The sequence below is a fragment of the Lytechinus variegatus genome, chromosome 7 (genome assembly GCF_018143015.1).
Source record: "Lytechinus variegatus isolate NC3 chromosome 7, Lvar_3.0, whole genome shotgun sequence".
NCBI lineage: Eukaryota > Metazoa > Echinodermata > Echinoidea > Temnopleuroida > Toxopneustidae > Lytechinus > Lytechinus variegatus.
The window spans coordinates 37,436,360-37,557,550 of record NC_054746.1 but is presented as its reverse complement, the minus strand read 5'-3'; the positions used below and the strand labels follow the sequence as shown (position 1 = coordinate 37,557,550).

General features: G+C 35.1%; 2 protein-coding genes across 2 annotated transcripts; one reads left to right on the top strand and one right to left on the bottom strand.

Moving 5' to 3' along the window:
* The first annotated feature begins 16,073 nt into the window (after positions 1-16,073).
* On the top strand, positions 16,074-49,151 carry LOC121419191. Its single transcript, XM_041613544.1, has 14 exons — positions 16,074-16,869; positions 17,833-17,898; positions 18,581-18,648; positions 20,084-20,306; positions 21,839-21,887; positions 22,707-22,783; positions 23,201-23,309; positions 23,772-23,896; positions 24,969-25,130; positions 25,636-25,692; positions 26,778-26,834; positions 28,150-29,993; positions 38,946-39,113; positions 48,444-49,151. The coding sequence occupies exons 1-14, from the start codon at positions 16,210-16,212 to the stop codon at positions 48,673-48,675; spliced, it is 3,897 nt and encodes a 1,298-aa protein (XP_041469478.1). The 5' UTR covers positions 16,074-16,209; the 3' UTR covers positions 48,676-49,151.
* Positions 49,152-70,462: 21,311 nt separating this feature from the next.
* On the bottom strand, positions 70,463-99,681 carry LOC121419190. Its single transcript, XM_041613543.1, has 5 exons — positions 99,120-99,681; positions 98,414-98,483; positions 97,527-98,008; positions 92,665-92,733; positions 70,463-74,318 (listed from the first exon to the last, which is right to left on the bottom strand). Exons 1-5 carry the CDS (start codon positions 99,324-99,326, stop codon positions 74,196-74,198), a joined length of 951 nt encoding a protein of 316 aa, XP_041469477.1. The 5' UTR covers positions 99,327-99,681; the 3' UTR covers positions 70,463-74,195.
* Between the last annotated feature and the right edge of the window lie 21,510 nt (positions 99,682-121,191).

Genomic DNA, 121,191 nt, shown 5'->3' with positions numbered 1-121,191 from the left:
ATCTAAGATAAAATGGATCTCAGAATACTACCTCAGTGCTTCTTGGCCAATCTAATCTACAGATTTCACTTAAGTGTTCAGTGCTTTTATGTAAAGGTTTGCTCTTTTCTGTTTTGTTAAGTATATATGTTATTTTTAGGTCAAATTATTTTATCAAGAGTTGCATTAATTGTAATACCTGTCCCCCTAAAAGCATGTACCGGTATGCGCATATATCACATGAATATTGATAGGCCTGCATATCCACAATCTGATTAAGTACTCAGTTTTTCGATTACACTTTTGAAAAACAAATATCATGCAAAATGGTGCAAATTAAAGAAAAAAAAAGTATGCATGTCTCATGAAGCATGAGCAATCACAATGCAAGATGATTTGTTTTGTTCTTAACACACAAGTATAAATTTCAGTAAGAATTTGATAAGCAATTGCATGAAATACTATGTTGACAGATAAGATCAGTTACATATAGCTAAATATGCCATACCCAAAGCTATAATAGACACATACAAATATGCAATGTTCCCTAGGACAGTACGGATATGGAACAGATTACCAGGACATGTCATTCTCCATGGAAACCCAACTACGTTCAGAGAGGCTGCACTACCTATCATCAGCATGATGCAGCCTCCTGTTGGGTCCCACATGCTATAAATGGACCAATGCATGTTTTTACTCGCACCCCTGCATGCTCATTTTTATTGTATATATGTGAGCCAACCCAAATCCTGCACCTTGTCACCTCCATTGGCACATGACATTATCGACATCCCAGTATAGCTTCCAAGGAGCTGCGTTTTGGGATTATTGCGACAAGTAACAAGTAACAAATATGTAGATCACCTATTAAGGTGAGAAGGCCTACTTTAAATGGATATACATTAGAGTGTGTTTGAGATAAAAGGCCAGTTTAGATTAATAAAAGGCTGTTTGCTATATTGTTAATGTGGTTATTGGATTGTATATGAGCTCATCATTAACTTGCCAATCAGTTGCTATGCTACACTGATTACTTTTGATTGAAAACATGCAAACATCCCCCACAAAGTGCTTCCTTTCCTACTCTGTCCATTTTCATTTTAACCAACCACCCAAAGCACTATTCCTGGTTGCTATATCAACCAGTGTAAACAATCAGTGGTTTGATACACCTGCTCAAGTAAGAAGCTTCCTACAAATCAAAAGAAGGTGATTGGGAAAGACTTCCGGTGTCTTGAATGTCTCCAAGCGCTTTAATGCCTATGCCTGGAGCTTATAATATTTTTGTATTCTGAAAGGTCATGGATATGACCTTTAAACAGAATGAATGAGAGAATTTGCCATTCTTATCATTTTAATGTAGATGTAAAAAAAATGATAATTGAGATTTTGTTTGTCATTTTAATGTTAAATTACTCTCCTTACTACAAAAGTGGAAAGAATGGATGAAATAACAGTCACAGTATGTGTATTTTATTGACAATATTGTCCATTTACATGTATTCTGAGAGATATTTTGCACTTTAATTTTATGCACATGTATGTGTGATCATCTACATGTATGGTAGTTACATGTAACTATGACATTTATAAATTATTCCTGATTTAAATCATTATTACTTATACTTGCTGTAACAAGTTGTTTAGATTTTGTACAGTAGCTACATGTACATGTATTTCAGAGAATTTGTTGTACAATGTATGTATCTTAGACATTCTTTAAAAAGGGGAGCTCTTGTGTTCGATCACCTGAAATATGCTTTTATCATTTTGTAAATTGAAACCTTCGCTCATTTTACAATCTATTGTCTCCTGTCCGTCCAAGTTACAGTGTACTATTAGTAACCAGAGCTGTATTCTCTATTGTTCACTAGCAATAAGAACATATAATATAACATTTCTTTAAAAGCATTACTTGCAAAGTGAGGGCAGAATATCCAATGGGACACATGAATGCATTGTAGATTGTGAATTAAAGATTAATGTGAATTGCAAGAGTAGAAGGAAAGAAAAATCCAGGGGTAACCAGTGCTGGCAATAGAGCTTTGGTTATAAAATGGATAAGATGTCTGAAAAAACTGAATTTACTAAGGTGATCTTCTCACTGGAACAAATCTTCAACTCTATGGAAATACAATCTATAGATTTGGGGGGTATTATTTTACAAAATGCAGCAGTCATTGCGAACTAAAAAAAATAAGCGAACTAAAAATAATAACATTAACAAAAATAACATAAAATATATGTACCCATGATACTTTTGAAACAATTGAAAATAAGTTTTCTTCCTTATGAATAATTACATGTAAGGAGTACTAGTACTAGACATTACATGCAAGTGTGAGAAGAATCAAGAATGTACATGTCCATTGGAGTGTTGTCAAGGTGTCACGCGCGTAAAACATTCCCCATAGACTTGTGTGTTAAAATGGCACTTTTGAAAAATTCATAAAAAATGAATGTGAAATTAGAGGGTGAAATGTTTACTACCATTGGATAGGATATATATCTGGCATTCCATATCTGACCAGGAAAGGGTAGCGTAGCCAGCTCATTTTAAAAATAAATTGCCATTTATGAAGATAACTATGAATGGAGCAAATTCATCGACTCAAACAGTAAAATAGCCCTAATTAGTCCGCCAGTCAAAAAAATAGTTCCAAGTCACTTTTTTATCTTCCCAATTTGGGCGAAGGAAGTTCAGTAGTTACCATTTCTAGAATCAGTGTTAGATTTTGAATCATATTCATACAGTTTTGTCAATCAGCAACATCAAATTGAAAAAAAATCGAATGGGTTGGGTCGAACGAATATCTTGAGCCCTCCTGATGTAATTAGGCTCATGTAGTCCAGGATAGGCCCCATAGGAAATTGACCAAACCTTGTTTTTTTATATATACAATATTTTTTGATGGTTTCTTGTCAATTCGAGGGTGCTGATTACGAATCTGAATGATGCCACTCGTGTAACCTTGAGCATTTTCCGCAAATTGGAAAAATCCAATATGGCCGCCAAAATATGCAAATTACTCATGAAATTCATAAAATTGTCCGCACATTGGCTGTGAAATGCACGAAATTGTGTGGCAGGAGTGAAATACAATCTTAAAAAATAATTTTTGACAAAATATTTATCTTCCTGATATTCAAAATGGCCGCCATAGGCCATTGTATACACTATCATGTACAATATGAATAGGGAAAACTAATTTTCACAAAATGAGCACTAAATTGCAAAAATCGCGATGTATGAACGAAGTAATATATGCAAATCATCATTACTAATGAGATATATTACTTATTATGTCAAATATGGGAACATTGCTGTATTTCGATATCTAAAATAGCCGCCGCTGGCCCAAAGAGTATTATGTACAATGGCAATGGCCGGGGCCAAAAAATGAGAAGATTGAGCATTAGAATGCATATTATTAAGATAAACGAGTGGAATACTGACTAAAAACATAGTTGTAAATATGCCATTTATGTGGTAAATGCTGTATTTTGAAATTCAAAATGGCCGCCATAGCCCCTATCTTCATCATGTACAATGCGAATAGAGAAACTAATTTTCACACGAGTAAGAAACATAAAATGCATGTAATTGTGATCTATGAGTAAAATATTGTCTGACAACATGTTTTATAGCAAGACATATCATTTCTTTTGTCATGCATGAGATAAATACTGTATTATGAAATTCAAAATGGCCCCTATAGGCCCTAACAGTATTATCTACAATGTGAATTGGGACAAATAATTTTGTACGAATTTGGATTTTCTTGACTATGACATCATAATCCTGTTGTATGAGTAAAACGTTGTTTGAAAACATTTTTTTTAATCATCGCATTTCTTCTTTCATATAAGTGATAAATACTGTATTTTGACATTCAAAATAACCTCTACAAGCCCTAACTAAATAATGTAACATGCGAACAGGGAAACTAATTTTCACAAGAGTGAGAATCATAAAATGCATATAACCGTGATGTATGGGTAAAGATATTGTCTTAAACATTATTTCTAACTAAATACATCACATATGGGTCGTGGACATGGTGGAGGTAATAAATGGTGTACTTTGAAATCCAAAATGGCTGCCATAGGTCCTAAAAGTATTGTGTACATTGTAACATGGGACATATAATTTTGACAGAATTTGGCTTTGCTTGACTCTAAATATTGCATATAATTGTGAATTGTGATGTAAAGGTGAATAATTGTCTAAAACCATGGTTTCTAACTAGATATATCATAATGTTGTGTAATTAAGGTGATAAATGCTGCATTTTTAAGTTGAAAATGGCCACCATAGGCACTTATCGTATAATATACATTTTGGGTGGAGACAAATCATGTTCACAAAAAGGGCATATGGCAGCCATTTTGAATGTTGAAATACAGTATTTATCACCTAAATTACATAAGATATGATATATTTTGTTATAAATAATGTTTTCAGACAACGTTCCACTCATACATCACCATTTGACCAAGCAAAGCCAAATTCTGTTCAAATGATTTGTTTCCATTCATATTGTGTATAATACCGTAAGGGACTGTAGCGGCCATTTTAACTTAAAAATAACCGTATTTATCACCTAACTGGCAGAATAAATGATATATCTTAATAGAAATTATGCTTTTAGACAATATTTTACTCATAGATCACTTACGTGCATTTATGGTGCTCACTCCTGTGAATATTGGTTTCCCACTTTGCATTGTACATAATACGGTTAATGTCGATGGCGGCCATTTTGAAAGTCGAAATACAATATTTAACACAAACTTAAAACCTGAATGATATATTTCGTAAAAAAATAATTTTTTAGATAGTATCCAATTAATTTATCACATATATATGCAATTTAGCGCTCACTCTTGTGATTTATTTTCTCCCATTTCTCATTTCTGTATAATACTTTTAGGGCCTTTGGCAGCCATTTTGAATATCAGAATACAACATTCACCACATACATGGCATATTAGTAATATATTCCGTTAATAATTATGTTTATAGTCAGTATTCCAACTGTTTAATCTTCATAATAAGCATTTTAGTGATCACTCTTGAGAATTTTTTGGCCCCCATTGCCATTGTACGCAATACTGTTTGGGCCAGTGGCGGCTATTTTAGATATCAAAATACTGCAATTTTCCCATATATGACATAACATATGCTATATCTCGTTAGTAATGGTGATTTGCATATATTACTTCGTTCATACATCGCGATTTTTTGCAGTTTAGTGCTCATTTTTTGTGAAAATTAGTTTTCCCTATTCACATTGTACATGATAGTGTATAAAATGGCCTATGGCGGCCATTTTGAATATCAGGAAAATATTTTTTGTCAAAAATTATTTTTTAAGATTGTATTTCACTCCTGCCACACAATTTCGTGCATTTCACAGCCAATGTGCGGACAATTTTATGAATTTCATGAGTAATTTGCATATTTTGGCGGCCATATTGGATTTTTCCAATTTGCGGAAAATGCTCAAGGTTACACGAGTGGCATCATTCAGATTCGTAATCAGCACCCTTGAATTGACAAGAAACCATCAAAAAATTTTGTATATATAAAAAAACAAGGTTATGCCTCTTCTATCCTGGACTAAGGCACCTCAAACAAATCCAGCCATCTTGTTTGGGTTTTTGTCAATTTGATGATTGCTGTATGATTTGAGCCTGACATACATTTTGGAGAAATCTCAAGATCATTCATGTAATTTTCAAAGCTGAGTTCAAGATCAACAAAAACGAAAAAAAAAGACTAATGTGTCAAATATTAGGTGTAAATGAGATACTTGTGTGTGAAATTTTCTGTAAAAATATACTTTGTTGGTTGTGTTATGTATAAAAACAGTTTCTAAAGCATGGACTGGGATAAAGTTTTCGGGACACAATCTTACATAGTTTTATTTATATCATGTTATAAGATTGGTGCCCCCCACCCCCTTTGATGAAACATTAATGTATAGCCTCTAAAGCTAATGAATGGGAAACTTTGAATTTTCACAAAAAGTTTATGAAAATGCTCACTATAATTTAGATTGGAATGTGATAACTAATACTTGAATACCATAATAGTTGTACCATTACCAAAGCTTTGGACAGGCTTCTATGAATTTCAATATATCTCTTTTTTTTAATGGTATTAATGGAACTTAAAAAAATATATTTTGTATGCCTACTAATATTTATTTACACCTTCCCAATGGTCTTCATTATCTTTTAAAGTATAGTGTACTTGTATTTCAATGTACATGTATCCCTTGCATGTCAGCTTCAGAATGTACACGAGATGTTGAACAGGTCTGAGTATATTAAAATTGAATGCAAGTATGTACATATTATAATCACTATTTATATCTTGATTACAGTGTGTTTAGTAGTTTATTCACACATGACAGAGTGTTTTAGTTTTCCAGTGTGCGTCATTCATTGTTAGTCAAGTAGGATGTGTGAATGTGTTTTCTTAGTTTGTCAGAATATCATACAGGCCTATTCTATTCTGGTGTATCAAAATAATTTTATTTCCATGTTCTTTTGAAAAATGTAAATGCAGTGCCATGTTTAAAAATGATATACAGCATATTTGTATATTTTCCAAGAATTTTATATTATTGACTCGTATGAAACATCAAACAATGCTATCAGTACTTGGAAAAGGAACAGATTTTAGAATTATATATGGGTTTTTTTTTTTACTATAATCAAAAATATGTTTTGATCAAATTCAGTAGTTTTGAAAGGGGGGCATATGGATTCAGTGAACAATGCCAAATTTGTAACAAAGTTTGTAAGTTTTATTATCAATTTATTTACTGTGGTTATAGATCGGAAGCACTGTAGTTAGGAGTGATGCATATTATTGTTTCTGAAATATATTTCAGCATGTTATATTTTTATACTGTCTTGCCAGTAGAGTGATGTGATGTGAGTATAAAACTATTACATGAAATATACAGCATTTATATTTATCCAGCCATAATAGCTTCGTCAGTTTCTTTCTTTATGGAATAGTATATATTTCATTGTGTTATTTACATGAATTGTTAACCTACAAACAGCAAAAAGTATACTTCCTGGGAGAGATATGATTGACTTCAATGAATAACTATACACCGTCTTACGGGTGTTGTGATAGATTCAAAATCTAACTCACATTCCGATTGATCTAAAATTGTGTCTTTACTCAACAATTTATAGATCAATCGCAATGTGAGTTACACATGAATACTGGGCGATCCATTTTCCAAAATGGGGAGGGCGCTTATATGTTCCAGAAGAAAAAAATGGGACAACCAAGGGGGGGGGGACTGGTCATCACTTGCGTGTCCACGCATTTTCCACTGAAAGAATATTTGAGGTATACTGGTCAGATGTGCCCCCACCTGGATCCGCCACTGTGTTTGTAACTTATTGTAAGAAGAAAGAGGCCCTAGAACACCGAATGGGTCTTTCATATTTTGTACTACACTGTAGCTTTGTAATATACAGAGCGTGATTGATACACTTACTGTGGTATTGATTAGTAAAAACTTGATGCGAAGTTTCACTTTCTTGTACGGTTGTTACACTGGACTACGGGGAAAGTTTTTTAAATGCTTAAATTCTTGGGGGGGGGAGTTGCCATAATTATGATGATTAAAATCTCTAGAAAAGGCTTGTTATTACATCCATTGTTTACCAAATCAACTTTGAATGAAACATCCTTGAAATATAACCAGGGGCGGCCTAACAAGGTTGGGGCGTCATTGTCTAGTGGTTACGACTTTCGTCTCTCAATCAGAGGGACGTAGGTTCGAATCCCAGCCATGGCATGTTTTTCTTTAGCAAGATATTTACCCACGTTAGGTGAATGGGTACCCAGTAGGATTAATTCCTTGAAATGCACTGAGCACCATGAATACTGGAAGGCTGCTTGAGCTAAATCTGGTATAGTAATAATAATAATAATGAGCCTCGGAATATATTATTTCTAGAGAATTGGCGCAATATAATGCCTATTATTATTATTATTCATTGTTTATTATTATTATTACTATTGTCATCATTATTATTATCATTACTAATTTTCATTGATAAAAATGCAACAGAGAATGAGACGAAAATGAATTCCGTGCTTATTTTGACATTTAGGCAGTATTCTTAGTCATGTCAAATGGAAGGAGAGAGCGTATCTGAAAGAATATGGCGGGAGGAAAGGGATAGTCAAAACCAACGGTCAAAACATACTAATACAATATAACGGAAAAGTAACATCATTTGCTGAATTAAAACAACCTAATGATAAATGACAGTTTTCATGAAGAAATTTTGGGCAATTTCGATTTTTTATTGTGTTTGAAGTCTTGAAAATGACAGTGCCAAAACACTCCTATAAATGAGAAAATCGCAGAACATCGCTCAATAATTTTGCTTAGAACATCATAATGGAACAAAATTATAGCCCTGAAAAAAATATTTAATTTTAGAAATGCGAGTTTACATTTTGATCAATCGTTTATCATAAATCAGGGAACTAATTTTCAATTTCCTTTCACTTCACATTTTCCTTCCTATTTCCATCTTCTTGGATCCTCTACCTCCTCAAATACCTCCTCTTTCATCTTCTTCATTTTCTTCTTTCTTTTTCTTTTTTTCTTCTTCTCCTTCTCCTCCTCCTTCATTATTTTTTCTTCTTGATCTTGTTCTTTTGTTCTTATTTTTCTTCCTTGTTTCTGTTATTTTCTTCTTTGTCCCCATTATTTTCTTCTTTATGCTATTCATTATCTTCGTATTATTATTCTCCTCCTTTTTCTTTATTATTTTGCTGCGTGTTCATTTTTTATTGGGTTCTTTTTTTATTGTTTATTTTTCTTCTTCTCACCCCCGGCCCCCTTATAGCTCGCGCTGTAGAACAAAAGCGCGTAAGGCGTCACTTCTTGCGCATTTTTTTTTATTTTTGGAATTGGAGCACCCGGTGCGCGTCATAACCTGCCCGCGCACGCACGCGCACACGCACCTGATTGAGGCATTTTAATTTCATGAAAATAGAGCAAAACGCACTCATAAAACAAATCTAGAGAACAAGATTTGAAGAATTTTTTAATGTGAAACACGCTGCTACAGTCTTAGAATATGAATCCAGTTTCAGCGGGCTGCGGAGATAACTTGGAAGATGGGAAAGTTGTAAGTTGATCTAAGTTAGATGTAATATTAGAGCTGATTATGGAGTGATGCGGATAGTGATGATGATGATAATGGTGGTGTATTGGTGGTGGATGGTGAGGGGGATGTGTAGGCCGATGATAATGGTGATGATGATTAAAGGACAAGTCCACCCCGACAAAAAGTTGATTTGAATAAAAGGAGAAAAATCCAACAAACATAACACCGAAAATTTCATCAAAATCGGATGTAAAATAAAAAAAGTTAAGACATTTTAAAGTTTCGCTTAATTTCACACAACAGGGCACTAGTATACAACCCGTTTTGAGAGATTCCTCAAATATAAAGAAATATAGAATTTACCTGAATTTCAGACCCATCTTATTTCAAAGAGCAATTGCTGGTTATTCTTTTTCCGTTATTTTTTCTTCAACCAGTCGACTGTGTGCGCGGGCGATCGAATTATACGGCGAAACCTTTTGCGCATACATTCGTAATTCCGAAGGTTCGTAATTCCGAAGGTTCGTATTTCCGAAGGTTCGTCAATCCGAAGGTTCGTCAATCCGAAAACGAAATAAGGTTCGTAATTCCGAAGGTTCGTTAATCCGAAAACGAAATAAGGTTCGTAATTCCGAAGGTTCGTTAATCCGAAAAAGAAATGAGGTTCGTAATTCCGAAGGTTCGTCAATCCGAAAACGAAATAAGGTTCGTAATTCCGAAGGTTCGTTAATCCGAAAACGAAATAAGGTTCGTTAATCCGAAAACGAAATAAGGTTCGTTAATCCGAAAACGAAATAAGGTTCGTCAATCCGAAAACGAAATAAGGTTCGTTAATCCGAAAACGAAATAAGGTTCGTTAATCCGAAAACGAAATAAGGTTCGTCAATCCGAAAACGAAATAAGGTTCGTTAATCCGAAAATTAAATAAGGTTCGTATTTCCGAAAATGAGAATAATTCATTTTGGTAACAAAAACGATGTTGTCGTTACAAGATTACACGATATTATGCAATGATAGTAATAACGATCGATGATACATGCGTGTGTTGTGGCCAAAAGCATGTATATCATTAAAAATATAGGCGCCCTGGGGAGCGTTTCATGAAAGGACTTGTCGGACGTTTTATCCGACAAGTACCACTTTATCCGACAGTTACCATAGGAACAGTGCCTCTCAGCCAATCAGAATCAAGGAAAGATGTCAGATCTGACAACTTGTCGGATGAAAATATTGATGAAACGCCCCCCAGATCAAGCATAGGCCGATTTCGATTTTATCTGAGCAATTGCTGCCTAAGCAAATGGTTTAAAGATGCAGGGATCAAGTGTGTTGGTCGCGTGCGAGTAACCTCTAGATAATAGGATTTGTATTGGAGGGGATGTCATTTTTAATAACAGCTTCTGCTGGTAATAAAAGAATACTAATAATGATCCTTGTGAGATGTTGAAAGCGCGAATCGCAAGCTCAAACTAGTAGACATTTCAAGACGTGAATTGAGCATTCGGAGCATTTTTTTGTAATCGTAAGAAAGATGTGTATCTTTCTAAAGAATTAATGCGAGGGCGAGCTGTATACTGACCTGGGGCCCGTTGCATAAATTGTTTTTACAGGAGTTTTTGCCCTGTGCTAAAGTCAATGGCGGAAATCAGACTAACCTTAGTTTTCAGTTTTTACCAGTTTTCTAAGGTAAAAAGTTTATGCAACAGGCTTCAGAAAGTAATCTTTTAAGGACTGCATTTAGTGACTCATGAATAGAGTATATATCTCACGAACTAAATAATGAGAGCGCGAACCGCAAGCTTAAAATTTGTGATATTCCAACCTGAAAACTGGACATTTTATACTTTTTTTTTATTTGTAACCAGGAATAGAATGAGTTCCTCAATAAACAATACTTGATGCGAGCGAGAAACGTGAGCCAAACTTTTCCGATTTTCCAAACCTGAAAACTGGACATTCTAAGCATTCTTGTAAAAAAAATAATAATAATAGCTGGGAGAACAGTTTTCAGAACTGAAGTGGCTTCCCTGGGTAAATAATATCTTTATCAATTATCATTCTAGACCTGCATGAAATTTCCAAAAGTTTGAGCACGTGATTCGCTCGCAACATCTCACAAGGATGCCCTTTTAACAGTACTTGACCAAAAAGGCGAATTTTACATATTCAGATTGGATTTTTTCCCCCCAAACCGCTTGCTAGCTACGCTCGCAGAAATGAAACGTAAATATATAACTCTAGTGATCACTTAAAAAATTGTGCTCAATTTAATTACTACAAAACACACAACCTCTTTACACAGATGATAATCTCATGGTGAAAATATCCGCTTGCACCAAATTGCCCCTATTGGCCCTTTTTTTGCTTTGCGTCCCCCCCCCCGAAAAAAAGAAAATACGTTCCGCCGCCATTGTTTGAAAAACGCATCGTCTTCATGGCAAACTGCAAAAAGTTCTTAAAATGTCCCCTTTAGATCAGGTCAGAGCTTATATATTTAAAATTTCTGTTCGCGCTTCTTGCAGTTATTATCTAAATTTAGTTACATAGGCATCTCGTTTTGAAGATCACAAACATATTGCCCATCAAAAAAAATATATAGCTCGCGCTCGCATTATTTAAAAAGGGTTTATCATGTTATTACATATTTACTTTATTTTATAAGTATAAAGCTAATTGACTGTTAGGACTACCCTTTCAAAGAAACAAACACACAAAAAAAACAACTTTAAGCTGCCGATCGAGGAAAATAGGACTGAAAAAAATATTGCCTCCCCCCTTTTTGACGAAAGTTGGATCTGCCGGGAGGGAGGCAGGGGGCACTTGCACCCCAAAATTAAATAAAAAACAGGGAAATGAATATTTTCCAAAATGGGAAAATTCCTTTTTCAAAAATAAATATGCCGTTTTTTATGTTTTTCGAAATGAAATACTCTTTTTAAAGTATACAAGTTAAGTTAAGTTTTCAGGCTGGAATATTGCACATTTTCAGCTTGCGCTTCGCACTCTCATTTGATTGGTGAAATATGCATCCTAAAGAGGTCACTAAATGCTTTCTTTAACAGGTTCCTTTTCTGGTCAGTATGTTTAAGCTCGCGTTTTGCACTCGTGTTAATTCTTTTGTTAGATGCACATCTTTTTAATGACAGCAGAAATCTGCTCGAGTTTTATAAAACTTATTTTAATTTTTTATTTAAATACCCTAAAGTTTTAGCTTGTGATTCACGCTCGCAACACCTCGCAATAATGCCATTTTAAGAATAATTGACCACAAAAACGTTTTACAACTTCACCTTTGAATTTGTTTTACCAAGCCGCTCGCTCATTATACTCTCTCCCGAAAAATAAAGCCTAATTATACATTTTGCCATAATAAGAAGTCACTTCAAAAAAGTTTTTCTCTACTTAATCACTATCAAACACAAAAACTTCAAGCAGATGATAATCTTAAGGTGAAAATATCACCAAAGTGCCCATTTTGACGTATGAGTTTCATTTTTGGCTTTACCCCCCAACGAAAATTCGTTCAGCCGCCCTTGCCTTCCCATCCTCATAATAATTGAACGGCAACAGTGCCCCCGCCCCCCTCCCCTTGCCTCTGCTTTCACGGTTTTCATTTTTCGGATTAACGAACCTTATTTTGTTTTCGGATTAACGAACCTTATTTCGTTTTCGGATTAACGAACCTTATTTTGTTTTCGGATTAACGAACCTTATTTCGTTTTCGGATCAACGAACCTTCGGAACAACGAACCTTATTTCGTTTTCGGATCAACGAACCTTCGGAACAACGAACCTTATTTCGTTTTCGGATCAACGAACCTTCGGAACAACGAACCTTATTTCGTTTTCGGATTAACGAACCTTCGGAACAACGAACCTTATTTTGTTTTCGGATTATCGAACCTTCGGAATAACGAACCGTCGGAATTACGCCACAAATGTTCGGATTAACGAACCCTTTTTCGTTTTCGGATTAACGAACATCGAGGTATAGGCAATTTACGTGTTTCGGAATTACGAACCTTCGGAATAAAGAACCTTCGGAATTACGAAGTGCAACCGTTTTTGGCACTAGTATTCAATCCGTCGGCACTAGTATTCAACCTAGCGATGAAAGATGGCCCTGTTTCTCAATCTGCCCTTGTCTCATCCGAATATGGACTAGGCCTAGACCATTTGAGATGAGACCAAACAGGAAATTAATCGAAGCCAGAGACTCACATAGATCTAGTATAGATCCAATTTAGCAATCTAAACCCTTTTGAGATTTGCTATCTATCTCCACTAGGTTGAATACTAGTGCCATTCAGTGCAAAAGGCCATCGCCGCATAATTCGATCCTCCGCGCATACAGTCGACAGATTGAAAAAGAACATACCGACAAAAGTTACCCTGGAAATAACAAAGGTATGAAATTAAGATAGATTCCATATTTCTAAGTATTTTGGGGAATATGTCAAAATCTTTGAATTATGCCGGGTTGAATACTAGTGCCCTTACGGTATGCACATCCTGGCCAGTATGCAAATGAGGGGACTGATAACATCACACACTCACTATTTCTTTTGTATTTTATTATCTGAAGTATGAAATATTTTGATTTTCTCACCCATGTCATTTGAAATCGAGCTTTATTCCTCCCTGAACTTGTGGAATTAACATTGTTTAACATTATGTAGTTCAGTCAAGTTTTACATTATTGTAGATTCTGTATAAATATTGAAATAATATACAGATATTGCCTACCTAGAGTTTGAATATAACATTTCCTCTCCCCGACGGAGTTATATTTTTCCCAAGGGAATATATTTTGCCCGAAGCGCGCAGCGCTGAGGGAAAATATTATCCCGAGGGAAAAATATAGCTTCGGAGGGGAGTTGAAATGTTATTTATTAAAACGATAGACCAGGCAATATCTGTTATATTATATAGTATATGTGGATTCGCCATCAGAAATTGTATTCATCATCTGGCTCAAATCCGAAATTCTTGCTACTGCTCTGATCCATCTACGTCATAATAGTTTTTTTTTAATACATTAAGCGCGTTATTCATGCAATCGACGCGTTAACACTAGCGCGTACATCAACTACCTTGTTGCGCAACTTGTATGCAGCGAGTGACGTCACCTTAGTGGATATAACGCCGCAATTGAAAATACAACGCGGTATATTCCCTGAGGTGACGTCAAAACCTAGAATATAACAAATGCGGTCCTCGCAGCCATGGTCACGTGATGGCGTATTGACCTATCACTGATTCGAATCTACATGACCTATGTAATATTGTATATTATCACCCGTATCAGACATCTGAGCTGGTCATTTACAAAACCGTATTGCCCTAGATTCATAAATATCGGGAAGGGATAGGTATATTATTTGTATTTTCCTCGGTCTCAATGCGCATATTTACTTTGCATGCAGAGACGACGCAAAATATACCTTTGTATTTTCCCTGGTCTCACATCCGGGCATTTGAGGATGCGTATAAAGAGATACGCTTCATAGGATCTGCGCGCCAACAATATACGTCATAATAAAGACATCACTGGATCCAAGCGCTTGCAAGTACGTCATAATGGTAAAGTGCAGAGCCTAGACCCTTATATTAACAAGACACAATATAACTATTTTAAAAAGAAATATCCCCAGTATCATGATTTTTGCTCTAGATATCTGATTTGGATGATAATCAAAATATTGACTGGCTATTCTTTCGGGGAACATCAAATATATTGCCCTTAAAAGACCCATATTGCCCTCGTCTAAAGACTCGGGCCAATATGATTCTTTTGCTGGCAATATATTTGATGTTCCCCTCAAGGCCAGTCAATATTATATAATAATTCAAACAATAAAAAACAAAAGAAATTATGAGTGATGGACATCATGTACTCTCGCATTTGCATATCACTGAGTTGTGCATATAACTGTTTTGAGAAAAATGTGCGAAACTTTAAAATGTCATAACTTTCTTATTTTACATCCGATTTTGATGAGGTTTTTAGTGTTATGCTTGTTAGATTTTTCTCTATTTATTCAAATCAACATTTTTCAGGGATGGACTTGACCATTAATATAATGGTGTGCTGACTGTTGAAGCGACAGCTGGTAATAGTAGTGATTAGGCCTAAGGCTATAAGATATGATGGTGTCGTATGAAGATGATAAGATGGATGGTCTTCAGCAAATAAAAACATCATCTTTTGCTCTGAATTTTCTCACAATTTGCAATTCTGGTAGGATGGGGGGGGGGTTTGGGTGTCCGGATACTTTACAGTTTTTGTCTTTGGTTTACACTAAAATATGAATTCAATAGTTGTAATCATGTTCTATTTTGTTTTTTTATAATATTTCCTAACATTTTGTATTTTTCTTTGCTCGTAAGTTTTTCCAGATGACTTTCTCAAATCAAATAAAACAACTGGGTGTCCGGACACTTTATTTTTTGAAGCCTTCTTTTTGTCTGTGGATTACACTAAAAATATGAATTCATTACTTGTAATCATCTTCTATTTTATTCTTTATAAAATTTCCTAACTTTTTTTTTACTAAAAGTTGATGAAACTTCGCTTGTAAATTTTTCCAAATGACTTTCTAAAATTGATTATCCGGAGACACAACCCGTCCGGACACACAACAACTGGGTATACAAGACAGACAAATTGAAAACGGAAAAGAAAATGAGAGATTTTTTTTTGGGGGGGGGGGGTTGACAAGGTGATGATCATGAGTGGAACGAAAAATAAAATAAGAAGAATGAAAAAAAAAGACAATTAAGTAAAACAGAAATAAACAATCGCGTTGAAATTGAAGAATGAAAGGGAAAGGAAATGAAAGAAGTAAAAGACGCAGAAAAGAAGAAAGGGAGGAGGATGAGGGGGAGAAGAAGGTATAGAAGAAAAAAATGAGAAAGAGGAGAAAGAAAAAAATAAAGATAGAAAGAAAGAAGATCAGAAGATTTGAACAGAAAAGAGATGGACACTAGTTCGGTGCAGGAATAACGTGATGCCATCAGTCATGGTGGTACAGTTGGTGATGGTGGTAGTCAGAATATGAGATGCACCCAATTAGTGTACTCCCTATCCAAGACCCCCAAAGCACCATCTATCAGTTATCTACTGTAATGTGTATTTTTAAGGGTAATGCGGATGGACCAACGCCAAACACGACAGGGGGTTGGTTTTGGATCTCTGATCCGGCTACCAACAAGAAAAAGATGAAAACCAGTCAGAGTACCTCTTCCCTCCAGCTCTTCACCATCAAATCCAACAAACCCATCAACAACAGTAAACCAGACAAAGGTGCCACAGCCTCTCCACAGAACATGGAGTATCACCAAGGGGAAACGGTGAATGATGACGTCGACAAACGGAACGTCGTCCTCCGAAGATCAGTGAGTCTGCTCGACATCACGACTTTGGACAAGGATAGAATGCGAGATGAATCGGAGATGACGAAGGCCGTCACATCAGCCACAGAAGGAGAGAAAGGGGCTTCAGGGATTGAGTTTAAAGGCTTCGGAGATGTTGGGGTTCAAAGAGGTCTTGGAGCTAGCAGCGTTTCTTCCAGCTGTTCCGATGGTGGAGATGATCATCCGAATCAAGATGGTGATCTCCAGAAAAGTACAGAGATGGAAGCGGAGATTATGGACACACAAAATGGAATAAAGGAAAATGGATACATGAATACAGATGATTTTAACAAGCTCCAGCAATTAGTACGTATAAATTGTAAATGTTCCATTATCAGGATTAAAGGTCTATTCCATTAGGTTAGGTTTGATATGAATAGTACATTAAAAACACTTTCATCAATGAAGTTATGATATTTTAAGGATTCGATATTATTCACACAAACAATAATAGGCGCATGGATGCTAAATGCAAGCAGCTGCATGGAGCATTAAGAGGTCACACATCCTATATATATATTTATATTTTGTATTCAGTTTGGTGCTTCTTGTAACGTGTAAAGTTTAATTGATATATTTTGATCTAAATTGACTACCAAAGATTTGTTTTAATCGAATCAATAAAATCTGATTGAATAGCTCATATAAAATTGAGTTTGTAACTCATCGGCTCCCTTATTGACAAATTTATTTGTCACCACCTTACTTGTCCTTGGAATAAAGATAATGTAAATGGGTGAAGTGATAATTCTTTATGAACTCAACCCCCCTCCCCCTCCCAGAAAAAAAAAAAGGTTGCGTGCCGGCAGAAGTCTACCATGGGGGCCTATTAAAATATAGAATTCAAATTCAAATTAAATCATAATTTTTCATTCAAATTCAGAATGAAAAATTATGATTTAAAAAATGCTTTTTAAAACGGTATAAACGACATTCGTTCAGAATTAAAGTTAAACAAAATTACTCCATTTAAAATTTGATGAAAAAAAAATGCGACCCATTCGAGCTGCCTATCCATTTACTTTTAAGTCATTTACATCAATTCTATATAGGCCCTACATGAAATTGTATTGTATTCCCAGGTTTTAAGTTGCCCATGTTAAGTATGATTTGGCCCTCGGCGCCGGCATAATTATGTTGGACAGAAGGCTACCAAGTCTTTTTTTATGAACTGAAATAACGTCATATGCAAGTCTCAGTTCCCTCGCATTTTGATCCCTAATTATGCAACTGAAATAAAAGAATATTGTTTGTATCTATTATACATAGGAACAGAAACTCAATAAATCTCAAGCGACTGCAAGGATGCTTCACAAAGCAAATATCGGGTATCAGGTACGATAAAATCAACTTTTTTTCCATGTTTTTTTTTCTCCACGTTTTAGGTCAACATGTTCAAATGTATCTTGCATGAGTTATGATGTGAAAGGATTACAAAAGCCTACATATTTCCCCCTTGTTTTCGTTAATAAAGGCTGTGTTATGTGATGCAAAATTAATGCTCTCAAGAAAATATAAATTGGGAAGTCAGATTTGACAGGCGTTGGTTATTTTTAATACCCCGGGCCGCCGGGGGGGGGGGGAGGTGAGAGAAAATTCAATTTTTTGCGAAAATAATATTTATCAAAGAAAAATGTTGTTGTGTATTTGGAAAGTCTTGATTTTCTGCATGATGTCACATGCGAGCAACTATGCTACCCATCCCCTTTCATTTCATTTTATTTTTTTTTTTAATATAAATGGCATATGTTTTGGCATTTTATCTCACGGCTTATAGAACAACTGCTAGCTTGCATGTGACGTCATGAAATAAAACACATTGGATATATTCTACAGGTCATTCATTATTTGTTGGATTTTCGCCGAACATTCATTAACATGTTTAAACTAACCTGAATGAGGGTGTATCCGGCGATGACCCCCCCCCCCCCCCCTTGAGATGCCAGTCAGCGAACTGCCCATGATATCTTATATTGAAATGGCAGGTTGACATTTTTTTTAATTTCTATTCTTACAGCATGATATAAACAACTTGACAAAAACACTGGAGGATGAATGTGAAACAAGACGAACTTTACATGAAGAGTAAGCGATTTATTTTTATCTAATTAGTAAAGTGGTACACGTATAGTAGTCATAGCAGCAGTCGTGTAGTGGTAGTAGTAGTAGTAGCCCTGATTATCAGAAGTCAGTAGTAGTAGAAGTAGGAAATAGTAGTAGTCGTTGTAGTAGTCGTAGTAGTAGTAGTAGTAGTAGTAGCAGTAGTAGTAGTAGTAGTAGTAGTAGAAGTAGTAGTAGTAGTAGTAGTAGTAGTAGTAGTAGTAGTAGTAGTAGTAGTAGTAGTAGTAGTAGTAGTAGTAGTAGTAGTAGTAGTAGTAGTAGTAGTAGTAGTAGTAGTGTAGTCGTCGTCGTAGTAGTAGTAGGAGTAGTAGTAGTAGTAGTAGTAGGAGTAGTAGTAGTAGTAGTAGTAGATGTTAAATGTAATTGATACTACTACTACTACTACTACTACTACTACTACTACTACTACTGCTGCTGCTGCTACTGCTACTACTAATGATGATGATGATGATAATGATATTAGTACTGAATGATGATAATCATAATAACAATAATGACAATAAAAATAATAACAACAATAATTCCTCTTAACGTCACTAGAAAACCTGTCCTATTATTGATGAAATTGAAATTTCGATCTCCCGGGTTATTTTTGATAATTAATACAATAATATCAATACTAATAATGACACTAAAGATTATATTTCTCGATCAAGATAATCAATCAACGTTTAGCGACTATTGCATAGATTGAAAACCACAAACTTTGATTTCCCTGGAACTGTACTCAATATTACATTAAAACATGATTCCTTGGTCCATTAAGACCGCATTGCTGCATTTTTCGTCTTTAAATGTCAACGAAAGAATAGATCTCATATATCCAAATGTTGGGACGGAGAAAAGTTGTTGCCAACTTGGAGGGGGGGGGGGGTCTATGATTTATGCTTTATTATTTTTCGTTTGTCATTTTTAATCTATTTGGTTTTACCATGTTTGATCCTTTAGTTTTAATTGGCCTAAGTACATGGGTTATCTTTTGCGATCATTTGGTCACAATGTATATTGCACACAATCGCAACGGTTGTATAAGCAGTCGCACCACTAGTTGTAAAATGGGCTTTACTTGTTTTTATTTACTGATTTAATTGATGCTATACTTTTTTGGTGTTGTTCTTTGTAAATGTGGATTTATTAATGTTTGTGGCCCCCTTTAAAAATCAGTTTCTCTATAGGGCTGTCCATCATATTAAATGGATGAATAGAATAAATGTAAAAGAAAACAGCGATTTGATGGAACATTACACGAATCGCTTCAAAAGTCGGTTTAAGAATATTATAAATGCTAACGTATTTGAGATGAGTGGAGTCAGTTAATGACAATAATTTGTGCAATCCAGGCGCCATCCATTATTTTTTCATTTTTTTACGCAAGCTAATTTCATTTTTCACTTTTTAGATTAGAAGCATCAAGGAAACTTTGCTGTGAGCTTTACGAGAATCTTCTTCAAGAGAGAACACATTGTCGGAGCACCAATATTTCAGAGGTCGAGCGCCATCTCTCTACAGAAGCACTGAAATTTTCTCTGTCGGATGCTGCGGTACAAACGGAGGTTGAACGTGTTGACTTTTCTATCCAAACTGATGAAAATCAACTACTTGGCTTTGAGAGCAGAGAAAATGCAAGTATAATGAAGAATGCAGTGCATGCAAGATATATGTATGTCGACTTAGGAGAGAGGGAGGGAGAGAGTGCTGTTCCTTCAGATAAAATTTTGTTTCAACTTTCAAGTCATGATTTTCATTTTTTATACCCCACCCGTTGAGTTTGGTGTTGGGTTGTATAATGTATAGTAACTAAGACCACCTGTTTTGAAACCGACACTTTGCGCATTAGAATTATTGTGCAGTACTGGTACAAACCATACACACAGGAGAGTAGGCGCAGTGTCCTCAAGAACTGTAATAATTGATTTTACAGGAGAAAAAGAAGGATAAAAATAGGTAATAAAAATAGAATTTATCATAAGTTAAAACGGCTTAGTAGAACAAATTCAATCCGTCGTCAATCGTTGAATCATGTGCCAGAGCTCTGTAGAAGTTAGTATACTAATACTAACCTCGCAATATGTTTGAGTCTGTGGGTAGAAGTAGTGAGACGATCATTTAGCGTGTTGGCATCATAGAACTGATTTGGAAGAGTAAAAATATTCTGCCACCGCGATCGCGACGATAATTGGCCGTAAAGTCACCCAATGTGTTTTGCTAGGGCCCTGCATCGTATACATCCAGGTCCAGAACTCAGTGAGTCATGGGTGGTCAGTTTCAAAAGAAGGGTGCAAATGTAGGTAGGACAAAAAAAAGCGAAAAAGCAATTCTACTAAAAAGCGTTACCTTAATATATTTTTTATTAGCATTATTATCAGAGACTTTGCTCAAAACTTACCTCAGAATCTCCTTCATAGTGAAAAATAAGGCTACTCCATAAAATGTGCCTGGAAATGCATGTAGCATATTGGTCCATCCCTATAAGGCTATACTGTGTGCTAGTGGCTAAAGATTTAATTTTTAGCATTTTAAAGCCCGGCCTTATGCTGACCTAGACAGTTTGAGCCTCTGTGAGGAGCCGTGGAAAGATGTCACATTGTTAGATAATCAACTTGGCTGCCAGAAAATGTGAAGATGTCACTACATTTAACTATCTTGTGCATTCAAAATATAGAAAGAAAATTTGAGGCCAACTCACCTATTGACCTTTTGGACACATGTCTACAGCACAGGTCTAGTGCCATTGCCTATCCTAGCAAATGAGCAAATGTACAGGCTTGGTCCCTTTGCAATGCACAGTACAGCATCACTACTGTGTATGTGTGTATTTCAAATAGAAAGTGACTTGAGTCGAACTTGGCAGTCTGCTGTATGTGACTCAAGTCAAACAAAGAGTTGACTCAAATGAGCTAAGAAGCCCAGCACATATCACAACACAAGCCAGTTAAATGTACCTGAAAACCCCCTTAAATAAATGAAAATGAAAAGTATGCACACACCTCTATTCTATATATATTTCTTTTCCCAGTTCCTACCATCAGATCCTAAATCAAAGAGCTTTACCCTGAAAAAAAGAGATGTATACCAGAAAATTGTGCTTGTACACTAAAAATACACTGCAAATTTGAGTAATTTCTTTTCAATTTATGTTCTTTTTATCTTGTAGGTGTCCAAAGGGTACTTGCTTACAATGGAAGGAAGTTCCTTCCCTCAAGGTAATTGTTGTGTGAGTCTATGATAAGAAGGGAAAGTAATGGAAATCTTACCCCAAATATTTATAAAGAAGAGATATCAACTGTTATATTTCCATTCTAATATAAGTTGCAGTTGTATTCTATTGAGTATATCAATAAAAATGATAGTGCAACTATTGTTACCCTGGCTTTAGCGCTAGCTGATGCTTCATCAGCAGTGTTTAGTGCATTTAACGATTTAATCCTTTCACCTTACCTGGGATGAGTACACCTGGTGCCTGTTTCATAAAGCTGTTCATAAGTTAAGGGCGACTTTAAGAACGACTGGTGATTATTTTTATTGTTAAACCATTGTCAATGGACATTTTGGTGTATACCATTCACCACAAGAAAGGATCACCAGTCGCTCTTAAATTCGCTCTTAACTTACGAACAGCTTTATGAAACGGCCCCAGGATAATAGTTGAAATAGCTGAAACAAAAATCGAAAACTAAATACAGTGTTTTGTTCAGATTTTCAGTATTCAAATCTTCAGTCATTTGGATTATTCTTTGCTATTTTTTACACTATTTTCATGTTAAAATATACAATACAAGAATTGACACAGCCATAATAAAAGTATATGTAAAAAAAGCAAGGATGAATATTGTCTTGAATATTTAAATCTTTCTTTATATATTATTTGTCAATTTTCAATGAACAAAAGGAGCTTTTAGAATTCTTAATTTATTGAGTAGTATAAATCAATACAGTAACTTAGAATAATAAAACAGATATCAATACAATTTATCACTGCTTGGATCAGACTGTATGTTGTTATTTTCTTTTCTTTGATACAGAGATACCAAGGTATGGCTTCTATCTATCTCATCTCCTGGAAGAGTATAAAGAAAATCAAAAGAATTTGGAAGTACAGGTCAGAAAACTTAACAATTAATTTTATGTTTGCATGCTCCGTATGATAGATAGAAAAGTGCCTCAGGTGAATTAGAAAGAGTTCCTCCATCAAGCAATCACTCGCAGGTCAGACACAGATACATCTACATTATCATTCTTAGAAAGCACACACTTGTACAATAATGCCCCCCTCCCTCAGATCATTATGCAGTGATTTGAACATTTGATATGTATTGTATAGGAATGTGTTCTTTCTGAAACTTTTCAGTGCTAACGTCTAATGATATCTATCTTCTTTTCCACTTTCCTGTATATTGCATAATAGGTTCACAATGCATGAAAATTGTTTCCAGTTTGAATTTGTTCATTTTGAAAAAAATATAATGTTAAAAGTAGATATTTTTATCAAAGTGCTACCTACTCTTTTATTTTTCAGTTGAAGAATCTGAGTACACAATGTCGAGAGAAAGATGAAGATTTGAAGAATGTGAAGGATAAGCTGGCAGGTCACATCCGCTTCAACACACTACTCCAGTCAGAGAAAGGTAACCATTGAGTAAATTGCATTTTATTTGGATGTAAAAAAAGCAGTAATAATCATACGTGTTTAAAATATGTATTCTCTCTAATTGTTTCACATGAATTTGTGACTAAGATAACTGTGAGATTGCATAAAAATAGGACTACTTCAGCCTGTTGCATAAAACTTTTTACCTGAGAAAACTCTAGTAAAAACTGAAAACTAAGGTTAGTCTGATTTCTGCCATTGACTTTAACACAGGGCAGAAAGTCAGGTAAAAAATACCTGAGTTTTCGCAGGATTTTTTTTTTATGCAACAGGTCGCAAGTCACAAAGCAAGTAAAACCTTTTATGTATATGTTTACATGTTCCCCCTGCTTTTCCATTTATATTAATTCAATGAACAATATGAATGTAAATGTGAAAGTTAATATGTAAAGAATGTAAGAGAGCCTACTATTGTTATTTAATGTTCTTACTTGTACAGTGTGTTTGGAAGAGACTGTAGAGCAGCTAAGAGAGGAAGTTATGTCATGTGATCAACTAGTGCAGTCATGTGACTCTGTACTGAAGGAGAAAGATAGAGAGAGACGAGAGCTGCTTGTGGCAAAGGTATCTACCATTCGGTATTCACACTCTATTTTATAATACAAGGGAACACACAACCAAGAAGTAGTTTATCGAACCAAAATGGAATGGAAATATTAAGTTGGTATTACTAATAGGCCTAAATCAAACTGAATGGTTTACTGGTGTAATTTCCTGTAGACCAGTGGACTAATGAAATGAAGAAATTTTCAGTTTCAGACACTTTGACTGTTAATGAGCTTAAGAACTTAATTTCATAAAAGTGTCATATGGACCATGTGGGACTATGGTAATAAAGAAACCCTTGCAGATCAGCCTGTGACATTACAATATTGTTGCATTGGCATATGTTTACAATTACCATTATGAGCTTCAAACAACAACTGAATATGGTTGTGCCCTTACACATACTGTAATGTAACAATATCTTAACACTATATAGGCCAATAAATTCAAACATGTTCAAAGAAGAGTATTGAGAAATCCTACTCATTAGTCTTATATCCATATTTCTACTTGGTTATTTCTAGATTTGGTATTTAATATTGTGAAAGATTTAATTTGATAAGGGAATCTTGTTCAATTATTTAAACCAAAGATACTACAAGGGAAGATCAGACACTTTGACATTTTTTTGAAATGCTCGATAAATGCTTGTGGGGAAGGGCGCCCAAAAGCGTTGAGTAAGTAAACCTTTGCATATCAGCACGCGACTGTGTATAAAATATATGGGGAAAATGAGAGAGGGCTCAAGGGTGATACATGGAAATAATTCCACGTTTTATTACCAAGAAACCTTTGAAATATATTCATTTCAAATGTAAGGGGGAAAATTGTTTTTGAAAAAAATTAAATTGTAAGAATCGTCTATTCCTTCACCCCTTCACCATTTCTCTCGTATGTTTTGTACACAACCATCTTGCGATACGCAAAGGTAAAAAAAAGGTGGTTACTTACTCAACGCTGTGGTGCGTTTTTCCCAAGCGTTTCATTACACGGTCTATGTATTATCTGATCTTCCCCTTGTAGTATCTTTGTTTAAACCATAAGTGAATCACCTCCAGATTCATCTTTTTCTTGATGTTTATAATTGTAGTACAGATTGGAACGTTGTGTTGCTGAGTATGAGTTTAAAGAAAAGGAGCTTCAAGGAATGGTTTCGGGTTTTCGAGAAGACATCGGAGACTTGGCTTCAGAGAGGAAGAAACTTCGCAAATGTGTAAAGAAAGCCAGGAGATTTCAATCCCCAAGTCAACAGGTATGGTTGTGAACCATTTGTGACTGTATTTCTTATAACCTTCACTGAATTTTTGCAACTGATCTCCATCCAGGAGCTTCGTTTACCCAGCGTTCATTGTGCTTTGGGGAAAACCCCTTTTTTGGTTGGGACAAGCTGTTATTCACTTTTGCAGTCTTCTGCTGGTGCAGTAGTTTTACTAAAATGATATGCTTTCTGAATAATTGAGACTGACAAATGAATCTAGTTGTTCCCTATGGGCAATAGTGAAAATAGGAGGCTAAATACGCCAGCAAGACCACAAATTAATCATATAGAAGTTCAAAGCTATGTTCATAGCCCTATTTTTTGCTATACACTGTATTCTATCATTCATGCAAACTTATTTCTATAATGTATGTTAATGAGAAGCACCATGCAATTGTGTCCATATATAGTGTGCTGAAAGTTATTTACTTTGCCATGTTAATTTGATATCATTTTACCACCTATTTGCATTTTCTTATCTTTGAATATAATTTTTCAGGTCAAGGTTCCTGAACCAATAAAGGAAGTAAATGAAGAGAGAGAAGTAGAGCTGGAGGTTAGTTCCATTACATTGGTAGTGATTGTTACATAACCTTATGATACAAATTTAAGCATGGGATTACTAGGTTATTGAAGGTGAAAGTTCATCCCGATTATCAATTCAATTTAATTCATTTATTTATTCAACCATCAAAAGGATAAAAACAGTACAATATACAGTATTAACAAAGTATCAGAAAAAAAATAGATGCTTCGGAGAAGGGATGCTTATAAAAGGGGTCACCACGATACATTAATGCATTAAAAATAACAAATTAAAGAGTAAAAATCTTAGATCAAAATTAAATGAAGCACTCCTGCAGCAACCAAAACAAAAAACAAAAAAAAGTTAGTCTTAATCGAAGGGCTCTTAAAAACTAAAAAATATAGGAAAATATCAAAGGTTTGGAGAAAAACCATCAAAACAATGATTTTATATCAGTTTTTAATTATTTAATGACAAATGCAAGCAGTTGTCACATATGTCATGTGATATTAATTTCATAATATGTCATTCTTTCCCTGCATATTGGAAAACATTCAAAGTCGATATATCTTTATCACATTACTTCACACACATATCAATGACAAATACTTTTTGAGTCATCATGATTATTTAAAAAAGGGAATTTATGGATTTTATTACATTACATACATATTGGTCATGTGCTTCAATTTGACACCAAAAAATCAAACTTCAAAAATTCATAACTCATTTGTGATGTATCTCATCAGATCGTTATATTTTGCTTTTAATGAAAACTATGTTATGGTGGACTTGCCCATTGATTTATAGTGTTGAGCATTTTGGCCAAGTTGATAAGTCTCCTGACAGTCTACAGACCTGACAGGAATCAATTCCTTGAAATGCTTATTTGCTGTAAATGTCTGGCCAGACCAAGCCAGGGTGATAATATCCAAGTCCTGTGGAAGTACCTTGAGATATTAAATGTTTTGCACTGTAAAAGAGATGATTATTATGATTGTTGATGTTGTCAAAACATTTCAATTTTTTTAATTATCATTATTTTTATTAATCTTACTCAAAAATCATTTTACCATGTACTTATCATTTCTTGTCTTTGAATATCGTTTTTTCAGGTCAAGGTTCCTGAGCCTATAAAGAAAGTAAATGAAGAGAGAGAAATTGAGCTCCAGGTGAGTTCTGTTACATTAGTGATATTCCATGACCAGGGTCCCGTAACACAAAGGTTTGCGATTGATCGTACGCTTGATTTTCATGATTGATTGTACATTGTAGTCAATGGAATCAATTGTAGAAAAAAATTGTTCTACGTTCATTGCTAAGTTTTGTGTTACGGGCCCCTGGATTCACAAAATAATTTTATCCAATGGGATTACTGGAGTATTTATCAGTACTTACATAGACAAGAGAATCAGGGTCTCATCAATAAATACCAACTAAATTCCATGAGTTCAGTAGCTTTAAACAATAGCTTGAAACTTGTCATTATCATAACCATGTTTTAAAACATGGCCTTACCCAGTACTACTTTTTTAAGCATATAATTATGTGGGTGATCTGGCTTTGTCTGCATAAACTTGAATAGTATGATCATGCAATAGTTTGACCTCATATTCAGATTTGTATTAGTCTGTACCTTTCCAATGTTTATGAAATGCTCTCAACATGTATGTATACACAGTTTCCTTTATAACTACACATAACCTCTGATTACAATAGATGAGATGGTATAGGATGTTATTTCACAACAGACAAAAGGTGTGGGTGTTTCAATAAAATTTCTGTTCTATAGAAATTGAACATTTCTGTTCTATAGCTCGTATGCAATAAGGGAAAGAGGTAATTCTTAGTCTTGGATGTTTTTTTTTTTAATGAGAATACTGTCTTTTTTTAATGAATAAATTCTTGTTTAGACATTGCAAAGCTCAGCAAGAATTTATTCCCACTGTTTTTTAAAAGCTCCCTTTTATGGAACATTGCTATGCTTACCTCAATATGCTTTCATCAAGAACATGTAGAAGTTCCATGTGACATTCAAGTTTATTAATTGTTTTGTAATATCAGTGTCTATTTCATTTGCTTGTTTTGTTTTTTTTATTACCAGAATTGGGGTGCCTTTTTCAGATAACGTTTGAAATTTATACTTTCCCACACATTTTCATCTTCAATTGATACAAAAGGGTCCATTGTAGATTTTTCCCCATTTTTAAAAATCATTTGTTAATGGTATCTCGGGGTAAAATGTTTTATCATAATATATACTCTTTCTTGAGACTTGATATTGATAACATACATATGAATGGTAGATTGTATGACACAGTAGCATGAGATTTTTTGTTGTATTGCATTGAACCTATAGAGGGGAATGAAGTGTTTGCTTCCAAATCATGAACATAGATTTATCCAAATTTCAAGGTGAAAGGGAAAATTACATTGAAAGCAGCCAGCTTATGTTATGTTCTTTTTCTACTCTTGTATCCTACATAGGCAAAAGCTGAACTTCTCAATGCCATCAGAGAGATAGCTTTCAAGATTTCAAAAAGCCCTGGGAAAACCGTCGATCCCGGAGTTAAAGCAGACCAGGCTGATGAAGGAACATCTGTTGAGGGTCAACAGAGGAAACAATCTACTGGAGATGATGACAAAGAGGGCTATAAAGCCTTTTATGTGAGAGAGTCTGATCTTTTTACCATGGATAATTCGCTGATTGAGAAGAAGACCACTGAGTGCAGTGTCAACTATGACTCCTCTTTGAATTACAGTTACGATTTTCGCGGCTCGGGATTGGAGGATGAGAGGCAGCTGTCTGCCAAACTTGAAGGGAGTTCTTACCCTTCACAAAGGCTGGTAATAGAAGCTAGAGAAATTGGAAGGAAGAGGCTGAAAAATACAGGGCATCTTACGAGAGAGAAACCCAAGATCAATAATACAGCGGGGAGATTCATGAAGGATTCAGATGGCCAAGAAATGAAGGTGTCAGGTGTTTTGCATAGATCCAGTCATCATGGTGATCTTCCTTCCCTGGACAAGTCTGATGATAAGGGGGAGGACTTGGAAGACGAGGTTACCTTATCTTGCCACAACCTCTACAGTGATGTCATGAATGAACTCAGCTGTAAGAATGCCGCTGCTGCAATGCCAATTGTCACTGCAACAACCGCCACTGAGAATGCTCCAGAAGCACCCTCTAGCGGAACCTATGACAGGGAATGCGTCAGCTTGGAGGATATCTCTTCCGGTTACAGTGATGACCTACTGAAATCAGAGGAGTGGAGGGCATCTGTTGATTCACTTCCTAGTTCAGAGGGAAGTAGTTGCGTAGACTTTCTAGATGATGATACTAATATGCAGCATTTAGCCAACAAGACCACTGCATCAAGAAAAATAGTAAACCCTGTGGAGGGAGAGGAGGACTCAGAAGACATTTCAGAAAATGAGGATTATGACTCCAAGTTTTTTAAAATGCAAAAGTATTTGTCTTCCAACAACTCAAATGAATCTGAATATGGGAAAGGAAATGATGCACAAGCTGTAGAATCTCGTAGGTTTCCAGGCAGCTTTTCCATAGCCAAAGGAACCAAACCTAATCAGGTAGATGAAAGCACTGATCCCAAACATGTTGGTGAGGGTTCAGATGACCTCCACTCATGGGAATCACCGCAGCGATTAGGGGAGATGAAGAATGATGACATGAGCCTATCTCATAGGATTATTCCTCTCTCCGGAGATGAGTTACAAGAGGATGATCTTGATTTTTGTGTCGCAGATGAGGATTATGATACCACGGATCATGATAAAGAAAAAGAAATCAGTGATGCATCACTTGATTACAATGAAGACCCTACAGTTCCTTGGGATGAAAGAGTTCATGTTAACCAAGACACTGGATGCTCACCCATCAGAAACAGAATCTTCCAAAGTGAACAACAATTTGAAATATCCTCAGGACAAAGGAAGTCTCCCAATCCCACCAAGATCAAGAAGGATGTTACTAACAGGTACATGAAAGGCAGTAGCCTGGATCCTGAAGTCGCTGAGAGGAAAATACCTCCATACATCACCTTTGGAAGGAAAGACATGGAGAGAGGAGTTTCTAATTATCAAGAAAAGACCCATGAAGATCCCTTTTCCATCCGTCATTCCAATCATGGCAGGTACAGGACTCCAGAGAACCGTGCTGATCTCCATCTTGAAGGAATCCATGATCTGAATGGGACCGATAGCGATGGGTCTGTTAGTTCTTGCGATAGTTACGGAGAGGCATCACCGGCCGAAGGTCTCATACTACGCAAACAAGTTATGGAGAACTATGCAACCAGGGCTAATGACAGGTATGTAGAGATCTATATGATTTCTGTAATTAAATTTACTTCAATCCAAGATTTAATGTAAGATATATAGTCCTTGCAGCCTTTAAAACATGTTGAGATGAATTTATGGAAAGAGGAGGAGTTATTATTTGGAGGTAGACTTTATAGACACCATTCTCACTACAATCCTAAAACTAGTTTACTGGAAACTAGTTTAACATGTAATGAAAACGTTCGAAGTGGTCTTGGAAGTGATCTTCCAAACTGGTTCAGAAAACCACCTCGCGATGTAGTTTTGAAAATTGCTTTGCCTTGTTAAACTGGTTTAGCAAAAGTGGAATGCCTAAGCTGCGGTTTCAAATTTCATGCAAAACATGTCGCCCCCTGAGAGTGTTCCCATAGCAACAAGACCACTTTCAGGTGATCAAATGGGAACACTAGCAAAGTGATCTTCCAAACTGGTTTCCTGAACTGATTTAGTATAGTGACAATGGTGTCTTACTGTTATTCATGAGCTTCTCTGGATGCCAGTACAATGCAGAGTGCAGTATAAGATCCTGCTGCTTACTTATAAAGCTCTTCAGCTGGTGTAGACAAATTAGACAAGTTACACAGCTCTGGCCAAGCTGCAGAAGGAGTCCAGAAGAAGTCCAGCAGAACCCCTCTGAAAGCATACCGGAATAGAGTTTTTTCATCAGTTGCTCCTTGTCTTTGGAAGACCCTACCTATCCAACTTCATAGTTGTAACAACATTGAGACCTTCAAGTGTGTACTAAAGACCTATCTTTTCCAGCAACTGTGTGAATGATATGTGGTATTTAGGTTTTTTTACAGAGAAATGGTGTTGTATAAATACTTGGAATCCTTGATTTTGATTGGCTGTTGGGCCATGTTGCCATGGTAGTTACCATTGGATGGCAAACTTACTATAATGGTAACTGCAACGGGACCCTGGTAAATATTGAAGAGTGAATTGTATTTAAAAGTTGTGTCGTACAATCATTCATACCTTTTGGAGCTCTTTTTAGAGCATACTGATACACCTGGGCCCCGTCTTACAAAGAGTTGCGATTGATCCAATCAATCGCAACTATGGAAATCCAGCAAAGTCAACATATAAAATGCATTTTTATTTTTTTATTCTAGATATGAATGTATAACCATAAATTAATTGATTTCTTGACAATTTTGTGTGATCTCCTTTTTTTTATAAAGGACATTTTGCAAATTTCCTGTAGAAAAATATGACACTGACGGATTCCATAGAGTTAGGATTGATTGGATCAATTGTAACTCTTTGTAAGACAGGGGCCCTGTTCTCCACATTGAAGTGAATTGGTAACTGTGGAAAGTAAAATGAGCTGCAAGAATCTACAGTGACATAAAAACATGTTACAGTGTAAAGATGAAGCGATGGACAATGTACATACATGTACATCAAAAATATCAGTTGACTGGAATGTGTTCGTGTTTCATGATACATGTGCTTCAACGTTTGTTAGACGAGAGCCCTACTTTTTCCTTTACTGATTCCTACTTTAGGCCCAAGCACAAAGAAAAATGATTATTATACAGTCGAACTATAAGAGAGATCCTAGTGTTTAAATTAAGTTTTTAATCAATTTAAAAGAGAAACATGGTGATTCATGAACACTATTGGGTACACTCTTTATTGACCTTTCTTATCTCAGGATTATGGGAAGGAATGACTTCACAGCATGAAAGCAAAGGAACTTGAAAAAGTTGATCTTTTTTTAACATTTGATTATTGTTTCAATGTTTCATGTATATTTATTTTTCATTTTTATCACTCTAAGTAATGCTACATGTATTTTCCTTTAACAATGGAAAAATGAGGGAACTTTTTCAAAAATGGATATCCACTATGTATAATTTTTTGGCCCATGATCCAGTCATGCCTGCCTTCACCTATCTAAGGCTCAGTGAACTTTAGAAATTATATCATGTATAGATAAAAAAGTGACCCATATATGTTTTGTGTTTCCTTTTTCATTAAGAAAAAAAACTTCTACTTCCCCTAAAAATTGAACAACTCATATAGGCTCCCCCAATATGGACACTTTAAAACTTGTTTAAGGCACAGCTGGTTATTTTTTTTCATGATGATAATTGAAAAGACACATGAAATTGTAAAATGATGTTATGAATTTCTTTTTAGAATGACATGAAAAACATTGTTCTTTATTCTCTGGACATGAAAGGTCAAGGGAAATAAAAACCTTGATACATACATTTGATAATTCTTGTTTCATTCATTATTATTGAATTTGGAGTCTTCATTGAAAAGGCCTCTGGGTTTGGTGCAAATAATAAACTAAAAAATAACATTTCCCTGTTTTGCTTTGGTTAGAATTGGGCAGGAACTTGCGTAGATCAAATTACTACCGCATTTAATTTAGTATTCCTGTATCTCCCATGACAAGTTATTTTAGCCTGTAATATGTTATGTACAGGGGTATTGTAGGTCAAAAATGGGAAAACCCCAGATGTTTCATTTAATAAGCAGTTGCCATGACAATAATATAAAATGGAAAGCAGCTAGGTTAAAAGCTTAATCGGGTATGAATGGTGCAGCAACGCCCTAGACAATAGGGTAATAATATTTAGTTCTTGAAAACACATTTAGTCGCTAATTCTTTATGCATGTGGAAAGGTCAAGTTTTTGATTGAAAGCAAAAAAATATTTCTACCAAAGATATTAATTTGATGTCTTGGGGAATGCTATGACATAATTTTGGTGTCACTAAGTTCTATCAACTTAGATTTTGCAGGTTTTTGAGAGTTAATTCTTTGATTATGTTTACAAATATTTTGACTGGGCTGATATTTCTTAATGAGATATAAAGCAGGGATACTTCCATAAATATACTTTTAGAGTAAATGCTGGAAACAAAAGGGATTTAAAAGGGATAAAAACAGTCAAATGAATAAAACTTTATCTTAGAGAATATGAGGCATTATGGAATAACTGGCCATATCATATGCCTTAAAGGTATTGTGTAACTTTGTGAGCAGCCGATTTAAAAAATTCTCAAACCAAGATGAAACATGTGTACAAGTACATGTATTAGAACTAATAAACCCTGAAAACAACCATTATTGAGAATGAAAAGCTAATAACTACAAGGCAAACCCCGATTTTATAAATAGGCGTCTTATAGACGCCTAAATAGTACACGTAAGTGTATGGGATGAAATTAAGATGGTGTTTCCGGTCACTTTATATTTCAATTTTTGAAGCACTAAATAATTATTTTCGAACACAATTTTTTCTGGGCTTCATTTTTGTAACATATCACAGACACAGGTGACAAGTGTGACCTTCTAGCTCAGATTTTTTAAAAGTCAAACCAGTGTTAACCAATCACTTTAATTCATGAAGGTGTTCAACTATAAAGCCTGGATGGCGCACACCTTGCGATTTATTGCGATCTGAATTTCAAAGGAATTGCAATAACATTTGATATGAACATTCCAACCAATAAAATCTTCGCAAACAGAATTGTGATAGGACTACTGAAATCAAAATTTAGTCAAGTTTGAGCCTCCCTGTAGGAATAAAAGTAAAATCAATTCCATATTGTAATGACGTCATCATCGCCTGCAACTTGAAGCCAATTTGAACTTTACTCCAAACACAGTACTTACCATAGCAAATTTATAGTTTTATCATTCCTAACATTATGCAGAACTTCAAATTAAAAAAATCCTTCTGGGTAATGTCACATTCAATGCAAAATGTGATTTGTTAAAATATTGTGTTGTACATCGGATCGCATAGTGTGCGCTGGGCTCTTCTCTCTTTAGTGCTCACCAAAAGATCTAGTACATTAAACATTCAACTTGTCTGTCTGAAATCATGAAATCTTAACTAAAAACTGACAGCATTTATGGTCACTAAGACAGAAAAGCAGATAAGGGAGTGAAGGACGGTGTATTGATATTGCTTGAAAAAATACCTGGCATTTTGATAGAAATCCATTTGTATTTTGCTCATTTCTAAGGAATTACACATTTTCTCCCACTTCTATTTTTTACCATAATACCATAATAGTAAGTTTGACACATATATCCTTTTTTTATTCATGCAAACACGTTGATGGCGGTTTTATTGGATTCTGTTTGAACTCAGTTTGAGATCGTTACCACAACTGGCATTTTTCTGTAATCCATCTTCGTACATTTTGGCTATGTGTCTACCAATGTGATGGTGTAATTACAGAGCTGCAAAATACGGTAGTTTTATCCTATTTAGTAGGATGTTTAAGGGCAAAGTGACAATAAATAGGATTCTTCCCAAAAAATAGGATCTTTGAAATTTGTTAGAGTGATGGTTTTTGGTTTATTTGTCAAAACTTTAAAGAATTTTTAGGCTTGACATATAAAGAATAGGTTTTTTCACAATTGTAAACTGTGCATGAGCAGAAAAAGGTCATTTGAGATAAACCATGAAGGTGGCTTTCAAATTCACTGACATAGGCATTTGAGATTTGATGATTATTCATGTATTCCTTTCAAAAAGTTCATTTTATGATAGCATGCACGCTGAAGAGTAATAAATAGAGCCTTCATAATCACTGGTACTTGACAGTAAACCTAAACAATATTCAAATGTACCAAAGGCAGACAATAAAACAGATTTCCAAATTTTATCCCTGATGTACTATTCTAGTCACCTGGTCTATACAATGCCTTTTCTTCTTAGAATTTGAATACTCTCCGGTAACGTTTACGCAACATCTACATTTGAAAATGATAGTGCTTATACCTTGATCACATTTACTCTACGGCGGCCGTACGGCGAGTTGAAAACAGCCGTTTTAATATTTTTTAGCTAGATTTACATACATGACAAAGGTAGCTTGAATAAAAATGAATAAAACGGCTATTTTCAACTCGCCGTACGGCCACCGTAGATCAAATGTGACCATGGTATAATCCTTATGAAAAATCACAAAGGTCATTTGAGAAAGTTGATCATGAGCTAACCCTGAACTGGCTCATTAATGGCTCTTCACCAAGGCAGAACTTTTGGGCAGCCCATGTACATGAGAGCAATCGATCTCTTAACTTTGCCCATTTTTGTTATAGATGCACATTTACTATATAACATTTTTCTAGCAAATAACAGTGTTTGGAGAAAAAAAGTGAGTCCATCCCTCTCATGCCTTCATGTTTCAATAGACCTACCAGTAATTGACTTGTAAATATTACAAGTCAATATAATCTGTAAATCGCTAGATCAGTTGTGATAAATAGCTAGACCAACAAGCCTGCGTCATTTAGATTTTATTTCGCTTGTTCTATCCATTGTTTTATTTTCCTGACTGGCAGAGGCATACATGTACATGATGCAGAAGTGTGATTGTAGAAGATAAATGATAAATTCTATATTTAAGATATTGTTTGAAATGATTTCTATCGATTGGACCACCACTGCTGAGTTTATATTAGATAATCAAAAGCCACTCAACGTCACTCAAGTCATCTGTGAATGAATAATTTTGTTAGATCATCATTTAGTTGTGATACCAACCATGAATAAGAACTCAGCTGTGTGATCAATTATTTCTGTTTGACATAGTTTAGACTTAATCACCATTAAACTACATGTACTTCTAGCAAACATTATTATAAGATACACACATTGTTGTAGTCTTTTTGTTTGGATGTCAACTTTGTGTGTTTGATTTGAAAGGGATGTCACGTCTAATGTTTAAAATGGAATTCATGAAACAAACGATGATTTATATTCTCTTTGAACTTTAAAGAAGCACTTGGTGATTTTCTGAGGCCATTTCATCTTTAAAATATTTTATTTTATCTTTAAAAATGAAATTGGTATTCTGAGATCACATTTAATCTTTCAGATAAAGTATGATATTTTATTTGAGATAAATTATTATCTTGCACAATCATCTATATTGCAATGCAGATGATAAGCTTGCACCCATGTCACTATGAAGAAAACAAAATAAACTTAAAATGTGGTTGGGCAATTTTATCTCCATGACGTCCATTCCAGCATTTTTTTAGGGAAATAGTGAAAATGGAGGAAAATGTTATAATCATTGTGAGTACTCTATTCCCATAGAATGAGGAATTGTATCGTATGACTTTTTTTTACTTAATTTTGTCTTTGAAAAACATAAAAAAATGGAAAGTGAGAGAAGGCTATATTACATAATATAAAAATACATAACAAATTGAAATGGTGAAAACACCAAAAGCCACAAGGGCTTATCGAGGGTATTTCCATACAATTGAAAAAAAAAAAAAATTAAACTATTTTAATGAAGAGTATGTCAAAGCCAAGAGTATTGTGACAGTCATTTTTAGCATACAGTGCAAGCACATTTGAATTTGTTAAATTGATGCAATCTGGATCCTTAACTCCTCCTGGTGGAAGGGATTTTATTGGTTGAATGAGATGAGACTGCTGAAAAACAGCCTGCTATAGCCTAAATGGCAGGCAGTTTGTCTGTTGCAAATCTTGTAGATTGAATTACCGTACTTCTTCATTTTATGACCTATGCTCATTAAATTTGGCATACACATATTTCTTAAGCTACATTTGTAAGAGACATTTTTTTTTTATTTGTCATATTGTGGTGCCGTGGTAACATGGCCAAAAACTCTTTGCTGATCAAACTACTTCTTCAGGCATACCAGTGCTCATGAAAATTGGCATTGGTCATTGAGTAAAAGCATGCAATTTCCATATTTTTCTAAATGTGTTGCCATGGTAAAGGTATGTTATCGCCCTGAACACCGGAACCACTTCCTCAGTTTTTTTACCATTTCTCAGTAATTCAGTTTTTATGACATTTCTTGGTTGTAGAAATCTTATGATTGCTGAACTGTGCCTTTGATTAAAACTTCCATTATATCCTTGATTTCATTGGCATTGTTGCCATGGTATTTAGAAATAATGGCAAGATAACCAATTTTGGTTCAATTGAGTGCCATGCCTAAAATTTCAATAGAGAATGCATGCACTGAAAAATTGATATTCTGACTATTAGTACAGTATAATTGTGCACATTTAGCAAGCAATTGCAAGCATATCATCTACAGGGTGAAATTATACTATTTTTAGAATTTTGTGCAAGTGAATTACTTAACAGAAATCAGTATGAAGCAAAAAGAGATGGCAAAAAAGAAATCCTCTGTCAGTCACTGTTCAAAATCCAATATTTTTTTCCAGACCATGATTCTTTTCATAAATAGATCACATAACGCAAGAAGATTTATTACAGAAATGCTGGGCATCTCCATGCAGAGAAAGATCTGTTGCCCCAGGACCTCTCCAATAACTTCCTTGATCTGGTTGACATTTCTTGAACAAAGACGTTGCCATCAAAGACTATTAAATTTTATCTGCTTGTGTTTTTTTTCTGAAGAAGTAAGATTTGTTGTAAATCTTGATATCTGACCCCTGGTTCATGTCTACTTTGGATACTTATACATATTATCTTGAAAAATATTCAGATTTTTATCATTTTTACACATATATCCATTTCCATATCCTTATTGTTTCCTCAAATGTTATTTTGTTTCTATGCATCCTCCATTAAAATACCATTGAAGAAGCTGAGATCCTGATGATTTCCTTGAAAATCTATGACACAAATGTAATTCCATATGACCAGTACCTTCCTCAGTTGTGACCTCATAGTTGTAAAAAAAAAAAGTTCACATCAAGTTCAGATATCACCTATCAGCATTGGTGACAACCTTGTGGTTAGTTTATGAGGACTTTTGACACACTTGATTTGGATGTGACTTGGTGATATATGAGGGTTCTTGTATGAGTAAACTTCCCTTGTTCTTGAACCTGTGATTATCCTTGTGGTTTTCCCATTGTAGATTCTTTATACATCCTCACCTTTTACCAAAGATTTATCAATTGAATATGAAAGTATTCCCAAGTGTTTCATCAGTTTCTATATAGCTTCCAATTAGTTTAACTTCCTGTACTTTGGAGTGGTTTATCTGAAATTCTTGGTTGTTTTGAGACAAACAACTGAGAGACTAATCAAAAGTAATCCAATATTGTAACCACATAGTTGAAGAACAGGATTTCAAAACCAAAGTTTCTGATTTACATGACAAATGTGGCACATTAGTGAACATCTTTTTATCAAGTTTCAGCTACTGATTCATTGCCAAGTTCTTTTGAGGATATGAAACTTTAGCAGATTTTGTTCAAGTTTATGTTCATCACTCATGACTATAATTTTGTTTAAAGCAAAAAGATCTTTGTTTTAAATGCTGCAGTCTCAAATTGAAGGGAAGAAATCTAGAGAAAACATTGATTGGATTACTCCAGACTATGACAACTACCAGTACATGTTTGTTTGGGTAGGGGCATTGTCAGGATAAGTTGACAAGGGGAAAGATGACCTTAAACTTTAAAGTGACATTATTTTTACTTTCAAGTGAATAAAAATTATAATATTTAATAGAATTCCATGACCCAGCCAGACCTCAGGTTTTGATCCTTTTCTTTCTACTTTCTTCATTTTTCTTCATCTCATTTTCCCCCCTCTTCTTTTTTTTTTCATCTTCAAGTTATTATTAAAGTAGTACAATGTATTTCATTTCAAGATTTTTGTTGGTTTTTGTCTTAATAGAAGTTAAAATTGAGTTTGATGATGTGAAATTAGTAGATAACATTATCACCCACAGTACATGTATGTACACATTTCACATATTTATATGTTTGAAATTGAAAATTAAAATGATCCTGTTAATGATATTTCAAAAGAGAATATTTATGCATTTGCCATTGGGACTAACAATGATTTAAAATGAATACATGAAACATGTCTATGAAGATTTTCATTAAAAAACTTAAATCTACCACATTTATTTAAAATGGTCTCAAATGATTCATTTTAATGTATTTGTGATCTAATATGATCATTATTTTTCTGTATCTCCAATTAGAGCATGGCATTATGTGTACATGAAGCAAGAAGGTTCAAGATTGATGTTCTACAAGGATAGAATGGGAAGGGACTTAGATGCTCATATTGAAGAACCTCTAGTACTAAGCAATGCTATCGTATCAGTGGCTAAGGATTACTCCAGGAGGAAGCATGTCTTCAGAGTCCAGTAAGTAGAGTTCTTTTTAACAGAAAAAAAACTTTTTAGACCATGTTCTCTTCTACGACCTTAACTAGTTCAGTGAAAACCACTTTAACATGTAATGGAGACTCTCAAAGTGGTCTTGGTAAGTGGTCTTCCAAACCAGTTTGGAAAACCATGGATGTTGTTTTAAGTCCCCCTCCAAGATATAAAAATATTTTCACCTCTTTTTTTCAAGCTCGATTTATTATAATGTAGTTCTCATACAGAACATATGTTTGATACATACAGTAAATTATGTATCATATGATTACTCCTTGTTGTATGAAGAGGATAAATCAGACAAGATTTCTAAGTTTGTGAAATACATCTTGGTTTTGTTTGTCATAGGGACTCAAATGTATTAGACACCGTTCTCACTACCATCCTAAAACTAGTTTACTGGAAACTAGTTTAGTGGGAACTAGTTTAATGTGTAATGAGAACGTTCAAAGCGATCTTCCATAAAGCCACCTCGTGATGTAGTTTTCAAGATTGCTTTTACTTGTTAAACTGTTTTTAGTGTAGGCGAAGGACACAACCGTTCTTCGGGAAGCGATCTTTGTACATTTTGAGCACGTTACTCCACACGACAGGTGAAGAATGCCTATGCAGCAGCTTGTGCGAATTTTGTGCAAAACGTGTCACCCCACTGAGAATGTTTCCATAGCAACAAGATCGCTTTAATGTGAAGTGATTTTGAAAGCCACTTTTTGTGTGATCAAATGGGAACGCTAGCAAAGCGATCTTTCAAACTGGTTTCCTGAAACGGTTTCCAGTAAACTAGTTTTAGAAAGCATAATGAGAACGATGTACATACAACCCCATTTGTTTAAACTAAGAATGACTTTTAGTCATTTACTGTGGACATGTATTAGAATTCCCAGAACAGGAGACAACTTTAACCTTTCATTATTAGACAAGCATATTTAACATTGATAAGAAAACAGCTTTTGGTTTATTTTGCAGCTCAAGATTATTTGAAAATAAGATCTTGATGGCATTTCTCAATCTTGACAAAAGTCCATTTTTTATTTGTTTGCCCAATTCGTATGTAAGGATGGGTTGGTCTGTTTTTGTGTTACATATTTCTTTGTCTAATGGAAGAATGTACTTTCGATATTGATATATCACGTACACAACAAGAATATTGACATGCAGTATTCATCTAACATGTAACGTCAAATATATCTGTATAGGCTGGGTAATAGATATAACAGAAATGAATGTTGTAAAATCTTTTTTTTCAGTAGTTTATATAGATTATATCAGAAAATGCTTTGGAAGTAATGAAACAACACAAAATATGATCTTTATTATCACTATAGTATCACAAAAGTAAATATATTTTTGATAGGTTTGTCCCCATTTTAATCAACTAGTGCATTCAAATTCTGTACATGATTTTTGTTTTAAATAAAAAATGTTTATACATTGTAGTTATTTCATGAACAAAAAAGGTCCCTAGAGCTGAAGGATAAAAGAAAAAATTAAATAACATAAAATTATCCTAGCTACCGCACTTTGGAAAAGAGAAATCACCATCATATTTCAAATATTATCCTTCACTAATTATATTAATTTATAAATTTGTTTGTTTGTTACATTAATTTAAGTACAGATAACTACATCCAACTCTTTTAGCAATAACACTGCACCATGTTTTAGTACATAATGTAGCCTGGGTGACTCAGATTTATATCCTTTAAACCATGATGGCCATAAAACAAGAAATATATATAAAGCATAACTTTTACAAAGTAAATTAGAGACATTGTAATCACTATTCAATCTTTGTATATAGATGTATATCTTTATAATAATTAGAAATCTATGTATTGATGTAATACTGATTTACACGACATACAGTTATGAATGTTTTTGTTTATGTTACCATTGTATATATTTTCAAACAAAATATTCATGCCGTGTGAATGAAGTTTGTCAATAAATTCATATTCAAAATTCAATCCATCTCCATTATTCTACAAAACTAGAGATGAGCTTTAACGTGGTGTACCTTTTGTGATCTGATTGATGATCCATGTCCAATAGGAGCAATCTCTTTCCATCATGTAATATAAAGCTTGCTAAGAAAAAGAGATAGGTGTCAAAGCCGCACCTATCCCGTGTTAGATGTGGAAAGGTAATACCAGGAGACTATTGATTTAAAGAAGGGATATGTTTCCGTCAATTATAGCCATCATTCGTCATGGAAATTGGAATAGCAGGGAAGAGTCCTCTAATGTCCCAAAGAATGATTCCATTAATTACGTGGCCAGGATTTTAGAATGCGGCTGGCAGGCAGGCCATCCCGATCAAACAATGAATGCTACTCCTGTCCAACTATTGTCGGCATGAATTTACAATTTTTCAGCTGAATATTCTCATCAGGAAACGTGGAGAAATATCATTGATGAAATTGGTGTATCCAACTTTTGTCCCTTGCCAACATTTATTTCAACTTATGCTTCAAACTGACATTGTTTGATGCATGACTTTGAAGGTATTGTGGCTAAATGCCAGAATGTTCTTGAGCTTTATCATGATCAAGGAAACAACAATAATTTGCATGTCATTTATTAAAAAGGGTTGTGGCTAATAGCCAGAAAAAAATAATTATGATCTCATGAATTTGTTCATTAATCCTACTTTAATTTTGATTTTACATTGCTCTTGAAATTTGGCAGTGTAATATTTATTAAAGAGCTAATGTACTTCAATCAACATTGTCACATGATAAAGAAAGAAAGAAATAGACTCTCCCAATTGCCAAAGACAACATCTCTCAAACAATGTCTTCATTCTTTGAAGTCGCATATCATTTTCTTTTAAAAGAGAAATTTGTTTCGGTCCCTGGGAAATTTGAGCCCAAAATTTATGATGTTTGGTTGTATAGGAAAGGATGGTCGTTGGTATTGATAATCGTATTTCACTGAGTTTGCGTCTGTTAGATAGTATCCATGCCATTATATCGTGATGCAGAATTTAAGTACATGTAGTTAAAATCTGAAATTAAATTTCCTTATATAGGAGAATTTCTGATTTTCTACACTACACATATTTGCATTGATATAAACTCAGGTGACTTATCAGGCTTCTGTAATGATACAAGCATAATATAATATGTAAGTCTGAAATAAAATTATGAAAACAATTAGTTAAAAATATACTCTCCCTTCCCCCTTTCATCCAACATTGGTTGACCTTCTATTAATGTAGCTAATTAGCCGCAACACAAATGTAAAGGTTCCTTTAAACATCTCATTTCATTGTGTCTTTCTCCGTAATTCCTTTGATTGAAGTTAAGTGATGTTACTTGACAAGCGTGAGCCAGCGGGCAGGTTCATTTTGCAGCCACCTTTTAAAGATGATGTACTCTCTATCTGTTGTATCTAAATATGATCACAGTTCATTCCATGCTTGTTCAAGAGCTGTTATGTGATATCAATTTTTTTAGTGGTTTTGATGTTGTATCTGTATAATCTGTTACTATTTTGACCAGCCAATAAAATAACTATATCACTCACTATTACTGTAAGTACATTATGATACTGTACCATTTACAATAGTGCTTTTAATCACATGGGCATGTTTTCAACAGCCTTTCCATCTATTTTGCCCCATGGCTGCATTTTCAAAATGATTTTCTGCTAATGATTCTTTGTTGGTCAGATGTGACCTTTAAGTGAGTGATCTGAAGACAAAGTATGTTATGATTGCATTCCCAAAGTATTCAAAATGGATACTTGTCAGACATATCCTTCCTGGCATAACAAATCAACAATCGCCCTTTGATATGGGTGGCATGCACGAATGTCAATTTTTTCACCATAGGGATTTCTTCAACAATGTGCATTGCTTGTGTGGGACCCCCTCAATTTTTATTTTAACCAACACCCCCCCCCCCCCCTTCCTTTCTTTGCCAATGAAGGGGAGGTGGTGCTGGTGGTATTATTCATCTTCAGAACAAAGGTTAGTGATTAATTGCTAAATGAAGTGGCTTGTCAATATCATTGCATATGCATTTTGGTCAGTAGATGTACAGTATGTACTTCCATTTTTAGCATAAATTTCTGTTCCAGAGCATCACTAATTTCGAATGCCATTCCGGAGACCCTCAACTTTGTTGTTTCTAGGGAGGGACAGTGCCCGTCACTCATACTCAGTGATTCTGAGGCCCTAATTGGTTAATCGCGGAGAAAGTCATCAAGTTCATGCATATTCATTCAACGCTCATTAATTTATGCCTTTTTAACAATTGTTGATACTAGAGCAGTTCCGGAGTCTCCTTTTTTAAGACTGAATTTTCGTTCCAGAGCCCCTGATATTTGTTTATGGTATGGCACATAGGTATCATTTTATAAGTCGAGTTACCCCCTGGGTCAGAATTTTTCATTCAAAATAGCAATTAATTGTTAATCTTTGTGTTAATTACGGGGCCTTAGTTATGTCTTTGTACGTAAAGTATTATATTGTTAGAATTTTGGCTCATGACTTTACGGTTATGATCAACCAGCCCCCGTAAAATCTACCAAAACTTACTATCAGCTATTATCTTTAAAAAAAAACAGAAAAAAGAGGAATTGATATGTAGGGCTTGACTAATCGTAACATGAACAAATATTTTTGAAAATAATCGTGGATGAAGATTGAAACTAACACCACAATCTGATCTAAACAATATTATTGTATGCTTAACATTTAGTTTGAAGGGTATAGGAATATTTGGTACTTAAAGATACAAAAGAATTCATGACTGCTAGACCCTCTTATAAAAGTTGTCATATCTTTTGCTTGTATATTGGGAATATGCACATTTGAAAGCTTCATATTCTTGGTGTGCGCTATATAGAAAAGAACAAATTTATGACAATTTTTATGACAAAAGTGATGACATCCACCTCAGAGAAAATACACAATATGGAGAAAAGACAATGTTCAGAATATCGCCCCTGGTCTATCAATTAACACTTGAAAAAATAAGTAAATCAAGAACCAAAACTTGTTAAAAATCCAATCAAATAAAAAAGATAAACATATGATTGTGGGATGTTGGGGTGTTTTTTTTTTGGAGGGTGTATGCATTGAGTGAGTTGATGTTGTATCTCACTCATATTCAGCAATGTTACCATATCACCTTCAATGGAATAAGACCCAGATTGATAATATTCAAGATCATGAAAGAGCATCTCTGGTTTTTTTTTTGGCTGATGGTCGAAACAACAGCAAAATTTTGGTCTCGATTCAGCCACTGCGGACACTGGGCAGGTGTGGGATGTTTTGTGTTACAGTAACCGACACCTTAATATAGGCTGTATGCTGCACACTGTACAAAAGATTCAAACCAAAAAGTTGTGCAATCTGAAACATTGCTCTCTATCTTTTTTTATGGGGGGAGCATTGCCATTTACCTGGTAAACACCATGCTCAAATGCAAACCCGCATATGAGAAAAGCATTGTTTTCTTTTTTCATGGATGGGTGATGTTGAGGCATATACTGCAAAAAGGTATCACAACTGCTAAAAATCTAGCAAACATACTTTTCAATGGCCTTCATGCAAAGATTTTTATTATTTTGCATTATTCCCAGCCTTTCACAATCGGTCTTGTAATCATTTTGTCACAATTTGGTCAATCACAAGACATTGCACTGATTACAAGACTGGTCCCATGGCCAATTGTGAAAGGGACTTGTATTAAAGATTCAGGAATTTTTACCGAGCATAAAGTAGGGCATATGAATTTGATTAGAGCATCAATGAAAATTGACTTTTGATTTTGAATATTGATAGTAGTATAATATTTACATACATTCTGTAAAGAATGTTATAATTTATGACTATAGAATGTTTATGCATCAACTAAGAGATGTCTTACTCCATGTAATGAGAAGGAGGATAATTATGTTGTGTGGTTTTTAACACTTTTATAATAAAACAGAGAACTCAGCTGTCGGGAGTAGACCAATAATCATTCCCTTTGCTCTAAATGAAGACAAAGCATTGCTCAAGTTGTTCTTGTTTCATGAAGAAAACTGAAAAAAAAATAACTGGCATTGAGATGGTGAATTTCAGCTGTCTACTTTATTGGATAAATATTGACCGAAGTGAGGTATGACGTAAAGAATAAGCCTACTTGGGACGATTCCCAGGTCTCTTGATACTTCCCTGGCATGGCACAAATGTATTTTCAGTGCATGGCCAACAATTTACTGGCAGTTGGGAGCTGGGGCAGGAAGATAATTTTTTAGAAGCAATCATCAAGTGAGATGAGTGATTTAATGCAGTTATAGATTGATTGGGATAGATAAACATTTCTAGTATTCTCTCTCTCTCTCTCTCTGTTCTATGTCTTTCTGTTTCTGTCAATTCATCTCTCTCTCTGTATGTTTGTGCCCCTCTCCCTTTCCTCTTATTTCTCAACATGAGTCCCCTCACATCCCCATCCTGTCTCTCTTCTTTTATTTTTTTTCTTTCTCCTATCTTTAAGGGATATTTTCATGAACTCTTTCCCCCTTTAAAGGTAGGCCTGTATTTATTTTCAAATATTATATATATATATACATATATCATAGTAGTAAAATACGAGCTGTGATTGGCTAGACTGGTACCACGTGACCTCCCTTCAAAAAGTTATATTCTACATATGTACAATATAACTTTCAATTTGTTTAGGGTAAAACCCGTGTTAAATGAATGGGGAGAATGGTAATATGCATTTAGCCAGTCAGTCCTGGGCGTCTGCATTTACTAAGCGCATGCACTGTGTTGAATCTTAATTTTATACTGACATCATCTTTTCCTGACTTGTGCAATTTTACATTATGGACGGCAAATTTTGGATGGTACGTGTGCAACGGTACAAATGTTTGACATTCAGCCTCCCATTTAAACCGTGAACATTCTATCATACAATGTTACTGGACTATATGAACTCCTAATATGAAAGTATCCCTCATGCAGGTCTATTTCACCTTGGCCTTTGGCCTCGGTGAAATGAACCTGCACTTTGGATAATTTCACATTTGTCATACATATAATCCAGAATATTGTACAATAGATTGTACACTATTTATATAATATGTGACCTCAACATAAATGTTTTGATATGATTTTATGAGGTTCTTAAAATTGAAGATAATTGAGGGTGAGATGTAGGCCTATATATACAAAATACTTTAACTTGTATATGAATAAAGGAGACCTTAAAAAACTCTTTATCTTTTCTCTCTTGATCTCATATTTTGAATTCTTTTCATCAGTCAGTGATTTGTGCCATAGAAGGCTGATTAGTAAAGCTAAAACTTAAAGCATCGGGTTGTTCAGTTTAAATACAAAACAAATAACACTTTCAAGTAATACACTGTCAATATTGTCTTTTTAAGTATATATTTCTTGGAGAATGATGATTGTCTTCCTTTTTCCTTTGATTCTTGGAAAGATGTTCTTCAATAAATGGACAGAGAAAATGTTGAATTGCTGGCCATGATGTCAATGGCACTTTAATAGGGGCTCCTTCCTTTCTTTCTTTTTTGGTATTGCATTATTTAAATTTGTATCATCTACATAAATATAGATGTCAAGTTTCTTAGAAAAGAAGTACTTGAAATTTAATGGAATAAGATTGGAATTTGATCATGAAGACTAAGATGACAATTTTCAGAATTATATTCATAGGCAATCATTTTCTATGGCATTTCAATGGCATTTTCCAAGGACATTGTCATTGACTCATTGTACTCTTGCAAAGTCTTGTTACATTGATTTACTGCAACAGAATTTTGGCTTTATATCATTTATATTTCTGTCCTGTTAATTTTAGCTGAGGAAACCACACAAGCAGTTATGGAATCTTACTTCTTCACATTTTTTTTTTTTTGGGGGGGGGGCTCCCTGCACCTTCTAAGAAGATATTTGTTCCATTGCAATATATTTAAAAATTCATTGCAAGTCAGTTTTAGGGTCCCACTATCATTCATATCTCTGGAAATAAATTGCTGGTCTGCTTCTTTCATCAAGAAATAAAAATAAGTTTAACTGTAGTCAAAATTGATATATCAATTGTGAATAAAGCAATAGAAACTTGCAATTGATTTGATATATTATCTTGCAGCACTCCCCTACGGCACTGTCACATCATTCCGTGAAAGCCTGGCTGGTGATTACTTTGCGACCCGCAGGTTGCCAGCAGGTTGCACCCACATGTATCTCACATGTAGATGCCTGCAGAAGCACACGGACGTCTGATTTGCGCGCAAAAAAGTTTTGAACATGCTCAAAACTTTGTTACGAGATTGCCCGCAACTCACCCACAAGGCTTGCATAGAACAATGTGACAGGTCCTGTAGAGTAGTTGAGTGAATACATATCCTATAGGCCTAGATGTAGATATTGTAAAGATATGGCTGTCAAAAGTAAAACTAAGTAAAAACTGCACTCATACTTCTGTCTCTTAACCATTTGCAGGATATGGTTTGACAAGGAAATGTGGTTTATGTATTCTTATCATTACTATTTCCTTTTATGATTTGCTCAATGATGTTTAAAAATGCACCTTTGCTTGAGAATAATTTAAAGGTGAGGTCCACCACCAACAACAAGTTGATTTGAAGGAAGTAAATGATAAGCAGGTAATGCTGGATATTTAATTCATTTTCCATATTTTATTAAAATCAACTTGCTATTTTGGTGAATTTGACCCTAATGCTTCATTTTATAAAGTTAAATAACATGTAAATCTTCAAATAAATGTAGTTTGCCAGCTGTTTTTTCGTTAAGTTCTTTGTGTTAAAGTACATTGTGTACATTAAGGTATTTTCATGAAATCATGGAATGAAAAATTTGTGAAGGGTGTTAATAAGTTGAGTTCTTCCTTCCTCCTCCCCAAAAGAGGTCACTTGTTGTATAAGTATATATATATGTATATATATATATATATATATATATGATTTTATTTGTATGGTTTTGTTCCACTTTGTTTCAATGCATTATAGGCCTGATGAAGGCCCTAATTCTGGCCGAAAGCTAGCCCAATAAAAGAGATACTTGAAGCTACGTCTTGCATCAATGCTTGAGTCATTTACGTCTATACTGTCATGCATTTTGTCCTTTGCATTGTATAATTTGGCATGTGTCTATGGATGTAAATAAATATAATATCCAACCTACATGTTTTAACAGTTTACCTAGTTGGAAACTGATATACAGATATTTTGATACCTTCCGCGTATGAACTAACGGTGCTGCAGGTACTATCATATTCAAGATCACTGTGTCATTGTACTTAATATCTGTTATTTTTTTCTTTCATTATAGACTTCCAAATGGCCACCAGTATTTGTTTGCTGCCAAGGATGATCGTGAGATGATGTTCTGGGTCTGTCGTCTGGATGCATGCGGAGCTCCTCCCATGTATCGCCATGACCACGGCTACTCCCGCCTCCCTGCTGCCATCACCACCATTCCTCCACCTACCAGCGGCTCACCCACCAGATCAGAGAGATTGAAGAATATGATCAAGGGTGGTATTTCAGCACTGCTCAAGTAAAATCCATGTTTACACTATGCCTGCCTATGCCAGTTTACCAAGCTCATGTAGGATCATCTGTGTTTGTAAGATTTACATCCAGGAATATTCTGTATATCATAGATTGTCATCATAGGGGTATATCAGTGCTGCACAAATAATGCTTTTGCACTTTGTAATCTTCATTAGCTTCATTATTTTGCTTTATGATTGGCCTTGTTGATATGGCACATTTTCATAGATAACAACACAGATTTTGTTTCCTGTTTTTTTCTTAATTTGGGCAGTTTGTCAAGTAACAATCTCAATGAACACAAAGCATTTTGCAGGAATGTAGTAAATTTAATTGTATCAGTTATCAATGCAAGTGAATTCTCATATCAAATGCAATGCACCATTTTGTGAAAATTTGGTAGGTCATCATGCTCTCCCTCCTCCCCCTTTCCTGCCTACTTAAAGGGATGGTCTGGGCTGAAAGTATTTATAACTTAATAAATAGAGTAGAATTCACTGAGCAAAATGCCGAAAATTTCATCAAAATCGGATGACAAATAACAAAGTTATTAAATTTTAAAGTTTAGCAATATTTTGTGAAAACAGTCGTCATGAATATTCATTAGATGTGCTGATGATGTCACATCCCCACTTGTTCTTTTGTATTTTATTATATTAAATTGGTTTATTCAAATTTTTTCCTCCAAGAACTAGAAAAAATTGGATTGACAACTGATTTAGTGCATTAGATATTTATTGCTGCAACTTATTTCATTATAAGGGAAACGTATTATTCACACAAATATGATTTAATGAAAAAATTATGATTTTATGTAATAACATAAGAAAACGGAAAGTGTGGATGTGACATCATCAGCCCACCTAATGAATATTCATAACAACTGTTTTCACAAAATATTGCCAAACTTTAAACTTCAATAACTTTATTATTTGTCAGCCAATTTTGATGAATTTTTCGGCATTTTGCTCAGTGAATTCTACTCTATGTATTAAGATATAAATATTTTCAGCCCGGACCATCCCTTTAATAGTTCCAAGGCCTATTGGAAAATGAGTTGCAGTCCAACACAATAGAAGAAAAATGAAGACTGACTTGGTTTTTTAACCCATCAAAGCTGCTCATGTTGAATTTGATATTTTTGAATGGGGTTATTTATGTGTTAGACACCGTGCAGATTTATCTCTATGTACTTCACATCCAGTTTTGCTATTGATAATGGCCTTATATAGCTAAGGCCATGAATATGGGTTTATATGTTTTCTTTACTTCCTTGATGTCATAACTATCCCACCTCTAAATTTGGTTTGGTGTATGGACATGCAGTAATATTTTCTTAATACTTTTTCATAGCTCCAAAGACATTTCATTTGAAGAGTAAAACCAAATTAATGACAAATTCCTTGATCCGTCAACCAGTGACAAATTGTTAATCTTTTTTCTCTTATGTTGTATAAAAAGAAAGACAGGTCTACATGTGATATGATTGATAACATACAAGTAAATTGTGATGAATCACAATTATTCATAAGACCATACCTGTTCTGGTGAAAATTGAAAGATAATATCTAATAAAGAAATTTCCTTAGAATTGGCACTGATTTATGATGTATTGCAATTAATCACAATTAACTTATCAATTCAATGATCTATTACTTCATGTATTTACACAAGAAGTGTGGAACTCACATGACTATGAGCAGAGACAGAAACTTGCATGTTTGATTGTTCCAGTCAAGCTCTGTTGAGCATTGAGCCATGATCTTGGTTTCACTTGATAGTGTCAAATTTGACAATAAACTTTGCAAAATATTTGCTCAGATAGGCATTCAAAGAGAGGAGGGAGGTGTTTCTATCAATAATTTCATTTTGGGGTCCCTTTGAATTTGTGTTTGTGCCCAAATGGCCGTGCCGAGGCTTCAGTTGGTCCTAGTGATTTCAGCAAGTATTTTCAGCCAAATTTACATTTGACGCCAAAGGTTTTAAAGGATTTAAAGAGCTGGAGATGGTTCTTTCACTCTGAAATATTCCATCAAACAAAGATTATAACATTTAGACTATTTTTCAATCGAAAAGGCAGTTTTCACTTTACGAAGGAAGACAACAAGGCCATATCATGCATTTTTATGACAATAACTTGAAAATGATCCCTTTAAGAACTTTGTAAAATAATAGGGGAATTTCAAATGATAATTATATACAATATGGAAATCACTGTTGCAGACAGAGATCAGTAATCTGTAGTCTGGAATGAAATATGATATGGTAATGCAAATCAGTTCACATCAAGGTTGTATCTCAAACCATATGTGCATGTATGTATTCCTATGTTCTCGTATTTTACATACCACCAACAAAGTTTTAGACAAATCTGGAGGGAAATCATTAAAGTGGGGAATTTAATCCCCATGCTCTTCTCCCACATGCATCTAACTATGAAATGGTAAACAAAACCATTCCGACTCCATGGCGTCTAATTTCACGCTTGTGCACCAGTCTCAGAATATGTGATACTAATATAAGAATATGCTGTTGCGTTTTCATGTTGAGCTGATGTTATTTCAGCAGTCAGTTCAATGGTTTCCTCTTTATATTTTCAAGAAGATTTCTAGAGAGACAGGAAGACATAAAACTCATGTATTAAATTGTACAACAATATATCCGTAATGTCTCAAAATTTGCGATATTGTCCTCCTCACATGTTGGTGAGATGTTATTTGATTAAGTCTTATCCAATAGCAACCATCTTACAAATAAAATGAGAGGCATTTAGAAAGATATTTGTTCACATGTGTTAATTCTGAAGCCTGTGCATGGACAGGAACAGGAAGGTATTCCATTTCTTTTCTGAATTATTAACTCAAATTGATAGAATTAATTATTTTGAGGTGACACAGCTGTTAAGGGCTCCTGTTTAGTATTGGATATGTCCATTGTGATTGCTCAGCCAAACCTTATTGAACCATTCCTAACAGTTGAACACATCAATTGTCCACATGCTTACAATTGAACAAAGAAAAAACTTAATATCATGGAAAAGAAAATGCCTGCTTCTATCTATGGGACAGTTGAAGCATGATAAAATAAATATTGATTATAGTTACAATACCAATATGAGGGATGCTGTAAATTTTAGTGGGAAAGCGAAAACAGTGTTCATTTGATTGCTCATCCATAAAGATGGTTTGTTAGCAAAGTTCATGATTAGTGTTAGCTTTTGTTTTAATATTTTGATGTTATGATACTCTTTTGTTTTAATTGATGACAAAATAGACAAAGAGATGGTATATGCACAGGGATATAAACCCCAACTACAAATAATACGTCCTTGTCTGCTATTGATATTTTGGCAAAATTTGTTGTGAGAATTAATGGCTGGGATTAAAGAAAATGAGGTTTAAACCAGAACAGGGGTTTTAATCCCAAATCGATTTTTTTCAAGCTCACCAAATTGATGTGAATAACTGAAGTACCAGCTACCTCAAACTAAAGCACCCTTCTCAAAACATGATCAGTATCCCTCCTCAACACATGCTCATACCAACGTACTCCGTTCACCTTTGTCATCTAACCTTCTCCTCCAAAGCGGGTCCAAACCCAACATTTGCTCCAGTCTGGTTTGAGGCTAATATAGGGCATGTTCACACACACACCTCTTAAAGTCATTCATAGTGACTTTGACTCCATTCTCATTACCATTCTAAAACTAATTTAGTTGAAACTAGTTTAACATGTAATGAGAACAGTTTAAGTGGGAAGCGATCTTCCAAACTGGTTTGGAAAACTAGTTCGCGATTAGTTTTCAAGATCCCTTTCCTGTTAAACTGGTTTTAGCGTTAGTGAGGACAAAACTCTTTTTCGGGAAGCGATCTTTGCACATGTTGTAAGAAACTGAGAGCATACCCATAGCATAGAGCTATCTGTAATAGCTCCATGCCCATAGCAACAAAATCGCTTTCTGTGAAGTGGTTTTGAATACCACTTTTGCAGAGCTGCCAAGTAGTACTGATTTTCCGTATTTAGTACTGAAAATAGAGAAGAATACTGATGGTTCATGCAAAATACTGATTTCTTAAGTTTCAGTTTATGTGTTGTCCTATGGTATTCCTGTGACAATACTGATTTCCTCACCAAAATACTGATTTTCAGCCTTGAAAATACTGAAATGTTCTTGTTCAGGTTGGCAGCTCTGCTTTTGGGTGATCAAATGGGAATGCTAGCAAAGCGATCTTTCTTACTGGTTTCCTGAACCGGCTTCCAATAAACTAGTTCTTAGGGTTGTAATGAGAACTCACCTTATGTCCATTATTCAATATCAAAATCTCTGTTCCAACTTTTTAATCATACTAACATATGTTTGGGTGAAATATGATTTATGATTATACAGATTAAGCAGAAGTTTATGAATCAAGATTTATAAAAGTTCGAGTTTGAGTTTTAAACATAAATTTACCATACGTACCATTAACAATTCTTCGGCATGATCTGTTTGTTGCACGTGGACTGCCCGCACATGCTGTGTCAACTAAGCATTCTAAAACACATTGGAATATAAACCACAAATGACTACCAGTTTGTCTGAAACATTCAGCTATGTTGTTTATACCCTTGTAAAATATATATACCTCTCATCTCATCAGAATCATTTTTTCCAAGTATTGACAAATCCACCTATTAGGTTCAGAAATAACTAGAGAGAGCGGGAGGAGTATTCAATTAAACTGCATTTATATGCCCTGGGGCCTCTAACATAGAAAGAAATGATAAGTTCAAATTATTGTGACTTTTTATACATGGTTTATCATTTACAGCATGCTCAATTGTACAGTTGATTGTATTACAAGGCTCAGCTTCCAGTAACAAAAACAATACCATCAACTAAACAATGGAACATAATTATGTTAAAACTAAATGGCAAGTGTACCATGTTGAAAGATAGTGGTGAAACTTTGATGAAAATTTGCCAAAGAATAACAGATATTAATATTTTTTTCACTTTATGACATCAAAGATGGGCAGATCATCCATATACTGCGAGATATGAATTCCACTTGGTGCAATTTTCTTAAAAATTGAAAGTGATATATTTATGTGATGGATATATCAGATACATCATTTCATACTCCCTTCTATGAGAAAATATTTTTCATTTATGATGTGTTATATATTTAAAAAATGAATTTATGGAGTGCACATGGTACATGATATATGGGGGAGTTGATCGCATCACAGCTGATGTCACAAATTGAATAATTTTGTTTAGCAAAATAAAAAAAATATATAATTTTATGGCGTGGCGTCGGTCATCCGTCCACAATTTCAAAATGCTTCTTTGTCATTTCAAGTCCGTTTTCAAGTTTGTTTGCTTTTTATGGTAGCACTAGGTGGGGGATCCAAAACTTCTATGTAGGATTTTGAAACTCATTAAATATGCTAATTAATGCACAATTTTTTGAAATTCACAAAAATTCTTCTCCTTCTTTATTTGTTAACCGATTTAGATTTTTTTGTTTCCATCTGGTAGATCTTCATGAGGTTCACCAAACTTCTACATTTTGTAATTTTGACTAGAAAAAAATTAATGCTAATTTATGCAAAATTAATTCATGCATATTTTTCCAAATTCACATAAAATGCTTCTTCTTTATTTGTTGACCGATTTTGATTTTTTGTTCCATCTGACAGCTGCATGGTATTTAGCAAGGTTCTACAGAGAATTTAGACATTTTGACTAGAAAATTATTTATGCTAATTTATTTTGAATTTATTTATAAATCACAAAAATTGCTTCTTCTCTGTCATCCTTTCATCAATTTCACTTCTGTTTCCTCAATTTATGTCACCAATATAATTCACTACAGGGTCAACTGGGCTGAAATTAAAGATTATGTTAAATTGAGCACCACATATCATTGATGTGCCAGTTTAGATTTATCAAACCTTCACTATTTTTCTATTAATTAATCCAAACAAATATATTGCCAGGATAAACTTTCCCGTGAAGTTTATGACATTTATAAAAAGTAACAATACATTTTGAGTATGAATCATAGGCGGATCCATGGGGGGAGGGGCCCAGTCCCCCCGCTGCATATTGGCGGGGAGGAAGAAAAGGAAAGAGAGGAGAAAAAAGGTCTGATTGTCAAAACGTCCGCAAAACGTATAAGCCAGCGCTAGACGCTTGTATTTTGATTGGTGAGTTATGTATATCTCAATATCAATTCTATATAGCAAATTACTTAAAATCCTATTTCATGACAGTATATCGAAAACTTCAGCTTGCGATTTGCGGTTGCATTATTGTTGAATATATTAACCCGTGCAACCGATTCATAATTACAATAGTACTTGGAATGTCCTGTTGTCAGGCCATACTATTAACTGATTTTTTCGCTCTCTTTAGGCGAATAAGATCAATCAATAAATAACATTTTAATTTCATAATTAAATTGTCCCTTTTCTCAGAATGGATTATGGACAAGTTTCATCTCGCACTTAGGGAGAGAAATAGGAAGATAATCACCATTTTCATATGATGACATAATGTTCTTAGAATGTCTCGTTCCCAAGTCAAAACTCAAAGTAATAATAATAATGAAAAATATCAGCCCTTTATCAAGTCACAATTTTCCTACAAAATGATTAAAAGATATATATAGCTTAAATTTACCCTTTTTCAGATCGGAATATAAGTTATTTTAATCTCGCGCTCGCTGTATTTATTTGCATGAAAAAAATCATTTAGAATGCCCAGATTCTAGGTTTGAATCTGAAACACGCGCACACAGCTTGTTCTTTATTAAAATCATTATCCAATTTCAGATCAGAATATAAAAAAAAATATGCTCACGCTTTGCGCCCGCATGATTAATGAAGGAAGATCCCCAATTACTTATCCTTTTCATGATTTACAAAACATGAATAGAGTGTCCCGTTTTTGTCTCGCCCACCAGAGGTGAAGGCGAGACTTAGGGTTTCAAATGTCGTCCGTCGTCCGTCCGTCACAAACCTGTAATTGGGACCTTTCGCAATCATCACGGACGCTAGTATTAGGGTCCCCTAACACAAAAGTTAACGCTTAATCATACACTTGATTTTTAAGATTGATTGTGCATTACAGTCAATAGAATCAAACGTAGAAAACTGCTCTACGATCAATGCTAAGCTTTGTGTAACAGGGGGTTACAGGCCCTACAAATCTGCTTTTCGTGTGCAAAATCCCTTTCCGCGACACCCGTACCGCATACATGCATGTATATTACGACTGATGGCTGGAGATATTCAAAATGCAGGACCTAAAATAGATTTATGACATGGAGAAGAAAGTGGTTTTTCAAACAAATCGAGAACATATTGAGTGAGGAAAAACTTACTGAATGAAGGCTTAAATATAGATCAATACAGTCCATCGAATCGATATTACATTTAATGTGGATTATTGGTGGATCACTGGCAATTGATTTCATGGATAAGATCAACCTCTCCAGCCGAACATTTCGCATGCGTTGATATGTACACATCATATGCGATACCTTTGAACTCGTTTCCTTTTGTTTCTTTTGTTTCTTTGTTTCTTTTGTTTACTCCTTATACACAAACGATATGCCTCTCGCACACGATGTGAGGGGCATTATGTTTTACATTCCCCAGAAATGGGATTAGATTCAAATTCCGGGGGGACCACTTCCATTGATGAGTGGATACCAGGCACGACCATGGGGTTTCGAAAAGTACCCTAAACATGCTAAACAAGGGAAGCAATTCTTTTCCAGATTATGAAAATGCATCTCTTAACAAGTATTTGGCTTGTGAAACCCTACAAGTATTGAATATATATCCCTTATTTCAGCATTTTAAACATCGTTTTGACACCCTTATAACGTTACACAGGCCTATATACGTAACGTACCTGCCCACTCTGTCCCCTTTTACGGGTGGTCGCTACTGGTATCCACTAATCAATGGAAGTGGGCCCCCCGGGCGGCCTCTCGAGCTCTAGGAGGAGTCAAATGTGGCTTTGGAAAGTCGTCCTCAATCGGATAAATCGCTGTTACCATAGTAGCAACCAGAATTTTGCACACGAAACGCATATTGAATGTTTCCGTCGCAGATGCGAAACGAAAAAAAAATCTCATGTCACACAATTTGCATTACAGGACGGAGTTTTACGACCATGACGACGGGCCCAAAAAGTCCCTTCCAAAGTCAACGACCGTTGTAAATAAGCGTCCGCGTCCTCAAACGAAAGGTCGGGAATGACACATAACTCCACAACCATAAGTCGCTTTTCAACCAAACTTGGATGGTGGATGAAATTGGGGGACCTGCATGTTATGCTGCAGTCTGAGGTCACATGGTAAGGTCAAAGGTCATTTTCAGGTCAAAGTTACATGCAAGACTCTCTTATGACACGTAACTCCACAACTGTAAGTCGCTTTTCAACCAAACTTGGATGGTAGATGGACTTTGGGGACCTGCATGTTATGCTGCAGTCTGAGGTCATATGGTAAGGTCAAAGGTCATTTTCAGGTCAACGTTAAAGTTTACATGCAAGACTCTCTTATGACACCTAACTCCGCAACCGTATGTCGCTTTTCAACCAAACTTGGATGGTAGATGGACTTTGGGGACCTGCATGTTATGCTGCAGTCTGAGGTCATATGGTAAGGTCAAAGGTCATTTTCAGGTCAACGTTAAAGTTTACATGCAAGACTCTCTTATGACACCTAACTCCGCAACCGTAAGTCGCTTTTCAACCAAACTTGGATGGTAGATGGACTTGGGGGACGTGCATGTTATGCTGCAGTCGGAGGTCACATGGTAAGGTCAAAGGTAATTTTCAGGTCAACGTTAAAGTTTACATGCAAGACTCTCTTATGACACCTAACTCCACAACTGTAAGTCGCTTTTCAACCAAACTTGGATGGTAGATGGACTTGGGGGACCTGCATGTTATGCTGCAGTCTGAGGTCATATGGTAAGGTCAAAGGTCATTTTCAGGTCAACATTAAAGTTTACATGCAAGACTCTTATGACACCTAACTCCACAACCGTATGTCGCTTTTCAACCAAACTTGGATGGTAGATGGACTTGGGGGACCTGCATGTTATACTGCAGTCTGAGGTCATATGGTAAGGTCAAAGGTCATTTTCAGGTCAATGTTAAAGTTTACATGCAAGACTCTCTTATGACACCTAACTCCGCAACCGTATGTCGCTTTTCAACCAAACTTGGATGGTAGATGGACTTGGGGGACGTGCATGTTATGCTGCAGTCGGAGGTCACATGGTAAGGTCAAAGGTCATTTTCAGGTCAACATTAAAGTTTAAGTGCAAGGCTCTTATGACAAGTGTTATTCTATCCCAGTCATTTCACAATGAAGTGTCGATATAATCCTCTTGCGTGCCCTCACAAATCATGATATTTCTGGTTATTTTCATAAGTGGGCGAGACACAAAATTGCTTTTGCCTTGTTAGGTCTAAATATCGATTTTTTTTTCCGCTCGCATCAATATTGTTTAGTTATATACCTATCCTGTTTACGATTACAAGAGCTTAGAATTTCAGTAATACGCGAGTCAAAAAATCAATCGCAAATCAAAAATGCGCGCTGTTGATTGGTTGAAAATTAAGTTACGCATGATTTTTAGAGTTGCGTTTGATTGCAACTCTTTCTGCAACGGGCCCCGCGAATGTTCAATTTTTAGAACAAAATACAAGCTCGTGCTTCACGCTCGCACTATTAGGCTTATGAGATCAGCTTGTTATATATTTATGTTGATTTCTAAGAATAATGCAGAGAAGTGACTATTATGGGCCCTTCCAAAGAAGCAAACAAAAATCAACTTTGAGCGGCTGATCGGGAAAAATTTGGGTGAAAAAATTCCGCCCCTCCCCCCATTGCAATGGTAAAGGCTGGATCCGCCCCTGTGAATTATATGTCTTTATGTTACAGGGCTCATTATGACATATCAAATTCAAGAACTGCAACTTTATTCTTTCTTTTTTCCTTTTTTATATTGTTTTCAAATGATTGTTACTTTAAGGTATAAATTGATTATGCTGTTGATATAACGAGGTTATTTTTGTCTTCATCATATTTTCTATTTGTTGGTTGTAATCTCAGTCCTCTTTCAGGATATCGTGAAAGTGAACGTCTTCTTCCTGTATAGGCTATTCAAAATTTATCTTTTTTTATCAATACTAACTAAATATGCATGCATTACTGGCTACATAAAGCATGCTTGGGTGGGTTGCACACCGGGGTTGCACATTATATCTATCTCATTCAGATGAATCAAATTATGAAAAAAAAAATTAACCGTCGCCATTTCAAATGTGAGAAAATGCACGTAGATAGCATTCAATTGTTATTGTCCATTATTAAGATGGAATAGATCGTGAAATATCAGTATCAGAGGGAGAAAATGGGTTGTAGTGCATAAAGTAGAAAGCTAACTGATGATGAAACATGGATAGAGAGAGAGAGCGAAGGTGGATAAGACAGGGATGGGGATGAGAAGGGGGAGAGTGTAAAGAGCGGCTACATCTTTTTTTTTAAGTGACCCCTCCCCTCCCCCTAATTTCAGGCTTGCTGTCTCTTTCATTTCGGTCCCGTTCAGGTTTAATACTTGAATGATTATAAAGAATAGGGTGAAGTAAATTTTAGTGATTTCGAGGGATAACATCATTGGGGAAAGCGAATATGGAATTGACTATTGATAGTTGTATTCAAAATCGAAACTTTGTTTTCATTCGCTCTGATTTTGTGTTGGGAGTTGTTGAGGCTCGAAAAGGGGAACAAAATAATGAATGAGGTTTTTTTAATGTCACAATCATGGAGAACTGTTTGTCACACTTGCTCAAAAGTGAAACTGAAATAACATTAAAAAATCTGCAAGTAATATAAGAAATATAAAGGCATACATTTTAAAAGAATATCTGAAATATTTACTTGCGAATTCCCGTATTCATGATCTCCCGAGTCCAGTTCAATAAACATGGTAATATTATACATGTTAAAGCTGATATACCTCAATGCTATAAAAATATACTTTCAAGTGTTTCTTTTTTATTTTATCAATCATAATTATTAGAAACTCTGGGGTTCTCTCTTACCCTTCTATTAGAAAGGAATCAAACCCAAATGACAATTGTTTCAAAAGAAAAAGAAACAAAAGTCAGAAGGAGTTGATCAAAATTAGACAAACAGATTTAAAAGTGTTGTGAATTTGTTAAGCTGTAAAAAATTGTAATCTGAAATTGATCGATTCGTCATCATGGTGAAGGGTTGGGACAACTCCTAATTTCCAATACCAGGGGCACCTTTTCTTTCGAAAAGGGCACTTTCTTAAACCAAAGAAAAATGACTAATCTACAGTGGCGCAAAAGGCCAAAATTCTTTGGGGGCTAGATATGTCGTATCACGTGAATTAAAAAAAAAGTTCATTTTATAACAGAAATCCAATTTTGTGATAGATTTTGACAAGTCATATTCAGAAAAAAAATATTTTGTTACCTTTCATTTCTTTTTTCTCTTTTTTTTTTTGCTTGGTCGCGAAAAATTGAGGAGGCAAGAGCCCCCCAAGCCTCCCATCTTAAAGGGGCGCCCGTTAACACGTAATGGGTCCTCAGGTGAAAGGGGCATATCACGCATCCATGTTGGAGACTTTTCTTGGGTAGAAAGGGGGACTTATACAAAATAGGGCACTTACAAGAAGGCAAGGGGCACTTACACATAATAGGGGTCCTTCTCAAGGGGCACAGGACACGTTCGTGGGGACACTTTTCTTGGGTAAAAGGGGGCACTGATTCAAGAAAGAGCACTTACAGGAAGGGAATGGGGTACTTGCTTACACATGAAACGGGTCCTCGGGTAAAAGGGGCACAGAACACGTTCGTGAGGGGCACTTTTTATGGGTAAGAAAGGGCACTGATTCGAGCGGGGGGGGGGAGTATTTTGCTTTTTTTTAAATTGACACTTATACGAAAAAGAGCACTTGGTAACATCTAAAATGGGTCCTCCTTGAAAAGGGCATAGTACACGTTCATGAGGGGGCATTTTTCTTGGGTAAAAAGGGCACTTTTCAGTGCTTCAAAAAGTGGGGGCACGGGGGGGACAGGATCGCCGCCCTTGTCCAATACACAAAAGACAAACGGGTCCTCGGGTAAAAGGGGCATAGAACACGTTCGTGAGGGGCACTTTTTATGGGTAAGAAAGGGCACTGATTCGAAAAAGACAAACACGTCAGCTTTTTTAAAGATTGAAAATGACAGAGAATGATGAGGATTTGAAAGATACTTATACTTTGAAGTAGTACCATTGTCGGATGACAATCTAGTACTCACCAAATTCAGATTTACATACACGTAGTATTAGTGATTCGTTTTCCAAAAAAGCCATTACTTTTTCATTTATTCTGATTTCTTTCAAGCTTTCACAATTCTGTTTTCTCTTTTTTTTCCCTCCTTTCCTCACCAAGGTTGGATTCCCACTTAAACCAAACAGCTTGTCGTGATCTCGATATCAACACTGCTTGATATTCTATTATTCATGCCCTTTCTTCACCCGCTGGATTAATCAAATATGATTATAAAGATCACAAGGCAAGTCAACACCAGTTGATCTCCTTGACGATAATTATGTCATCTAAGAAGGTACCAGCGAAATCTTGTGATTCTTCACGTAGCCCTTTCCTTGAAAATCCAATAGGTACGTGATGTTTGCGTAAAATTTTTGAAGTTTAGATTCACCGTGAGATCCTATAAACGGATCCCTTCAGAACCAATTATTATTTTGAAATGCATTATCACACTGTTGATATTAATAAGGCTTTCAAGTAATCTACTCATTATCTTTTCTTATTTTCACTGCATTCCATGTAGAATTCACTCTTTCAATTTCACACGTTGCTCAATCATTATAAGTCACTATGCCTACACCCCCCCCCCCCCCGTTCTGAGGCAAAGTGGAATGGAATGGGATCAAAGCGCTCAATGACAGCGAAAACTGGCAATATGAAATTGACAGATTGGGGAAGTCCGATTATGTAGAGATGGTAATAAGGTTTTGAAATTCACCTATGTAAAGTAACGATGATTTCGCCGGAAAATGAATGGTTTTTAAATAAATTGGTTTTTCGGTTCGTAAAACTGCATGTAGTTTAATCTTGTTTCAACTCGTGCAGGATCAACCATGTTCTAAAATAGTGACAAGCTTTTGGGGGGGGGCTGATTTTATATCCAAAGCAAAAAAAAAAAGATTTGTGTTGTGCTCCGTTCCCCATTGATGGAAAATAATGGTGTCGAGAAAAAAAATGTGGTTGAATTAAAAAAAGTACTCTTGAAGTATTCTCCACTGATGTGTGATAAATGGAGAAGTTATGTATTGTTTTGAATTTTCCAAAATGACGTATGATTTTATAAACCACTCCATAGCGTCGTTCCATTTCCACGACATTATGAATTTCTGTGACAGGTGATTTTTTTTTGTTGAACTTTGGAAGGGGAAAGTCTTGGCTATTTTAGACCCCCTGTATGAAAGGGAAAGAATAAGTCCCCCCCCCCCCCCCGTTGACTCCATCCTATTATACCACATCTTGATCAACAGGAGTACTGTCACATGAGCTACTATTGAATTAGGAATGGAATCTGGTAATGATGAGTTGTTTTGATCTTATCCTAGTACGCTGACCTCGCGTGCTCTTAGCCTGCCTTTATACATGCGTGCTTGATTCATTGAATCAAGTTCACGATTGAAGTCTTTAGTCTCGCATGAAGAACTCGTTTGTGTTATCTAGATTTGCAAGTTTATTCAATCATGCTTTCCACAAATGGCCTATCTTCAAGAACGGTGGTCCAAGAAAGGATAAATTCCCCCATGTCTCTTTAAGTGATGAAATAGTAGAGAGTCTGACAAGAAAAATAAGAGAGAAAAGATGAAGAAAGAAAAAGACGGGGTGTGAAAATATACAGATACAATTATGTTTCCTTTGTACAGCGCAGCTACTGTCATCGCACTTGATATTTGCTATCATAATTGTTACCCCGGCTGTAGCTAAGCCGCCGAAAAGGCGCTAAAGCATTCAAGGAATAAATACTACAGGGTACCAATTCACCTCACCTGGGTCGAGTGCAGCACAATGTGGGTACATTTCTTGCTGAAGGAAAACACGCCTCGGCTGGGATTCGAGCCCATGTCCCTCTGATTGAAAGACGAGAGTCGTTACCAGTAGACCACGAAGCCCCCATATGAATTAGTCTTGTATATCAAATAACCCTTATTTCCGTTTTAAGAATAAATCAAACTAAATTTTGGTCACCCCCATTGACCCGCCCATAATCGTCAATTAATGATATGTTCTGGATTAAACTGAAAATACGAGGGAAAAAATAAGGAAGTTTTATTTCTTAGATATACAATTTTTTCCTAAAGAGAATTGTAATTCTAACTTCTGATTGGTTCCTAACCACAGTCGTGTTTTAGTGGATTGAAACTTTATATTTAGTGTACACTCAGCTAGTACCCAAATTCCCTACCGAAATAAAAAATTGATAACAGAAGAGATGACGTCTCCATGAATAAAGTAGAATCTTAAATAGAAAAAAAAATGTTTTTGGCACTCGATTGTCAGAAACGTGGTGTTGGTAATCTTTATTTATGGGTTCGTGATTATAATCATCACTATAATCTGATAAATAAACATCAAAGATATAGGAAATATAGATCAATATCTATTCCAGATCCGAAAACATGTAGGCGTCGATCGACATTGATAAAAATCACTTTCGGAAAGGTCATTATAAAGCAGTATAGACTGGACGTGTGCTATCAAATGAAGATGTCAAGTCATTATTTCATTTTCTATGGTCTCGTTAATCATGGTAACAATCACGGAGTCAAAGTATATTCACTAAACCTCACTGGAAATGGCATTGTTCTCCCAGATGAATGATTGTCAAAAATTAATTAGCTGTTATGTCACCACCCACGCCCACACACTCCTCATGCTATTCATTCTATTCATCCCTTTCTTTCTCTGTATTATACATCTATAATATCTCTCTTTTTCTCCATATCTATCTATCTATTTACACCTTTCTCTTCCTCTTTCCTATTCTCTATCTCCCCCACCGTTTCTCTTTAACACTCCAAACATATCATTATATTTCATTGACATCAAAAGCATCATTACGCAGTAGTAGTAGCAGCAGTAGCAGCAGTAGCAACAGCAGAAGCAGCAGGAGAAGTAGTAGTAGTAGTTGTTGTAGTAGTAGTAGTAGTAGTAGTAGTAGTAGTAGTAGTAGTAGTAGTAGTAGTAGTAGTAGTGGTAGTAGTATAGTAGTAGTAGTAGTAGTAGTATTAGTAGTAGTAGTAGTAGTAGTAGTAGTAGTAGTAGTGGTAGTAGTATAGTAGTAGTAGTAGTAGTAGTAGTAGTAGTAGTAGTAGTAGTAGTAGTAGTAGTAGTAGTAGTAGTAGTAGTAGTAGTAGTAGTAGTAGTGGTAGTAGTATAGTAGTAGTAGTAGTAGTAGTAGTAGTAGTAGTAGTAGAAGTAGTAGTAGTAGTAGTAGTAGTAGTAGTAGTAGTAGTAGTAGTAGTAGTAGTAGTAGTAGTAGTAGTAGTAGTAGTAGTAGTAGTAGTAGTAGAAGTAGTAGTAGTAGTAGTAGTAGTAGTAGTAGTAGTAGTAGTAGTAGTAGTAGTGTAGTAGTAGTAATCATTAGCATCATCAAATACTAGTATCATTATCACTATTGCAGTCGTTGTAGAAGTGTTAATTTTCAAGGACTGTAAATCAGAACATGAAAATATGAAACATGATTATATTATAGTCAATAATTATGTTCCTGCATGAAATAATGCAATGACATGGCTGATCAAATTACATGAAGGGATTTTAAAGAATTTCCTGATTTTTGTTTCACTTTGAATGATTAGACCAATCATATCACTTCCGAATCAAAAATTCAGAATTTCTGATCACGATACCCAGCCAATTCCGCTTTGCTTCCTTTATTCTCCTTTACTGTAATTCAATCCACAAAGATCGACATGTAATGTGAAATATGTCATCGCCTGGTCCCTCGACAACCAAATCGAAACTGGTGCTTCTTTCATTCTTGGTGAAAAGAGCTTTCAAAACCTTCTCATATCGTCGGGTTATTGATTCACAATGAGTGTAGGAAGAAAAGTGGTTACAGCAGAGGTAGGTTGTCGTCTGATACTAATTTTAGAGACGAGTGAATACAGTAGTCTCTCATACTCATGATAAGACATTAATTAGCGCCTCACTTGAATGAAATTTATGATCACAAAGTTATTGGTCATCCAACCACCTGAAGGAGAACCAAATTATAAAGAATTTTACATTTTTTTTTCTTTTTTTACTATCTTAGTTGTTTTGACTAAATACAAGACTGAATGACCATCAATATTCATGCACCCTCTTCAAAGAATAATTTAATTCCCTATAACTTACCCCCCCCCCACGAGGCTGTATGCGGAAGTAAATTTCAATCAATGCTAAGACTACTATGTCCCAAGTTTGTTGCAGATTCTTGGTCACAGTTTAATTTCATTATCTGCACGAATTCACAGTGGATCACTGACCAGCAACTGCATGGGAAGGTGTATGACTTAAAAATGTTGCTCTGTAAAATCATGTGTGAAAAAAAATATTTTTCTTTGCCATATTTACGGTTAAATCATGGAGCTATCTGTTAATAGCTCTATGGTTAAATCATCTGTCTTTTAGAAGAAAAGTTACAAGGTTTTTCAAAAGAAGAGGACGTATTATACAGTGCGTATCAAAAAAAAGTTTACACTTTGAAAAAGTCCTGGGAATTAAAAAATACACAACACGTGGGTAATTTTTTCACATATAATCTTGGGTTTGGGTCTCATCTATCCAATGAAAGTAAAAGTTTTGTCAGAATGTTACACTTGAGTGAGCACTGTCCATTTCTGTAAAGCTCGCAGAAATCTGTTTGCGCAGAAATGCTCGTTTTCATGCTGTGTCAAGTCGAAAGGACGAAATCAAACTGACACTACGAAAGATTTATCATACACTTTCCTTGCACTTTTAGGCAATTGGAATAAAACGGATACTATTCAAGCATTTTGTGACCGTTTTGCCACCCAAATTGAAATTTCAACACTCAATAAGCACAACCTTTACCCTATTTGTGCCAGATGGATCTGAGGACATAACTGAATCTGAACAAAAGTTTATATCAGATATCTCCAGAATTTTTTTCACTAAGTTTTTGTCATTGAAAGTTGGTTTTATTTCATTTTTCATTTAATACTTCTTTCTTCACATATTTCCCAAGCTTAAAAATGATTAACAAAATGAAAATCAAGCTTAAGCCATTCCATGTAAATCACAGCTCAGTGTAAAGCAAATATCGTCACAATGGCCTCGGTGTGTGGGGGAATGGGGTGGGGCAAAATGCACTCTTCGAAGTGTTTTTGGCAAGGAAACAAGTCACACAATGTAGAAGATATCTTCAAATTAATTTTACTAGCTAAATTTCATGTGTCCTTCATGATTAAGGGCTACTTTTATTCGCATAACTATTTCAAATTTCTGCGCAAATCATTTTTCACTAACTTTTCAAAAGTGAGTGGTACTCACTCAAGCGGAAATATTTTTCGACAGTTATATCGTCATTTGCTTTAATGGACCTGTACCAATGTTAAAATGCGGAACAATCTTCAGGATATTACACATGTATAATTTTACAGGATTTTTTCAAATTTTAAACTTTTTTTTGATACGCACTGTATAGTACAAAATAGTGTATGATACCAAAGTTGCCAAAACGCTACTCCTATAATTCCTCATAGAAGAATTATAAGAATAGATAACAAAATATATCAGCACCGGCTGTACCGAAAATGTACATTTTAAGCTTGTCGATCAATATTTATACATCAAATAAGTTAATAATTGGTTCTTCACCACCACCAGTAGATTTCTCATTGAAGTGACTAACGGGGGTCAGTTATAGATAGTTGGCTGAAATGGATACTATTCAATCAGTTTGCCTTTGCGGCAATTAATCTAATTGAAAGTTCAAATTGAAAGATAAATAACATAAATCAACGACTTTAATTCACGCTAAGTGCATGAAAGGTGATGTTGCCGAGATGAGATTGGCTGATTTTTACAGGGCTTATGCAGGGGCTGATGAGATTAGGTTCTACTAAAATACGTCATACGGAGCAAGCTTTTTAATGAGAGATGCTTCAAAGCTTAATGTAGATGAAATAATTGAATTGTACCGGGTCAAACCAATAAATAAGGATCATGATCGTGGAGAAAAACAAGATGTCTGTGTATATAAATAATCTATTAAACGAACCATGGGCTTAAAGTAAACAGCTTAGTTAGTTCAGAGAGGGCAATACTGACCAAACAAATCATTAGGTTAGAATCTTATTCGATGTTATCACAGTTATGACGCCAAACTGACAAGACTTCATCCTAATTATCCCATTATAGGGCCCCGTGTGTGTATATAAGTATGAAATTGTCACACTCGCGTGTCGTTACCGTAAGTCATTCGATGATACGTGCTACAGGGGCTGTCACCAATAACAATGTTTCAACATTCATACTGATTCTTAAAATGTCACCTTTCGATTTTATAATACTGAAAGTATATTGCTATTTCACTTTCCATGTATTTCGCTCCATTTCCGAAATAATGAATACAAGCGCTCACCCTGGGTAATTGAAGAGGAAATGAAAGAATATTGGTAATAATATAGTATAGAGATATAAGCAAGGGCGAAATGAATTTTATTGATGACTTTGGCATTATTAAAGGGAACGACGAAAGCGTGATAGTGGTAATATAGGCAAGGTGTTTTCTCATGAATCGTTATACTGGGTCTTCCATTGGTGACTGACCGAGTAAGAAAATTTGATATTTTCAATAGAGAATTGAGCTACATGTAGGCAAAATATTAAGGAGTACTTGTGAGGGAGAGAGCATACAGTGGTCGAATGAGAAAATTTTCAAATTATACAGAATTTCGTGAATTTCAAATTAAATCTAAGTGACACGGGATCAATTATGATAAAGTATTTTAATTATACCAACCGTACATGCAATGCTATCCTAATTAAGTCGTTTGTGTATTTGTTTCATCATTATTATCTTTAATAAATGAAATATGATAGAATTCTTGTGAGGCAGAGATTCCATGGAACCTATATATAAACTCCTCAAAAAAGTTTGGAAATCTGACTTTGATCGATAAACCCTCCTCGGTTTTAGTGCATATCAATGTGCTATTAATATCAATGAATAGAGCATTTAATTTTCTTTAAAATGATACCCTCTGATGATTATGGTTCACATGGAGGTGCAGTGCCTTGAAATGTGGGGCAAAGTCAAAATTCAAAAGTTGCAAAATGACACAATATTGAAAATCACTGTTCTTTTTTCAGTGGTGATGAGTGAGTTTCTCATCGGTTTTTTTTAATCATTTTCATGCACCTTATAACATTAACATCAACATGGAATCAAACACACCTCTGCAAAAGCAAACACATAACAAACAAACAAACATGCATGCATGGGTATTTCAAACTACGACTCAAACCATGTTATCTCAAAGAACCATCACTACAGAAGCAGGGGCTTGATTTGAATGGATTTTCATCTCTATTGACACAGACAAAAGAATCATGTTCTGTATTGACCATTCATGACTATTTCTGTTCGTTTTGCAGCTTTTCAATTCAGACCTCATTCAACACTTTTGAATCCTGCTCTTTTCGTGGTGGCATGATCACAACAAGCATGGTATCATTTTAAAAAGAATTAAATGATCTTTTGAATGATAGCATTGTGCAAAATTGGGAGTTGGGAGAAATTAATAGCCAAACTCAGATTTCCAAACTTTTTTTGCTCGTTTTGCAGCTTTTCAATTCAGACCTCATCCAAGACTTTAAGATCCTGCTCTTTTTGTGATGACATGATCATAACAAGCATGGTATCATGCACTTTAAAGAGAATTATATGATCTTTTGAATGATGTAAAATATTCATTGTGTAAAATTGGGAGTTGGGATAAATTAATGGCCAAACACAGATTTCCAAACCTTTTTGAGGGGTTTATATAAACATAATCATGTTGAAAATTGCCAATTGACAAGAGTGTTCAAAGAGTGATCTAATTCCTAAGATCACAATCTTCGATTTGGTTCATCGTCTTTGAACAAAACAGTAACTGTCTTGTTCCATGTTCCAATGGAGCAGAGAAAATCGGGACAGGGTAGTGACCCCTCCCATCACCCCACCCCCCCCCCCAAAAAAAAAAAAAAACGTCGGTTTTCTTCCAAATGTAAGAGTAGGTGTTGAGGTGGAGAGAGGGAGCGAAATGTGAAAATAATTATTGGTGGATTCAAGTCATTAGATGAAGGAAGCATTATTTACACTGTAAACAATGAGTGAGTGATATTAGATTTTTCAGGTTTTCCCCAACACCGAACCCCCCCCCCCCCCCCTTCCCTTTCATTTCCGAATTCAAGTATTGTGAATGCAGTGGTGTTATTCATATGGAGTATTAAAGGCTTGATTACCCAAAGCCTTTATGTCTTATAAACGTCACTTAAACCTTAAGAATATTTTTTTTACTATGTCAGATGAAAAGATTTTCAGCTTCCTTCTAAAATCAGAATGAACATGTTTGTGCAATTTGTTTTGGTCACTTTTTAATGGAAGTATAGTGTGGAAAAATTATCCCAGTTTGATAACAACAAGCAATCTAAAGGTATTTCACTTATTTCTATCACACACCCTTCCTCGTCAAAAGTAGGACCATTCTTTTGAACACTAATCATATTAAATAGATGCCCTATCTTTCTTCAATGCTGAACTTCAAACACGGAGATAGGTTAATGCTTAAAGGGGGAAGTACATACAAATTGATTCGAACAAAACGAAATTAAAATAAATACATAACGCTGAAAATTTGATGTGAATTAAGACAGTTATAGCATTTTAGATTTTTGCTTAATCTAACATAATATGGAAATCCAGGTCCGTATGCAAATGAGTGAATCAATGATGTCACTCACTATTCCTTTTGCCCGTTTTTACATGAAATATGATTACTCCCTATATGAGGAAATGCCATTGTTGTAACCTATCGTGACTCAATGGAGAGCTTCCTTATTGCCAAATCTGCAATAAAAATACAAACAATTGTGTGTAATACCATAAGTTTTCTCATCTCCATACATGTTTTTTTTTCTTTTTTAAATAGGTGAAATCTTTAAGATTAAACATCCGGTTTTAATCCAAAAACAAATTAATAATGCTTGATTTTTCTCTTTTTTTAAATCAACTTCTAGTTGGGGGTGAGTAGGAGTTCTCCTTAAACAGTTTATTTGTCAGTTATGCCTGCCACTAGCATGTAAACTTTCTATGCCAGCAATCTTGGCACAGAATATGAATCTGTCATTCATTAATTGGGAACACTTCCCTGATTCAATAGAGTATTTCAACTGAATTTGATAAGGGCAATACACTGCACCATAACGAATCACAATCAGCCATGCCTAGAATTTCTAGTTGTTTTTTTTTCATCAGTCAAAACGTAATCCCTATCAATAATAAACATGTACAGAAGTAGAATTCGCACAAACAACCAACCATAACAAAAAAACATGACATACTTAAAAGAAATCACATAACCACATACCATACACCTATTCATTAACCAGCATCAGACACATCAACTATCATGATAACAAGAAATTCTATGCAAACATGATAAATTTCTTTAAATATTTTTGTCTTTATTAAGTGACATAAGTCACATTTCAAAGCATATCTGGAAAAATAGGTAGATATAATGATGGTTCACTGTACCCAAAATACCAATGACCACCACTAAAATGACTAAAAATTACATCACAGTACCATATATAAAACTTTTTGACCTGATATATGTATGAAGCAAGTATCAATCAAGTTATCTTCGCCAATAAAACCATGCACTGTTTCCACCGTTTCATTATTCTTCTTTCTCTCACTCACTCTCATTCACTCTCTTTGACTCTCCTTACACGCAAGCTCTTCTTCCTTCTGTCATAAAACCAGGCACTATAAAATTGTTTTGTTCACTAATTCTCTATCATAATCAATGATATCAACCATGATATCAATAACAAAATATTTCCATCTTGTGAAACAAAGAAAAAATAATTATGTAAGAAAACAAAATGACAAGAAGATCTTTCAATTAAAAAAAAAACAAGTTCAGAAAGCCACCTTCCTTACCAAGCAGCATGAGTACATGTGGATCCATGTAATCACAATGCATTCATGCATTGCAAACAGCATGAAGAGAAACAAATGAAATATAAAATTGTCATTTTGTTACTGATATATCATTAACACATGTAAAATATGGCTAACACCATTTCATACCAGCACAATATATATCTTCTTTAAATCAACATCATAATATATATCAATGGTGTGATTTTTTTGCAACTTTTGCTTATACAAGTCAAAATGAAGCCATAAATGTTTAAATCTGCCAGTCGACAAAGAAGAGCTCACAAAATTTGTCTCTGGTAGATTTATCATTTCAAGAGTAAATGGCAAACAAAATATTTGTACAATGTCATCATAAACAGACCGTTTAAGCTACAAATATCTAAATTTGCTCCAAGAATTAAAAAATTAGTTTCATTTGAACTCTTGAACAAGCACAGCAACTCTGAATCAAATTAGTTTTCTTGCAATGCTAACATGGAGTTTAGATAGAGTACATATGCAGAATGATTCTGTTAATGAAAAACATATTTGTACAACATGTTAAAAACAAACTTTTTAATGAATCAATATATATAATTTCTTTTCAAATTTCTTTATAATATATATAAATGCATTGAATTTTTCAAAGCATATATTCTTATCACATCATATGTTCATAATTAAAAGATATCACAATACATTATGAATATAAAAGAAAAATGAATTCATAATTAGTCAAAATTACTTTCTGTTGAAACAAACATATGCAAAAGTGGTATATTTCTGCAGTTACCCACATCATAATTCTTCACTACATAGAACCAAGAAATCATTAAAATACACAATTCTTGAACAGATATTACTCCTAACAGCTGCACAAAAATGTAAATATGTTCATGTGAAATGCGAACAATAGATACATAGAGAAGGAATACTGCCAAATAAACAGACTTATGCATAAAAGCTTGATAAAGCAATATATAAGTATCATATGAGATACTACTGAATCATGTTAGTCTTTATTACCAAAAAAATACACAGAATTAAAATACCAATAGCAATATAAAAATGAAATATATTTCTTATTGTAGTGTGAATGCATGAAAACTAAATGAATGTTCAAATATTATCTCTATAACTAAATTATAGAAGCATACATGAAGGAATAGAAAAAAAATGCTACTGAATTTCAACAAAGCTCGGTTGGTCCTTGAACTTGCACTATCATAAAACTTGCATCTGTATATAAAGAGTCTTTATCAGCCTCATTTGCAATTTTTATCTTTGAGTTTACATCTTGGCAATTAATTTTCAATAACATTGAAATGAAAAATAAAGTAAATGTTAATCAACACACATTTCTTCACCTATCACACAGCTTCCTTGAACAGAACCTTACGACTTAAAAAAAACTCATAATACTTGTCTCTGACATAACAATGTCAGAATTAATTGACATCATTTCAATACAGAACTCTAGAAGCAATCAGTTTTAACTGCACAGTTGTGTTGATGCAAAAATGAGGGGGGTATTGAAGTATCATTGTGTAAAATTAAGCAAAATTTTTTTCCTCTGCCTTGAATTTTCCTTCCCCATTTGTAGTCCATGGCATAAACCCTTTCAAACCCAGTTTGAGATGGAAAAAAAACCCAAAAAATATCACCATAACTTACATCAAGAAAAAATGATTGCTTCTCTTAGAAAATATCTTCAGGTTTGAACCCAAGCTCATTAGAGAAATAATCATTGGCATAGCAAATAAAAAAAATAATCAGATATAGCAGAATAAAGAAAAACAAACCAATAAGGTCAGATTATGTTAAATAAAAGAGAACCAAGTTTCCCATTGTCTAATAAACAAGATTTTCATGATTTTATGCCCTGCATCAAACTGGTGTATATCATAATAGAGAAAATCTATTGCAAATAGAAACACTCGGCTTACAAAAACATGTTTGCATTACTGTTTTTATCTGCAGACCAAAAATTCATCAATTTTTTTTATTCGATGAGTAAAAATATATGCTCTTTTCAATAAGTAGGCGTTGCCTCTAAACAGCATCTATATTTTGCCATGATGTGAATAATTTTCTTGTATATCGATACATTGGAAGAACTGCTAATTTCATACATTTTACCATCTGCAAGGAGACAAAAGGTATTTCTCTTGACTTAGAAAGTTAACGCCCAACCGGATTCAAATAGACAAAATCAAACTTAGTACCTGAGAGTCAATGTGAAAGTTTTGTCATCTGATCATGATACAAACAGAAAACCTATCATTTGTGTAGACTAGACACCAACGCCTTTATTTTAATCTAAATCTTTTTCATGCTGCGTGCAACACCCATTAAGAATACAAGAATTTTTTTTAGACAGAAAATAGAGGTAGTTCATGATAGGACACCTAGTGATGTCTTCTGCTCCCCTTCTCTACTCAGAAAAAAAGATGCACCAGTCAGTACCCATAAAACATGTTTGGTTGAGGGATCAAAGGCATCTATAAGTGTTATAGTTTGATGAGTGCTCAAGAACCTAGCCTTTACTGAACAGCTAAATCCTGTGATGGCAACTACTATCAGTTGAGCTCTCAACACAGCCTTCCTTCTCTGGCTTCGGAACCAATCAGTCTCAAGGATTATCTGCCAGGTTGATCTCTCAGAAGAGACAACATCCTTGATGACAAGACCTCTGGAATAAGATCCTTTCATCTTCAGATGATGACATCCTTTCCAAATCGTCCCCCAAGAAAATCTCTCCATTGAGCTAACCTTGTAAGCTACTGGCATTAGATACCCATCCAGTGTCCTTTCTATAAGCTGCCATTGAAAGCTTTCGTCCTGTGTTGTTTTCTCTTGCTTTGTGCTTCCAGGCTACAAACATATTGATGAATATATATAGTGCCCTCTATCTGTGGTTTAATGAAATGTTGTCATCACATGAGCTTGTTATGAGTGCACTTATTAGTGAAAGCTCCAAGGATAGTTTGCCAAGCAGTTTTACCCAAGATCTCACTGCTATTCATACATTAGGTTGTACAATTCATCCTTTGATTCAAGCACACACTCGATCAGGAATTCATACAAAAACTGTACCTTCCATTACAGGTACAGCTCTCCAACGTGAATGATGCTGTCTCTAAACGATAGGCCTACCAAACAGTGTACTTCATCTTGTTAATGTTGGTGCTGTATCAAACACTATAGCAAAAGCCATCATCAAGTTCATAAGAATGAAAGGTCTCCTCAGTAAGCAGCTAGTGATGGATCCTCTACCGGTGTCATCGGATTGATGCAGATTGACCTGAAAGAGCAAATATTTGGATCGCTCAACAGCCTAGGTGGTACTCTGTTGTTAAGAGCAATGGTCTGCAGATAAATGAAACAGAAAATGAAAGAAAACATTAGAATTCATGAAAAAAATATTATATTACACTATCAAAAAGAACTAAATGATACCAATATAACTTCATTTGATATACTTCAATTACATGATGGTACCCTGAAAAGTACTTTGATAAAATATGACACAACATTTAGACCATGGCCTTATAATTATGCCTATTAATACGACTATATTAACTACTCAAGATTTAAAAAAAAGTGATAGAAAATGAAATTGAGTGCATACCACTCCCTGCAAGATTGTTTTTATATTACTCCTGTTCAGTTTTACCACGTAAATGAAGTTAACCTACTTTCTGATCACCTAACACCAACAGCCAGGCATTTAGTCGAGGCTTAACCTTTGTAGGATTGGTTCAAGGTGGTCCAGATGGTGTTCAAGTGTTTATATCACATCATCAATATATATGTTTTTTTTTCAATTTGGTCTCGAAAATGATAAAAAACATAATATTTTTGTGCATTAATGACAAAATACTAGTAGTAGCTAGCAGTGTAATTTATCAAGTAATATAAAGGACGTATTACATGATTCTGAAGTGGTATCAACATTTAGTTCTATGTGTTGTAATAATCAACCGAAAGCTGTTGTCAATATGGTTTTCAAAGGCAGCCCATTCGCAATATGATGAATGATTATGCATAGCATTTTCCCATTGTATTACAAGGTTTGCCCTTTGTGTTTGTAATAAAAATTACATGTAGGATGAGGGTCAGAATGACAATAGGCAATCAATGTGAATCAAGACACTATGTTAGCATAGTAATAGCAAGGTCATTAGAGGCAATGTGGCTGGGCATTATATGGCATCCATGTTGTCCAGATAATATAATGTTCAAGGACAGGCATAGATCATGACACTGGCTATCAGGAGGTAAACACATCCATCAGATTACTCAAGCAAAATCAAACTATGAGAGCCGAATCTGTTTTGCATTATTAGCAAACATGGAATATGAATCAGATTTATTTAATTTCTAGTCATACCCATTGGTTTCTGCAATGGAAGTACACAACAGCTAATTAATCATGGAACCCTATCTAGTGCAATTGGAAAAGCAGGCCAGATTACATCAATGAAAAGGGCAGAGGAATTTACAGAGAAAAGAGGCAAAAATAAAAGTGTATCACAATCAATTTCTGATTTTAATCTCATTAATGCCTTGAGCATCAAGGGCTCTGCAAACAGGTTGGTAAAAATTGAGAAAGGAGTAATTTCAAAGATAAAGAGGAGTAGCAGAAGAAAACAGTGCTTTATAAAAGAGGTAGAGAGAGAGAGAATTGGGAGAGAAAATAATCAATTACATCTTTGAATATGATAATCTTGATAGATATAGAAACAGGATATTGAATATTAATTGCATCCTTCCTTGCTGTTCCAGTGAGAATATATGTACAGTACATATAATTCAAGCACATTTTATCATACACGTAGTCACCACTCAATTGAAGTATATCAAACTCAATGTGTGATAATGTAGAAATGTATACAGAGGATGATGGTATGATCTCTATCTTTTTTTCTTATTCATTTTAAAAAGGAATTGAGTAAAGTATTATGTAAGTAAAGTAAATGTATTATTTCAATTATTATTTTTAATCATTTAACCAAAAAAAATGAATGAAAAATGAAAAAAATTCAATGAATTTTATGGAAGTAGATTACATATTCAAATCTTGCATCAAATTCAAGGATATTATAAAGGAATTGATGACCACAAGCAATTCAAGTAAACTACAAAATATATGGAGCTACATTCCTTAAATCACTCTTGGCTACACCAATAAAAGAAAAAAATAAGGAAAACAAATGCAAACAAGCCAAAGATGTTTACATTTTCAGCTTACAAGCTAGAACAAGCTGCAGAGACAGGCAACATAATATATTCCACCAATTCAGACCAAGGGAGAGACACAGAACAATCGATTGCAACAATAGGCCTAGATGTAATCATCATTTCTTTGTATATTCCACCAGAGCAAACAAGTCTATTTCAGTTCCTTCAGAGAATACCATCTCAAGTATGGTCCCAATAAATAATATGCCTTTCAAGGGCTATTAGTTGGACCATATGTAAAGAAAGATTCACTTCAAGTGCTGTTTGTTCCCTTCTCTGGTACACCCTCAAATGCTTTCTGTTTTCATTTATAGGCCAAATAAAGGCTCCAGCAGGAAAGACTATTTCTACCTAATGTACCTTGGCAGACTTTCAGGTATAGATGAATACACACCAGGCCTCAAGAGGATCTGAATACAAGAAGGGTGTTATGCATATGTATGGATTTAATCCCTTCTCCTCCTCACATATTGACATACATCTTTACTTAGAAAGGGTTGGCTAAAATGCCCGGATAACAGAAAAAAGCAACCAAAAAATAATGGGCAATGATCTCTTATAGGGCGATTCCATATTTTTGTATGGGACATTTCAACAATTTCTAGTCTCCTAGCCGATTGCTTGAGTAATACAAATTAATTTCTTTTTTAAATAAAGTTAAATTGGGTAGTAATGTGAAAAACTGATTACCCCAAAAGTGTATTGGATTATAGGTGAATTATAGGTAAAAATGTTGTGTCGTAAGAAACTCAGAAATGTCCCTGTACGACACTCAGCATTTTCACCTCTAATTTACCCACGGAAAACATATTTTTGTTAGTTGTCATTTGTTAATATAACTACCCAGTTGTACTTTATTATTACCACAAAACATATATTGAAGTTCCTATATGGTGTGCAGTGCATGTCAACTGCAAGTTCCACACAATTATCAAATATAATTTTATTTTTAATTGAAATCTCCTCAGAACCAGACATAAATAGTCTAACATACATGTATATGCATGCTAGTTATTCAATAATTTATATCAAAAGATGCATACATATGGCAGTCAGAAGGCTGAATTTGGCATGATACTCCTAGGAGTCCTACTATTCCACAATACTTTTTTGTCTGTTTATCCATGGAGGTAGAATCCTATACCAAGTGAAACTTGTCTAAGATGTGTATATTTTTACATAGAAATTATTGGAAAAGGATCAACCCCACCCCCTCCCCTTTACCAAAAAGAAAAAAAAATCAATCCTCTTTAGGAATACTTCATTAAACACGAACAACCTCCACCTCTGGCAAGAAATGAATTTCCTCTTTAACTACATGTATTTATGAAAATAATAACAATTTTTCCACACAAAAAATTGTACTAGTAAGAACGCAATCTAAAAACGTTTTAAAGCTTAATTACATAAAATCCCAATCAAAACAAAATTCTCTCTTTAACTACATGTACTGGAGAACTTGTAAAGTTTCACAAACAGCAGGCAAAAAATACTTTGATCCCTAGTTTCATTGAAATACACCTTGCTGGGGAGATAATATTTACATTGCTCTCTTAAACTCTGATTACACCCCTCTCTGCCTCTCACCTGCCTTTTCATCTGTTACCATAGAACCAACTCATCAGGGACAAAGGGAACTGGTAGCCAGAGGATCGTAATCCTATGTGCAAAATATATTACAATAGCTAATTTTCTCCCATTTGTTATCTTTTTGTTTTTCCATGCCTCCCCCTCCCCCTCCTATCCCTTCCTCCTGTGCTTAATATTTTTTCTATAAAAAAAGTCTAATGGTCCTTAAGATCAACAACATTTGAAATTATACAAATAATGCAAGTAAGCGCGTGCATGCAGGTCCAAATAATGAACGGTGCGCGAGAAGATCCGATGGATATACCACACTGAGGTCCGCAGGACAGAGTGCGGTATATCCCTTTGGCGAGTCGAGCACAGAGTTCATTATTTAGGTCCTCTATGCAAAAGATAACCTATAATGTAGGCGGAGGCTGCAGTTATTGTCTTTGCAGTTATGCTGAACGTAAGCAATACGTCTGATCTGGCAAAGACTATGCAGCCACAATGTGTTTGTTTTATACACCCCCCCCTCCCCATATTACAGAGTTGCCCCCCCCCCCCCCGACAGACGCTATATTTGAACATTCTCATCCATGGGTCTATTCTGTGTGTTTACACTGCTTGGCCCTCTTTTGGCAATCATCATTGTAGTCATGTGTCCAATGTGGTTCTTAATCATCAAGTCCTAGGCTATAGGCAATGTCTGAGACCTATCACCTATATGGCATATTGTTGTTGGTGTTAATTGTGCAGTTGCTTTGCTTGTGAACAGGGAAATTATATGCACACCCTTAACTCTATGTAAGCCTCTATGATATCAAGGTATCCCTATTTGGTAGTCAAGTGTTACTTTCCATGGTAGTTAAATGATAAATCTTTACAAAAATAAGTTAATCATTGGTAAAGCATGGGATATACATGTACGTGAGTAGGCCAGCAAGTTTATGCATATAATATCCACAATAGCAAAGAGTGACAGAAAAAAAAAATAAGTTTTTCTTAAAATTGACTCAGAGATTATCAGACATTTTTGTGTGTCAAAGTGAGGGTAAGACAAATCTCTCCCACTGGTTGCTGTAGAAAATAAAAATTCCTTAGAGGGGGCATGTCACCTTAACAGCCCCCCCCCCCCCCTTTCTCAAGGATCGCTGCACATGGCACTTATGATTCCATTCTGAAGAAGTGACATGAAGAGGTACTACTGAATTAGAAACAGAAAAATAGGACTCATCATAATCCCTGAAGCACCTTTCAATTGGCAATGTGCCCACTTTGCCCTGGAGTATCTAGCAAAAAATACTTTTGTGTTCAGCAGTATAAGACATCCATGGCTATACATGTAGGTCACATGTTTGAACTATAGGATGCAAGCTGGCTGTCAATGCTTATCTTTTTATAATGAAGCATGTATCATATTACAGACTGCAGTTAAAAACAAGATGAAATATCAAACCTTGAATTAAACATCTGTAAACATACCCTTCCATCAAAGGCATCCACTCAACACAAGATGTGAAGAAGAAAGCCCTACCAGAATTGAAATTTATGAGTCCTATTTCAGTGGTCTTTTTAAAAATACGATATTGCTGTAGGTTCAGTCAATAAGGAATGAAATACAAAACAATACATATTCAGGGTATGAAGTTTTGAAATGTAATTCATTTGCAAGTGTTCTTGGCATAGCATCAAGACAATAGGCCATAAAGATTTAGTTATTTCCTTTTAGGCTGGTAGGTTTGCAATCTCATGAAAGAAACTAGTGGGTAATCACCTCCTTATACTTGGTTGGTAATGAAGACTGAAGCGATATATAAAACCTTGGTTTATAGACATGTTTACCAGTGGATGTACTTGAGAAGAGATCATCTTCCAATATCAAACATCAGCCAGGTAGGTTTAATTGATATCAAGGTACCTGTGTCTTCAGTCATCATCCTCTTCATTAAAGCTCCATTCCAGTTTTGATATGACTTCTAACATGATGTGTTACATATATCAAAGTGGTGTTAAAACCACACCATTTGGTGTTCAGAGGACCACACTAAGCAGTTTACACCGGTGCCAAATCCATGGTGTTAAGTTACGGTAATCCAACGGTTGGTGGAATGAGAAAATTATTTGGTGTAATGTTAAAGCTCACACATGGAGAATTTTAACGCCTCTCCTTTAATAGAATTCTAACATTGTAAACAAAATCAACATGCAAAATGCACTTTTTAAAACATTTTAGGTTTACCTTTTTGTTTACTTGTTTTGTTTTTGCAATAACACACTTTTGCTTGTGGGGCATTCATCAAATTAATAACTTCACATTACATTAAATCCCACAAAATTACATTAAAAGACTTGGGGAAACCATTAAAATTAAATTACTACTAAGGAGCTTCGTAAATAATGCCCTACTTACGGACGGGCCCACATTTTACATTTTTGGGGATAAATCCCTGGATTATTTATTTGGTTATCAATGCAATCTCAGGACAAGTAATGACAAAGCTGAAAACACTTCTTTTTAGACTAGTTAAGTACAGTGGATTGACTGGATTCAATGAATATCTCCTTTTTCTACCATCCTCAACTATCAGTACACAAACATGAAAAACCATAAAAAGAGAAGAGACATTGATCAAAATAATGGTAAACCTTGAAATGCACTAAGAGTGTACTTTTGCTCTTAAGGTTTATCATTATCTCGAATCTTTACCCGGGAAGGAAAGAAGCTCAAACCTGGCGATAATTTCTTGGCTCAGCAAAGAGCTAATCATATCCAAGGAACTTTACACCCTCATAAGTCCAACAAATCAGTCATTCCGGCCTGAGTGCCAGTTTCCAAGATACTAAAAATACATTAATATCTTACGGCATTAAAGTGACAAACTGAAAACCTACGTTCAGCATTATAATGCCTGAATATCAGGTTAAAGATTATCAAACTTTTCTTAGGTACAATTTAGAGTGGTATGTCTTTGAAGTTCTTTAAAATGACAATCTTTCTATCATTACGCAATAACCTTATTACATACTGATCCACTATTTTAGGCCTGGATTGAAACATTCAGTATATGCAGGAGGTGAGACAACATACTTGACATTGAAGCATGTTACACAGTATGTACGTACAGAGTGAACAAATTACATGTTTGCCGGGGTATGGTTGATTCGAGCCTTAAGGCAATCTTGTGAGCAGCCTACATGTAGATCTACGCATTTGCGTTTAGTGGGGAAAATGTATCGGAGGTAAATTTTTTTTCAATGTGCTTTCTGGGCACTTTTAAAACTGAGGGGGACTATTTTTTAATATTTTAGGCAATCAATTTCCCTTAGCCCCTACTCCCTGATTCGTCTTCTTCTTCAGGTTACATCTGCCTCCTTCAGGGTTGAAGATTCTTGCAGATTAAGAGTCAACCAATGATGACCTAATATTGATCAATATGAACACACCCATACAGTCAGATCCTGCAGCTACACCAGTATACTCATTGTTTGTAGGGAAGGATAGAGGTTTCATGCCAATGCAAGGAAACAAAGGGATCGTAGACAACCTACTGACGTAGCTACAAAGATCACCCTGTCAAGCATCGATCAACCATGAACTAAGATCAATAAAATTGAATACAGTTTGTATGTAGGCCTATACATATTCAAATACCAAAATAAAATTTTGTACAGTGGTGATTGGTCTCCAACTTTCAATGTGAAAGATTTTCCATTAACATATAATTCAAATTGATGAAGTTCCATTTCATATTCACCACTTTGGGATATGACAGACTGTAATATGCTTTAAAGGGGAAGTTCACCCTGAAGAAAACTTTGTTGTGAAAATAGCAGAAAAAATAGTAAAAAATATTGAAGGTTTGAGGAAAATCCGTTAAATAGTAAGAAAGTTATTAGAGTTCAAAATTTTTGATTTGTGACGTCATAAACGGGCAGCTGCCCCATGTGTTATGTAATATAAAATTATGAATTTCTAATTTTGTATGGTTCCTGATGACTTAATTTTGTTTTCTTTTCATGATCGGGTGTGAAATGATTTGTCTATTGATATACAAAAGTTGCAGTGAAAACCATTTTCAATTTTCTGAGAAAATGACATTTCATTGATTTTTTACCATTCGCTATGTAGGAATGCTGCTCGCATATGACATCACAAATCAAATAATTGAAATTCTAATAACTTTTTAATTATTTGATGAAAAATTTTTCTCACACCTTCGGCAATATTTTTTATTATTTTTTCTGCTATTTTTACAATAAACTTTTTGTCAGGGTGAACTTCCCCTTTAATAAAGTAACTCATAGACCTGACTACATCACGTCATGGACAAATGCAGTTTCATGTCCTTACTTTTAATAGTACAGAAAAAAAAAGACATGAACAGCTACATGTACAAATATGCTGACATGTAGGGCCTACATCATTATGCAGAAATGCCACATGAATAGCTCTAAGTCGATGATGTAGGGTTTACATTATAATATTGATTCGGGGCTTCAAGTAAACAGACAAAATTATAGAAATTTAATATTCTAAGCAGTAGTGCTTATTGAAACAAAAGTCAATGTAAATACATTTCACTTTTTATAATATATTTTTTCTCAAATTAATAAATGCCTTAAAAAGCAATTTCACCAAAAGTGAACAAGTCCAATAGATTTCTAAAACAAGAATTGAACTTCTTGCCTACTAGAACCCATCAGGGTTTTTTTTAATCCAAACTAGGCATACTTCCACACTGACTCTCCCACCAGCCACAAGGATAAACAACAAAAGAACATATGGGAACTCAATCTCATTTACATTGTTCCAAAGATTTAAATGTCCTTTTTATGCAAAAAAGGGGAGTGAAACTCTGGCAGCTGCCTGATATTACAGGCACGACAAAAACATATTAGTACCACTTAACCACTGATGGTTTGCAGACAAAGTTTCTTGAATAAAATATTCCTCAGCAAGAGCCATGAGGAACTAATAGAATTTACGAAGTCATTCATAGCCCCACGTGGCACCGCAGGGTTGCCCTTTTGTAAATTTTTGTCCATTCTTTTGTGAAGAGGCGAGCCCCTATGCTTTCCAGCAGTGCCTTTCTCGCTAGAGCCTATTAGCATTTTATCAAACCTGTCCAGCCAGCGACAAAAGGCTATTAGCAATTAGACTGGTCAAGCAGACCCCAACATCTTGGAATTCGCAAGGACAGAGGGAGTAAAAATAGCTCATTTAGCTTCTTATTACAACAAAAACAATTTCAAGATACAATGAACTAATTAATCCAATACACTGAAAATATGTTTAATGCAGTCTTGGATAAAAGATATGAAAAAAGTGGCGCTCACTTTCCTTTTACTTTTTGTTACAGCTCCTGCTGATGATAGGCCTACATGTACTAGTTTACTACTACTGCTTCTACTTCTACCATATCTGCTACTACTACTAGTATTATTATGGTCACAAAATGGATTTCTTGAACATTTACATATGAAAATGGTTTATTGCATATTCATACATCTAATTTCAGCATTGCAATCATAAAAATTTGTTTTGTACCAGAGAATTGACAATGGAATAAAATGCACATAAATAGAATGCTGATTATATGTAGTGGAATTACAAGGTTTGGAAAACTAGACTAGCTAACCCTGGGGTGGAGATTCCACCTGTATGCAAATCAGAATTGGCTTGACACACAGAAAGAGAGAGAGAGAGGCGGAGCTGTCAAGGCACAGTAGTTCACCTCCTCACTTCGCTTGCCAATATAGGCCTATTAATTTTGACCAGGCTACCCAGAATTAGAAGGCAAAATTGTGATACACTGTCCATTATAATAATGGCAGAGACCCCACCATAATTCATCACACACAGAGCCTGAAATCACACAGATTTCATGCTCAATTTTATACACAAAAAGCTTTACTTTGTTGCACAAAATTAATTATACTGCCTGGATTCCGGGCAAGGCTTATACACAAAAACTGTTATCAGTGGATTATGGGAAATAAGAATCAATAATTCAGATCTCTTTGGAATGAGTCATATTTGTGAAAAACGATTCAATGAAGATTATTTTGTTTTTATTCCTTTTTTCTAATAAGTAAATGATATAAATGCAATTTTGCAGGCGACATACTTATTGCGTCACTACCGTCTACAATAGAACACTGATCTCATTCGTCTGGTTGCATTACAATCAAAAGAAAGCATTATTTCTAATGACCAAGGTTTTCTTGTATCATTATCAACAGCATACAAGTGGGAGGCTTTGAGGAGGGGGAGCTTTCCCCCAAAAAAAAAAAAAATAAAAAAAATAATAATAATAAATAAATACAAAAAATAAGATAAAATTAATGTTAATATTTGTCTAATAAATAGCCTGCTATATTATCAAACAATTTATTTATAAATGTTGATTTGGGGGCTAACTTGCTTTGCTCGCTCTACAACTTTCTCCTTAAATAATGCATACATGTAATATCCAAGATTGAGCCCTTCAAAATTTTGGCTCATTATGCTACTCATAATACAGTCAAACATGTAAGCTGCAGACAATTATTCTTTATTATCATATTAATCCAACTAAGCTGAAAGGAGATTTGGGGGAATTTCTTTTAATCAACTACTTTAACTTACATTTACAATAGATTTGGATCAACATAATTATAGGCCTAGCTTTTTCTGAGAACAAAGTCGTTGTAAGAAGCTTAACTAGTCAAACTGGATCTATAAAGAATCTCACTTTTTCTGAGAACAAAGTCACTATGTACCTAAGAATGGAAAAATGAGATTGTCATGATTGAATGAAAAATGTATATTTTTAAGTGTAAGAAAAATTACAATCTCAAAGACTATTATTTGTATACTAGCAGTTCATAAAGTTTGTGCTCTAGTAAAGCCTTTGTAAGAAGCTTAACTAGTCAAACTGGATCTATAAAGAATCTCATTTAAGCTCTGGGCCAAACAAGGAAATGAAAAGGGTAACATAATTTAAAGTTCCAATTGTAAATGAATTTAGAAAATTTTGCCTATAAATATCCATTATTAAATGAATAAATGAGTAATGAAAAACTAGAACAGAATATGAGAAGCCATATTGTTATTGTCAGGAATATTTAAACAATGGAATTAATCTACATTAACTTATTGAAATTTTCCCACCAAAATTTTTATAAAGGCAGTAAGGTCTAGACCCTTTCATAAAGGTATCGTTTGAATATAATCTCCAAAACAAAGTCTGTATCTTAAAGCAAATTTGAGATTTCTATAGAATACCAATACTCATTGATAAAAGATTTTGAATACAAGTAGCTGAAATATCAGAAGATCAGAGTATAAGCAGCTCCCACAATGAAATTGAAAAACAGAATGGATCTTTAAACTTTACTTTCCAAACTAGAAGAGATTGCAATCTGAACCCTGAAAGTACTGCTGAATAGTATGACTCAAAAAGGAAATTCATGCTCTGTTAACTGAGAAACAAACAACACCAAGAAAGAAGAAACACATCATACACAGGAATGCACTTGTCAGTATTGAAAGCTGGGTTTATTTACAGATATCCATGGTGAAAAGAGATTTCTAAAATAAACAATGTGATTAGTATTGTTGTATTACAATGGACTGTGAAACACTCAAAATCCTGAATTGATTGTTCACTTGATATGATTGATTGATTTCACAAATATGTATCTTATAATCATGAACCCATTGCGCCATACCATAGTGATCAGATATTGATAAAGAAAGCAACTAATCAAAAGCACATTTTAAAAAATTCATGCATTCATGAGCAGTAAAAACTATTAAAGTATTAATTCTACTTGTTTATTTACTTGTTACTTTATTTCTTTAACCCCCCCCAAAAAAAAAATGAATAAATATATAAATTAAAAATCCCATGTGAACGTGACTAACCATTTATCTATCATGTGTGAGGTATGGGTCTTTGCAATGCATAAAGTTTCACATGTTGGGGTCAGTAAGGATCTACTTGACTTGAGTCAGTGTAAAAAAAATTCATATTTTCTGCTCTCCTACCAAATTGGCAACCAAGGTGGAGTGGGACCCCATGAACTCCCTTCCTGGCTTATCTGGTAATTTGATTCAGCCGTGGACTTGATTCAATAACTACTTGTAATTTTGTTTTTCCAGCACTCCAATCATTGAGAGAGAACATGTGTACACACCAATCCTTCCATCAACTTTTGGAAATGAGTTTGTGAAATGCATACAGGCACCCCAAATAGAACCCCTTAAATCTCCTCAGACATTGAACTTTAGACTTGTTTTTTATACTTAGTAACAACCCAACTCCCAATTATCATTGAGGTCTAAAAGTAGCTTGTCCTGTTCCATTGGCATTAGAAAGGTTCATATTGTGTAACTGTTAAAAGTGAAGTTTATTTATATACTAAAAAGTGGCATTACACTGTGGATCTTGTACATATTTACACACTAAGATTTTGCATGTAAAATCATGTGGACACAACTTCCTGGACATGCAATAAAATTATGAGTGTTCAATCTACATGTACATACTTGTATACATTTTTTTTATAGTAGATCAAATGCTTTCAAATCTTGCAGTTAATTAACCAAAACTCATTTATGCTATATTTCATTGCAGACACATTAGGTGGTTTCAAACCATCTCGATCATAAGAATCCCCATTAAATTACGAGAACTGTTTTCAGCTAAAAAATACCCATCAATTATTCCTGCATTCACACCGCCCCGAAACATACCCTTCGGGATAAGTTCCTGAAGTTACGAGCATGCGCACAGTATGGTCTGATAAGCAGGCGAGGTGCGAGATTCAAAATCACTAGCCCAGCAGCCACCCACGGCGCCGTGCCCAGCGACACGCTGGGCTAAAAGTTCCCGTAAAGTGCTTTCACATTGCCAAAATACCTGCGACCTTGGAAAAATCCCCGCAAAAGTGATCGTAATTTCGCCAAGTACCTACTATTTAGCGGGTATTTTCTTTCGGGGAAATTACGCGTAGTTTGCTTTCACATTACCAAAATACCTGGTATTTTCTGATCGGGGTAAATTTCCCAATCAGAAAATACCTGGAACTGACAAACTTAGAGGCGGTCTGAAACCACCTATTTAGATGTGGAACATATATGAATAAAGAAATGTATATAAGCTGGTCAAAAGAGTAGTACTATGTGAACATGACTATTATCATTTCAATGCCCTTTGTTTACAATTCCTAAACCCTCTCAGAAGGAGGCAATGGGAAAGAGTATATTTTTTTTTGCATGTATGGAAAGTGGGTAAACAATAATAGGACAATGGCATTATTCATAATCAATATGGAACTATTGTGTCCAGTGTAATTAGTTGTCATGGTAACATGGCCCATAGATAATGTAAATCTATGAAAGAATAGATTAGAATTGTCATGCAAGTAATATAACTCCCACAGGAGAAAGGGGAGATTAACCAATTGATTGGTAGTACTGCTTTATATTATAGGAGTGAATGGAAAAAAATGTGTACATGACTGCATCACTTCCCCTATCAAACTATTTATCGAGAAAATATGACTTGCATCTACTAATCATGCTGAGTGGTTTTAACAAGGATATATAGGCCTACATGTACAAGTAGGCCGACATACTTTTATTCATTATAACTGAAGTAAAATGGAAACAGTTTTCTGGTTGACATATCTAGTCTTCTACATTGCCAATGTTAGTGACATCAAGAAGTGCCCCCCCCCCTTAATCAATGCAAACACCCAGTTTCACAGAGGACAGTCAAATTATATATTGTACATTCAAATAAATCCTATGTTTGCAATTTAATTAAAATATCAGATAACCTTGACCTACATCACCTTTGTATTGGAAGTAACAAAAAAAGGCTAAGACTTTCCCAAGAAATAGTAGAAAGACATCTAGTCCTATTTCCCATGCATCATCATTGCACCAATTCACACATTATAGGCTTCATCAATCACTTTCCACACCGCCTGTAATTGGCCGAGCGGGCCTGGCAAATTTGGGGCAGTGAGTGAGTTGATGGGGTTGGCAATAGTATTTGTGAATTTAGACATAACTTCTGAAGGAGTCATGTTGTTTGGGAGCAGGAGGATATATCATTAGGTGCTCATCTTGTTGTCAACATGTCAGGGATGATTAATAGTAAGTCAAGCCTGATAGTTCACAGCCCTCCCGCCAATTGGCCAGCTTCAGTACTCAAGATTTTATTCTTTTACATCATTTTGCCTCTCGTTTATCTATTTTTCCTTAATCACACAAAGTTGTCCTCGTATCAGCTTCCCATAAATGAATGCATCATAAATGTAATTATTTTGTGTTTGTACACCTCAGCTTTTGCAAGAATAGAATATTTGTATCATTTTTTTAATGACAAGACAGACTGTGAAACAGGCTATCCCAGTTTATGTAAAGCCCTCTCAGATGAAATTGAAGAGGATGCTTGAGCATGTGAATAACAACATCATCCCAGAACACTGATTTGATTTTGTTACAATGATCTGCCTCCGGTGTCATTTCAAGATCTGGGATTTCTTTAATTCTGAAGTTTTGTATATACTTGAGGTGACAGCTCCCATACACACATACCAGACCAAATTGATAAATATTTCATCAGCACTAGAGTTGTTTGGATTTTCAGAGCTGCTGCTGTCCAATTCATCTACCATATGATGAAGATACTGTGTACTAGAGCAAGGCACTGATGCATATTCACTCCAAATGACAAAAATATTTTTTCAAGGAGGAGAGGTGTTATTGTGATGATAACTGATATCACATCTAGAGCAGGATAACAAACATCTGACCTGGCCCATCATAATCAAAACTAACCTCCCTTGATGAGAGTTTCAATAATAAAGACATAGCCTTTGATCAACCATTTTAGAATTAAATGCTATCCAAACTCTAAGTCTCAGAGCTAGCTTCACATGATTGATTTCTGACAAATTATGACAGAAAGCTATCAAGTAAATGCCCACTCATTCCTTTTGACTCTATACTTATTATTTACTTGGTAGAGTACTTTGAACATTTATTAGCTTTCAACAAAACATGATATCAAAGCATTAATTGGCACACATCCAATGTCAATGTTGTGCATAGAACATCAAGGTTTCACCAGTTCCTTTGAACTTGCAGTACTGAATAAATAGTATAATTCATGAGTACAACCATGGATTCTTGAAGAATTTTTTTACGTGAAGTTCTTTCCACCCCATGGAAATTTCAATAATACATGTATTAAACATAAACGAATGTAGAAAGGAAAATAAAAAAGAAACAAATGATTTCAAAGGATTATTGAAGAGTATTTGATATCACAGACTTGTCTTTGAAACACCTCTAGCCATACCAGAGGATTGTTAACACCCTAGGGAGTGATTGACACAACAAGCTATCTCTACTATCCCACTTTCCTGAATGCCAAGGACTTTCCTTCTAATGGCAATGTTCACACTTTGAAAATATACTCCTTGCTGCTTTACAAAAAAAGAACCAACAACTTAGGAAAAAGAGATTTTGTTATACATGACAGGTTTAGTATCAGTTTGCTATAAAAAAAACAAAAAATACATGTACATGTACTGGACACAGTACATGTAGGTCGAATAAATGGCAAAATTTTTGTCCCTTGTATAGGCCTATGTACTGTATTATATCCATACCATTCAGCAGCATGTTATTTAATGTTGTCAACCAATGTGAACTGAACTTGATGTAGTCATAAAATCCTGCCCTCTCTATTCTGATGGCCTTTCCAACCAAATAAAACATCATTAAATCATTATTACTTGCAATCCCTGAATGCCATGAAAATAGAGCTCATAGTTTGGGTGCATCATTGAAAATTAAAAAAAACTCACCCAAATAGTTATGATAAATATCATCATATCAAACTTGCGTTCAATCCCTTCACAAAGAACTTCCTAACTGAAAATCAACCCAATTTTTAATGTCCGAACATCATTCATTGGACTCAAACCATAATGATCTAGGCTTGCTAAATGGGATGTCGGAATGGGCTATGGATCACTGATATTAGCAAATAGGCTTATGTAGAGTAAATGAGTGAGTGAAATAGTAATTTTCTGAAAACTGGTAATCAAGGGGATTGGGTCCAACTGCGAGCAATTGAAAAAGAGAATGTCCTACAAATTCATGCCATAAAGTTTGCATATTTGTGGTGATGAAAGTAAATGATGTATGAAATTAATGGACAAGCTTGATTCATACAAATGTAGAAAATTGGTACACGACTCCACGACGAGGTCAAAGTTGACTTCCAGCCAATGAATTGCGTGCATAGTAGACATAGACGTGGATGGACATTCTCATTAGGCAATATGTATCATAGCATGTGGGCGGCAGCTGCAGTGGTCTCTCTCCCTTCATGAAACTTTGAAGCTTATTCTTTGTTTGTGACTGGCAAGATATGGATCCATGCTATTTATGATCATTGTGTGCTATCTTGTGTACAATGTGTCCAATCATATCATATCAAACAAAGATACCATGAAACCGTGTGCAAGTTGGAGTTGATGTATCACATTACTAGTAAATCAATTTGCAGTGAGCGAATAGAATGTAACAACAATTCAACGAAATTAATCTTAATCCTATGAGTCAGCTGTTACCAATTAATGGTGTAACTGAATAGTAGTTGACAAAAACTAGGTCTGGGTCAGTAATAATTAAGGAAGTAGGGCTAATTCCCACTCCCATTTTAATGCTGTTTTTTTTTTCTCAGACATTAGATAGCACAGCTTACCTTGGAAATCATATTACAATGATTAGCAAATAAAGGGTAGTCACTTAAAATTCTTTCCAATGGATAGGGGGGGGGGCCTATACTCCAGATAGATACATAAATACAATATGTAACTCCTATTATACCCCAGCATATTCCCCTGGGTCCTACAATATCAAAATAACAAGATCGTTCATTATCTATGTTCTTTCTAAAATCAAATAATCACGCAAATGAAAAGTAGAAATTCAGTAATGATATCAAATGTAAAATCAAAGAATAAGATTTCAGACAAAACTATCGATATCCACTCACAATTTAAAGTATAGTAGAAGTGAATTGAAGGGAAAGTGGGAGAGAATTACGAAATGTCATTTCACACATTGCCTTTAATACTTTGTTTGCCAGTTGGTGGGATTACCTGGGGCAAGATAGCATCTGCATTCTGTTAGAGGGGTATATGATTTCATAGTTGATGGGGTCCAAAAGAGGTGGATTGGGAGTTCCAAAACAAGACAAGGGACTACCCCAATCAACATACAGAGGTCACTCAAATGACCTTATTTCAGGTCAAGGACCAGAATCACAGTTTACACTCCAGCTTGTGGAATGTGGGGTTTCACAAGGATGCATGTGCAATGGAGCAATCATGTAAAGACTTATGAAGGATCTATTGTGAGTTACCTAGGCCACACAATTACAATGCATGGACACTTCTATGTTATTATGCCATAGATGGTTCGACCTAGCTGGGAAATGAAGTCTTTATTGGACAAATAGAAAAAATCTTTATTGGAGAAAATGGGTATTAAACAAATGATTTCTTTCATTATTCTAAGTTTTAAAAAAATGCACTGTCGAGATGTGATGGATATTGCCAATAAATATGGTATAAGCCTAGGCTTCTGGGCCAACTTAAATGCAATTTTCATTTCATTCTCTCTTTGATTTCCCCCCCCCCCCCCCCGGCTTTCTCCGTCTCTTTGTTTTTCTTCTCTCTCTCTCTCTCTCTCTCGTACATACATGTCTATCTAATAACAAATTCATCATATTTTCTTAATGTAATTTCCCCAGATGCTTAATTAATGACCTCTTCAGCTCAAATTCATTCCTCACACCTAACAAAAGGAGAGTTAGGCCTATATAGCCTATTTACAGCAGAAGTACATGTAGTGTACGGAGTCGGTGTGTAAATCATATCTTTAAGCCCCTGGCATGGCAGATAGAATTGAAATCTCTTGCTGAGATCTAAAGAAGAGGGATCTAGGAGAAATCACTCAACCTATTTCTAGCCTGTGTTCAAGGCACCTGGGAGAGTATTTTTCTTCTGACTTCATCATGCCTCCCCCCCCCCCACCATACTTGATATTAGACTTGACCTAAAATAAGTTTTAGGAATCAAATTCCTTTACATTTGTCATTCATTTCTAAGTTAACACAAAATTTTAATAACTTTTCTCTTTACATATTTGCACCCTCTGATTTATAAGAAGTATTTAAACTATAAACCACTAAATTAGGTTAATTAGGTAATAGCTAAATGGTGATGAAATACTATCTGGTGTGACATTCATGCAGGTATATTCCTGTACATGTATAGTAGGCCTACCACTACCAGGTAAATTATCAAATCACTGATAGGGAGACAGGACTATTATATGTAGGCGTGGTTTGTTGTTATTTTCATTCATGTCACAGTGAAATGAGTGGATGCACTGAAATTGGAGATTTAAAGGAAAAATCGCCTAATATAGGACATTTATTGAAATCTAAATTTAGCAGGAACAGTGTGTTGGTCTATTGTGTTTACTACTATAGACATCCTGGGCCTCGTACAACAAAGGTTAGTGATCAATCATACGCTTCACTTTCACAACTGATTGTACGTCGTAGTCAATGGAATCAATCGTAGAAAAATGTTCTACGATCATTGCTAACCTTTGTGTTACAGGCCCCTGGTCATGATGATATACATGTAGAACATTTATTAGGCAAAAATACTGCATGAATCAATCTTGATTGTTTTCAAAGCTGTATAAAATGTGACACATCCTGCCACCTACAACTGTACTCCAATCATAGTCGAAATAATGGGCAATTAATAAAAGGAATGTATGTGGGATTCAAAGTATGCCATTTCAACCTACCTTAATACGAACTAGTTTGGCTGATTTTAATCCATGACCATAGAGTGTGTGTCTCTTTGTAAACATTTTCTGTAGTAAAAACAAGAAGGGGAAAAAAAGAGGTAAAATTAAAACTAAATTGAGCAACAAATACATGTACATAGGTCCTTCTGTAGTCAATCATTAAACAATCATCAAAAGGCGCAAAATGGTTTCATAATCTCCACAGATAATAAATATGCATATGTACATTTGTACATTTGTAGGCCTACATGTACATGTAGATCCATCTGGTCCATATGAAAAGCATAGTAACCTTGGTGTGGTTTTATCGCTGAAGATTCCTTCTAGTCATGTGACTCTGTTTAATTTGCACATAAATCAACAGCTGATCAGTGCAACAAATAGGCCTTACTACCATGATTGATTTATCAATTGATCTGGATAGGTAACAACTTCCAAGGCTGAATATTAAAAAAAATGTGCCAACTAGTAGAATTCCTAGTACAAGGTAGATTTGATTCTGTGCTTTATCAGATGAAGACTAACTGCGATTACACAGGCAAATCTCACTCCAGTTCAGACCAATCACAGGTATTATGCTGTGTAGGCTTTGGGTGTCTATGTTGATTTCAATGCCATACCATTGGATGTTTGGAGTTTCGATCATTGTGACTTAATTAATACCCAGAAGATTCACACTCAATTACAGGAACCATAACTAGTATATTTGTGACACAGAGGCTACTACAAACTCTACATGAAAACTTTGCCATCAGCCAGACAATTGTCACGATTTCAAAAGTTAATCAACTTAATCATAATATTATCATAATGTGATATGAAACTGGGACCCTCGTTAATAGATTGTTATGTAGGGGGAGCCTACACATAAAGGACCTATGCATGATATTCTGCTTTTCAGATATGTCATCTATTCACCAAATGCAACAAAATACCCTGCAATTTCCAAGCCCCCCCCCCAGCACAAGTAAAACGTAAACACTTCTTTCATGCTATGATCTAAAAACAATTTTTATGCTGTTACCAAATAGGCCTGCTTTAAATAAGAGAATGAACTACTATAACAAACCAGCCAACCTGGCCACATGCCAATTTTGACATCAAAACACACCTCATTCTTCTGCAGAAGTTAGTCTTGACATGAAAGCTTCATACATGTATAATGAATAGAATGAAAATGTGTGGTGGATTTGCGTTTCGGATTTAAGTATCACTCATCAGGGTTATATTTTCATGATAGGCCCTAAATGTGTTTAGAAGCCTACATTTCATTCTAATATTCTATTTATAACAAACTGAATCAATGATGAAGAATGGTAACCTTACATGTATATCTCTCTTTCTGCAAGCTTCATCCAGCTGAGATTGAAAAGCCCTTTTGGCAAAGGTACCTCCATTGGCATGGAGAACTTAAATAGTGGTAATAGAAACTTGGCTAATTTAATATAAAAAAATCCAGGCAGGCTGTTTCCTACCAGATAATCAGTGCACTGAAAAGTCAATCCTGACACACAAGGGCCAGGAAGAAACAGAAACAACAAAATCAATATTCAATTTCATGTTATTGAGAGAGCAGAGGATCATTGTGTCAAGGTAAATTTGCAACATGTTAGAACATGTACAACACATGCAAAATGGATCCACGGTTTTACCTCACACAGGAAAATGTCATATTTCTCTTGTTCACATGCCTTTGAAACAATCCCTTGTTGCATCTGCAAGTGCATGATAAATTGATATTCTTGACCTTTTTTTGTGTTAAAATGGTAGTCCTACAAAGCTATACCCCTACTGTAAATGTTATTGTAATGTAGCATTGTCTCACTGTAGAAATTCCAACATACAAAATTTTGTGCCCAAAGCAAGAAACTATAAGAAGTGAAAAGGAAAGTAATGAATTAAATCTGAATTCTACCACCAAACAGAAAATCAGATTTCACAAATTCACCACTACAGCCAGGCCAAAAGGTTCTCTCAAAGACTGCATATACTGAAGTCAGAGTCAGGTCTGCCATTGACGACGTTTCTTTATATGGCATAAGAAAATTTATACAGGACTGTTGTGAAATTACGGTAGGCTTTCCTTTATTCAGTCTAATAATTTAGTCCCAGCATTTGTATTTATTTACTCCATATTTCTTTTCAATGTAGATCTAGATGTTTATTTGACCTTTACTGTATAGCCTACTGATTACATTCACTACTGTATGTAATATTCCCAAACACCTTCTAAAATTATTATACAATTTCAATAGAATTTCAGACACTTCAAGGGGTTTGTTTCATAGGCCTATTAAATCACTTCTTTATGATATTCTGTTTTCATTGTCCATCTTTTCTGTTAATATCATCACCAACTTCTTTATTATGATTAAGATGAAGATTTGTGACAAAGTAATTCATGGCATCCAAAACATTTTGCCAACCCACATTTCAATAAAACTTTAATATCCGAGCACTATCAGAGAATATGGCCTTCACCCTAATAACGAAAGCTCAAGTCTACAGTATGAAGCCACACAATAGAGGATTCCCCCAAAGACCTTGTATTGTGAGTGATGAGAAAACCCCCTTCCCACTAATGATTTGAGGGAAATGTATGCTAACAAGGAAAGATAAGTGGAATTGATTTTGACATTGCATGCCCAACCTCAACAGAGCTCTATTTGTGAGGGAGATGATAGAATAAACAAGCAGGAAAATCCCAAGGGATAAAAGTCCACTATTGAGTGCACAGTAATGCATGTATGGTGATTACACCCACTTTGCAGCAAGCTGCTATATATAATAAGGGACCTGTTTTCCAAACCCCAGGTCAATCATGGCCTTGGATCTCATACTTTATTCTCAACACAAGCAGGACTTCACCATTTCTTTCTCTTGCATTTATTTCATTCTAACCATTTTCTTTCCAGGCCCAAGCTGATACATATAGCTGTTGCAAATGTTACAATTTAATCGATGAAAATAACCCTTCAAATAAAATGGCAATAATAACCTGGGTTTGGAAGTCCATGATTATTTTGTTCAAAGTGTCTGACATTCAAGGCTAGCACAGAAAACAGAGAGACAAAGAAGGCTACCTCTTAGTGCTGTCAGTGCAGTGAGAGGAAAAGCCACATATGATTTGCAGGAAGTGCACTATTTGGCCATAGCAGAGCCATTAAAAATGTTTGAAATTCTGAAGATAATAAACATAAGATAGTAAGCTCAAAATCAGTCATAAAGAATATTAAATTTTAAATAAAATTAAAAATGCAATTACGCAAACACATTAATTTGATCTCTTCAAAATAAGAGGGCATGCAGCATGCCATAGGCCTATAATTTACTTCATGTATTGCTTTGTAACTAGTAGACATGTGTTGTTACAGGTGTCAGTGCCTGGACAATTTCATGTCTTTTTTGTTTGCCTTTTTATTTGTGAATGATATATTTCCTTGGAATGTGTGACATACATGTGTCTTTTCTAATATTTTATCCCCCCCCCCCCACCCCAATCTGTTGTTTCCCTTTTTATCGTAGGGCCTGCTTTCGCGAGCACATCAAAGCCACACCCTTCTGAAATGTTCCTTTAAAGTTTCATGGCCCTACTCTTTGTGCCAGGTGATGACTGTCAACACATGTTGCAATGGAGGGAGTGATACCTGGTTGAAAGGTACATGTTGGCCTACATGTCTGCAATTCTCCTGACAAAGGATGTTCAATGAAGATTTACCATTTGATCACAATATCAGTATGTCTGATAATTTCTTAAATAGGCCTATACTTTAACAAGTGCTATAACTTCAATTAACAAACCAAAACTGAACAAATTTGTAGATCAATGATAGGTTCACCAGAACATGTAGGCATATATTGCAGCCTGCAATGCATATACATGTAAATTACAGCTTTGCTGGGTTGGCACTGTGAGCTGCCATCAGCATAGTCAATATTGAGAGGTCAATAAGCACTTCCTGCCAGACTCTGCTACACAGCCAACAACATGCACCCTGCTTCGATTGCAATCCCCTTACATCTGAATAAGCTTAAGGTTTCTTTTGTTCCTAAAGAATGAAGTTCAGAGGGTCTTGCAAGTAAGTAGGTGGTTTCAGACCGCCTCGAAGTTCGCCAGTTCCAGGTATTCTCTGATCGGGAAATTTACCCCGATCAGAAAATACCAGGTATTTTGGTAATGTGAAAGCAAACTACGCGTAATCTCCCCGAAAGAAAATACCCGCTAAATAGTAGGTACTTGGCGAAATTACGAGAACTTTCGTGGGGATTTTCCCAAGGTCGCAGGTATTTTGGCGATGTGAAAGCAAATTACGGGAACTTTTATCCCAGCGTGTCGTTGGGCGCGGCGGCGTGGGTGGCTGCTGGGCTAGAGATTTTGAATCTCCCGCCTTGCCTGCTTATCAGACCACACTGCGCATGCTCGTAACTTCGGGAACTTATCCCGAAGGATGTGTTTCGGGGCGGTGTGAATGCAGGAATAATTAACGGGTATTTTTTAGCCTTAAAAAGTTCTCGTAATTTAACGGGGATTCTTGTGATCGAGGCGGTTTGAAACCGCCTAGTGTGAGTTTCTTAACCTAGGGGAAAATGGCATTTAGAGTGGAGAATTAAAGAATAACAGATTTTGGGCTGTTGTTGTCATATTAAAGGTTGTTGTGCTACATGTATATTGAGAAAGGACGAGAGAGAATTTTTGAGAAATCATGCATGCCACCGATAAAAAAAAATCAGGATAGGCCCATTTGATTATGAGACCATTCATTCACAATAATATGAATCTCTATAATGATCACAATTATGATGATCCATAAAAAAGGAGAGGATCAGGAAAGAAGAAAATAAAAAGTATAAATCTTTACCTGTTGCATTTTTTCAAAGTCTATCCTTCTACCACTCTGCAATTGTGTATCATGATGACTAAGTCTGTGTCTTTTCCTTGGTGAGCATGAATCTCCTGATGATGGACTAACAACATTTGCCATGAAATGAGTTTTACTATCTATTCTCTTTGGTGAGAGTTTACAAAGATGCTTTGGAGGTGAGGTGCTGAATTGCAAAGGGGATGCAGTCTTTGTGAAAAGATCTTTGACTTCCTCATCACTAGAACTGGAAACATCACTATTCCTATTCCACTGGTTCATCTGTGACCACTTCCGCTTTTCAGAAATTTGTCTGTCCATACAAGCAAGTTCTTCTTCAGAACTATTTCTGTCAGATGTTGAAAACAGAATGTTCTCTGACGAGCTATCCTCCAAGGGTCTTGGTTTTGTGGCAAGTGATGGGATCTGATTATGAAGAGGTCCTGGAACCTGTCCCATGGCTCCGTTGCAAAGCCTTCTTTCTGCAATACAACCAAAAAATACACTGATTTAAGAATAAAAAATACATGCAGGCTTACATGTACATGACTTAAGGTGTGGAAATCTTTTTTCATTATATTCTTTCTTTTTAAACAAATTTTTTTTTATACATGTCATGCAGCCGGCATATAGCCTCATTACATCAACAATTGAATTTTTGAGTAGCCGGCAACCTTATCCTCAGCTGTGCAGCTGATGTTGTGATTAATAAAAAACTACAAAATTGAGAACTACTGCAATTTGTATGACCTGATACACAGTGACAAGCATGCCTGTGGTTGGGCATGATGGATATTTAATTAAAAAATGCATTGGGTGCTACAAATGACGATATTATAAAAATTAATCGAATGTGATCTAATCTGAACATTGAGAGGACGATTTACCTCGAAACAACTGTTCTACTTCTAGATTCTCTTCCTCTGAATCAGTGTTCTCAATTTCTTCTCCTGAAATCTGCAATACAAATCATGTACATTAAAATACTTATCATTAATTATCGTGCCATTTATGCCTTGAGTTCCAATCTTTTTGAGGGGACTTCACAAAACTCTAAAATAGGCCTAATGGTCTTCTGCCCCTAACCATGATACGTGCCCTTTTTCCCCAAAATATAATAATAATTATATATGTGATTTGTAATGTGCCAAAACCACTTGGCAGAGTGCCCAAGGTGCATAGACTTGTTGCATGTAATAAAAAATCTTTTCTATCTTCATAAATAAAATCTGTGGCCTCAATTCTCATGCAAAACAAAAGCTCACGCTCATGGTTCGGTGAAAATAAAAATCCTTTTTCATTCTTCCTCGATTAAAAATGATCCCCCCCCAAAAAAAAGAATAATATATAAATGAAATAAAATAAAAGTATTTGAATAGATCCAAGTTGATTAATCATGCAAAGTCAAGTGATCTCAAATACGAATTGCTCACCAACTGTCATATGAGAAAAATTCTGGATGGGAATAAAGATATAACGTTAGATCTAGATTCTATTTAGTTAGGTCAGGATATGGCATTCATTTCCCACAATAGAGATGTCATTATTATTTCATTAACTATGCAAAGTTAGCCTACGACTAGTTTTACTAACCTTGCACAATACAGGATCAAATGGCTGAACTTCATTCAGTGTCTGTGCGCGGAATTTCGAGGTTAGAAACCTTAGGCTGAGCATAATTTCTAATTGTGGAATGGCTTCTTGAATCATTAACCTGAGCAATGATGAATTCTGTTGCAGATTAGGACAGGTCTCCACCGAATCAAAGCTAAAATCCCTCGATGACCAAACAGGAATCATAACTCTGCACTTAAAAATAAGGAATTCCAAGTCAGCTCAGCTGAAAACTGGGCAAATTATTCTAACGTTACGTCGGAATGGATAATCTGAAATATCATGTTCGTCTCTCCGACCTAGAGGTGAGGGGCAAATTGCAACAAAGGAATCACTGTCAAGTCTTCTGCATTCCTAGCATGGGTTGCCTTGAAATTCACTGGCAACAAGTTTCACAGGACTTTCGACAGCCTCCTACAGTTCCATGTCCAGTCAGTTTCGGTGCTCTTTGTTTAGTAAATAATACAGCGAGCATACATAGCACTACCAAAGATACTGCTGCCCATCGCAATGAAAACATTCACTCCCGCAGCAAACCACTGAAACGTCGTGTAAATTTCGAGGCAGGCCGCCCCTCTACGAGACAGGCCAATGAAACACGTGTAGCTATTGGCGGAGATACCAAATTGCGTCATGATAATGACCTCTCGACACGCGAGGGGCGTGGCTTCATGACACGTGCGTATAGTGGATGTCGATCCAGCGCGATGAGAGGGCGAATTTACTCGTAATACTACGATGGAGCTTGGATGGTACGGAGCATGGAGGTACATGTAGGTAGAAGAAATGAAGCTAGCTTTATACACACACAAAGACCAAGCACAACAGAGCTGTGGCATGCGCTAAGATTTGGTGGTTATCATGGGTTAAGCCATAATAATTTATTACCCCTCTTTTTCGCTCTTCAGGAATACCACATCACATTTTTGCTTGTCTCTTTTAATTCAGCCTAACTATATTCATTTTGTAAAGAAAGTAGCACTTAATCATTTCACATATTTGACAAAGAAAAAATGATAATAAATGTCTTAAATATTTTATACATAGGCCCGGTGTCCAGATACAAAAATGGAACAGGATTTTAAACTATGAAAAATACCCAAGCTGCATGACATCGTTATATTTTGTTTCGATTTTCACGAAAGAGATAAAAAATGATTTATATTTTATGATCTGATTCCTAGATGTCTCATGGAGGAACGAACGGTCTCGTGCAATGGTGACGTCCCATTGGTTGATACACTGCCTTGTCACGTGTCTTGTTATCCATGTATCATCATGATAGTGAAGATGATATCTGGCGTTCACAGAGGACCTAAAACATTCTTGACCTGGGTCCTGGGTAATAATTGGCATTGCCCGTTCTTTGAAGACATGATGATGCCAATATCAACAAGGGAAAAGAACCCATTTCAATTTTTTGACCGACCGCCAACTTGTACTTTTTATTTCAGCAACCCTGCTTGATGGGAGCAAATAAATTATGATTTCACATTGTTTTAAAAATGAAATGAATTTTGCCCACCCTTACGATGTCATAATAGACCTTAATGATCTACGATTATTGTCAGTCAAACATAATACGTCGCTATGGTAGTACGTTAGAGGTGGTCTGGATCAAGATTTTTTTTAAATACTTTTTTATTGAATATTTCGATCTGAAGTTTGACAGTCCATTCCATTTCCATTTAAAAATACAACAGGCTCTTGTAACTATTAGCTCCCTCGCCTCTCAGTTTTTTTTTTAAAACAATCCGTGCACAACCTCGATCATACCAATAACCCATGTTTTCCCATATGATTATTTTCAATTGAATATCTATTCATTATACCTGTATGAGAGACGAAATGACCTTATTAACTCTGGGTCGGTATTCTTGTCCCAAACATGTGCATGCCACAATAATGGGTTTACGAAATAATTAGTCTTGCAATTCTCGGTGTAATTTTCATTTCATCATGCAAATGTTGTTTTCCTTCCTATTTTGAAGGGAGTTAATTTCGCGCAACGTGGATTTCTGATTCAGTGACTATATTTTATCATACATTATAAATTTTACTCCTGTACTATAATAGTACATGGGTTTCGGGAGTAAAATTCCCTGTACAGACGGTGCCATTTATCAAGCTATTTGACCGTGTGACTGGTTCAAAATCTAATCAAGGCAACCTGTACAATGAATTAACCACGACATCACTAACAATTCCCTGCTTGTAAAACACATACTCCCAACACAGAGGGGACCTCTCCAAGTAAATCATCCTCTAAATTTGATAAATGACATTGCAATCCCCAATCTACTATGCTTGCTGCAAATCGAACGACCTGATATTTAAATGAAATTCAGTCGTACATTGACTCCAAGGAACTCGGTAACTGCATCATACGCTTGTATAAGGGTCATTGTACTTCATCAGTCACCAAGCACATAGGACGATAGCCGTGCATATATAAAGGCGATATTAAATCTATGGCGATTCATACGAATTCCACATTTCCCACAAATAAAGCTTGCAGTAGAATGCTTTCACAATGCTTTCCGTTCCTCAATGAAATACATACTGTACACACCTAAATGATGACTGAGATACTCAGTCTCAAACCCAACGTATGCTTTAGGCCTATTTTCCCGTTCCATTTCTACATGGCGCATGAGGGTTCTAAATTCCATTTTTTTCATTATTTGTAATGTTTGACCCCCCCCCTAAAAAATATATATATATACAAAAATAAATAAATAAATCGCTGACATCTAAGTGGGGCATATACGATGTACTCAAATTTCATGAAATTTGAATGTCATTAAACTTATTAATTCTTATCGAATGTTTGTTCGTTTAGTTTTGGGGATAGTCGTTTTTTCCCTATAGTCATATTAACTTTTATAATTATGTAACAGAATAAAACTTCAATGAGCAAGAGACAATTCCCATGTGTAGTAGTGTAGCAGGGCTAACCGGTAAAAAATAATAGTGATGAAATAGATTTTTTTTTAATCCCCTGCAGATTCTCAACAAATTCATGGATGAAAAGCGGTACCTAGTGGAACAAATTTGAATACCTCAGTAGGTTCAAAATTGATAAGAATGATAGATATTGAACGCCATGCTAGCAAGCAACATCGGATGGTGCAAGTAGGTGTTGTTATAATAAATCACAGATCAATTTACTTCCATTTGTTATGTGATTGTCTATTAATACTTTTCAACTTTAAGCGCGGGGCTCCATTAATGACTGGAGCTGGCATGCATCGTCCAAAAAATGAGTGGGCGGTAGGATCACATGACAGTCCGGGGAACCCCCTTCCACGTGTCGCCATTCTGTTTGTGTTGTGATCGCGCGTGTGTATGCAGTGTGGTATTGTCAATACGTACACGTAGCTATGCACACAGGGCGCCAGGGCATGCCAACCAGTTAATGCCATCCGAAAAGCAGACATGACTCATCCTTAGCAGCGGCGCCACGAAATCGCACGTTCGCAATTAACACTTGGTCACGTATTCTTTTTTATAACATTATGTACACCAAATATTACATTATGTTTTGCCATTCTTTAAATGATATTATCCACGGAATTTTCATGTTCACATTCCCTACCGTCTGCCTAGACAGAAAAAATACCGTAGTATATTTGGCACTACAGCTGCTTGCAACTAACGAAAATTCATTAACCATTACCATTTACCATTAACCTGGTATAACAAGGTATGAACTTTAAAGAATAAATAAATAAATAAATAAATAAATCATGATCATTCTTATATTAGGGAAGGGATTTCAAATCCTACAACAAATCATGTCGCATGAGTCATATCTCGTATTGACCATGAAAAACACATTTCATTTCCATTGACCTAGTTTAATCACGTTTCTACGTTGAATTGATTTTTAGATAACCCTTTTAATTTCTATAAGCACGTTGATATTGAGGTTATTAAGACTTGTTATGAGAAGCAGATAAGGCGATAGATTTTGCCTCTATCATTATCGGTGTTGGGTGTGTCAATAATACACATCAATAATATATTGAGGGCTTGTTTTTTGTTCCAAATGAGAAAGAATGAAAACGAGAATGGTCACAAGAAAGCTGGTACATGTAGAGCAGACGGTAAGAATGACACATAAAACATTCCCCAACAAATCAAAAATATACTCATAGAGAGAAAGGGAGATAGAAAAACAAGAAGAGAGAGGATGAGAACACTCATACAAAAAAGGCATTTTGAAAATGGAGGGAAGTGCTCAAAACTTTAAATCATTATAGTAAGTCGGAAATTAAACATTTAAAGTGTTTTTTTTTTACTTTCTTTCTTTATAAAGTAGTGTAAATTAAAATAAAATTGCTCGCCAAAACCATTTCACAGAAATAGATAAAGTACTACTTCAAAATAAAATGTTGGCTCTTCATTTCAAGGAATCGCTCACCGGAATAACAACATTACATCTTATCATTGGGTATGCATTTCAAGTTTTCATGCAGGCTTATGTTGCCGTACTTGGCTTTCACATTTAAAGATAAAACTGACTCTTTTTTAAACCAACCTACTAAGTTGTTTGGTTATAAACCTACCAACCTCTGGCCAATATATAGACCTACCAACTTCTTGAACAATAGTTCAAATATCAATTCATTTTGAGTTAATACGGACAGATGTTAACCGACACGATACATTTCTTACCGTTTATTGTATTTAAGCGAGTAATTTCAATCAAAACACTCTATAGGTAATGACATATTTTGATTTTTTGAAAAAGAAAGAATATAACAACGATGCAGTGTTGAAAATGGCCCAAATCAAACCTTTCAAATCTTTCTATCGGTTTTGTTAAATGATGTTGACACTTATTGAACAATGATATCCCTTGAAAGTGAGAAAAATTGTTTTCTCATGGACCCTTCTCGGTTCTTGTTTTTTTTATAAGGACTGGGCTACATTAGTTTTGCCACTTTCGAACCCAATGGACATTAAGATTTAAAAAAAAAATAAAACTGTTGGCTTAGCATTTGACCGTTCATTGCTGGAATATTCCCAGTGAGTGGAAATGCTGCAGGCATGCCAGTCATCTTTCCATAATGAGAAGTCAAGTTTACACTGACATTTCAAGACATAATCATGTTAACATTGATAAGGTTTTATTTGAAAACAAAATCTGATCCTTGATGTGTGTATTATTTAGCATTATTCTTATAGATGCAAAAACACACGGGAAGAAGAACAAAAATCCAAATTCCTGCAGACACTTTCAGATATATCTGTGAATGAAAAAAAATATTCGTTATATCCTGCTTTCTAAAACACTTAATTTTCATTTATACAATATATCTAGGGTCAGGAAAATGTTGACGTATGAGGCTTGCCATCATGCAGTTCGCTCACTGGTTTTAAGCCGTCTGGATAATGCAAATTCTCTTTTGATTAATATTATTAATGTTTCCGACTTAGATAGACTACAACGAATTCAGAATCGTGCAGCTCGTATTATTTCAATGGCTAGAAAATATGATCATGTGTCTCCTTTGTTCAAAGAACTTCATTGGTTACCGGTAAGAAAGAGAATTACATATAAGATTGCATTGCTTGTTTACATGTCCATGAATAACCTAACACCACAATACATATCATGTCTGTTTTCTCCAGTTGAACAAATTCAATATTCATTACGTTCCAGAACAGACCCTTTTCTTTTACAAGTCCCAAGAATGAACTCCAAGAAAGGTCAACAATGCATAGGTTTCACAGGTCCCAGTATTTGGAATAATCTCCCTATCAACATCCGCTCATGTCCTTCACTGCAATTATTCAAAAACAAACTAAAAGACCTATTTATTTTCTTTGTAACATCCATTTGATTAATATTGTTAGCACTTGGAGGGCACAATATTCAACATAATTATAATATGATACTGTAAAGCGCTTTGAGCATGTTTACATGGAAAAGCGTTATATAAATATTAAATGTATGTATGTATGTATGTATGATTATATGGAATAAATTTGGAATGGTGTTTCTCGCCACTATATTTTTTTGCTTTTTTAAAACCACTAATAATGATTTTTCGGATGCACTTTTTAGGGTTTCCTTTTACGACATACCACAAATGGGACCTTGCAGCTCAGACTTTTAAAATCAAATGATCAATCTTTACCTTTGCCTTTGAAATAAACGTCTGAAAATAAAAGAAGCGTAAACCATGGACCTATTACTCTCACAGTAGTAGGTCTATGCATAAACCAACTTGAAATTAAGAGTAATTTCTTTCTTTTTTTTCACTATAAAAAACGGATAACTTTCGTGATTCAGATCGAGCCAGTATATTATTTTTTTTACTGCTGAGTCCAAATCAGAAACTGGATCAACATAAACTTTCATGATTATTATTTTACTTTTGCTGTTTAATTTTTGTTATTATTTTCTTATAGCTATTATTATTATCATTATTATTTGACATCACAATGTTTTATGTTTTATCATCAGTGGTAGTAGTAGTAGTTGTAGTAGTAGTATTGGTAGTAGTAGTAGTAGTAGTAGTAGTAGTAGTAGTAGTAGTAGTAGTAGTATCTTAGTCGTAGTAGTAGTAGTAGTAGTAGTAGTAGTATAGCAGTATTATTGTTATTATTATTACCATTATTATCATCATTATTATTATTGTTTTGTTGTTGCTGTTGTAACCATTATCATTACCATAATCATCACCATAATCATCACCTCAGTTTTTTTATGCAATATTTCAAGTATTTGTCAATTTTCTTGTACCTCAAGCAGCACGGCCTCAAGTTTTCCAAGTCATTCCAAAACAGAATGTCAATGACACGAAAAGAACACTTTCAATAGAAAGATTGCCTTGAAACCAATCTTTCGCTTGCCTGGACATTTCTCCAGGTAAACATTTTAATCTAATGATAAAGACGTGCATTTCAATACTCTTCTCTTAGTCCCATGCATGTGTTTCCCCGTGCATGTTCCATCTCTTTTCAAGGTCATGATTGGAAAGCGCTGCTTCACACTGCTACTATGCTGCATATATTATTCTCTCAGTGATATTGAAAACCCCCTTAAAGGTTTTTACCATAAATTATATATCATATGAGACCTTGGGTCGATGTTCTGACTTTATGTTTCAATTTCAAGCCACATTGAGCTCTTTGGCAAGTGTTTAAATGATGCCATCATGTATATGGAATCCTCCTGACTGTGTTTTGTAGAACCTGTGTGCGTGTGTGTGTGCGTGTTTGTGTATGTGTATGATAAATAACATCTGCGCATGCCCAGTACGGTGTTGAAATGCACGGAACAGCTTTTCGAAGGGTCGTTGCCTTATAACTCATTTTTTTAATGCATAATCGTTGATGGATATTTGTTTTCCTTTTTCGCATATTGTAATGCAGTAAAGCGTCTGTTTGATAAGAGATAGGATTTCAGTAAGAGCTCACAAAATGTTAATCCCACTGGATAAGTAAATGTTTAGGCATATTGATTCAGTGGTGAAAATGTACTAAATTGGTATTTACATATCATGATGATGGAGAAGTGACAAAAGATATGAAGGTAGGCAATAGTATGAATAATTAGAATGGAGCTATAATTAAAGAGAATCTTTAGGAAGATGAGAAGTCCCAAGTATCTTAACCGAGGGCCATTCTGAAAACTCTCAATAGCTACTCTTGAAGTTTCTTTAAAAATCACTTCACTCTTTCAGATTCTTCCAAGTTTTATTCAAAGCGAATTATCAGTTTCGACCTAGGATGTATATTTTGTCGCTGTGTTGTTTTATTTCATAAGCTTGTGTATGTTAATTACTGTATGGTATTCTTTTTCTCCATATCAAAAAAGGAAAACGCTTCACTCCTAGTCATGTAACATCGGACCTATTCAACAATGATTCGAGATTTCGATACTCATCCTGATTATATGCTTTTAATGTACAAATAAAAATCACGATTTGCCATAAACTCTTCTTTTGATTTATGATTACCTGGTACTTGTCACCTGATTATTTAAGGATACTGTTCAATATAAATGTAACTCCTATTGATCATTAGGCCTACCTAATGGAGAACATCATCAAAATGGTTTATATTATGATTGTAGTCCCTATACGGTGAACAGCTACAACCCATCTAATTCACCACGACTTTCCGATTTGATAGAGAAACCACACACACGACCACACACACACCTTCACTCCCCCTCTCTCTCACGCACAAACACACACACACTTCCTCACACTCTGTGTCGTGTAAGGTTCGTTCACCTCCGTACGCTGGGAGTGCAAGTGTGCAGTGCAGCAGTATTAATCGTATGTATTGATTTATAACATACCCGAATTTATTTGATCGTTGTGCTTCAGAGAATAGCAAGCCAATAAATCGGCATTCAACTTTGAAGACACTTCACGGTACATTGCATAAAATAGAGCAAAATGCCCCTGAAATATTAAATTAATACCACATTATTTTGTTTAAAAAAAATAACTCGGCTGGAAGGTCTCTCTTCCCCGTGATAAAAAAAAACATATACAATAATGCATAATTAAAAAATTGTCGATTGCCTTTTAAGTATCATAGACATAAATATATGTAATCTTATTTTCTTTTTAAGAAAAAAATACAAAAAGAGAAAAAGTAACTCGCGGCTCTTATCAATTCTTTTCAGTATCATTACATATACAATTTGAAATTATTCATGCAAATATAATGAGCATAATAATTACACGCGTACATTATTCCATTTACATGAAATTGCGAAATCAAACGTGTACTTTTCACCGTTAATGTGTGACTCTGAAAGAAACCAGCACGAAAGTAAAATGAGGGACAGAAAATATTCACTTTTAAACATTGTATTTGTATAATTATAGTCACCTCTTTTCAAAATCTAGACATTTTAATAACAGGAATAATTTCATTTTGTTTCTTTCGGGTTTCGATTTTATTCAGACTAGGTGGGTGTTTCATAAAGCTGTTCGTAAGATGAGAGCGACTTTAAGAACGACTGGTGATCAATTTTCTTTTTGGTAAATGCTGTACACCATTGGCGATGGTTATAGCGCGTATGTAAGAAAGGTTCACCGGTCGTTCTTAAAGTCGCTCTTAACTTATGGACAGCTTTATGAAACACCCACCTAGATCAACATGCCTTGCCAATGGACTGGCTCGTGGTATAAATCTAAAGGGAATCTAACTAAATTTGGTCTGTGACTTCAAACAAATCATTACGGCATGCAGACGTCTGTCCTGTAAACGTGATAATTATTTTACGAGATCAATGAATGTACATGATCAAACACGTGAATATAAACTCTGCGGTGAGCATTCCTGTCATTTTCCCTTCAAGAAATATCATTTTGATCTGATCCTTAATTTCACGTGTGTGTAAGCGGAACTATCGTATTATTTTCCTCCATCTGTTTTAACATGACTGTTAAATGATGGGCGTCAATGTGCAATGTATTATTACCATCCATTTATTATAAACCCTGTACTCCACCCCCCTCCCTATCTCTCTCTCTCTCTCTCTCTCTTTCACTCTCTCTCACACACACACATACACTCTAAAAAAATCTAGCCGTTGATGTTGAATTGTAATTTGATACATTATGTGTCCTGGATTATTTTACTATGTAATGATTACCATGAAGGCCTAGCTGTGAGTAAATGATATTTTCATGTTTATTGTGCTTGAATATTTCTGAAAAGACCTAAGTCAGACCTATAACCGTCCATGACCTTACGTCGAGGCACCCATCAACATGAACACCTCGGGCTCTCGTATTTCGGTGTGAACAACACGGATGCAAACACTGACTTTGTTCAGAAACAGACTTTGAATGATTCAACATACCAGGGAATTCTTTATTAGATTGAAAATATTTCATCATCATAGTTCAATGGTCAGGACTGCATCTGGTTTTTTGAGCGTTCACAAATGCTGTTGACATGGCTATAAGCACGCGAATTTGCATCAATAATATTGCTTCTAAAGCCGGGCCAAGAGATATCGGGGAGACAAACACGTCCTTTCTTCATCGTTCATAATATAATGCTATCTAGTGAGAGTAGGCCCCAAATCTCATTTCCCGAGTTCAATTTATCAGCGGGGCTTTGGACGATAATAAGGGTTGACAGAGTGCTTATTTATCGGGAAGTTTCGTCAAATATAAGCCCGAGGGGATTGTGGCGGTATAGACTGTAAAGAGAGAGGAATAGGTTTACGTCTACCAGAGATCAGCTTCATCGCTCACTCAGGCAACGAGCACGCTTCGCTTTGTTATGCCTTTACAATCAGGGGGGCTTAAAGTCAACAGAAAGCCTCCCCCTTCGGTCTCCCAGTGCGAATGGTTTTACGCACGCCCTATCTGACTACTTTAAACGAGTTGTTTTATAGCCTCTAGGTCTTTTTTCAAAGCCTGGCTCTTCAGTCCCAGGAACTTATTACCGCGATGTTGTTTCGGTCTTTGTTCTTGATTGTTAACGCTTCGGTTGGTCTTCCCAGCTAAACTACTGTACATCATGCGCCCGAATGTGAGGGCAGAGTACTCTATGCACCGTCAGCTGGTATTGTCGCATAATTGCAATCAATGCATACATTTTTTATTGTATATGGGGTTAGTGATGAAGCTCTCAACCCTGGATGCATGATAGTCAACATCGTGCGAAAATTAATGAAGATATTTCAGAATGCATGGTGCCGGCTTCCCTCACAGCCAAGCTGTAACCTAAATCAGCCGCTTTATTCATCAATTACTATCTGCATATTAAGCCTATGTGATTTCGCTGATGAATTATTACAAAGCACTTGGTTTTAAACCATTAAATTGATGAAAATATTATATAAAAAGAAAATGTGTAAACTTATCGTTATCCAGGTGTTATCAAAGTCCCAAATAATTATGTTTGTAAAATAAGAATATGCTATATAAAGATTTCCGGAAACCAATTAATATAATGTTTTATGTATAGACCCTATATTCACTAACATTGTTTATGTATTATATTCTTACAGAGTATATGGTTCCTTGCATTTTAACAAAATATTTTTAGGGAATTGTAATTATTTGGAGTCGTAATTCATTGAATAATATGTAAAGTTTACATTTGAAAATATCTCGATATGTTGTGAAAAGAAACTGAAGATTTTTATCATTTGCCTTTTGTTTTGTTATTCATTCAACCTAAAATGTGCATTAAATATTGAAAATTTGGGTACAGCTCAATCGAAGAGATGGGGGTGTTGAAACCCATTACACTCTTCAATAGGTTATCAACAGTCACGCCTGCAGTTCCGAGTTTGCGTGCTCGCTGGAGTAAGTCGAGAAGCCAGGGTAATATTCAAATAAATCGAAGGTTAAACAAGTGGCGTCAACGCTCTAGAATGCATGCAGGGACTATGAAATGCGATGATTTCAAGCTGTACTTGGAAACAGAAAGAGAGCGATTATGCGGGATCCTCCCGTGTACCATGAAACAGCTTTTATGTGAAATTGATATCACAGTAATCAAACATTCAATAATCTATCCTCTGAAGGATGAATGGATTTCAGTGATTAGGCTTTATGTTACGACAAAACTCACATATCTTATAGAAATATTTTTACCATCTTTATAACTATTATTTCCAATGAACTATGATGTTATACACTGTACAAAACACACACGACATTTATAGTTACTTACATGTTGAAACAATTTGCTTAAATGAATTAGCAATTAAAGTTTTGAAGCAAAATTCAGAAGAAAAGGATTGTAAATATTAATATTTATTTTCCAAAGAAAAAAATCACCGTATCTTCGATTATAGTCTATATTGTGCTATACAATTTTATATCGTTATATCTGTATGATGATATACATTCATCTGAAGTGCCACATTCCGTAAATGTAATCTTTCAATAATCTATACCCTGATTGATTTTCACATAAATATTGCATTCAACTTGTGTGCCTAATATTTTTGCAAGCACTCATAAAATACAGCGATATTAATATTTTACCACGATCGTGCTCGAATTGAGCAAAGATTCGTGTTCATTTATCTACTTTACATCAATGGTAACAGCGTAGGAACAAACAAAAATGAATGAAACTGCATCTTGTCGATTATTCCCACTCATTATAAGGGTCTGAATTACAGTCTAAATTTGGTTTGTAAGCATATTTAACTTTAAGTGAGTGATGCGGTGAGCAGTAAGGAGCGACATCGTGGCGTCAGCGGCATGCCGTGTGCTACGAGTGGACTCCATTACTATACAGGATACTAGCGGTCAAGAAAAGCCTCCTGGTGTGATACTCTCTTTCTCTCTTCTCCTTCCTTTCCACTCAACTTGCCATGTCCATGATAAAACACCCTCGATGATGTACTCATTCTGGAAGGACAGATGGATTTTTCTTCTCTCTCTCTCTCTCTCTTTTTTTTTGGGGGGGGGTAATTGGTTCCATTTCACTGCATGAAGCTGGCGATGCCGTGCAGTAATCAAGTACGATAGCGAGTTATGGAATATTGTTTATTTATCAATTCTAAAAGTGATTATTTTGTGCTATTAATGAATTATTTATACCATCACCCAAAAGACATCGTTTCTTTCAATGCGAAATATTTTGCGGGATATTTCCCAAGATCATTAGTCGAACGTGCACACACGAACTATCCTTTCTATCAACCTAAAGTATAGCAATGATAATACATTTTACAAGGCAGTTCAATATACTGCTTGCCATAATAACGATCTCTCTTTTACCTAGTGCTCATTAATCAATATATTTTTTTTTTGATAAACGTGTACGGTCTTACTATATTGCTTTCTGAACTATTGAATTCAACATGTTTCCAACAGCTTCTTAAAAGCTAGGATATCATATCAGAATTAACCTATATATATATCTACTAGGTTTATATAGTCGATAGTTACAGTATTGTCTTGTACACAACCATGTAGAAAAGGGGGCTGCCGGGGCAAAACTCCCCTGCATATTAATTTATTATTAACGGAAAACATGTCTATATAATTATGGTAAGTGTATATTTGACGATCAAGCCGCCTCGTTCCTTCTATTTTGCTTACTTTCTTTTTTCCTCCCCCTTTTGATTTTCTCCCCTCTTTATCCATTTGTTGATTCGCTTTGATCATTGGAGTAGTCTCTAATGATTGAGTTCATGTCTTGTATACTATCTTCAGTCAGTTTGTACGTAGATGATTACTAAAAGAAATACTCTTATCTTGTTGATGGAACTTCTATAATAAGAAGTTAATGCGAAACTTGTATTATATTTATCAAAATTATATATATATAATATTACGTTGCATCATGATTCAGTTATGTGAATCTGTTTAGATATCTCTATTCCCTGATTACGTATATAAGTCAGTATATAACTGATCGTGAATGGCTGTCTTTGATTATTCAATGAACCTATTAACATGGTTAATATGGATGATAATGACAAGTTAAATATGTGACATAATGGTTTAGAAATGAGTATAATCGTTTTTTTAATGACTATGGGACTTATACTATCGATTCCACAGCTTCTACTATTTTTCATTTTGTTAACAATATCAAGTATTTCAGTCTCAGTGATAGGTTTAAAAAATAAAGATTTCATAAATTCCTGTGGCAAGAATTTGGCATAATCATTATTATCTAAGCAGTTTCCAGATTCATTTATCTTCAACACCAATCTTCACAAAAAAATCATTAAAACTGTTTCCTATATTCTTATCCCCGTGAACATTATTACCATTAACATTTATATAGTTAGGTAGCTTTTTCTTTTTGTTTCCAAGAACTTCTTTAATAATGTTCCATGTCTTTTTCAAATTACCACTAGACTCTCTAAACTTTTGTTCATAAAATCTTTTACGAGCATTCTTTAGTGCTATATTTACAAAATTACGTATTTTCACATATTTTTTCTTAGAAATCTCATTGGGATTTTCGCGATATTTTTTAAATAGTCTATTCCTTTTCCTCATCTGTTTTAACAGTGTCAAATCAATCCATGGTTTCTTTGCTTTTCTCTTTTCTTTGGATCTTGAAACTTTTTGAAAGATATTGTTATATAATACCCTTTTCATAAACCTATCCTCCAATTAGCCGCCTAAGAGTAATGCGGATAATTCAATAAAAATTGCGTTCATAAACTCCGAAAATAAGCCGCATTATTTTTACGAGCGCCCGTCCTGAAAAAGGGGGATAATCGCCATGACAACTGGACACGCCCCCTCCGATGCGGTTGTGTTGGAAAAGGGTGACCTTGTGACCGCACCATGGCAATTATCCGCATAATTTGGAAATGCGTTCATAAACTCAAAATCTTGTCCCGATGCTGCTATTATGCGGATAATAGCAGCATCAGAGTAATGCGGATAACTCTTGTCCTCCTCCAATTTTACGACCAAATTATGCTGCTATTAGCCGCCTAATTCATTTTAATGGGGTTTATGAAAGGGGTATTAGTTACTGAATTCCATTAAAAATTTATTATAAACAATTTCAGTGTTTTGACAGAATAATATATCATCCCAATTAGCAATGGCAAGATAATTGCTTCGATGATGGAAAATTTGCACGTTAAGCCAAATATAAAACCTAGCCTCCATAACTGAATAAATTCTATTTTTTCTTTACCTCATTCTGAACCAACAACTCTATTGCAATTTTAACTCTAACCCTGTTCCCTCTTAGATATTAAGAGCGGAGCGAATGTCGTAGGGGCAAATTTCGCGTCACCTATTTGAGAGAGCCGAGACAGTAATTCGCGCTACATAAAAAAAGATGTGTATTATCATCAATCACGAGTTATAGGTCTCGTTTATACATTAATTTTATCTGCCTATAAATTTATACTACTTTTGTAGGAAGGTGTGAATCTTGAGAACTTTTACCGAATAAACCCACTTAATGTAATCCAGGGAGCCTCTGTAAATTTTTGGCAGATTTGTGGCAATGAATTCATCACACGGTCAATGAGTCTCGTTCAGCCAAGAATGAATTTCGAAGAAAATTGCTTTGGAAAGCGCTGCGGAGCGCACGCAATATGCTGACAAAAATGTGCGTGTACACAAACCCCTGGGATTTTTCGCATGATGGTTAAATAATGATATTATATACAAGTGAGTTCACCTTTTTCAGAATTTCTTTAAGTCCGATTGGGGGAGAATATTCCTTGTTTTCTTTTATGTAAAAAATCAATATTTATACGAAGTTATCAATTTTGATCAATATTTATACGAAGTTATCGAGTTTGATCTTTTATGATAATATCAATGCGAATTTAAAAAAAATACATGGGTCAACCATATTTCAAGTGTTGAAAGTAATATGCATGTATTATCATCCCCATTTTCCATAAACACTGATAAAGCAATAATTATAATTAACTTGTGCAGTTCATATTAAACGTGAATATTTGAGTTTGACAATAATAACATTCTGTACAATATTCACATAGCTTTCATTCCTCAGACAATATATTTCTAAAAATATGATTAAATTCTAATTTTACCTTTTTAATCATAATTTCTGTTATTGTGAAATATATAGGGAAAACTTTGCATGATTAATTTAAACAAAATTAGCTCTGTATATTTTGAAGGCGCATATACTCATTTAGAAATTGAAAAGAAAATTTATGCAAGGGGCGCGTTACCCAATTTAGAAAACTCTTATTTTTATTAATTTGCCCCTATACTGCTTCCCATATAAGGCCCAGATTCGCCTGAACGGACACTTTCTTACCCCCGGTCATCCTCATCCATCGGCGATTATATTGGGGTTTTTATTTTCATTACATTGATTACTTCAGATAAAATCATTCTTTTAGAGTATATATTTGGTCAGGATTGGGCAAAAATGAATGAAAAAAAAATGAAAGCTAAAACAGAGAACCAAACGAAATAATTATGTTTTGGCAAAATATTAGTCTGCAGTCATTCACTTGAATATTATTTACACAGTGGGGAAACTGACATGTCATGCGTGTGTACGTGAGAGTGTGTGTGTGTGTGATTATCTTTAGTTGCCAATATTATATCTATTATATATTTCCCCGGCAATTTATGTCACGATTCATATAACATTATAGCTGAATCAAAATGTAAAATATTAATCCCCTGCCGATATAATCATTAATTGCTTTATCAGTGTTTTTTTATGAGTGTTGCCTTATTTCTTTGTAAATATCAGAAGTTCCATTGTCCCCATTTATCTGTCGTTTTTATGCACTATTTCTCTTCCTGGTGCACTTAATAAATTAAAACGGTTTTGATGATTGTGAGAAGAGGCTAAACCGGCAATCAATGAAAGCTTTTAATGATTGGTGTAACATCACACAATGTAAGATCCTTAAGTACTTCTAAGTGTGCTGTCAGGGCTGAAGGATGCTGTCATAACAACCCTTTTTTTTACTCGCTATCTCCATCTTTATCCAAACCACCATCGGGTTGATTCTAGAAAATTAAATGTCAATATTGTCTTTCTTCTTCTCTTATGGATTGCCTTACATAGAAGTACTGTGTGCGTGACAGATAGTGTTTCGTTATTTGACACGCACAAGATAGAATCCACTGACAAAATGGATTTGAAGGCATCACATGAAGATAAATGTGATGATCAGAATTTGATACCCATGACAGTTCTCATCAAGTAATCGAGGTAAAGGGGGATGAACAAATTTCATCCATCACATAGAAATAAAAAAAAGCTGGCCAGTCAACTTTATTTAAAGCTAAGAGTATCGATAATCACAATAACATGAAATTTGGTAAGTTCCAACAGACATTGCAATTGCAAGTTCCCGAGATCTTTAATTCCTTTTACGAAAATTGCTCACTTGCTTTGTGGCGTCGTTATCATATTCCCACAAGCTTCCTTACAAAACATATTCAGTATATTTTCCATCATCTTGTAAGTCAATGACACTGTTTTATCTCACGTGCAAGCAGCCAAGCACCCCTGCAAGCATGTTTGCCACATTGCTCTATATGCCCCATCTTGATTGTATCTAACTACCGAGCATCAATATTTCTTCACACTTGGCAGATGGTACGAGTTGGACTGTCATTCCGAAATGAAAGCGGCATCATAAATTCTAAGTAACTGCCTGAAGCCATGCCATAATACGCCATGAGAACTGATATTTCTTTTGTTGAGAAGCATGTGCCTCTGTGCTTTTACACGCATCACACCTCGGGGGCCCATCGTCTTTTAAATGAATCAAGGGCCTTAGATCGACTCCGTCCACGTGTGATGTGATATAAGCAAGTAATAATTAGGATGTGATTGGTAGGCGGTATCTAGTGCTCACTTTTTAATTATCTACATTGACGACACGCCACTTAAATATTTCAGGTTCCCTATTTGTATAACGTGTCAATCATGGATAAATTAATTGAAGTAAACTTTATTTTTAACACAAAGATTGCAAAGTAAACATTTGCGTCTATTCAGCAAGTGCACGCTATTCTATACACATGCATATTGGTATATTCTTTTCGTAATTTTTCTTATATTTTTGATAGGCCATATATATTTGTATAATATTTCTGAGACTATTCTTTAATACCAAATGCGTTGTATTTTCATAATGTCATGATCATAATACAGGACACTCCAACAATACTGTACACACACATTATGACATTACACGACAATGTTACGTTTTTTATTTTTACAAAGCTTAGCACCACGTACATGAATGGGATTTTTTTAAGGTTGTCTTGTAGATAGTGATGTTCTATTTTTGCTTGCTTAAGTCATGTAGGCATAACTCCTAATCAAGTTTGCTTATACAGCATAGGAATGATATTCGTTGCAAAATGTACTTCAAAACCATCAATGATATTAGAGAAAAGACTTCTGAAACGACATAGTGAATGTTTGCAGAAGTATTATTTCTTGTACCATCCAGTAGCATACGCAGGGTGTTGTTACAGAAATTCGAGCCCCCTTAAATATGTTAATACCCAACTCCCCCCCCCCTTACATTTTTTTTTTATTTTTTAATTTTTTTTTTGCTTGTCAATTTTTTGTAGCTACAAAATGGCGTACAATTGGTGGTGAAGTCCTTTTTTCTTTTTCTTTTTTTTTTGCTTGTAATATTTTTGAGGTAGGAAACGACCTAAAATTTTGGGGTGTCAACATTTTCATTCAACTTGAACCCCCCACCCCCCTTCAAAAATCCTGCGTACGCTACTGGTACCATCCATTATCTAAGATTGCAGAAAGAGTCAAGTCTATTCATTATGCATTTTCTTGCATATTGCAAGGATCAAAAATTTCAACGATCAAGCAAATCTTTCAGATAACAATCAAAAGATTGGAGCGATTTAAAAATCATAATATGCTATACTTTCTATCGAGCTTTGCATGATTACATTCAAATTCTCGGAAAGGAAAAAGTCCTCAAGAAATTCAGTTGTCGTCCCACTAATGAGGCAAGGTAACGTGCCACTTCTGGTGGACAACAATAATATACAAATCACAAACATCTTACTCCAGGGAAATGATTGCTTTCAGGCTTCCGGCTCTGTCTTGTATCAAGCAAAAGGAAACCCAACTCTGCTTTGAAATCAAAGACAGGAAATGTCTCACTGCCACTGAGAAATCCTCTCAAAGCGTTGGGAGAATTAGAGCAAAATGATTTCCGAAAGGTAGAATATAGGAATACAGTCGGAGATTGCTTTCTTATGTTACAACTCAATACCGTCATTCAGTCGTATTTCTCAGTAAACCAACAAAAAGGGTTACTTTGCCTGACAGCCGAGGATAAGACGTGATCTTTTATGGCTTCATACCTCTCTGGTTTTCTCCTCCACCTTGATGATACTGACCTATAATACAGAATATGTATCTTCCATAGGGAGTCATAATCTTTAACAATTTTGTTCTTTATTCAGCAAGAGTAAATTCCTTGTGATTCATAAAGGACGAAGCAAGTTTATAAATGAAGGTCCATTATCATGATTATTTTGTTAAATGATGGTAAAGATTGTCTTCGAACTGGCATGTCTGAGAAGATGAGATTCTTGAGGGTTATTTGACTTCCAGGAATCTGCACTTAATGAATCTATTTTGTGAATTATGTATCCTGTTAATGATGTTTGTTTTTGTTCGAAGACAACTGTTATGTTGATGAAGATTTAGAGGTGAATTAGGAAAGAAATCCTCTGTGAATTACTTAGAAATTGCATCTCTTAAATCATTTCAAATAGACCACTTCATGGATTACACTTTTCGTGATGAATAGATATGAATATACATATCAAAATAATAATAAATCAGTACATTGGAGGAACACAATATTAACACTAAGGTTGGCTTTATTATGATGAACTCAAAATAATAAGAAAATGTCATTTACTTATTGATGGGCCAAAATATGTATCTTCTTTGATTGAGCCCTTTTTCACTCCGCACATTTTGGCAATTATTTAACTCAAATCGTCTCTGTATACCAGCAAATTAATTCATTCGATAAATGATGATATCAAAATGTATTATTAGCGACTCCCTATATGACCTTGTGAATTCATTATGGCAAGAAGGGTCTACGAGTCTACACTGAATAAAGGAAAGTTCATGCCTTTTTATAGAACACAAGTCATATAGAATAGTATCATATCACATGACACCAATATTGGCGCAATGTAGAGTTTTTAGATGTCTGGCAATTCAGTGTGCTATGTGCAAGGTACAATAATTTGTTAAAATGAAGATCTGAGATGTGGTAATTCGTGTTTTTTCAATGGTGTTTTTTTTTCTTCCTCTTTTTTAATCATTGCTCAAAAGTGGTCACCATCTCCTCCAAATTGTTTTTAGAAAGACTTTTTATTTGTTATATTAAACATCAAATGGCAATGGGGAGACTTGTTGGCTTCAGAAATTAGATTTATTATTACCTCAACGAATTGACAGTTAAAAAGTTAAGATTGGTATTATCACCCAAGAAATGTATATCAGAGGTTGATTTCTTTCCCAGTATAACTTCGAGCCCCGATAAGTTGTTTTATTCATTCAATATTGATTTGAGTTGACCACAGATTATACACAAGGCCTCCTGGTCTCACTTGAAAAAAATCCTATTACTCCATAGTCCAAAACCATCCTGGATACTTGAACACATCCCCACACCGTTCAACCTAAATGCTCATAGCCATGTACACACACTCACACACCACACCATGTCACATCTTCAAATACTGTTGCTTGACGTTTCTTACCGTACCCACCCACACTCACACACACTTTTCCTTAATTCCATTCGCACAAACACACCCACTCACACACACACACACACACGACTCGCACAAACTCATATCCACACCGGAAATTTTTGAGGAATGGGTGTTTTAATAGAAAATGTAGTTTCTTTGCTTTCACACGATCAAAATCGTCCTAAAATTACAGTGTTGTTCCTTTTTGTTTTGATAATTAAAGGTTTGTTGTGAATGTCCATTTCAAAAATTTGGATTTTCATAAGGGGTTTTTCTGTGTATAAAAGTCTGTTTGTAATAAACATAAAATTATAGGTAGATATTTATGATAATATAAGGATTAAAATTTTTGTTTTACATTGTTCCAAATGACGTTTAGGCCTGACAATGTGCTTTCATATTAGTGGATACAATATTCAATGAGAACATCCTTGATGATAAAATCAGCGCAAGTACGGTATTTCATCAATGTGCATAATGTAAATTTTCTTCACTTGTACCACAGAGGATCAGCGAATATAATAATAATAGTAATAATAAAAATGAATAATAATAGCCTGTATAAGCTCCTGATCGATTATTCTAAAAGACGGAAATGAGATTTGAGATTCACGATTCCTGGAAGACAGCAGCGTGACCTTGTCGGGGGAAGTACCACCCATAAGCTTTCTAATGAGCTCGCACATGATTACATCGATATGATATCCCTTTCAGCATGCTTTCAACATGGCTTAGTAACAATTGAAACCTATGGGGAATGGGGCGACGGGCTTCTTACTACCCGCAGAGCATCTCTTCATCAACTCCCCCAAACACAAACACATTAACTACTGCACCATGCAGTACTGCCACCATTTTAGACCTCTTGGCGCCTGTTCCCGGAGTAACGGGATCAGTCGCTAATGCAAAGCCGTCAAGATAATGCACGGGATTTGAAGTTGTTCTTGAAAGTAGAGAAGTGCAGTGGTGATTACAAGGAACAATGCTAGACCTTTTAACAGACTGATACGCATCTCCCATGTGGCTTTCGTAATATTTAGGTGATTATTGCTGCTAAAGTGAGGCATTTGATTCAAATGGCGTGGGATGCATAATTTTGTACGATGGAATGTAATAATAGGTTAATATCTACCGCTGATGATGAAAGGTGACCAATCAAACAAAGCACCGAACAGACTTAATAAGGTTGGAAGTGAAAACAATTCCACTTAGATGATTGTAAAATGTTAAATGACCGATGATTCTATTGATTGAGCTTACCGCAGTAAGCTATTATATAGGAAAACGAGGAAATCAAGAAGACTTACGGGTAATTTGAACAATTACTGTGCAAACCAAAAATGTTAGGACATCTTTATTTTGAATACTTATTTTTTGTTAAGATGTCGCTAGGTATAAGCATAACGTTATATATGTTTTACAGTATATAACGCAATCTCTCTAGAAATAATACATTCAGAGGCGCATTATTTATTATTATCATTACCCCAGTTTTAGCTCTTGTTGCCTTCCAGCGCTCAGCGCATTCAAGGTATCAATAATTTATGCTGGGTACCCATTCACCTCACCTGGGTCGAGTGCAGCACAATGTTGGTAAATTTCTTGTTGAAGGAAAACATGCCTTGGCTGGAATTCGAACCCACGTCCGTCTGATTGAAAGGCTAGATTCGTAACCAGAATTATTGTTTAGTAAGGTACCCATTCTGCTCCTTGTTTAAAGAAAATACTTAAAGCTCGCGCTTGGTGCTCGCATTATTTGATTGGTGAGATATGTATACGTCCCTGTACATATATTCATGAGACACGAAATTACGTCCTTAACAGGTTACTTTTCTGGT

Coding starts and splice junctions, on each gene's coding strand:
- LOC121419190 (XM_041613543.1), bottom strand. CDS start 99,326: ATGATTCCTGTTTGGTCATCGAGGGATTTTAGCTTTGATTCGGTGGAG. Junction 98,009..98,413: donor AGTAGAACAGTTGTTTCGAG/GTAAATCGTCCT, acceptor GTTGTATTGCAG/AAAGAAGGCTTTGCAACGGA. Junction 92,734..97,526: donor ACTTTGAAAAAATGCAACAG/GTAAAGATTTAT, acceptor TTTTTACTACAG/AAAATGTTTACAAAGAGACA.
- LOC121419191 (XM_041613544.1), top strand. CDS start 16,210: ATGCACCCAATTAGTGTACTCCCTATCCAAGACCCCCAAAGCACCATC. Junction 17,899..18,580: donor AAGCAAATATCGGGTATCAG/GTACGATAAAAT, acceptor CTATTCTTACAG/CATGATATAAACAACTTGAC. Junction 39,114..48,443: donor AAGCATGTCTTCAGAGTCCA/GTAAGTAGAGTT, acceptor CTTTCATTATAG/ACTTCCAAATGGCCACCAGT.